The sequence below is a fragment of the Scleropages formosus genome, chromosome 9 (genome assembly GCF_900964775.1).
Source record: "Scleropages formosus chromosome 9, fSclFor1.1, whole genome shotgun sequence".
Lineage (NCBI taxonomy): Eukaryota > Metazoa > Chordata > Actinopteri > Osteoglossiformes > Osteoglossidae > Scleropages > Scleropages formosus.
In genome coordinates this window covers 5,448,619-5,591,010 of record NC_041814.1, presented here as the reverse complement: position 1 = coordinate 5,591,010, position 142,392 = coordinate 5,448,619, and the positions used below count along the sequence as shown (strand labels likewise).

General features: G+C 41.4%; 10 protein-coding genes across 13 annotated transcripts in view; 5 read left to right on the top strand and 5 right to left on the bottom strand.

Annotated features, from left to right (window-relative positions):
* The window catches only part of ushbp1 (Usher syndrome 1C binding protein 1), a 6,371-nt gene extending 4,546 nt beyond the window's left edge, over positions 1 to 1,825 (bottom strand). Inside the window, exons 1-6 of the mRNA XM_018745811.1 lie at positions 1,605 to 1,825; positions 1,384 to 1,496; positions 980 to 1,143; positions 688 to 897; positions 263 to 510; positions 43 to 183 (exon numbers count right to left, since the gene is read on the bottom strand). Of these exons, the coding sequence (XP_018601327.1) occupies positions 43 to 183; positions 263 to 510; positions 688 to 897; positions 980 to 1,143; positions 1,384 to 1,496; positions 1,605 to 1,825 (1,097 nt within the window). The remainder of the gene's footprint in view (positions 1 to 42; positions 184 to 262; positions 511 to 687; positions 898 to 979; positions 1,144 to 1,383; positions 1,497 to 1,604) is intronic.
* Positions 1,826 to 3,485: 1,660 nt separating this feature from the next.
* babam1 (BRISC and BRCA1 A complex member 1) lies at positions 3,486 to 7,496 on the top strand. Of its 3 annotated transcripts, none has more exons than XM_018745834.2 (9): positions 3,486 to 3,580; positions 4,053 to 4,450; positions 4,632 to 4,690; positions 4,968 to 5,088; positions 5,214 to 5,292; positions 5,410 to 5,434; positions 5,588 to 5,648; positions 5,988 to 6,074; positions 6,438 to 7,496. In XM_018745834.2, exons 2-9 carry the CDS (start codon positions 4,067 to 4,069, stop codon positions 6,636 to 6,638), a joined length of 1,017 nt encoding a protein of 338 aa, XP_018601350.1. In that variant the 5' UTR covers positions 3,486 to 3,580; positions 4,053 to 4,066; the 3' UTR covers positions 6,639 to 7,496. The 3 variants fall into 3 exon arrangements, with proteins under 3 accessions (XP_018601350.1, XP_018601347.1, XP_018601348.1); XM_018745831.2 differs by having other exon boundaries at positions 5,588 to 5,717; XM_018745832.2 differs by having other exon boundaries at positions 4,015 to 4,450; positions 5,588 to 5,717.
* Positions 7,497 to 10,108: 2,612 nt separating this feature from the next.
* LOC108930526 (plasmalemma vesicle-associated protein-like) lies at positions 10,109 to 12,435 on the top strand. Its single transcript, XM_029254787.1, has 3 exons — positions 10,109 to 10,732; positions 11,408 to 11,501; positions 11,652 to 12,435. Exons 1-3 carry the CDS (start codon positions 10,430 to 10,432, stop codon positions 12,362 to 12,364), a joined length of 1,110 nt encoding a protein of 369 aa, XP_029110620.1. The 5' UTR covers positions 10,109 to 10,429; the 3' UTR covers positions 12,365 to 12,435.
* Positions 12,436 to 14,343: 1,908 nt separating this feature from the next.
* On the bottom strand, positions 14,344 to 23,443 carry gtpbp3 (GTP binding protein 3, mitochondrial). Its single transcript, XM_018745962.2, has 9 exons — positions 23,194 to 23,443; positions 22,757 to 23,007; positions 22,322 to 22,408; positions 21,018 to 21,220; positions 19,280 to 19,352; positions 18,043 to 18,186; positions 17,197 to 17,362; positions 16,422 to 16,733; positions 14,344 to 16,292 (listed from the first exon to the last, which is right to left on the bottom strand). The coding sequence occupies exons 1-9, from the start codon at positions 23,256 to 23,258 to the stop codon at positions 16,061 to 16,063; spliced, it is 1,533 nt and encodes a 510-aa protein (XP_018601478.2). The 5' UTR covers positions 23,259 to 23,443; the 3' UTR covers positions 14,344 to 16,060.
* A 4,360-nt stretch (positions 23,444 to 27,803) lies between these two features.
* On the top strand, positions 27,804 to 58,068 carry ano8b (anoctamin 8b). The gene is made up of 17 exons (XM_029255044.1): positions 27,804 to 28,223; positions 40,359 to 40,469; positions 40,958 to 41,090; positions 46,358 to 46,496; positions 47,780 to 47,876; positions 48,347 to 48,463; positions 48,906 to 49,033; positions 49,113 to 49,274; positions 49,624 to 49,776; positions 51,364 to 51,490; positions 51,663 to 51,718; positions 51,912 to 51,986; positions 53,288 to 54,031; positions 54,346 to 54,537; positions 54,824 to 54,955; positions 55,511 to 55,621; positions 56,884 to 58,068. Exons 1-17 carry the CDS (start codon positions 28,067 to 28,069, stop codon positions 57,583 to 57,585), a joined length of 3,336 nt encoding a protein of 1,111 aa, XP_029110877.1. The 5' UTR covers positions 27,804 to 28,066; the 3' UTR covers positions 57,586 to 58,068.
* A 4,789-nt stretch (positions 58,069 to 62,857) lies between these two features.
* dda1 (DET1 and DDB1 associated 1) lies at positions 62,858 to 68,906 on the bottom strand. Its single transcript, XM_018745796.1, has 5 exons — positions 68,839 to 68,906; positions 67,400 to 67,480; positions 66,962 to 67,013; positions 65,922 to 65,983; positions 62,858 to 65,608 (listed from the first exon to the last, which is right to left on the bottom strand). Exons 1-5 carry the CDS (start codon positions 68,839 to 68,841, stop codon positions 65,504 to 65,506), a joined length of 303 nt encoding a protein of 100 aa, XP_018601312.1. The 5' UTR covers positions 68,842 to 68,906; the 3' UTR covers positions 62,858 to 65,503.
* Positions 68,907 to 77,334: 8,428 nt separating this feature from the next.
* On the top strand, positions 77,335 to 94,068 carry abhd8b (abhydrolase domain containing 8b). Of its 2 annotated transcripts, XM_018745768.2 has the most exons (6): positions 77,335 to 77,370; positions 77,456 to 77,648; positions 84,570 to 85,315; positions 85,599 to 85,769; positions 85,966 to 86,182; positions 91,032 to 94,068. In XM_018745768.2, the coding sequence occupies exons 3-6, from the start codon at positions 84,579 to 84,581 to the stop codon at positions 91,257 to 91,259; spliced, it is 1,353 nt and encodes a 450-aa protein (XP_018601284.1). In that variant the 5' UTR covers positions 77,335 to 77,370; positions 77,456 to 77,648; positions 84,570 to 84,578; the 3' UTR covers positions 91,260 to 94,068. The 2 variants fall into 2 exon arrangements, with proteins under 2 accessions (XP_018601284.1, XP_018601285.1); XM_018745769.2 differs by having other exon boundaries at positions 77,363 to 77,648.
* A 23,147-nt stretch (positions 94,069 to 117,215) lies between these two features.
* On the bottom strand, positions 117,216 to 127,876 carry lmnb2 (lamin B2). Its single transcript, XM_029254770.1, has 12 exons — positions 127,427 to 127,876; positions 125,460 to 125,596; positions 124,073 to 124,229; positions 123,489 to 123,614; positions 123,027 to 123,197; positions 122,553 to 122,678; positions 122,147 to 122,367; positions 120,927 to 121,155; positions 120,717 to 120,824; positions 120,466 to 120,585; positions 120,214 to 120,303; positions 117,216 to 120,072 (listed from the first exon to the last, which is right to left on the bottom strand). Exons 1-12 carry the CDS (start codon positions 127,643 to 127,645, stop codon positions 120,031 to 120,033), a joined length of 1,746 nt encoding a protein of 581 aa, XP_029110603.1. The 5' UTR covers positions 127,646 to 127,876; the 3' UTR covers positions 117,216 to 120,030.
* Positions 127,877 to 128,174: 298 nt separating this feature from the next.
* rpl36 (ribosomal protein L36) lies at positions 128,175 to 129,909 on the top strand. Its single transcript, XM_018745791.1, has 4 exons — positions 128,175 to 128,248; positions 128,659 to 128,753; positions 129,032 to 129,166; positions 129,782 to 129,909. Exons 2-4 carry the CDS (start codon positions 128,661 to 128,663, stop codon positions 129,869 to 129,871), a joined length of 318 nt encoding a protein of 105 aa, XP_018601307.1. The 5' UTR covers positions 128,175 to 128,248; positions 128,659 to 128,660; the 3' UTR covers positions 129,872 to 129,909.
* Positions 129,910 to 136,017: 6,108 nt separating this feature from the next.
* Positions 136,018 to 140,778, bottom strand: vmac (vimentin type intermediate filament associated coiled-coil protein). The gene is made up of 2 exons (XM_018745842.2): positions 140,405 to 140,778; positions 136,018 to 138,720 (listed from the first exon to the last, which is right to left on the bottom strand). Exons 1-2 carry the CDS (start codon positions 140,593 to 140,595, stop codon positions 138,366 to 138,368), a joined length of 546 nt encoding a protein of 181 aa, XP_018601358.1. The 5' UTR covers positions 140,596 to 140,778; the 3' UTR covers positions 136,018 to 138,365.
* Between the last annotated feature and the right edge of the window lie 1,614 nt (positions 140,779 to 142,392).

The window sequence follows — 142,392 nt, the reverse complement described above, 5'->3', positions numbered from 1 at the left end:
CAGTACATGTGTACGTTCCCACAGAGCAATACTGGCTTCTACCTGTACTTGAGAGCCATCTGCAAGGCAGCGTTGTCTGCCTCATGTCTGCTGAGGATCATACTCATCTGCTCGGACTCGCCCTTCCTCCTCTCTAGTGCAGAGGACAGCCGTATGTTCTGACCCCTCAGATTCTCTATGCCGCTGCAAGAAGGACTGGGACTTAGTGCCGTGTGACAAAACCTATCTGGGGATTAGCATGATGGCGTACTCATGGTCTCACCTCTGAAGATGGGCGAGCTCAGCTTCCATCGTGCTATAGCCAGGTGTGGAAGAAGAGGCACTAGACAGGACACTGTCCGTGAGGCAGACAGCTGTGCCAGTGCTGGGAGACCTCTTCAACACTAGTGGAGATCCAGGGTAAGGCGGAGATGTCCAGCAGGGACTCTGGGCTTCACTCGATGAACTGGAAGGACTGATGGGAGGAGAAAGACTGCCCCTGGTTTGCACATTCTTCTGGAAGCTCAGTAGCTGCAATAGATTATCAGCAGATACTCTAAAGTGATCATAGACAAGAGTATTTAAAGCCATCGCTAAATACCAACATAGGCATGTATCTTACACTGCATTCCTGTAAGTTTAGACTTGTGCAAATATATAACCTTTATGAACAGGATGACAGGCACAGGAGGCCTGCACGCCACAAACCTTTTTTCGCAGTCTGTTTCTTTCCTCTTCCAGCCCACTCAATGTGATCTTTGACCTGCCTAGCTCTTCGTCCCGGCACCGCAGGGTGTTGCGCAGGCTGCAATTGTTCTTGTGTAATGCAAGAACATCCCGCTGGTACCTCTGGCGCTCTTCAGCTGGTAGTTCAGATAGGTATGAGATGCCGAATTCTCTCTCCATTTCTTCGAGGAGCTAAACCAAAAAGAAATGGTTAATAGGAACTTCTGATTTAACAACGTGTGGTATATGTGTTAGTCCTCGCTGCAGAGCACACCTGTGTCACCTGAACCCAGCTCTCTGTAGCTGCAGTCAGATGCTGTGTGGCCTCCTTGTTCTCACAGGTGATATATGGAGTGACCCAGGCCCTCCCCCTGACAGCAGACCTCTCAAGACCTTCCAGAAGCCCCTGCAGCTGCGCCCAGAGTTCAGTACTGTCCCCTGAAAGAGAACATCACAGCAAAACTAAGTAATCTGTCCAGCCAAAAATAATTTGTTTTATAGAGGGCATGGCAACATAAGTTTCAAAAATGCCCAAGTAAACGACTGTTAATATTGTACTTTTAATTTTTTTTCCCAAAGGGCAAAAAGCTATTACATCTATTAGACCCTATTTAATAAGCATAATGCCATAAACACTCTTTACATTCAATACATGCCAACATTTCTTGAATACAATACCCTTAGAGGATGGTGTTGGTGCATCTTTTTCCTTGACTGATTGGCTGGAATGAGGTGTTGTGTTAAGATTGCTGGCTACCTCCTCATCCTGAGATGTTCTGTCTTCAGGCACCCTTTTGCAAGAATTTCTCATGTTATGGATGCCTTGAACTCCTTTATTACATTAATCCAGTAATCATGGTGAATTCCTCACCATCCAGTTATTGTACGATATGTTGTACCTGGGTGCTGGCAAAGCAGACATCTTTTCATTCAGCTCTGAAATAACCCTGAGCAAGATGTCGACTTGCACTGCGCACTGTGCCAGCTCCACTTCAGAGGGCCGTGTGAGGTCAGGGGGCTCCCCCTCCCTGTTTAGGAGTCCAGCTGTGCTGGCAAATCTGTGTCTTCCAGAATCCTGAATAGGATGGAAACTTTTATATATCTTGTTGGTGTCTGTCATAGAACTGAAATATATAGAAAAGTAAGGAAAAGTACTATTGCACCACGAAAGTCTACCTTCATATCAGATTGTTTAATGTACTTTGTAGTATATGTCTTTTAGCATGTACTGGGAAGTCAGCATTTAATGATATGCCATAAAACCTTTAACACACCACTTGCTTCATGCGGCCTGATGGGTGACATTTTTAAAGTCTTTGTTCTGAGTGGAGGAAAGGGAGGAAACAGAAACATCCTGCATCTCCACTTCCTTTTAAGACAACAATGTTGTGGTGCAGGGAGACGAGGGCAGGGGATTGCTAAGGGTCAGGAGGTAGTCTCAAACCTGCATCAGAATCAAGCATTCAAAACACATAACACGTTTACCGAAAGCATGGCTATCAGGCAATAAAGGTTTCTGTCTAACAAAAATGTTCCTTGCTTTAGTCCCAAGAAATGTGAACATGCCAATTGCTCTGTGTTTAAATTCCTGAGGCTTGTGTCATTTCAAAACCAGTTTTGGGGCCAATGCCTCAAATAAGCCAAACATAAAATTGAAACAAAAATTTGCTTGAACCTTAGACCTTGTCGGTGCTGTTTTTTTCACTACTATACATCAAAAGAACAGTATCACTTCCCACAGATAATCCACTATATGGTTATGTACAGAGTAGTTAAAAAATATATTTACTCTAACAGTTGCCTATATTTATGTCTAGTTGCAGATGACTCATTCAGATCAAACAAAAAAGGTATCTCTAAGGGTACAAGGGAGCAGGCAAAACTTACTTCTGTTGCTTCCGTTCTTTCAGAGAGGATTTTCTCCTGCTCCTACTTGTCTGCTGTGTCCATGTGTTGGCCTTCAGCGTCTGCAGGATCCTGCCGCTGCTAAAGGGACAGCTGTTCTCTTGTTCACTGTAATTATGCCTGCTGATGGCTGCGCAGTCTTGGTAGCCTCCCGTTTGTCCGCTTGCTGCCCGGGAGTATGTTTTGTCCCCTCCTCTCTTTGCTCAGAGTGGCTGCGCTACAACAACATGGCCTGCATTGTAAGGCACTTGGACGTCTACGCCGTCGCCGTTTAAGGTGCACATCATCATAGAAGGACATCAGACACAGAAAACATTGGGATGATAACCCCACCCATTCTCAATGACCAACTTCCCATCTCGCAGATAATCACGCTATGTATTGTGTTTCTTTTTCTGATACGTCTCTATGATACATCCAAGGGCAAAAAATGTTTGTTCATAACTTTTAGTGTTTGGAAAGTACCTAGTGAATGGTTTTTCATATTTATTTATTAAACAGCACAGATTAATGCTATTGAAAATGAAATAACCTTATTACAAATAATTCTTATTATATATGAAACCAAGCACTGCTGTATATTAATTCGTATGGATATATTTGGCTACTTGCATTGTCTTCATACCAGCTTGTTGCATATTTTTCAGGTTTTATTTGAAAATGTAGCTTGAATGATTTAGCTTACATTAAGCAGTTTTATCTTAATAAATGGTAAAACAAATTATTTCCAGCCTGTTGGTATTACTGAGTGTACAATGGCACAAAATTCATCTAAAACATTAAGATCTCAGGCTGCATATTCCCGAGGCCATACGATAAGTTTTATACGGAACTACAAATGCCAGTTAAACGTCACTTCCTGGTTGCGACTTTTTTCCGGGTGACAAGATGGCCGCCTACATGAAATAGTTGAATGTTTTGCCTCTTGGAAATTCATCGTTGCAGAAGTGTTCGCTCGCTGTTAAATAACGTTAGTCGAGTTTTTTTCTTTCTTTTTTTGCTGATTTGCGTGCATTCTGAGTAGAACTTAGTATTGAGGATCATTTTAATCTGACATTCACATAAAATACCTGGCGTAATGAACAAAAAATGTTTTAGCTAGTTAGCGTTCGAAAAGCACTTCGTAGGTTTCTGCTTTGTTATGAAACCGCAAATTACACGAATCACTGCATAAATTTTAGATATAATAATCCCGTATTAATTTTCAAGATGTTAAAAGATCATTTATCTTGCTACACATTATTATTATTAAATCTATCTAACTTAAAGTGCCTGAGTCTTTGCTTGGATGTTCAGGTGGAGATGAAACGTTTTGTAGTTCTACGGCTGAACTGTTGTATTTTACAATAACAAACTGTTGAAAAAGATGGGGAAATTGTTCAGTCGTCATGTTATAACTTATAGGGTTCATACTGTCCTGAGATGACATGTGTGCACTGCAGTTTGACCTGTGACCATGGAGACCTCAGACCCTGGCCCTGCTGATGGAGAGGAACGCCTGATCATGGAACTAAGACCAAGAACCCGTTCGAACCCAGAAGGGGCTGAAGACCGAAGCGTCAGCAACAGTGCGCCCCAGCCCGCCGTGGGCAGCCGTAGTGAGGGCGAAGGAGAGGCCTCCAGTAGCGACAGCCCAGTCAGCTCTGCCGCAATCACAGCCACAGCTCCGGCAGTTGCTCCTGCTGCCTCCACCACCAGTGTGCCCACAGTGGCCTCTCCAGCATCAGCTGTGAAAGAGAGGCCAAAGCCTGCGCTACCTCTCCAAAGTCAGGCACTAACTCAGCCCCCGGTTGCAGACCTCCAGTTGAGAGCTCCCCGGGTTAACTGCCCAGAGAAAGTGGTATGTTTTCATGTGCTTTAAAAAAAAGATGCAAGAAGTTGTGTGCAAAATGTTGAAGCCACATGGCTAGTTTAATTTTTATTTGTAGTTTGTGATGCTTTATAAATCTGTTGATGTTTATAAAGTTCTGGATTATTGCACATTAAATGGTTTAGAGGCTCAAACAGGTTTTCTTGATCAGATAATTTGTCTGGACCTATCAGAAGAGATGTCCTTGCAGAAGCTGGAGTCCTTCAATGGGTAACATGGAGCCCTAGTAGTTTTTTTTTTTTTAACTTGCCTTTTCTTAAAAAATCTTGTATAAACTATCAGTATTTTTGCTAAATATATATTTTCTATATATTATTTTAATTAATATATTTTATTCATATATAATTATTCAATAAGTCGATCAATATATATCAATATATAATTAATTTATATATATATTTTAATTTCATTAATCAGTTACTGTATTGTCTTGCTTTTTAAACATGCTGAATCCCAAACTTATGCGACTCTTTTTCTCCACAAACAGATCAAAAACAAATGCACTCAACATCTCACAGAAGATGATCGAGATGTTTGTAAGAACGAAGCACAGAATTGATAAGCGCCATGAATTCGCCCTGGTTGTTGTCAACGATGATGCCATGTGGGTCAGTGAACAGGCTAAACTATTTCTATGCATATACTCAACACTTTTCCAGCAAACCTGAGAAGGACTTCTCCTTTATTATCTGTTTCGTTGGCTGTTCTTAACGTAGCTCCTTGAATATTTCAGCTTTCAGGGTTCACCTCAGACCCCAGGGAGCTCTGCAGCTGCCTGTATGACCTGGACACAAATGCCTGTGAATCCTTCAGTATCCTTCCTTTTCTTCATATCCAGTAGCCTGTTGTTTAACTCTGTTGTTTGTGGGGAGTAGCTGTTAATGACTCCAGTGCTGAATTTATTGTTCCCTCCTTAATGCCATGTCCAGACCTCGAAGATCTTTTAAATCTTATGTAAGTTATTCAGATATTATTTTAGTGTGCTTTGCTTGTTGTCTGTTTCTGTTTAAATGTGTAGAACATAGTTTTCATTTTAATCAGAATCACAGTATTTCCTTGCTTTGTGTTTTTTTTCTTGCCTCTCTCAATTCTATTCTGTCTTTTTAGCCTGCAGAAAACAGAGCTACCGCTAATGGAGAATATTCAGACCATCCCTCCTCCATTTGTGGTGCGGACTCTTCTCATTTACAGCAGACACGCAGGGCAGCTGCACTTCAACCCCTCAGAAGCTGTCAGTGTATGTGTGCTGCAATGTACTAGCTGCCATGAAACCAGTCATTGTGAAGACCTGTGCAGAGATTGTACAGTAATCATTGGTTGCTAGAAGCAACAGTTCAGTGCTTCAAAGCAGGACACTCAGCACTGTGAAAAAGTTATTTGAGAGTCAGTTTTTATTAGTGCAAGTCTTAGTCATAAAGCGGAAACCTAACTACAAGTAAGGTGTTCTGCAACTCCATGTAATTTTCTACAATTCTTACACACTTGGACACTTTGTTATGTCCTACAGAAGATGCTGCAGTCCCCTTACTTCTTCTTTGACGTTATTTATCTGCACAATGGAGTCGATGAGCATGGAGATGAGGGAAGTTGGAAGGTAAGCCTACTTCAGTAAAGGCTGAATTCCACAGGTCAAAGGCAAGACTGAACTCGTTGGCACTGTTCCACCATGGCCGGCAGGTTTCGGGTGGTTAAAATATTACACTCTCTGTAGACCTAGAGTACAATATCATGTTACATGCAGAGTAATTTATTCAGCTGAGTGAGGATTGGTGAGGAGACCAACAGCTAGTTTTAGGTCTGCTTTTTCACCCAGTCTTTATCTCAGTCTACTAATAATAACAGTGAATACATACTTAAGTCATTTATATTTTCTCCATGTCATAAGATTGTTTGTAAATGTGAAAGTGCAATGCTTTCCCATAATGTTTTCATTCTTCAAGTATGTTCTTCTTTGCAGGACATTTATGCGTCCTTTGGGAACCTGGACTCAAAAGGCATGTGTTACCGGTTTGAGGTATCCTTGTGTGGCCCAGCCATTGAGCTGCACAACTGCATGGCCAAGCTTCTGTCCCACCCCCTACAGAGGCCTTTCCAAAGCCATGCCTCCTATAGGCTGCTCGAAGGGGATGAGCCTCAGGAGATTGAAGCCACTGTCTGAGTGACCACCGAGGATATGAAATGATGAGGAAGCCAAGTGATGTAGAGAACCATACAGTCACTTTTATAATCTTTTGGGACTTCCTGTGTATCAGCTGAATTCCATTAAATTTTATCTGTGAAAACCATATGTAACCATGAAAGTATCCAATGAAGAAATCTTGTTCCTTGCTGTATTTCTGTAAGCTATGATTGTCTGTAATCATCAGTCAGGGAAGATGTTCCTTGTATGGCCCTGGCTGGCCCACCAATAATAGTCACATATTTTTGCCTCTGGTAATGTATATTATTTTTAAGAGATGTTTTAAAACTGATCACATGCTTGCCTGTTTGCTGGAATGCCATATATAAGAATACGGGTGTGAACTTCAGTTTTTACACGCTCTTAAAAGACACATTATACTTACTGACTATATGCACTACATCCCATTCATCATGTAAATGAGTTTTATTCAAAAGTGTCTCCATAGTTAAAGCACTGAATTTCTGTATTGCATATGGGTCTAACATTGTGAAAACCGAAAGAAGTAAAAACCTTGTTGTGTTTAGAATGCATATATTAACTTGTGCTGGAGGTATGTTTAGAATGCTGCCTGACTCATTTTGTTATAATACAGGGTTCATTGTTAAAAAATGTGAACCTGAACAACATGTCATTTTTGTCATGGGGTAAAAAGAGGTGCGAAATTGACTTAGATTGTTGACTGGTCATTTGGGGGTCTGTAAAAACAGTTGTGGACTCTTGAAATACATATCTTGGGTTTTTTTTATAGCCAATGTCTGAGGAGACCAAATCAGCACTGTACTGGGTATTACTGTTCCTAATAATGAAGTGGGGGAAAATGTGAGCAATGTCTTAAATTCCTACATTTTTCTTGTTAGTGCAAAATTACAAACAACAGACTTGCAAGCTTATTTGCAGCCTTGTTAAGCAGTGTTTTGTTCCACTGCTGATTCAGTAGTCTGTTTGTAATACATTGTGAAATGTATGGTTTCACTTTAACTTATAAGTATTGAAACAGAAGAAATCAGAAACATACTTAATTCACAAACATGCTACAAAAACATGGTATGTTAACGGATGTGATGCTGCACATGCACATTACAATGGCTTCTCAACTTAAGGACATGAAAGTTTGATCCTGGTTCTTTTTCCCAACTCCAATGTCACAATAAAAAACAGTATAGGCATTCTTTAATATATTCTATTAGTAAGGGGGGCGCTGTGTGTTGGACTGGGTCTGCTCTCCGGTGGGTCTGGGGTTCGAGTCTCACGGGGTGCCGTCCTGGGTGTGTCCTCTCCCCCTTTAGCCTTACGCCCTGAGTTGCTGGGTTAGGCTCCGGCTCCCCGCAACCCCGTATGGGACAAGCGGTTCAGAAAGCGTGTGTGTGTGTGTGTGTGTGTGTGTGTGTGTGTGTGGTTTTTGTAAAAGTCTTGCCTATAGTTACAGTAAAGTATATAGCAAGACTTTTAATATTTTCTATCATATTTTAACTTCAAACCAAAACGAGACAAAATAAGATTACATCTCCATTTACACAAATGCTGTATAATCTTGGAAATAGAAAAATAATTGCAGATTGGAAATAATTATTTTTACACATTAAAATTTACAGTCAACACAAGTCAATTTTGCTTAACTAAAGACATTTTAGAAAATAAGTGTGGGAAAAAAAATGCTCTTAAAATTTAATGAAGTGGTAAAAGCTTACATCAGAAACACATAACTCGGCAGTCAGGGGAAGCCATAGCATCATAAAAACACATTTTCATCTGAAAGAGTGCAAAAATTGTTGAAGGGTGGCTCCATGTGGTCACAGTGCAAAATAGCGCAAACCTCTGCAGTGCTACTCGCTTCCTAAGCTATCGATAGCATAAGGTGTCGATAAAAGATAGAGCATGGAAGACAGTAAAAACATCATCTAAAGAGTACAACAAAGAGTTGTGTAATAGAGTAAGAGCTATAGAGGATGATAGGCCAGGGTGCCTTGTGATGGACTGGTGTCCTTTTCTGGGGGTGTCCCCTCCCCCCTCCAGCCTTACACCCCGAGTTGCCGGGTTCAACTCCAGCTCGCCACAACCCTGCTCAGGACAAGCGGCTTCAGCCAGTGTGCGTGTGTATGCTGAAAGCAGGACTGAAGAAAGTGGACTGGTTGTCCTGAACTTTCCCTTCATATATCTTAATGAGAAAACATGAGCACACACTGTGATTGCAGTGATTGATTTGATCCATTTCAATAAGCAAGCAGTCTCCAGTAATGCTCACACGATTCCACACACACAGTCTGAAACTGCTTGTCCCAAGCAGGGTTGCAGCGAGCCGGAGCCTAACCCGGCAACACAAGGCGCAGGGCTGGAGGGGGAGGAGACACACCCAGGACGGGATGCCAGTCCATTGCATGGCTCCCCAAACAGGACTCAGACCCCGGCCAAACCCACTGCACCCACACGATTCCATTAAAAGTGAAAAAGGACAAGGTAGTAGCTTGTCCCCCATTTGAGGGTTTATGACCACAGACACAAATCAGAGGTGCCAAAGAAAGCAGTGTCGCATGTGTTCCAGACACTCCCTTCTCATCTATTTTGCCTTGAGTTACAGTAGGTGTGCTCTTCCATTGGGCAGGCAGACAGGCATTTTACTGACTCGTGGTGTTTAGTCTTAGTTGCTGGTGCCTCAGTGTGATGCATTATATATAGTCTTTCCACCAGAAACGTGTCTCAGATAAGGAACACAGGAGGTGCCAGTTAAACACCTCTATGAATTACACCTTCCTGTGAAAGCAGGCTGGCACACAGACAATGCATGACAGGAAGAGTGCTGGCTTTGTTGGTTTTCCTATTCCACACCCCCCGAGACTGCAGTGGCAGTTCCGAACGTCACCAACCAAATGGCTGAGCTCAGGATCAAACGCGCCCATTACCTCATATACCCACGGGAATATTTGTTTTTCTTCCTTTTCAAAAGGGATGAGAGCTCTTCCGTGTCATCCTCGGAACTACTCTCATTTCTCCCATGCGCAGGAAAAAGAAGAGCGGCCGTTCATTTTTTTCATCCGTATTTTGACGTCAGAATATCCATGAATTTATTAATGAATTATTTAAAAAAATCACATCTTGATTAAGTCATTCGTCATTTTTCCAGAATGGAAGTTAGAATATGAAATGGATTTTGAATGCGGACTAGTTTGGTGGAATCATTCTAGTTTATTTACAAACATATTTAACGAACATTGCTTTCCATGTCTGATTGAATTAACAACCATTCATGTATCTTTGAAAGACACCGCTGTATTGGGAGATGAGGCAATAGTGACATACATGGGAATTGTTACATACATGTAACAATAAGATGATAATGTTTCAATACCATACCAAAGACCCAGTCCATTTTAAAAACTGCATTGTTCACAAGTCACACAATGTGTCCCTTTATTGGAGGACACACAGGTACTAAGACTGAGAGAGCTGTCCCCACTGTGAGAGCTCACGATGACATCAAGAGCAACGTCCAGCGATTGGTCAGGAAAGAGCCTTGGAGTGGTAGGTGTGGAACACTGTTTATAAGCCCTTTGCTGTGTTTCAACCCTGCATCACCTCTCCTGGTCTGCACAGTGAGGTTGTGCACACAGGCAGCATTTGCACAGTTCACTGCCTTCATTCGTGGGGATTCACCACCAGCATGACTCAGTGAAGGTCAGATTGTACTTCATGAGCTGTCCGCAGGTGACTGAAGAAGCCAGCAAGGGAAGTTGAGCAGGCTGCTACACGTGAGCTTCAGATTCCGGCCAGCGATGTACAACAGCAATTTCTCACGTCCTGCATTTGGACTGGAGGTCAAGGACATTCAGAAGTCCAACGGCAAAAGCTGTGGCTACTACCTAAGGATCATCTTCTTCTTTTCCTCGCTGATCCAGTCTCTCATCATTGTCAGCTTGGTGCTCTTCCTGGTGTACGGCCAACCGGAGCAGTCCGTGGAGGGCAAGAGGGTGCAGGACCTGGAGCACAGTTTGAAACAGGTGAACTCAGAGAACCAAGTTCTGAAGCAGCAGGAAAAGAACTTTACTGAGGTGCTGGAGAAAAAGAATGCCGAGAAAGTAAGTAATGAACAGCACCTTAAGGATGTGCAAAGTGTTTAATGTATTGTTCAGTTCTGTTTTCTTTATTGTAATGCATATGTACGTCCAGTAGAAGAAACATCTCAAAAGCATGAACTTATGGAAAATGTGTAGATGCTGCACCTAGAGATGATGATGATCATTTTCAGAATGTTGAGTCAAGAGCTTTGTGTTTTCTCTCTGTGCAAAATTAATTCTGTTCTCATTCTTTTGAGACTGCTGGATAGTTTCAGCACACCCAGGAAAAAGTTTTGATGGCTTATGTGACAGATTCTTTCTTCACAAAACCAAAGAACTAATAGTAATTTAACAAATAACTGTTTTTTGTTGTTTATTAAAATTAGTATGATTAAATATTAAATGAACTAATATGTAATAATAATCAGGGATACACACTAAATGACGTTGCGCTCTATCTGCTTTCAACTAGTAGTAGTTTTCACACATCAACTGGTTGATTTGCTCTTGAATTTGAAATTGAATTAAGTTGCATCTGAGGAAATTAAAATAAATCATTTATTTGGCGGAAGTTTATTCATTTGTGAGTTACTTATGATGCTAATCTTGGTTTTACTGCATGTTCACTTTTGCAGAATCAGTGTGAACTAGATAAAAAGAAAGCTGAACATCTTTACTGCATGTTCACTTTTGCAGAATCAGTGTGAACTAGATAAAAAGAAAGCTGAACTCAGATGTTCTGTTCCAGTCAAATGTCCCAGTCAGGTTCCAGTAATCAACCCTGCAACAAGTAAGTCTTATGGGGTTTTTATCTGGGTGGCACTGACCTTCTTGTCATGCCTTTCTTCTCAGTTCCTTACAGTACAAGTTTTACTAGGCAATCATTAGGCCCATAAAAAGTTTTAATGTAAAGTATGTGAACAATTGTCCCTTCTGCTAGTTGCTATGAAGACCTTGGAGAGTAAGAAGCAGCAGCTGGAAACTACATTGAAACAGGTGGAGAGCAACTTCACCCGAACAACTCAAGAGCTCAAGAGCAAGATGGAGGACACCACCAAGACTCTTGACAGGTTACAGCTGGAGAAGCAAAATGCGGAGGAGCAGCTGAGAACATACACTAAACTCTGCAAGGAGGATTTCACCACACCCCTGAAGGGTATACAGGACGTCACCAGAGCATTTCTAACAAAGATCGACAACTTGTTTTTACCCACTACTTTCCCCCTGAGCTGTGAAAATCAGCAGAAGCAAATAGAAAAAGTCCGCTCAAGCTGCACAAACCTCTCGAAAGACATCGAGGAGAAGTTCCAGAATTACCTGGACAACGTGGGAGAAAAAGTCACCAACATCCAGGACGAGCGCAGCAAGCTGATGGCGGAGAACGCACAGCTGGCTGAGAGTGTCAAACAGTGTCCCCAGAAGCGCGTGGGTAGGGCAGTGCCACCCGACACCCCGCCCCAGGACAATGGCACAGAAAGAAAGGAAGGGTGGCAGAATCCTGAAAACCAGGAGGTCCTGCTGGAAGAGAAGGACAACATGCTCAACATGTCAAAGAGAAACATCATGGGCCCTGGATGGACTCCAAGTGACTTCCAGGTAAACAATTACAAACATGTAAACAAGTATGGGAGATTCAAGACCGCAGAGTACTGAAAAGAGGAAAGAATTAAGGAAATAAGTACTATGTTTGTATTTACACATTTTAACAATCTTGCACTGTACTCACAATTTCACTCTAATGTCAGGCAGCATGGTGACACAGCGAGTAGCGCTGCTGTCTCACAGAGCCTGGGTGGTGTGAGAGGACGTGGGTTTGATCCTTGCTCAGCCTGTGTGGAGTTTGCATGTTCTCCCTCTGTCTGTGTGGGTTTCCTCTGGGTGCTCTGGTTTCCTCCCACAGTCTAAAGACATGCTGTTCAGGTTCCCCCATAGTGTGTGAGTGACACAGAGTGTGTTCCACTTATGTCTGGATGAGTGACCCATTGTAAGTAATGTATCTAGCAGTGTAAGTCACTGTGGTGAATAAGATGTGTGGGCTGATAACACCCCATAGAGTTCATTGGAAGTTGCTTTGGAGAAAAGCATTTGCTAAGTAAATGCAAATGTTATATCCTTTCAATAGTTCTTCCCGCAGTTGCTTTTAGTATCTCATTGTCAGGAAAATACACACACACACACACATTTTCAGAACCGTTTGTCCCATACGGGGTCGCGGGGGAACCGGAGCCTAACCCGGCAACACAGAGCGTAAGGCCGGAGGGGGAGGGGACACACCCAGGACAGGACGCCAGTCCATCGCAAGGCACCCCAAGCGGGACTCAAACCCCAGACCCACCGGAGAGCAGGACTGTGGTCCAACCCACTGCGCCACCACGCCCCCGTATGTCAGGAAAATAATGCAAAAAAAATTTAGATAGCTGGTCTACTGTACATGGTTTCAGTCACTGACATGTTGCTTGGTTCTTATTCCACAGGAGAGATGAAGCAGTACTTGATGGAAGGGCTGAAGACTGCAGAAAGATCCTGGAACAGTGCATGCACTTATATGTAGGGGAAATGTGGCTGCAGAATTCTGCCTGAACCTAATGACACACCTGGTAAACAGTGTAGGATGCAGGACCGAACACAGCAGAACTTGACACCGACAGTGTTCACTGTCTGCATATATCAGTGTCTTGGAGAGATAGGGCTACTTTATGGAGTTGCTTACATCTTTTGAGAAGCTTTTCTGAAGTGAGAGAAATATTCAGTATTTCCCATGTAAAAGGGCTTACAGATGTATCAGTATCTATACTCCTGATCTACGATGATCCCTTTTCCACCTTCTGCAAACTTATCTAGTGAGCATGCATGTGTGGATTTTTTTTTTTTTTGGTGCACTAACTTTCCAATAACAGCGATGCTGAGAGAAGAAAAACTCCATACCATTGAAGTGCTTTAGAACCACTGTCTTCTACTGGTTCCCTCAGGAATGTACCAAACATCAGGTATTCATCAAAACAAAGTTCCAGGATTTGAGGTTATTTCTCAGTATGAGGAGTATTCATCTGGACCATGTTCATATTGTTCATATTCTCAAATGGAATTATTCTCAGCTGAAAGGCAGGATAGAAAAAACTTCTGGATTGAATTTTTTCATTAATATACTGCCACGACTGCTACCCTGCAAATATGCAATTCCAAAAGCTTAGAAAATTAATAAAATATTATTTCAAAGATATTAACGGGACAAATTTTGCACAAGTACAAATGGCAAAATAACGATGAAAAAGAATTTTTCATTTAAATAATCATGAAAGATTTATCATGTTGGGAACTGCATTCTGTTGTGTAACTTAATACATACAAATTTAATGTACTGTTTTTCTTTGTTTTGTTTGCAGAGTTGCTGGGTTATTTCAGTTAGAAAAGGTGTTTGCATACTCTTGCACTGACAAGATCAGTTTTGAAAAATCCAAATATTCTTGCTAACACTCATTACTTAATTAGTCAATAGTTCTTTCTCAATTAACAAATTCTGTGAATTCTTTTCAGCAGTTCAATTTACTCTTTAGCCTTAAAGTTTATTCTTGAAATAGCACAATTGCCCAAATTAGTATTATTGTCTTTTTTTAATGGAAATGTACAATCAATCTCTTTTCAGTGTCTATCAATACACATTGTATTATACTAATTGTCTTGGGTAAAAAAATCTTGTCTGTACAAAAATGTATATAATTACATACAATACTCAAATGTCACTTCAAATAAAAGCAAAACAATACAACAGTGGTTGTGCTTCCAACATCCCGGTGATTGATCAACTAATCACCTCCTCATTTAATCATTGCCAAATAAGATCTGCACCAAGACACTGCCGCTGGTATCGTTTGTCTGGAGACAATGAAACAAACATCTCAGCTCCTTGCTGGAGTGGTGACCACTGTTTTGACTGCCAGTTTTATTATATATTCATCCTGCTAGGAGGAAAACATGAGGAAACAGGCTAGAAAGAAGAGAAATGAAACAGAGAAAACAGGGCAGCTGTCCATTAGCAGCAGGACCTGCTTAAGGCACCTCCTCTAAGGATATCCTGTGTTTAATGCCAAGTGTTTTTCCACTATGAGCAATCAGGACTCCAGGCTGACCCCAGTAAAGTGAGTGGGAGAGACAAAGATGGTTGATTGTGCACCTTTTTTGTTACAAAGAAGTTACAATAAAATTTATGTTAAATCAACAGGGATTAGTTTGTTTGAGATGACTGCAGTTTCCATAAGATCCAATTCTCAGTTGATTTTCATAGTATGACACACCTTCATTAAACACACTACCTAAAGCACATTCAAAAGGAAAACAACCAACTACTCTTAGACAACTAGTGCACCTTTAAATCTCTACAAGGGTTCTGAGGGATTCAACAGGTGATCAAACCTCTGTTCATGACAGGTATGACAAAGACACCTAGTGTAGAGCAACCTTCCTATTTTATCAAAACAGGTGTGAGAGGAAAATAAGAAAATGGAGTAAAAATGATGGTATGCATTAACACAGCTGATGTGTTCTGTAACTGCTGCAGAAAGTGATTTTGCGAGAAACAGGATATACCAAAACTGCACCCCCAACTGTAATGGGTAACTGATGCTGGGTGGAACTGAAAAACAAGAAAATAAATAATGTTGGCAGATTGAGATAAAACTGAAGGGGTGTAGGGTGCTTGCTATATGATGTGCATAACTTACTTCAGCCTATAGGAAATGTAGATAAGGAACAAATCAGAAGCATACATAAGCTGAATACGCATTGACCACAAGAAAGAAAGCCAACATGTGTGTATTGGATGCTTGGGGAGACCGCCAAGACTCCAACACAGGGGACAGGGACTCTCCTTCTAGGTTGGGTGAAATAAAGTAAGATGCTTTCCCTCTCTTCTATCTTAGGTCCTTTGAGTTGTGTTGAATTTCTTCCACACAGGAGATGAAGAAAGGGTGGCATTAGACCTAAGCACCAAATAGGAGGAAGGCACATACTGAGCAGCCCTGTGAAGTGGTTCTCAGACAGCTGCATGCCAACACTGGGTGCAATGAGAAGAAACCTGGAAGCAGATATGCAAAGATCACATAGGAAGCACAAATATCTATTTTAAAGAAGACAGGCAGGGACACAAAGAAAACCAAGGATTTTTTCTAGAAAAGTCCTTTCTCTTTACATGTGGATATATGCATGTATGAGAAGTGTAACACTTTGGTGTAGTTCTGACTTTAGCATATTTCTACAAGATCATCGCTGTACCACAACGATGAAATAAGTGAAATATCAAAATTGTTAAATTATATTTTGTGCATTCATCAGGTATAAGTCTTGGCCCATTGGCTATTTTCCTATGCAGAAATCTCTGAAGATAATGTCCAGAATTTCCTCAGGGCCCACTTTGCCAGTGATTCGGCCTAGACTAGCAAGAGCCAATCGGAGCCCTTCTGCAGAAAGTGCCAGATCCAGATCACGGTATTGATGGTACTGGGCCAGAGCCCTCAGACTCTGCTGCAGATGAGAACGGTGCCGAGCTTGGGTCAGACTTGGGGAACCAACCAGGGGGTCTCCACACCTGTGGTTTTGAAGAGACATCCATCAAATGTGTATATATGTACCATTTAAATAAAAAATTAAAAAAAATTTGCTCGTTGCTCCTCAAACATACACGCTGATTCAGCAAGTAATGAACAGTAGGACTTACAAAGTTTGTAATCTGTTTTGCAGGACTCTGAGAAACTGGTCAAACCCATCTCCAGACTGGCATGAGAGTAAGCAGGCTGGGGGCAAACCCTCCATGTGAATGATAGTTTTCTGTATGTTATCCAGCTGCTCTTGAGGAAGAAGGTCTCTCTTGTTGAAAACCAAAAGGAACTTTTGTAAGGAATCCCTAAGGTCCTCCCCACTGAGAAGCGTGGATCTGAGGTGGTCCATGAGGAAGCTGGGCACACTTTGGTGGTCTTTAGGAAGCTGCGTCAAATCCAACATCACAAGGGTAACATCAGACAGGTCCACCCTGAGGGACAAAAAGGGGCAGGTATTCCTTCCATCACCTATCATGGACTCAGACACTATGACTCTGTTGTTCCATCTACTTGGTAAAAACTAGATTGTACCTTTCCCTCCCTTAGAACAGTTTTGGGGGTCTCTGTGTTTCTAAATAAACAACTGGTCATAGAGCAGTTAAAACTGGATACCCCCTTGTATGCTGCATGTTTCATTGGTAGAAAAGTTTCTTAAAAACACAAAATATATTCTCAAGATCACATTTTAAGCATGTTTGTAAAAACAAAAAGCACAAGGAATTTCTAATTTATTGTATTTTAAACCCCAAATGAATTTATTTTATTGGATTATAAACTTCCATACCAGAGACAATAAACCATTACTTGACTGCTAAAATATAACTTGAGCAGTGTAACTGCAAGCTGTTTTCACCCTGCTCTGCTTTCTGTACTCGCAGCCAGGCAGTGCCATACCTTTCCCTGGCTCTACGAACACCCTCTCTCTCCACACCGTCCACAGTATCTCTGAGTCCAGCTGTATCACTTAGCACCACAGGAAATCCCCCAATGTCCAAGTGTGTCTCTACTACATCCCTGGTTGTCCCTGGGACCGGAGACACAATGGCTGCGGGACGGCGGCCTGGATAGGAAGAAAATGGGGAGTATGCAGCTGTTGCCTACTGGTTTTCCTAAAAGAAAAAACCTAGAATAATACAGTAAATGCACAAAAATCTGAGTCCAAAGCAGATCATTTTAAGAATATATGACCATTACAGTGAGCACCACTAATGATATCATTACTGCAGATTTGCTTAAATAAATCACACTGCCTACATATTTCTTTTTTCTTTAGAAAGCACACAATGACATTTTTTATTGTCTTCTCATTCATTTAGCTTAGTCATTCTTAGTTTATATTACACACCCACACAGTCTGAAATCACTTATTCCAAGCGGGGTCGCGGCTAACCGGAGCCTAACCCAGCAACATAGGGCGCAAGGCTGGAGGGGGAGGGGATACACCCAGGACGGAACACCAGTCCAATGCAAGGCACCCCAAGCAGGACTTGAATCCCAGACCCACCAGAGAGCAGGACCCGGCCAAACTCACTGCGCCCCCCCCCTTAGTTTATATTAATTATTTCTAAAAAAAAAATTAAAAGTCAATGGTAAACAGCTGTCTGGTCAATTTATGGTGCAAAACTTACTGGGATCAGAGGATTTAGAGACCTTATAATAAAACACACCACAATTTTTCTTCTTAAAGCAGTATTTTAGGAAAGTTGCCTCTACAAAGTGGCTGTCAGACGGCAATCTTACAGAGCAGGTTAAGGAGGCTGCTTTTTCCTGCATTGGGAGCTCCTGCAATTACCACCTGGACTCCGTTGCGGAGTCGTTCCCCACGCCGCTCGTCCTGCAGGTGCCTCTCCATTTGGAGCTGGAGCTGGGACACACCGTGGTCCACTGCACCCGTGGGAGAAGAGATTTATTACATCTGCAGCAAGACCCTCGGAGTCCTTCACAAAGTAGTGCCAAAAGGCCGTTCATCAGACACTTCCAATCCATAGTGTGTGATAGAGTTTGACAGATTTACTGCTGCGCACATGTGGCACTACAAGGACATCTGAACACATTTTGCATTTTACCTTTTGCACCATTATTGGAATAGTAAACTAAATACACTGGCTCCTCAGCTTATGTACACAACTGCAACTACAAATGTGATTGCAAGTTGATTTGTTCATAAGTCTACACTCATGTTCCCCACATGTTAATAACACAGATATTCCATTATTTATTTACAGGATCTGTACAAATGTTGGATATTAACAAAGGACGTGTATTTTAATATATAGGCAGCAGGTAGCACAGCACTCAGAATTGTGGCCTTGCACTCAAAGGCCTGGGTTTAAATCCTCAATCCTACTGCCACACCCTTGAAAAATGTAAATAGTTACCAAGCAAAATAAATGAATAAATAATAGCAAATAGACTCCCATACAAACAAAACACTTTAAGTTACTTGCCAGCTAAGTGGAATCCACTAAACAAATTAACATTAACATTACCTTCAAGCTGTAGTAAAATAAATTATTTAAAATGACTGAAAATATACTTTTTTGAAGATCCTTGGTACAGTATTATTAGTGGGTCATAAACAATTGTTTCAGGAGAATTTTAAGTTACTTTTGGTAGGTATAATATGTTTACATTCCAACAATAGCTCTAAGGAGTGTCTGCAGATTTGCAGGACATGGGAAAAGGAGTACACAGGTCTGGCCCCAAAGAGGATGCTGTGGACAATGAAAACTTGTGTACAGAATGCACTGCATGCCTCAGAGGTGACTGGAGCCCCAGTGGGTCATCGACACCCTTTCTCCCTACATCCTAAAGGAAATTGTCTTTTCAGCATTTTAGCCTCTATTTTTCCCTTACACTCCCAGTTTCTAGCTTGCACCAAATGCAAACAGGAAAAAACACAAAATCCCTGACCAGGTTTCCCACTGATGCATTCTACCTGTCAGCATGTCCCCTCCACCACAAACAAAAAACATACCTTGATTGAGGACCTCATTCTCAATCAGTTCATCCTCACCAAAGTCAATGAAGGCTTCCACATGAGCCAAACACTGTGGAGAAATTAGACCATGAAAATCACAACAACACAGAAGTAAGAGCACAAGACTCATGAAATCAGATGTCTCTACAACTGTAATCACTCTCTATCAACAATCTGAAAATTTTTAGTAATATATTCACAATAATGGCGAAGGCATACACAATAGGACTGGTGCCCTAGCCGTACAATGATACCTGTCTAATTGATGAACTAAGAAAACAGGTTACATATCCATATAAAAACTTAAAATATTGGCGTGTAGTAACAAGATCAACTCAAGTTTTCAGTAATTAAGATCTTAACAAGAAAAATATCAATTATGATTTTTTTTTTTTACCATTCAGGGAGTTTGACACTAGAGCTGGGGGTTACTGGTCTATTTAGCTATGACTTTCACAGTTATAAACCAAGTACAATTTGAGAATATTTTCAACAAGACAGATTTCCTCAGGAAAGCTCAAATTATCTTTGTCTCCCTTACCCGCCTAGTGAGAGGTAAGTTTAAGAAGCATTTACGTAGATGAGCAGCCAGAGTAGGACCACTCCGGAAACACAGGCTTTGCAAGGAGGTCAGTATAACCACACTGGCTTGGCCTGGCTCCAAGTTAGAACATGATGTCATCTCATTTCTCACTGGTCTGCTCACAAGCGCCCATTAGACATATTATCCAGCTTCCACAAACTCAACAGTGACCGCTCAGAATCCACCACAGCTGTAGACACACCACATAATCATAAAGAATTTTTTATTGGAAAAATATTATTATTAATCTTTATAAGTTTTTCAGTTGCATCAAAACATTATGAAGAAACCTTGCATAAAAACTACCCTTGATGCCTCAGTGGGGGGTGTGGTGGCACAGTGGGTTGGACTGGGTCCTCCTCTCTGGTAGGTCTGGGGTTCAAGTCCCGCTTGCGGTGCCTTGCGATGGACTGGTGTCCCGTCCTGGGTGTGTCCCCTCCCCCTCCCCCTCCAGCCTTACACCCTGTGTTGTCGGGTTTGGCTCCGGCTCCCCACGACCCCGTGTGTGCGAGATGCCTCAGTATCTTACTACAATATAATCATATCAACCTATTTTCTTTGCCAATTTTCACATGGGAAACACCCTTTCCTCAGGAAAAAGCAGATGAAATCTGATGCAGCAGAGATTAAACTGACTCTTAAATATTTTAGATATTGATTTGAAACAGAAGATGAAAATCCATCTTCCAAAACTGATTTTTGTGCTTTATCAATTGAAATATTTTTAGACCCAAGACTTTTAACAATTTTGAGAACAATGTACTACAAACTATTTAACTTGTATTATCTATTGTGATAATTACTTCTAGCTTTATCATCAAAATGAGTTACGTATCATCTCCCTTGATAATTCATGTTTATGGCAAAAATAAATACTGAATCTGCTTGAGTCTTCTGGTATTTAACGCAAATTAACAGCCAGAAAAACAAAACCACATATAGTACCAAATGGACATTTTTATATTATAAAGCATTTTGACTCACATAGTTATGCACACAACAGCACTGGAGGGCTATGTAGTGATATTCAGCACCAGTGGACAATCCCTACTGGAAAGGTGATTTTGTCCAACAGTAGCTTTAATCCATGTCCAGAAAACAAACACTTAAAAGTAAAAAGCAGGGAAAAAAGTGTGCTGTGAGTCAGCGTACCCTCGTCAAATGCTGGCTCCAATCCTGGTAAAGTCGTGCTAGGTCTCCAGCCATCTGTCGGAGAGCCTGTCTTCTCTGAGCTTCAGTCTCCGCGTGAATCAGGTCCCCCAGGCCCTCCACCTCAGTCAGATCGAGCTTGCCCGCGAGAAATGCACGTCTCGTGAACTCTCCGGCCGTTGCTGCTCGTACGCCTGGTAGGCTGCCTGAGATGTGCACACAGGACTCAACACAAGGTGCACTTTAAATAATCACCTGCTTCAGCACTCACTGAAAAAAATTAATGTAATATTATAATTCAGGTGCTGTCAAGAACCAAAAGTTACATACTGTATGCTACACTAAAATTCAAACTCTACATTACTATAATCCCACCTTTAGTGTGTAGGCTTGCTGTTAAGAACCTGGTAAGTTACTTTTGCCATTAAATGATAACATTATTACATTACATCAACTCCACTTACATTATTATTACACTGTAGTATTTACTATTCTGATAATGCTTATACTGATTCTGACTACAATTTATAACTATTATTCTAAATAAGTTATTTAGTTGACACTTTACAGAAGTGATTTACAAAGTTAATTTTGTATGCTAATTTATTTACAATGACTTTCCCCATTCATACAGGTGGATATTTGTTTTTAATCTGCAGTCTGTGGATTATCTATCTGTGAAGTTTCTAAAACTGCTTCTCTGGCTTTACATAACTTTAAAGACTGTACCTCAAAAGTGTGAGGGTGAGACACATGATTACGCACCACTTGTCTGAAAACATGAACATACTCTTTGGACAGGTATATCATTTTAAACAAACACACACACACACACACACACACACAGAGTCTGAAACCACTTGTCCCAAGCGGGGTCACAGCAAGCCGGAGCCTAACCCAGCAACACAGGGCACAAGGCTGCAGGGGGAGGATGCACCCAGGATGGGACGCCAGTCCGTCGCAAGGCACCTCAAGCAGGCCTTGAACCCCAGACCTGCCAGAGAGTGAGACCCGGCCAAACCCGCCACGCCACAACCTCATTTTAAACAGACAATGTCATATAATAAAGGAGCAGTTAAGACACTGCAGTCTGTGCAAGCAGCAGTAGTATGAAACTACAAGTAACACACTTGTGCCCTCTACCAGTGACTGAGAGGTACTGCATGGCCACTGACCAACAGTGGAAGAACTGGACCCAGATGTGTAAACTTAGCAACTCTTCCAGAGGCAAGAATGTTGAAGAATGATGGACATACGTTCTGCGACTATTGCTCAAGTGCAAGATTCTTACCATTTTTTTTCCTTACCCAGGGCTTTCAAAACTCCACTGATGACCGCAGGGCCTCCATGTATGTGGAACTCGGCGCAGTCTTCCCCGGTGAAACTGCGAGGCCCTGAAAACAGACAAGTGAGAAGGGACTACACATTTAGCCGACATTTTTCTCCAAAGCAACTTACAGTGTTAAGGTTACACTTATTACAAGCTACTATACTTATTTACCCATTTATACAGATGGGTAACAGAACAATTTAGGGCAGGTACCTTACTCAAAGGTACAACAGCCAGTGGCAGGATCAAACCAATGACCTTTGGATGCAAAAGCTCTAATCACTACGCTACCAGCTGTCCCACCACTACACCACAGCTATATGACATTACAGATTACTATGCAGGCCAAATGACAAAATGCAAGATACATGACCATCAAGTGTTTGTATGAGTCCCTAAGGTGAGGTCAGACCTGGAAACCAGAGGACGAGCGCCCTGTCAAGCAGCTCCTGGGAATGGGGGTCGGTGATGTTGCGAAGAAGAGCGGTACGGGCAGCAGGCAGGGTGTGTCTGAAGCCAGCTATGCTCTGGAGGGCAAAACCCGAGGCCGGGCCGCTGACCCGCACCACCGCCACTCCACACTTCCCATGTCCCGATGACAATGCGAAAATGGTGTCGGCATCGTGCACAACTCTCGTGCACAAAGCCTTTAGTGAACACGATCTGTTGGAGAGAGAGAGAAGAACTAGTGTGAGCGTAGTGGGGAAAAACAAGGGCTGCACAGTGAGTGAGTGGAGAGCTGTGCTAAACAGTGCTGAACGTGCAGTGGCAACGCGGAGACGTAGTAAGTCTGCTACTGGCATGAGTACAGCACACCTATATAACCCCGGCGTAAAACGGATAACAAACCTGAGTCCGTTTCTAACAAACGAAGATCTCCACAACGCTCTACAACGCACAAACATGTCTTTCATCTTTTTTCGATTTGCCTTTCAACAACAATTATTAATTAATCGTTTCTATGGTAAGTCACTCATAAGAGGGAGTGTGTCGCTGAGACTAAGTGCAGATTAAACAAGTAAAAGATTGTTCACGAAGCCGCGACGCATGACTCATCGAACACCAGTACGAATCGTGACTAAACTGTCACCATCCCCAAACGCACCCATGGCATGTAAAACTCGAAATATGTCAAGCTTCCGCCTGTTAGGATGACAACTTTGATTGGACTTTCGTATGACGTCATGCAGCCTTCTTAAAGTTTACTTGCCCAATTCATGTCAATCAATAATATAACCCTCCCATTGTGTACCGTCTTAAAGGTTCCTGGTCAACTTCATACTATAAATGACTTTTAAAGCAAAAAGGAAAAAAAAACTTGTCTGAAAAATCCCACAATGAAATTTGTAATTCTCAGGTGTGAAAGCCTATGCAATTATACAAATTCATAGCTTCAGCTTTTGCTGTGACCCATTTCATGTAAGAAACGAAAGAAAACACATCAGTACCGGCGTGACAACTCAGAGTTGGAGGGCCGAATACAGACAGTGAGTAATGTACACTACGCTTGTATTATTCTACAGTTTTACGTTCAAAATGTTTTTCGTTGTGACGTCAGTGGCACGAGATGTAACGCGTTTTTTTTTTGTTTTTTTAAATGTACGGAGACCTCGGAATTCTCGAAATCCAGCGCTGCTGGAGTCATGTAACAAGGTCAAGGCTATCAGAATTAGTCAAGGAAATAATGCTTGTTTTACTTTAGTCGTCAAGATTAGGACGAAAATATGACAGCTGTTCAGAAATCGCCTTGTATAAATGTTAATAAGTGAAGCAGTCTTAGCTTGTAGAAAAACACGTCAGCCTTGTTTACTGTTCTCTCCTATGAACCTAACGTCCGTGAGTAATGTGTATACTATCATACTATGAGTACAAGTTTTCAGTAAGCACACAAATAATGACAACTCAGAGACAAGCTGATCCACGTTCCATTTCAGGCCAGCATGTGCAGGTGGGATGCAGTTCTATCTAGGATGTCACCCACGTTTGGATTTTTCTAACTCTTTGTTACAAGTTTGTGGTGTCCGAAAGGATCCATCGTCCTGGAGGTTTTACAGAAACACGGCACTGGAACACTTTGAGTGCACAAATAAAAGATTTTATTAAGAACAGCAGCTTGTGTCACAATTTCTCTGTGGAACCTTTTGCTCCCGCGCGAAAAAGCCCGCCTTAGCCCCAGTGCAGCCCATAACAAATTCCTCTTCAATTAAGAATTAACCAATGACAATTAATCAGCCTTTGTCAACTTGTACCCTACAGGCTGGCAGGAACCTTTCTTTTAAAAAACTCTCAATGATTTGCTCTTGGTGTAAAACACCACACTCTTAATGTTACTTATGAAAGTAACACGTTTCTCATAAGAATGCACCAGCATAAGAGGACAGCAGTCTCTCCTTCCTTCTTTTCCTATGTAGTGTAAGAAAGAACTGTGGAGATGCATGCATTTATTATGAAAACAAAGCAGAAAGCAAATTGCTTACTCGGATTTTTAAAGGCTTAGCCTTAAATGTGAAATATGCTAAACATATGACATGTTCAGTTGGCACGTGTTTCTTTAATTTGATTAGGGTCTTTCACTCTTGGAGCAAAATATGTATACAGATATGCATGTATGAATCATGTGTATATGGGATTTAATACATGTATATACATCTGCAGTTCTGGGAATCAAATAAATTTTATCTGGAAACAGCAGCAACTTGTCAACTTAAAAATCCCAGTGTTTCAAGGGAAAATGCAAGAGGATAAATCATGTAATTAATTTAACTGAAATCATAGCAGTGGAATGGGTTGAATGAAAATACACAAAGAAATCCAGTGTATTAATTCTGATTTTCACAGCCAGGTCCCAATGATAGTCAGTGCATTTCTACCTTTTCTTAACATGACTTGAAATAACAGCTGTATAACCTGAAATATACAGTAATAAATGAAAAAAAAATCCTTCATTTGGAGACATCTTCAAAAGAGAAATACACTAAGTTATGTGGAATTTTTGCATGTTTGAAGAGGTATTTTAGCAGAAACACTTGTATAAACATCATTAACAGTAGTTTATCTGGTGTCTTTTTCAAAGGCAAATTACAATTTTTTTTACCTATTTATACAACTGGCAAGTGTTCACTGTATTAGTTCATGGTTAGGAACTTAATGGTATTCAAAGGTAGCCCGTTGATTGCAAGAAGATGGCTTTAACAATAAATGCATAGGTTTACTACTGTTCAGTTTTACAGCGCATTTTCCTGGAGAACCCAGATCGGCCATTTTGCCTCAGCAAGTACTGCAGCATTTGAAATGTGGTTTCAGCAGAGATTTTACAACCAGACGCCCTTCCTGACATCAACCCTCACCATTTACCTAGGCATGGGACCAGCACTGACTACCCAGTGGTAGGGGCCACAGGAAAATTAGCATCACCAGTTTCCCTGAAACACATGTTTTTGGACTATGAGAGGAAACCCATGAGAACATGGGGTGAACATGCAAACTCCACACAGACTGAGAAGGGATCGAACCCTAGTAAGTGAAAATAGAGTGCTTTCAAACTGTATCATTCATCCCATTTTTGTAGGCTTGTCATGTTTGCTGATCTGGAAGTAGGTGAAGTAGTTTTTCTCATGAGAATGGCTGTAATACTTCCTTAGTGGCTCAAGGCTCTTGCCTGAGGATTAGTGAATTAATGATTCACACACAGTGTTAAACTTATAAGTGTTGTGGCACACTGCAGGTTTTTTCATCTAAGCAGAGTAAGCCAGTGGTGAGTAAGCAGAATTCATGCAGTGGGGCTGCCTCTGAAGGAGGGAGGGCTGAACAGACGTAAGCCAGGAGAATGACGAGAAAAAATACTTTTTTTCCCATTTGGCCCGGGGAGGGGGATGCTAATCTGCATGCGCAATCACTGATACCACTAATGCTTCGACAAGCAGACAGCCACAACATTTCATGAAGCATTAGCACCCTGCCTGTAGTCTACTTCCTGTCAAGACATGGCATGCCAATACCTTTGAAACACAGCAAGTCAACACAGCTGAAATAAAGTTCCACTGCAATTTGATTATTACATGAGTATTTGTGTGTTATAGTTAAGATTTTTATTTGTTAGCATTTCATAAAGAATGCCCACAAATGATATATAGTTTATGCAACATATGCATATAGACAGAACTGTTTTATACTGTACCAAGTCTGTATTCTATATTGTTCTTGCTAAAATACTTCTATATTTCTTCTTCATGTGGTAGAATGTTCAGAATTGCTCTTTCTGTGTGGTATACGGGTACTGTATAAATTACTTAGTTAAAGTCAATATGTTAATTGTCCCCATCCTGGGTGTGTCCCCTTCCCCCTCCAGCCTTACGCCCTGTGTTACCGGGTAGGCTCCGGTTCCCCGTGACCCCGTCTGGGACAAGCGGTTCTGAAAATGTGTGTGTGTGTGTGTGTGTGTGTGTGTGTGTGTGTGTGTGTGTGTGTGTTAATTGTCTGTATGATAAACATGCAGATAACAGATAATTCTGCAGTGTATAATACTGAATTTGCAATGTTCTGCAAGTGTATATTTTGCCATGGCAAGCAAAATATATTGTGCATACATAAGCATAGAGAATGTGATCCAATGATGCATGAAATCTACAAGAAAAGCACTATTTCTGATGCATGAAGCCTACAAGAAATGCACTATTTATTCCAAACATCTAGGAAGTTCTAAGAGAGAAAATAATCTACCTGGCCATGGCTCACCCAAGCTCACTGAAACCTAAATGAAAAATTATACCAATGAGACAGTGTACAAGGATGAATAAATCACAACCTCTGTAATGACCCAGGACAGCCTGTGTCCCTATCATGATGCCAGCTCCGGGGCTTGGAGGCTCTACCTGTTCTACACAAACTGTTCTTGACAGGTACTGCAGTAAAAAGAAGCAGGTGAACTTCTTGCACTGTTTGTACCACGCCTGCAAGTATTTTTTTTCTTTGTATCGCCAAACCATGAAAGGACACACAAACATATCTACTCGGTGACGTTGCAGCTTGTCTTGTGTCGGAGAAGACAGAGACATATAAAAGAGAACTGAGTGGAGTTACTGTATATACAGTATATATTACATATATATATATATATATATATATATATATATATTAGATCACCACTAGGCTTCACTGAACACTGGGTGGACACGTTCCCATTGTTATGCACATACTGTTATCATTGTGTCTGTTTTAAACGCACAGGTTGTACTAAACCAGTCTATGTCTAATATGAAGTCTTTTTTTGTTTTGCTCATTAGCCTACTGTAAGTGCACTGTTTTTTTTTTTTTTTATAAGGAAAAGTGTGTCCATCAATCACGACTGGACAAGAGATCCGTCTCTAATCCTTATCCTGCATAACAGCTTGAAATTGCACTTGGAAGGTGACGAGAAACACAACAATCCCCCGTCAGTCTCTGTGTGTGCGCGCGCGCGATCGAAGCCGTGAGCGTGTGTGAGAGACAGTCTTTCCTCTCCTCTTTGTCCCTCCTACCAAGACTGGCTCCGGTGCGCTGCCGTCTATCTGCATGTACCCCTCTGCAAGCGGGATGAACCACAACAACCTTCACCTCACTTCCACGTCCATTTAACCCCCCAGTCCCCGCTCCGGCCGGCCGCGATCTATGCTGCCCTGACACACCGCACCCGGCTCTCCCTTGTCCGCGGACGTTCTCAGCGCTCGGTGTCCCCAGCAGCAGCATGCCGGACACGGCAGCGACAGCGGCGCCCACCGCTGCATCCTCCAGCAGCGGTGCCGAGAGCAGCGAGGGCTCCCGGCACCGACACCGACCGCAAGGAGAAGCGGAGAAGACGGAGCCCACCGCTACCCTGCAGCAAACCTCGTCCGGGGTCCTGGGTGAGTCTCTGCGTAGCCCGAGTTCGTGGGTGGAATGAGATGCGAAATGCGAGTGACGAAGGCAGGTGGATGCGAGGGCTAAAGGCGACGCAAAGCTCGTGTTATTGTCCACAGTAGAGCGGCCGCAGCAGCCGCGCGCTCCCGTCTTTTGTCTCCGCGACGACGGGACAACCGTGAAAACGTGACACATCGCATCGCTAGTGCGGCGCTGAGTGTTTGCCCAGCCGCGTCTTTGTGTGCGAAGGTCAAACGGGAACGCGCCGGCCGGGCTGTAACGCCGGCGCTCTCGGTTCCCCGTTCGCGGGAGACGCGTTCGTACCTCAAGCACTCCAATCGATGTCCTGTGCTCTTGACATCGCATAGCCCCCAAGTACGGCTCGTTTGGGCACCGATTAACTTTGTCAAGTAATTCAGCATGATAAATAATCAGTCGACATTGTGAATCATTGTTTTGTTCAACACATTTGCTGTCGTCTTGACATTCAGCCTCGTAACTGTAATGTAAAGTTTCAATGGCACAGTTTGGGATCGATAGCAAAATAAGTGGGTCTATTATGCAGGGCTGGTAAATTTTAAGCTGACTTGTCGGTTTAAATCAAACAGTAGTGTTATCTTTGTGTTTTCTGCACGTAGCCTTGGCTGTGCTATTCCACTTGTCTCACTCACTGGCGTAACATAGAGCTCCATGGGAACTAAACTCGCATTGTTGGTAGCGGCGAGCCGCTCTATTGTTTATTCAGTGGAGGGATACGGAAGGAATGAGAGCGCTCGTTGCGGCGGCCCGCGCTCGTGAGCCCGGGCCCGTCGCGTGCGCTCCAGTTGTGCTGCAGGATGATGCGGCGCCGTGCCCGCTGTGCCATTGGAAGACGCGCTCCGCGTGCCAGCGCGCGACGGGCGACGGTCGGGTCGCGCGGCCCACTGTCTGAAGTGCGTTCTTACGTCACGGCAGCTGTAGGGAGCTCAAGCAAATCTAACCATTATTTCTTTACTCAAAAAAATGCTCGAATAATTATTAACGTTTTTAACGTTGTGTTAATGGTAAATATTTGTAGATACGAGGTAGAAAGTATTGAACGTGTATGTAGAGCAGCGGGTACCGTAATGTAGGGGTTTGGGCTGTTACCTAAGCTGTTACAGCCTGATGGTTGTTGGTTCAGCTCCTGTTGTGGCTCCCTTTATCAGTGTGTTTAGTGTACTGGCACAGTAAGAATGCCTTGCTGTATAAATGACTACATCACTGTGTAGTATATAACATTACAAGTTAGATACTAGCTGCTGATTAAAGGTTAGTAATATGAGCTGTTATTATTTTACTCCATCTCATTGTGGGTTTGTATTTTAAAGTTGTGTGAGCGTAGGGCTCTATTACACGACATCACACTCAGTGGCTTTGGGATTTGCTGTGATGAGACATCGCTGTAATACTGGAAAAGAATACATTCAAAATATTAGCTTCACCATATGAGGGGTGGGAGAGATGAACAGCTAAGGTTCTAGTTCATTTTTAATCTCTGCTTAGCCACTCATTTTCCTGACTTCACGATATTTCCAACTAGTGTACGCTGGCCTTTGGACAGTCTTTCTCAGTGATGAATTCATATTGAGTATAGTTTCACATGAACCTTTTAAATTTATTTCCTAAACAAAAGAGGTATGCTTTCTGCATATACATGGGATTTGTAAATCCATTTGCAAAAAGTGGAAATGATTTTCAAGGCCAGTGGACATGTTTGGTTTATACTGTATTTAAAAATATTAGTTAGTTCAACAGTCCCTGCCTACCCAGGCCTTTCAGGTCATGAGCGTTAAGCAATGCATTTTAGTATTTTCAGCAAGACTTCAGCTCGAAAGCTAGAACAAACATGTCCAGGCTGGTGCCAGGAATTTGTGGCTACAGACCAATTTAAAGTACTTTTTTATCTGTGCTGAGTAAATTTCCTGTGCTATTTGAACTTTTATTTTTTTTTACCTGGATAAACCTTTGAATCATTGTGTGTGTAGTGGTCCATTATAAAGTCCAGTGATGAAACTAAGGATGAACTAAACAGTTGTTTATATTGTTAAGCTGAATAATTTCATATTTTAATGTAGTGCATTTAAACAGCTTGGCATATGTATAGTCTTATTTGCTCTTCTAATAGAATCAGTGTAACTGAGTCTGGGTTTCTCCATTGCTGGTTCCAGCCATATACAATAATTGGTTTTCTATGTTCTATAAAAGTTGTTTCTTGGTTTCTTTCCACAGCTGATATGCTAGACCAGTATCAAAAGCGCAGAGAAAGCAGTTCTATTTTCATTCACATTGATTTTACAAAAACAGATGCATTGAAATAAAGCTATTAAATCTAATAGTGACCGTATCTGTATTATGCTATTTTTTTAAATTTATTTTTAAAGATGGCCAGTTAATATTTGATTTGTGTCTTAATTATATAACCTTTGAGCCTGTGTGTAAATTTATCATGAGCACTCTCACTTATGTGACATTTGTTGTTTTTCCATAATTATGTGTAATCTGATTGATAGCTGGGGGACGGACCATTGTCAACAGTTGTGAAACTATGGATAAATATGAAAGATGGGCCAAGGCAGACACTGTAGTAAATTATAGTTAGAATATAGTAGTATTGCCTAAATGGCCTTGGTTAGCAGCTTGTGATGTAATAAATTTGTTTCAGAGACCTTATCCTGGAATAACCTCTATCCTGGATATGTTTTCAGTATAATGCTGAGCTGCACGGTTCCCCATTAGTGGTCCTGGAAATTGCTCACTGTGGGTTGACCTCTGAGCCGTTTACAAGGGTATCCTTCAAATACAATAACAACAGCATGTGACCTCTCCACTAGGCACAACTGAGTGTTTTGTTAGACCATTTTCAACGTAACCACTCTGTCTCTTCTCTGCGTTCAGGAATTTCCACTGAGACATGTATGGCCTCTCTGCCTTTTAGAAATGAAAAGGTTACCATAACCCCGGTCTCTTTCATAATTTATTGTTGTTGCTGTCTGAAAGCACACACAAAGTAGAATTTAAAATATAGAATTAATACATAATCTTGAATCTTGAATCTTGAATAAGAAGTGTGTAGAACTAACACATTTTTATTTTTCTACTTGTTATGCGGGGGTGCGGTGGCGCAGTGGGTTGGACCACAGTCCTGCTCTCCGGTGGGTCTGGGGTTCGAGTCCCGCTTGGGGTGCCTTGCGACGGACTGGCGTCCCGTCCTGGGTGTGTCCCCTCCCCCTCCGGCCTTACGCCCTGTGTTACCGGGTTGGCTCCGTGACCCCGTATGGGACAAGCGGTTCTGAAAATGTGTGTGTGTGTGTGTGTGTGTGTGTACTTGTTATGCTTCATTTGTGAGTGAGGTGCAACCATTGAAAACTTGTTTGTTTACTTGACAATTAGTCTAATTCTAATCATATATGTTTTACAGTTTTTCCTGTTTATATGGATGGATATTTTGTGGGACCAGCCAAAGGGGAACAACATCACTTCTGCTTGTAGGTCCTTAAAATAGCACTTTTTCTCTTGGGCTGATATGTGAAATCATGCTGAAATTCCTTTTGCCAGCTCTCTCTGTTTCCTGACAAATTAATGTTTAGTAACTAAAGAAGATTGCTAGAAGTGTGTACAGCTGCTCAAAAAAGGGGTTTTAGCCTAGTTCACTGGGTGAATGCCTTTGGTTCAAAGTCAGCCAGAGGGGGCAAAGATCCCCTATTTTCTTTCAGCCAACACCCTCCTCAAAGAGAGGCAGTGCGTGTTTTTCAGCCCTGCTTTTCTCTTGCTGTACAATTGGTGTGTCTCTCCATCCTGCCAGGTCTCAGTTAACATAGAGGGAAATGAAATTAAGTCTTTTGTGGTATACCTTGTACATATGCAGCATCCAGCTGTTTTTTGCTGCCATTGCTCCATCCAAAGCAGCGACATTTTCCCAGCAGCAATTCTGCTCTTGCTGAAGTATACCGAGGACTGGGAACTTTCAACAGCAGCCTGCTGGATACAAGCTATTGGCCTTAACATCCAGGCCACCTGCTGCTCATTTATCCTTATTATGTCATGGTGGTCTTCCATGATGGAAGAGAGGAAAAATAACAAACATAATAGAAAGCTACAGAATGAGATGGAAAACAGCATACAAAACAGTCACTATCAGTTTTAAGAAAAAAACATTTTCAGCTCTACAAGACACTTGCATATTTAGGGCCCCTTTCACATTTAATGCTGGTGTGAGTGAGACCCAAGCTGAGAGCTGACTACATTTTAGTAGTTTTAATAAATACTATTGTTAGAAGTATTTGCTGATGAAAGTGATGGACTTGCTTGTGTGGAGACCCATAATGGGCATCATTGCCAAGCAATTCCTCACTGTCAGAAAAAGGAAGAGGCACTTTATGTGCAATGATCTCGTATTACACTCAGCATTGATCTGGCCTGGAGCCCCTCCTGCAGCCCAAGATGTTATTGAGAACAATTAGAGCCCCGGGCTGCGACGCTCCAGCTTCTAGTTGTCACAGTTCCAGTCATTTTGGGAGCGATGATCGCAGCCTTTACTTGCATCTCTGGGTGGGGCTCAGCGTCTGTTTTTGCATAAAGGCAAACGGGAAAGAGTCCTCTGCTCTCTAAGCCACCATATGGAGAGGATAATTCTGTTGGTTATTTGTTCCTCACCAGGAGAAAAGGTATTGTTAGGGAGGAGAAAAGACACATGTTCCAGCAAGGGAGCGATACATTGCTGCTTATAGACTTCACACACTGTATGCGAGGTCTAAAACTGCAGTCTGGGCTCTTGCAGCTCTTAACTGAGAGCCATCATACATCAGCATGCTGCATTACAAATAGCAAGGTGATATGTGGTCACGGTCCATAATTTCAGTGTTCACAAAACAGTTAATTTCATTTTGTGTTCCTCAGCTTCTGCAGCTTTTGTTAGTGATCCCCTTTACAGGAGCACCAGTGAATTTTGTTTCAGTTGGCACACTTTTGCTGTGTGCTCAGTAGTTTACCGGAGACAAGTGAAGGTCACTGTAGGTTCTGACCAGCATTTTAGATTAGTAGAAGTAGTGTCTCCAGTAAAATGGAAGCATTTATGTCAGATTTCATGCATTTCAGTTCTTACCTCTTTCATAACGCAACTTTTAAAATGATTTTTCTTCAGTAATAGAAGAAATAGAAAAATCTCATCTCATCAGCACGTTTGCCAGTAAATGCAGTCAAATAAGTGATTTTAATCTTTGTTTTCAGGAAAGGTTCTTTAATTTCTTTTTAATCTTTATCTTTTTCCTTTTAATCTGCAGGCCAGCAGTAAATAACAACATGGGCAAGTGGTTTGGCAACTTGTTAGAAAGGGAAAACTGCTTTGAATCTCATTTTCTTAAAATTATGTTCCAGCTTTAGATAGACTGTCTTTCAGAAATAGAATGGAACAGACAATAATAAATATCTTGATATGTACCTTAATAGGAATCTTAGTACTAATCACCTAAATATTAGTCTGTGACGACTGCGGTTGCAATGGTCTTCACATTTTCAGACCTGCTGTTTTGAGGAGCTAAATTAGCTGTGTTGGCCACACAGATAAGATTATAAGATGCCGTAAATCACTTTGTTATTAGGAGAGGCTGTTTATTTAACAATAAACTGAACCTCCATGTAATGGTGCAGATGTTAAGGTATGCCTGCCTTTTCACACAGATCCAGTGATATGTCAGTTTTCCCTGGTGTTTCTCATGCATGCAGGTATAAAATTTACGTTTATTCATTTAGAAGACAGTTTTCTACAAGCAACTTGCAATGATTTACTAATTTATACAGCTGGTTAGTTTTTACTGGAGCAGTTACCCTTGCTCAAGGCTACTACACAGGAGATGGGATTCAACCCTGAGCCCTTTGGGTCCGGAGGAGGCAATTCAAACCATTATGTCTCCTGCAGTATGTGGTTTTGGTGTCCTGGTGGGTCTTCTTTTACATGATGCAGGCATGCACAAGATGCTGCTGGGAGTCTGTCACGCTCACCTTGCCCGCACCTGCCTCTCATCAAGGCGGACCGGGATAAAAGGACCGGGATTCCACACCCGCTTGTGGAACCTCACTCGAGCGATCGCTACTCCTGTGTGTCCAACGATTCCTGTCCTTCCGAAGTTCCTAATCTCCTGGCTACTGACCTTCGCTTTGTCTTGTTGTTTACGTCCTTTGTCTGCCCAAAGAAACCCCAAACGCACATCGCCCGACCCACGCCTGTCCCCAACTACTGCTCCACATCTTGCGTCTTGGCTTCATTCATCAATAAACGGAACCCGCAATTGGGTCCCACTCACCTTCGCCCCAGGTCCCGTTATCCAGCATTACAGAGCCATTGCTTCCATTCATACCCGTGTACTGATTTGTAACTTCTCAACCCATTCTCACACTTTGGATGAAGGTGCTTCAAAGGCAGCACTATGTCTGAGAGGAATGCCCAATTTTTGCTTCTATGAAAAGCACAATCCTTCTTTTGCACTTACAATCTGACTCAGTGTGCTCTGCAAATGTAGGTCTATGGCTCGACCGTTAATACTCCTGCTTTCTTTAGTCCCACAAAGAGCTGACCTACATATGTCTCTGTGCGAGTGCTATCTGGTGGACATAGAACCCAAAACATAGTAGACTGAGAAAAAGTGTTGTCTTCGGGATGCCCCCTTTGCCCGTGTACTAAACGTTTTTTTTGTATTTGGAAGGTTTTACGTGTTAGTCACATCTGGGAATTGTGGGGTGTTCAGTTTGCCTTTCAAATTCCAGTGTGAGCTGCCTCAAACAAGACCAAGTTAGCTGAGCCTTAACTGAGGTTAATGTTAACAATAACCGTCAGCTGGCCTGGTTGCTGTAACTCGGTTCTGAGTGCGAAGAAGCATGAAGTATTAACTATGGGAAGGCCACGTTTTTTACATTTTCAACTGAACATAGCTAGGGAGTCATTCTTGGTGTATGGAAAACCACAGTGGATCTTTAACTGTAACAGGAAAAAAACGCCCTACGTGTAATGTTGCTTCTGAATGTTAAATGCAAACAGGACGTTTTTCTTTCACAAATACTGCTAGTCCCCTGTAACATATATGTGCGAGTGGATGGTTAATTATTTATGTAAAATTGTGCTAAAATATCCAAAAGACAGTTCATGAAAGCAGTTAATGGTTTAAAAATGATGAGACAGCACTACCCCACTGAAGTGTTGGCTTTATCATACGTCTTCATTCCTGAAACTTGAAACAAATAGTTTTTGTGTCAGTTTTTTTACTGCTAATATTGGGTAGACTGATGAGAGAAATTGTAATGGAATAGGGGCGCTTTTAATTACTCCTTACATAACAGTGTAGTGAAATAACAAGACTACTGTGTAAACTACTACATATATGGTCTATAAAACAGGATATGTAATTTTCTCTTTGTTAGCTTTGGTTGCTGTAGTGTATTCCGAATACTTTGTAGCTACGCTGTGCAGGAGGCCATGTCCACCCTCAGTGGTCAGACAGACCCACTGGGTACTACTGCTCATATTTTTTGGTCCCTCAGTACCAGACAAGTTGTTCTGCAACTGCCATACTGAATAGATAAATATAAATATTTATACGTCTACAGCGCTGCTTGAAAGTATGTGAGCCCTATAGGGATGGTCATGATTCTTGTTTAAAATGTTAAAATAATAATAAAATCTAAATCTTAAAATACATCCATAAAATGAATAGATAATAATGATTTACACACCCAGTTCTGCTTACCTAGTTGGTTTAACCAGTGCAACTTGGGATTCGAGGATTAACTCATTTTTGCACCTGCACTTCTTCCCTTTTTTCTACTACACAGATAATTTCCTCTAAAACAACACATGAAATTGGTCATTACATGCCTATTATGTCAGATGAGAAAGACTACTTCTAATTAAGTAACCATTTTGTGGTAAAACCAAAGGACTCAAGGAGTTCATATACTTTCAAGCAGCACTGTATAAGGGCAAAAAAAACTGATACAATTTGAGCCCTTCAAAAGCTGCTAGAGAAAATGTACGAAAGAGTTTGTGCTGTGCTTCAAAGCTGTTGTTCATTGATTATGGCTACTACGTTAATAATTGTGTTAATGGTGATGTAATAACTGGGTTGTGGGGGCTTGGGAGCTAAGAGGATTTCCAACAGCTGGATCAACTCCGGCTTTTACTACATTAGCGCTGTGACTGTCTGGGAGCTGGGCTTGGGATGGGGGGAACAGTGCCCTTATTGTAGGTGCTCCTCTCTGTCCACCAGGTTCTAGCATCTCCTGTGTCCACAGGAGTCTAGTGGAAGCATAGCCTGAGCAGGCGAATGAGCGAGCAAGCGAACAAGCAAAGGGGTAGGGAGGGAGAGAGCCCTGCCTGGCAAGCCAGAGAGAGAGGCTTTTACATTGGCTAACAGGTCTGCATGCCCAGCTGCCAAGGAAGAAGAGTGGATGTGGAATGAGGAGGGATGTGCGGATGTCTGTACTTGGTACATTGTGAAGGTTTTGGCGGGGGGAGGCTGCTGCGACAAACAATAATGAGGGTCTGTGTTCGAGAGGCATAAAGAGAGCAAGCGAGGAAGAGGGAAATAGGGAGAGAGCAAGAGGGTGGGCCTTGGTTTGGAAATGTCTGGGCGTGTTGTGTGTGGGCTGCAAAGAGGGAATGCAGCCATTTCGTTTGGTGTATTTTCTTTTTTCACACATACGGGATGCGATGGAGCAGCCTTTGAGAGGGTCAGTGTCCTCGGGCTGGCATGAATAATTAATGCTAGGTGTGTGGCGTAGGTTTGCGCGTATGACATGTCACTGCCATTCTTCAGCTGGGACAAAATTATGGGGTTTTACATGTGAGACTCGTTTCCTTCTCCAGGCTGCAAAACGGGGAAAGCATTTCAGATTGTATCGGTTTAGAACCTGGCCCAGATACACAGTTTCCTAACAGTACAAATGGTCTTGTTTTATACATGTGTACATGCTGGAGACGCGTGTCTTTATTCCCTTATCTATTCATGTCTTTCAGTCTGACGCACTAGTAGGCATTGCCCATCTTCTTCTTGCTTGAGAAGGTTGCTCAAAGTGTTCATTGCATGAAACTTTTCAAGGGCGTGGAATGTTGCATGGTACACACTTGGGTTCTGGAATAATACCTAATTGTATTCAAAGTGGGGTCTAGAAGATCTTCCCACTGTGGTCTGTCTGTATTCATTATTTTGTGTTAGTTAGAAAGGACCAGTTATACGGAGGTCTGTTTGTTGATCATGTAACTGGTCATATAAAATAGATGCAAGATTTTAAAAATGATTTTTTGAGCAGTGTTTTTTGCAAGGTGTGCTTTGCTTTTTCTCAATTGTGTTTTTAATGATTGCCATCAAGCTATTTATACATTTTTAATTCCTGGCTGAACAGTTGGTTCAAGAACACTGTGTAAAGCCTAAAAGACTGGACGCTGCTTTGTTTAATGCCCAGGGTGACAGGGCTTCGTGGATGTTGTGCGTTGGATGCCTCTCAGCAGAAGACAGAACACGTCGCCAGACGGGGCTGGAGCACGTACCACGGTTATCGAAATACGAGCTCGCTCTGCATCCTGGGGCAATCCCAGCTAGTCATGCGATCTTTTGTCACGTTTGCTTTCGCAGCATAGTGGCATAATAGAGTGGCACTCCACTTTCAACACCTTCCGAAGCTTCACTTGCCTTATGCGAACCATTTGCTAAAAACTATCGGTGCCCTTTATCGACAAGGGGATCTTTCACGGTGCCCACCTGTCGTATTGCCACACATTGTTTAACCACGTCAAGCATTGTTTGGCAGCAGAGAAACAGATGTCAAGGCAGAGTGTGTAAATGGCTTGAACTGCTCACAGACTCGCTGTCAGTAAACATACCCTCATGGACTTAAGGGGAGCCACCTTGTAGTGTCCCGTAGGAACAGCCTTAACTGTAGTGTTTCATACATTATGTGTCTCAGTGCTTTTTCACTGTTAAATTCAGGACTTACGCTGCTCCAGGATTTACTTCACCAAAATAAGTATTTTTGATAACTGGGATGCGTAGAGAATGATAGTGGCTTTTTGAAAGCACTTTTACTGTGCAGAATGCAATGCTTTGGTGGTACAATGGCACATCGAGTAGTGCTGCTGTCTCACAGCGCTGGGGTGGTGTGAGAGGATCTGGGTTCCCTGCTCAGTCTGTGTGGAGTTTGCATGTTCCCTGGGTGCTCTGGTTTTCTCCCACAGTCCAAAGACATGCTGTTCAGGTTCACCCATAGTGTGTGAGTGACACAGACAGTGTGTGTGTTCCACTGATGTATGGATGAGTGACCCAGTGTGAGTAGTGTATCTAGCAGAGTAAGTCACCTTGGTAAATAAGGTGTGTGAGCTGATAACACTACATAGAGTTCATTGGAAGTTGCTTTGGAGAAAAGTGTCTGCTAAATAAATAAATGTAATGTAAATGCTGATTTGGATCTGGAGCTATTTGTAGTCAGCAAAACTAGGAAACAGGAGTCATGTGGAAATGTGAGTGTTGGTAAACAGATCCAAGACTGCAGAAGGAAGGCTATAAGCTACAAAGCAGATAGGGTTAGGAACATGTCCCACACATGTATGTACAAGGACATCATTAACACTTGTGGGGGTTTCTCATCCAAATAACTGTAGAATGCAAAATAATTAATTTGTTTAGTAAGTTTGTGTGGGGTCACCTGGTAACATAGACTGTAGAGCTACTGCCTTTGGACCCCCAGGTTCAATTACCACCTCCAGCTGTAGTACCCTTGAGCAAGGTACTTACACTAACTTGCTCCAGTCAAGATTACATAGCTGTATAAATGGGTGAATAACTGTAAGTACTTTGACATTATAAGTGGCTTTGGAGAAAAGCATCAGCAAAGCGTGTGTCTTTGGACACTGTTCGGAATGTCATTTGGCCTATGCAGACTATAGGCAATGATGCTGTGACATGAGGAGTTAGCTGCCAGTTTGTGCAAACCAGAATCCACTGCAGTCACACAAATGTACATGTGCATTGTAAACATGGGCACATTAATCCAATTAATCAAACAACCAGGAGAATGCTGTGCAGCACTGTGAAAAATGAGAAGCATTACTCACACACACACACACACACACACACACACACACATTGTGTGAAGCCGCTTGTCCCACGCAGGGTTGCGGCGAACCGAGGCCTAACCCAGCAACACAGGGCTCAAGGCTGGAGGGGAGGGGACACACCCAGGACGGGACGCCAGTCCATCACAAGGTACCCCAAGTAGGGCTCAAACTCCAGACCCACCAGAGAGCAGGCACAGGCCAAACTTGCTGCACCACCGCACCCCCTTAAAAGCATCACTAAATTTTACAATTTAACCTGTATTGTGTGTATGCACTTCTATTACTGTCATAGCAAACACAGGAATCCAGCCAACGGATTCAATTGCAGGTGCTTCTGTATTCAAAGGGACAGGAAAGGGTCAGTCGATTTGTAAATGTCGTTCCGAGGGATAGGCAGAGGAAGAAACCAGGAGGACTGAAGCAGAAGGTCAAGGAGCCAAACAGGAGAAGCACAAGGGCTAGGGAAGGTCCACGAAATTACCATTGAGCGCTGCAGTTTGCTCAGACGAGGTTCCGCAGTCAGGAGCCTCTGGGCTGCGTCTTTACCCCTTGCCTCCTGATTAGCTGCAGGTGCGGTCAATTGAGCAGGCAGTCGGGGGGCATAACAATTACATATTGAGTTAATGTACACACACACATGCACGCACGCACACACACTCAAGTACAGACTGGGAAATGAACAGTGACATTATCAAAGAGCTGCACTACTTAGCGCTGCACTTTATTTGCAATGGATATAATGTATTTTCTTGGTATATATATATCACATTGGCTGATGAACAAAATTGCAAACCAACGGCAAGTGTGCATGTCAGTGTATGTCAGTGTGACCTCCACATGTAGGGGTTAAATGCAGTCCCTCCTCTCCTGTTACGAAGGAAAGGTGGGTGACATTTATAGTTGGCATTTGGATCATGTTGGATGAGCTGCAGTGAGCGACACCATCCAAGTGTCTGAGCTCTTTGTCTCTGCACTGTGCTATAATGATCTCTCTCTCGCTCTCTCAACATGTCCCTCTTAGACAAACTGTTTGGAAAGCGGCTTCTGCAGGCTGGACGGCACATCATGTCTCACAAGTCTTGGATGAAGACAGTCCCGACAGAAAACTGTGACGTCCTCATGACTTTTCCAGGTGCAGCAAAACAGAGAGTGTCAACAATCATCTTGGGCCATTTTTTGATCACTGTAGCTCCATATCACTCTCAGGTCCTGTCATCAGGCCTCCGGAGAAATTCTTTCCATCTCCACAGCCAGCAGCTTGATATTATTGAAATATTAACCCTTTATGTTGCTTCTGTCCATTACAACCTTAGTCTTAAGCAAACTTTAGCTGTTCACTCTAATGTATTTATAATGCATTAATGCATCAATTTTAATCATGTTTAAATAACTTCTTATCAACGGTTGGACAGAAGAAACCATTCAAAATGGATTCATTTGCCTTTTTTTGTAACTTTGTTTCTAAATTATGCCATAGCATTTTGGTTTTTCAAATAACCAATCACTGTGCACATTTAAATAAAATGTTTCTGCAGTGCTTGCTGACTGAAAGCTAAAGCATTTGTGTTATTTACATTTGCATTTATTCATGTCCCCTTCTTCTGCTTGTTCATCCTTTAGACTCCACAGATGACCATACGTTACTATGGTTACTGAATCACATCCGGTTGGGTATTCCAGAACTTATCATCCAGATACGACATCACAAACAAACACGAGTCTACGCCTTCTTTGTGACTGCAACGTACGAGAAGTGAGTGGGATCATATTACCTCGGTGTGGTGTATGTGGTAGTGTACTGTTTAAAGGACTTGTGCTGCAAATTCAAATGACAATGTTGTAACTGTCAGAACATTGTGAAATTAATTGCTGGATTCAAATTAATTGTAAATAACCATATGCATAACACATTTTAGATAATGTCACATAGTGTGCCTATAGTGTGTTCAGTGCAGTGGGGTTTCAAAGTGGGATACAAGATGCATGACATGATAGATGGCAGATTATCCCACTCCACATTTAATCACTTTAACTGCATTAAAATACTTAATGTCAGGGTTAAATTACAGTAAGCTATCTGGTTTCCAGGTTATACTGCAAGGAACTCTCATGTTACTCTTCCAGCAATGCTTGAAGCATATTCTAAACCATAACATAAAACAGTACTGTGATTACTTCTGGTAATTTCAGTTACGTGAAAATTGTTGCCTTCATTACAACGGTGGAAAATTTGCAACTAAAGATTCTAAATTCCTGTAATATCAAAAATGTACAGTAATTACAGTTTTTTTAAATATTGCAGAGGATCTCCTGCTGAATAGTACATGCAAAGACTTTGTTAAACCCTGAGAGTCAGATGACTGATTAATCTAAAGAAATTATATCATATGTTGGCACTGGCTGTGAGTTTATGTGACACCATTTGCTGAAAGTGTGACCTTTGCTGGAGGGAGCTGCTGGGCCTCCATTATGATGACCGCCATTGCTCCCCTGTGCTGGTACGTTCAAAGTAAAATCCAGATCAGGTTAATCCACTGAAAGCTAGAAGTTTTTCACACCAGTAAATGTACCTGCACTGGAAGTAGCTTCCTCTTTCTACCTGATGCTTCAAGGTCTTATTAACCTGAGTCGTTGGGTTCAAGTGGCATCATGAACAACTTGCTATTGTATTAACAGAAGTCTGAGAAAGAGTTACTGCAGGCAACTGAAAAAAGGTTCTCATCATGTTTTATTAATTTGTCCTTCACAGAATTACTTTTTCATTAGAGTTATTTGCTTCATTTTGTGGATTTGTTGCAAGGAACATATATTGGGAGCAAATGATTTCAGGTTGATACATATTCCTTACAATCACGTTGCAATATGGACATACGGCCGATGCAGGCACTCGATGGTTTTCTTGGCCATTCTTTCTAGATACAGACAAGTTATTCTGTAAAATGCTAGAGCAGCTTAATGTTTCCATTGCCAAGTTACATTCATGTAGCTGACTCTTCTCTCCAAAGCAGCTTATAATGCTGAGCTACTTACATGTTGATTTAGTTGCACCAGGGCTGTGGACTGGGGAGGATGGGAGGACCCAGTGCTGTAATACAGTGTAAAGACAGACAGAAATTTGCTATGTATTGGTGCCACCATGGCTGTCAGTGACTCAGTGGCTTCTCTTCCATCATGGGTACATTGAGAAGTTAAAACTATGACCCTGTTTCATTGACATTACATCTTATAAATTCCAACTCATAATTTTCTCTGCTAAACATGAAAATGTATTAATATTAGTCACCAGTGGCATTTCTAGATTGCTTTTTTTTTAAAATGAAAATTTTAAAGTGGATGAACAGATACTGATGGTGGAAAGTTTTTTGAAAACTGCATATAGTCTTACTTCAGAATACTTTGACTGGTTAAATAGTATGTAATGTTGCATGTAAGTAGTGAACAATTGAGATATCCTCCTCACTTTTAACAACCACTTGTTAGAGTCCCGGCTGGGAGGAGTGTGACCCAGAAAAATTAGGGCATAAGGCAGGGAATATCATGGATGGGCACCATTCCATTTCATGGTAGTCACACACACTATGAGCGACATAAAGTGACTAGCTCACCTAAACCACATGTCTTTGGGCAGAAACTAGAGCAACTAGAGGAAATCCACATGCAGCGAACATGCAAACTCCACAGCCTGAACGGGGATCAAAACCACCTCCAAATGCACAACTCTGTGAGGCACCAGTCTTATCCACTGCACCAGTATACTGCCCATGCAAATATATGTGATTTGAAATATAATTAAACTGTTACGACCTTTGTATTTTAACTCCTTGTTTTTTCCCATTTGGCTATCTGTACTCGTTTCACTTTGGTTAGTTCACAATTCATCTATCTACAATGACACAATGAACTTACAATAAGGAAAATCTCTTCCTGCAGACTGACGGGATCTTTCATATCATGTAGCCTTCAAAGTTCACCTTATTTATTGGGGCAGGTTGTGATCATACGAGTATAATATTATCAGGCACTTTTCAAGACAGTGCTGTATCTGCAGGCTGATTTTCATTATTTATGGCTCTAAGAGTCATTTAACTTATTAAGGGAAGGGTAAAGACGGAAAACACATAGACTGTGCTAAAAGAACTTATGAGAGAGCAGTTAAAATGTGTGGCTGTTGAGTCAATGGTTGGATCATTGCCCAAGTCCAAGTCACTCAAATTCAAGTCTGAATCTTAGTGATTAAATTTAAGAAAGCTTTTAAAATGTTTCTGATTTATATACTGTCAAATAACAGACATCCTAAATTAAGCATTAATTTTTTTAGCCACAGTGCACAGTGCCATATTATTTTTCTTATAAGTGCCTTTATTTTTAAAGTCTCAATTTGAAACCCTTAACTTTTCAATGGGAGTCTGAATCTCACAACTCTGAGCCCGAGTCCAACCTCAAGTTCCAAGTTTCTGCCTCAGGTTCCACTAATAGTGGTTCAGTTTGGGCTATAGAAGTATTACAGCACTGATATAACCTTACCAATAGCACTATAGACCAAAAGGTCGCCAAAAACATTGGCCATCAAATATAACTGCACTATTTTTTGAAACGGTGACATGAGTGCTGGAAGTAGCATTTAATGAATGTTAAATTTAAATGGTGTTGTTTGTCCTATAATGTGCTCAAAAGGAAGTTGTGAAGTCTTTAAATCTGAATTACGATATTTCCACTTTTAAGTCTGAATCATTCTGATATACTCACATTGCTCAGCATGCTTTTCAGTTGACATAAGGTTTAAGACAATTCCAGAATGTCATGAAATGAGTTCTTGGCTAGTGAGAATTGAATGCTGGTGAGGATTTTCACTACTTCAGTAGGAACAGTAGAAGAAGGAAACCTTCCATATTTATCCAGGTAAAGTCAATATGAGCTATGCATGGAAATTTCCTGCTGACTAGACAGTTTTCTAGAGCCTCTGAATATTGACTTTGTGCTGCATGTTTCTCAGTCTGCAAAGATGAGTCAAGTGGTCTTTTGCTGAACGATGACAATGTGATACACTAGAGCAATTCTCAATTCTAATATTTCATTAGATAAGGCATGAAAAGTGTGTTTAGTGTACAAAAATAGCAGTACTGTTTTGTAACTTTTATTAAATATCTTCTAAATAACTTAATTTTTTTACAACTTAGCAGATAATGCATAGAATGATTTATGAAATTTCCTGCAGCGCAAGTAAAATTTAGCAGACTCATCCATTTAGGTGACAGGCCTTGCTTTTTTGGTCTGTATTAAGTTGTAGAAAGTCAATGTCTGAGAGCTGAAAATGTCTTTCACAGGGAAGGAAATAAAGAAGATTTTGAAACCTGAAGCATGTTTATCATTTACATTACATTTGCATTTTTTCATTTAGCCGACGCTTTTCTTCAAAGCGACTTACGATGTTAAGGTCACATTTATTACAAATATCATAAGCTCATCTGTATATCTTGTCATTTCAAATACAGTATGTGATGAAAGATCATTTTCCAGGAGACATACAGGAAAAGCCAGTATGCTGCCATATCAAGGGTGGAAATGGTTATATAGATTATACCTTATGACTGGTCTGTAAAGATTTACAAAACGCATTATGTTGAGTTGTCCAGACCACCTTGTTTGGTCCACACTCCTTCGTACACAAACACTCCGTCCCTTGCCCAATCTGTGTGATCAGCTTGACCTAAACAAGGTCTGGCAAGTTTGCAAAATCCAATCAATAGCTGATCTTTGTTGATGGTGGGTGCAGATCAGGACATAAAGGGTTCATGTTTATTTGAGTTGAGTGGGCCTACATTGTCACCTACAGTACTGTGCAAAAGTTTTAGGCACTTGGAAAAAAAGCTGTTAAGTGAGAATGCTTCCAAAAATAATTCTCTTAATTAATAAACTTCCTACAAGTTTAGTAACCATCCATTGTCAGCAACTGCTTGGTGCAGTGGGTTTGGCTGGGTCCCGCTCTCTGGTGGGTCTGGGGTTTGAGTCCTGCTTGGGGCGCCTTGCAATGGACTGGTGTCCCATCCTGCGTGTGTCCCCTCCCCCTCCAGCCTTATGCTCTCTGTTGCCGGCTCTGGTTTGCCGCGACCCCACTTGGGACAAGTGGTTTCAGACCGTGTGTACTTTCTTTCTTTAACGACATACAAAACCCTTACCGTAATACTATGATTTTTTGCAAAAGGAATTCTTGGAAATCCAAAATATGCTCTTTCCCATTGACACTAGTGCAGAAGACATTAAATACCTGTTTAAAGCAAATATTTTTGTGAAACATCTAAGTGCCTGAAACTTTTGCACAATACTGTAGGTATTTCACAGGCATTACTGGCTGTTTTCTCTATTCTTCCTGTGTTTTTATGCTTTAGAAAAATAATTCCAACTTCTATAATATTTCTGTATTGCTACTTCAAGAGATGATTGGGCAGATTTTGTAAGGAGCAGGATGGGGAAACACCAAAGCAGCAATGTGAGTGACCACAGCAAAATATGTGCTTCTGCTCGCAGCAAGTGAGCCCGACTCCTCTGTGGAGAACACGACCTGCCGCATTTTATTAGCTCAGCATACAGCTGCACGTCAGCAGCCCCCAGGGTGGCTGAGGACAAGTTTGCATTTCAGTGGAGCAGATGGTGGCCCTGCTCTTGTTGAGGCTGTGGGCTGCAGCAGCGGTTGGTGTGCCTCTACTCCACATAGTATAGATGGGTAAAAGGAATACATCAAATGGACGGAGTAGAGGCATTTTAAAATATCTTCAGATGGTTTTCATTGTTAAAAACCACGTAAACTGCAGAATTGCAGTCTTGTCGGGGAAGCAGCCAAGCTCTGTATGCAAGCACTTTGCCGTAAATAGCTTTTTCAAGATAAGATCCCTTCGTAAAGTTTATCACAGAGTGGCACATTCTGTAGTGCCTTTCTCGTGCTGTGCCACATCTGATAGATAGCACGTCTTCTTTTGGTGTCACGGTTGTGCTGTTATATAAGGTATGTTTTCTTAATTTCAGCTTGTTGCGCGGCGCGGAGGAAATGGGCTTACGCAAAGCTGTGAAACCAGAGTTTGGCGGTGGCACTCGCAGCTTCTCCTGTGAGGAGGACTACATCTATGAGAACATCGAGAGTGAACTGTGCTTCTTCACATCGCAGGTCAGCTGATATCTCAGCCCCTACTTTCTCCAAGGGTTGTACTCATCACACACTTGTGCAGTACTGTCGGTACAGAGCTAATCTGTGCAAATTCTGCAACGACGAGGAAAAAACATGCAAAATGAGCTGTCAAATATATATATATAGTAACACTCATCATAGTGACTTCAGATCATGGACCGCAGAACAGCAGAGCATCTGCAGCCAAGTTGCATGTAGAGCTTATCGTGTGGTTTAACATCATGACCACACCATGTGAACCAAAATGATCAAGAGGGAACTGATAGCACTGGGTGCTATAACAGTATTGCCATGTGTGCACATTTCATAAACACCTAGAAATGTGATGGTGAAAACAAAGCAGAAAACAATGGAATTCTGAAATGTAAAAATATGGTGGACTTTCTCTTAACTACTTATTCAGAATGTTCTCCACTAGTAGATTTTTGCATATGGGATATATGGTTTAATCAGGAGAAGGTTTTGGTAACATCCCAATATCCTAATGGTGTGGTGTGCATTTTCTAATGTCCATAGTTTATAGACAAATTGATACTAATATGGGCAGTTGGCACGATTCCAAAATTTTGATGAAAAACATCATGGACAAAATCCCATCCCCTTGAATTTTACAGAAATTCATTTATCAATATATATAGTACGTTTCACCATATTGCCTGTAAAGTATTTTGTATCACCTCATATTTCATTAGATACATTACAAATTATTTTGCTTTTAATCTTGTCAATTAGATATGAAATGCTGTTCCTTTAAAATTCATTTTTTGGACTTATTGTGTAGAAAATCTTAGATTTTCATTTTGATATACTTATTAATTTCCATCTATATCTACATGTAATCTTTCTACATGTCATGTATTATGATCAAATGACTTGAGGAGCAATATTATGCGGCATGCTGGAATTTAGCAAAGATTATGAGCAGAAGCGAAACCCACACATACACACACAGTCTGAAACCGCTTTCCAAGTAGGAGTCGCAGCAAACTGGAGCCTAGCCCAGCAACGCAGGGCGTAGGGCCGAGGGGACACATGCCAGACAGGACGCCAGTCTGCCACAGGGCACCCCAAGCGGGGCTCAAACCACAGACCTGCCACACAGCAGGACCTGGCCAAACCTGCTGCGCCATCGCACCCCCCCAGAAGTAGAACACCTTTGTAAAAACAGTCGGTGTATTTGAAAATTTCAATATCTCGCAGCAGAAAAGTGTAATCAGTTTTCCTTTCTCTCTTTCCTCGTGGGTGGTCTTGCTACTTTGTAGGAGCGTCAGAGCATCATTAAGTATTGGCTGGACAATTTGAGAGCCAAGCAGGGAGAGACGCTTCATAACATCAACTTCCTTGAGGGACAGCCAATCAGTAAGCATGTTTTTCTTTGACATTACTATTTTAACAACCAAAAACAAAAAAAAAAAAAAAAAATGCTTTTCACAGCTTACTTGATGAACTTCCTCCTATATGTCTATGAATCATTGTCCCCATCTGGATGACAAGAATGATGGATGTACTGATCCACCAAATGGGGTTGGTAATTTTGGCTCTGTATGTTATATATAATATTGTCCCAGTTTTCAAAGTTTTACAAAAGTTATGTGAATACATTAAATCAATGTAACGCTGTATTTTTCTTTTTTAAATCTGTGTCTGGTTGGAGCAAGAGCAAAGTACTGTTTTTAGCTGTGGGCTGTTGTGCTGATTAAAGAAATTCATCTTATTCTTGGTCTGAGTTTAATGCATTACATTAAGGTTTTAATTAATTTTGAAGTGGTAAATTACAGAGCCTAACTGTGTGGGGTGTTACTGAACTTACTTCTGCATCTCTGTCTCAGTTCCTGAGCTGAAGGCCAGGGGAGTAATTCAGCAGGTCTTCCCTCTCCATGAACAGAGGATCCTCAGTCAACTGATGAAGTCCTGGGTTCAGGCTGTGTGTGAGAAACAGCCCCTTGGTGAGAGCCCATTCATACACATTCATATCTGGGTTCATACAGGCAGCCAAATACAAAGGCGGTTAATGTCTTTCTATGTCATCCTGTCCTACTGACACTTCAGATCCACAAACAGATGTAATGTGCACCCATCACCCATTGTACTTGAGAAAATAACAGTAACCACTTCTGGAGGTACATTCTTCCTTACACCCATCATTTTCAATGAGTCATTTGTTCTCACAAATGGCTCTGCATCTGCTCCTGCATACTTAAGCATCCAGTAAAATGCTTAAGAATGTGTAAGGTGCAATACAAAAATTGCCTGAGATTTAAAAATCCAATCAATTCTAATTTTTTTCTATTGCAGGGATACATTAGTACCATAATGTGTCTTTCAGGAGTTGAACTCTAGGATAATGAGTCACGTCTGTTTTTCTCTCTGTCCCTCTGCTGCTGCCAGATGACATCTGTGACTACTTTGGCGTGAAGATCGCGATGTACTTCGCATGGCTGGGCTTCTACACCACCTCCATGCTGTATCCTGCTGTAATCGGCTTTGTGCTGTGGATGCTCACTGAGTCTGACCAGGTAGGAGGCCTGCGGTGACACACCCCTCCGTGGGGCTTTTTCCTACTGCAGGGGTCTGACTGCATTGTATGTTTTCCAGACAAGCCGGGACATCTGCTGTGTGGTGTTTGCCCTCTTCAACGTAGTCTGGGCCACCTTATTCCTGGAGAGGTGGAAACGCAGGGGGGCTGAGCTGGCCTACAAGTGGGGGACACTAGATACCCCTGCAGAGTCGCTAGAAGAGCCCCGACCACAGTTTAGGGTGAGTTTCAGCAGTTTTTAAGGGCAAAGGCAGACTCCAAGATTCGCTAGGACAGTGGTATCAAGAAAAAATACTGGACACACAGTGCTTGGATGTATGCCAGGGTAAATTTGTGGCTCGGATTTTAAAAATATCAACATGCACATACATACGCACTCTGTGTAGGAATGCGAAGGACATCAGACTATCACATACTGGTAGACAGTCAAAAGGCTACGATATTCACAGACAGCTTGCTAGCATTTTCTATGGTTAATGTGCAGAATTTGGCTTTGATTTTGGCTTTCTCTAAGGGATGTGTGTGTATCCAGGCAGTATGTCTGAGCTGCTTTGTCCATCTCCATGCCAGGGCGTGAAGCGCTGCAGCCCAGTCACGGGCTGTGAAGAGTTCTACTACCCTCCATGGAAGAGGAGGGTGTTCCGCTGGCTTGTCAGCCTGCCCATCTGCATTCTATGCCTTTCTTTTGTCTTCCTGGCCATGCTCATCTGCTTCGAGCTGCAGGTCAGTTGACAGTCTGTCTAGTCTGTCTGTAAGCCTGCGTGCCTTCCAGAAATCTATATTTCTGTGAATATCACCTCAACTTACAGCCTAGGAAAGGGAGTGTGCTGTCCTGTTCATCCCTTATTAAGTCACCAAAAACACTTTGAGCAGTCATTCACGGGCAATATCACAGCACAGCAGGTAGAGTAGGCATTAGGAACTGGGAAGTTACTAAAAGTATGCAGGTTAATAACTCCAGGGTAGGTATTGTTTGCATAAGCAGATGTTTGAGCAAGGTGGGACGTTACCGCAAGTGCTTAAGTAAATGTCAGGGGTGTAGTGCATAAAAATGTAGGCTGTGTAAATTTTACTTCCATAATGTCATGCATTAATTGTACAGTCATGACCACTGGAATTGTGTTTTTGCTCACCTTCTTTCAGATTACTCACAGATAATTACTCAGTTTCAGTATCATACCCTCAGAGTAGAATACACACCAACATAGGGGTGAACTCAGGCGCATACCTCCTATGATGTGTATCCCATAAGACAGACACTTCTTTTTGGGCTGCAGGCTTCACTGGGCAGCAATTTACTCAGGCTGGAGGAGCGTGCTGTTTGCCCTCTCAGTGCACAGCCCTTTGAGCCCTGCATGTCCCTGTGAGCTATCGGAGAGAGAATCCCAACCATGTCACACACCCAGGGAAACTCAGACCACTTTGTGTTCCCTGGGCCTCCTCACAACAGATGGCTAACACGACATTGCACGGACTCCTCCAGGATCGCTGCTGTTGAGTGCCAGAAATTTCACAAGATGCCACTGGGGATGCTGATAAAATTTGTTGATCTAACCACATTTAAGCAGATATAGTCTAAGGGCAGAATCCAGATCTGTATTTAAGCACGCTTAAGTCAGTTTCCTGCAAATTTTGGGGTTCCACTAGTTTATTCCTAGACTTCAGACTTGGGTGAAAAGGGAAGTTCCCTTTTTCATTTCAGGGCTCTTTATAATACTGACCTAGACATCCGTTGCTTATACAAAGGGATATTCTTTAATAAGGTTGAGAAACCCACTGCTCATCACAGAAAGCCAGTGAATGTCAAAACCCATCTTATTAAGAATTAAATACCTTACATTATTTCATGACATTTAAGTAGACTTCATTCATTCATTTATTTTTTTATTTATTTTATTTTATTTGCTAGTAGATAACACCATCTGAATGAACTGAGCAAAAGCTTAATTGTTTCTACACAATTTTTTTACTAGGCATATCTGTAATAATGAGGAAAGGTGATTGATGAACATACATCAAACCGTTAGTATTAGGGCTGCGACGTTGCATTATCTTGCATTATTTGGTGCATATCCTCTCATGGCGTTAGGCTAATGGTCATAGGTTTGGCTCCAGATAAGACTGACACTTTTGAAAAAGGCCAAGACATTGTTAACTTTGCAAGTGACACTTTCTCTATCACAAGCCTGGATTCTACCCCGAAGCTTTACACAAGGATGTGTCTAGAGTTTATATACAGCAATATGTCAAAGTGTCATCATGAGAAACATCAGAACTTTAGAGAGCATGCTGTCACTTGTTGGTATGTAGGAGTTTGTGATGGGGATCAAAGAGCTGCCCCGCGTGGCCCGCTTCATCCCCAAGATCATGCTGGCCATCACTGTGACTGCTTGCGACGAAGTGTACAGGAAGATCGCCTGCTGGCTCAACGACATGGGTGAGCTGTGCACTGCTACAGCAGTGAGTGTCTTTGGCTTCAAGAGATCCAGGAGGTGTGAGGGAGTAGTGGAAACGTTGCCACTGGCCATAAGAGGTTGTGCTTAGAAAGCATATGCAGTACCATGCCAGTGGTTTATTTATAGCAACATTTCTCTTGTGTTTTTCTACAGAAAACTACAGACTCCAGAGTGCCTATGAGAAAAATCTCATCATTAAAATGGTTCTTGTAAGTTTTTTATTCTTCCTTAACTGCTGAGATTTTCTTCAGTTTTTTTTTTTTTTGCAATTTGAGATTTTGGTCACTTTTTGTAGTTTTACTCACTGATAAGCAATTATTACAAGTACTATAAATCACAATCCATCATGGAGAATTCAAGCGTTCAAGGGTCTGAATCTCTTGTGTTTTCTTCCTTTTGCAGTTTCAGTTTGTAAATTCTTATCTTAGCCTTTTTTACATCGGATTCTACCTCAAAGACATGGAGCGTCTTAAAGAGGTAAGCGGGGCAAGAGTTGAGCTTATGATTCTGTTAAATGAAGACCAGGAGCGCCTCAAGGCGAGGGTGCCATCGGCTCTTGAAAGCCATGTGGTCTTCATTTCTCTTAGTGAATCTTTTCCCTTCAGTTGTGTTCTTCTTCCTCCTCCTCTCTGTCCATCTGTTCATCTGCCACTTTTCTGGCCGCCAAAGTTACTGCTGGTCTTCTCACTGGCCCAGAGCTTTCTGAAGCAGATCAAGGAGAATGCGCTGCCCTACCTCTACCTCAAGGTCCAGCTTGTAATCATGAAAGTCCCTCAAGTCCTGCAGGCCAGAGACAGGTCCAAAGTACGCCTGTTGGGCAGGGCCCATGCTTGCCCCCATGTGTGATCCTGCCTGATTCATCCATCCATCCATCCATCCATCCATCCATCCATCCATCCATCCATCCATCCATCCATCCATCCATCCAACCCCCCTGTCCATCTGCCCTGCTCTGGTCAGCAGCTCTCAGTGTTCCTATAATCCTGTGTTTTGGAAATCAAAAACATTATTACTAATTTTTTTGGATAACGAGTAGGGATTAAACAGTATTTAAGCATACTTCTTCCCCTGTCCAGCATTCGAGGGAAGTGACTTCAACATACTTTTTTTCTTTGTGTCACATCATATGAGGTTATTTCCAAGACATAAGCTAAATAAATGATTGATTTAAAGAGAAGGGGACCCAGGGACTTCTTCAAAATATTTTGGAAAATAGTACTTCAACATTTCAAGTGTCAATGTGTGCTTTCTGAAAGGTTCAGAAACTGTGCTTTCTGCAAGGTTCAGTAGCACTCATAGTCTGCTGGGTGCTTGGATGATGTGATACAAACATTTACATGTGGAGATTCTCACTTTAATTTCTTGTCCACTTCAAGTAATGACAATTGGCTTTCTAGCCAGGTGTTATTTCAGGGGCTTAGAATATTAGTAGCATGTGCGTTGCGGTGGTTTTTATGGAAGTGAGGTGTTCAAACTAATATGTGTGTTTATGTTTGAAATTAATTTATTTGAATGTGTCACCCTGTTCAGCTGCTCAGCCAGAAAACCAGGTTTTAACAAAAGCTGTCAACATTAACTGATCTTGCTGCGCAACATGCTGCATGGACTTTCAGTCTGAGATTTGACTCTTGTCTTATTGAGTGTATTTCACGGAGAAACAGGACACCTCTGGGTCTATACAAAACAAACAAGCTCCAGTATCTGCGTTCACATTGCTTTTTTCATATGGGGTGGAACATGTTGCAAGCCATTGTCTCATTTGATTTCTCTCTCCACAGATGCTAGCTACTCTGCTCATCATCCGTCAGTTCCTACAGAACGTGAAGGAGGTTCTTCAGCCTTACCTATATGAGCGCCACAAGCTGGGTGACCTGACGTTTAGGGCCGTATGGAACCTCCTCCTGTCTGCGCTACTGAAGTATGGACGCCTGGCTGCAGGAAAAGCCCAGGTGTCTCCCACAGAACAAGCCATGCCAGGCCCAGGCCTGAGAGGAACACGGCCTGGAGTCGGGCAGCCAGAACGCAGAGAGAAGAAGTGTCTTAATGGTGGCTGTGGTGTACCAGAGGAGGAGGAGCAGGAGGACAGCGGGAAGCACAGTGAGGAGGAGAATGAGGAGGAGAGCCTCATCGACTGTGGGCTCAAGCTGAGGAAAGTTAGCTTTATTGAGAAGGTGGAACGTAAGCCTGGGGCTGTGCTCACTCAAACAGAGGACAACTTCTTGGAAGAAGGGAGCCCTACCATGGTGGAGAAAGGCATGGACCCCTCCTCCATATTCGAAATGTGTGATGACGATGAAGACAACGGGATTCTTGAGCCAAAGGACATCTCTGGAGAGACTTTGGCTGCGCCACTCCCAGCCAGCCCGGAGAGCACCATTTCCTTACGCCACCGGAGGAGGGGCCGCAGTCTAGAGAGGGAGGACAGCAAGACAAAGAGGGATTCCTGGATAGACCCCCCTGAAGACAATGAACCCATTACACTCACTCAGGCTGAAATTGAGAGCTGCATGCAGAAATATGAGGTGTGTGTCTTTAAGTTATTCCCAGAATCCTGTAAACTGTATAAAATAACCATGCAATCATCTGTTTTCATAATCAGTATTAACAGACATGCCACGTTTTTCATGGATTTTAAAGCAATTCCCATTTCTGTTCACATAGAATAAATAGTTTTTTATTTGGACTTGTTAGACTAAGATGGGGTGAACAGCACGTGCAACCTTATAAATTATTGTGTAACTAATCTATTATGGAAGGTGTTGATTCTGAATTCAGCACTTTGCTAAAAATCACTGGTCCAATGTAGATTGTTTCTGTTGTTGTTTCATTCCTGCAGGACACCTTCCAGGACTACCAGGAGATGTTCATCCAGTTTGGTTACGTGGTGCTCTTTTCCTCTGCCTTCCCGCTAGCCGCCATGTGTGCCCTCATCAACAACATTATCGAGATCCGCAGCGACGCCTTCAAGCTCTGCACTGGCCTTCAGAGACCCTTTGGCCAAAGGGTACAGAGCATTGGGCAGTGGCAGGTTAGACAGGACCACACTTACTTACACAGCAGTCCAGGATCTAATTATGCCATTCAGTTCTTTACTGCACTGCAGTTTTCTTGTTTCTGTTTTGTCAAAACCAGTGAATTTGCCTTGGATGCTGGGGCTATAAATTCAGCATGCCAGTCTCACCTGGGATGCTAAGTCAGTTTGATATATGTCAGAGGCAGTTAAGGTTCATCATGTTTTCCTAGTACTTCGCAGTTTGTCCCTTGACTACTTGTTCTGTTAACGTACAAAAGTTTTTGTTTTCCTCCTTCTGCAGACGGTTATGGAGGCCATGGGCTTGATAGCCATCATTGTCAACTGCTACCTGATTGGCCAGTGTGGCCAGCTGCAGCGTCTCTTCCCTTGGCTCAGCCCTGAAATGGCCATCATCTCTATAGTCATTCTAGAGGTACGGAGGGCTTGACAGTGGATGCCACTCACTGTAGTCACCATATAGCAATGGTCATTGCTTTTTTCTGGAAAATGACAACCTTTATGTCAGCTGGTCTGCAGAGCCTGCTGTCAGTTCTCCTAATGTCGATTTGCTTCACTAGATCATTTAAAGCATTATTTGAGGAAGTTTCATTATTAACGAAATCCTTGACACTGTAAATACTTCTTCATGGTTTTGTCTGAAATGTACTGGTTCTTCCTTGTATCTCACATGCATCCTAATTTCTAGACTTCCTTTATGCTGTGATAAACATACAGCTTTTGATACCAGATTGTTTCCACTAACAGAATGTCATAGGGGGTCAGCTGTATAATGACTGAACTGCTGCCCACTTTGTGACTGCTGTTGTGTCCAGAACAACACAAAATGGCAAATCCACAACGCAACAGGAGTGATTGATAAATGATTTGCTGATCCGCATGCAGTCGGAATACACGTTTACCTAATGAAAATGACACAAACAATAGGCAGATCTGTTTATCCCTGCTGCATATTTTTCACTGTCTGCAGCACTTTGCCATCCTCCTGAAATACATCATCCATGTGGCAATCCCAGACATCCCCAGCTGGGTTGCAGATGAGATGGCAAAACTTGAGTACCAACGCAGGGAAGCCTTCAAGGTAACATTGCTATGCCTTTTTAATGTGCTCATTGTTTGTATAAATGTCATTATTTTGCCTATAACTTCATAGTCTTGTTCTTGCTCCTTCCTTCTCAGGTGCATTGTTTCCAGAACTTTTCAGATTGTGGGAATCTCACGGAACACTTATGGAATAGCAAAGATTTTATTTGAAGAGTTATCGTTAATGTAGTCGGAACACTAAATGCATCCTTCACATAATGGAGTTGAATTAGTTCTGTGAAGTCACCCCTTTAGGCAAATTCCTGTTGTAAGGATATCAAATTGCTATTCTTTCTTATGCAAAAAATCTTATTTTTATGCTTGATAATGGTAACACCAGCATATATTTTATAATATTTGTAACAAAAATTATTATCTCTAGCCTGTCTTTTCATGTTATACTTTAATTAATTAATTATTAGTAACTTCAGGTTTGTGGAGGTCCAGAGTCTATCTAGGAATTATAGAATATCAGACATTTAATAGTATGTAACAGTGATAATATTAGTAAATCTGCTTTGTTGTGTTATATAGGAATTGTGACCCTGTTAACAAACAGCGGGAAAATAGCCATGCTGAAAACATTGAATGACAAAAACGTTATTTGTTTGAGACACCAAGTGTGTATCTGTGTTCCAAAGCTCCTCACAGAAGTATATAATACAAGCCATTTTACAGAATAAAATACCTGTGGCAGAAGTAAAATGATGGGGAAATAACGGGCAAAAATGCATTTGTACTGAATAATTACCCCATTCCAAAAAAAAAGATTTTTTCATAAATCAAGGCACCTCATGAAAAAACAGAGCTTTTTAATTTTCATGAGGTACCTTGGTTTATGAAGAAAACTTTTTTTGGAATGGGGTAATTATTCAATAGGTGGGGGGCGTGGTGGCGCAGTGGGTTGGACCGGGTCCTGCTCTCTGGGGGGGTCTGGGGCTCAAGTCCCGCTTGGGGTGCCTTGCGATGGACTGGCGTCCTGTCCTGGGTGTGTCCCCTCCCCCTCCAGCCTTACACCCTGTGTTGCCGGGTTAGGCTCCGGTTCCCCGCAACCCCGTATGGGATGAGCGGGTCAGAAAATGCGTGTGTGTATGTGTGTGTGTGTGTGTGTGTGTGTGTGTGTGTGTGTGTGTGTGTGTGTGTGTGTGTGTAATTATTCAATACAAATGCACTGGTTGCACAGCATGTTAAATTACAAAATCCCTTAGTGATAACATCTGTCATCTGAACGGTGTGTGTTTCACTGCATGTCATCCACAGAAGCACGAGCGCCAGGCCCAGCAGCACTACCAGCAACAGCAGCGGAGGAAGCGGGAGGAGGAGGAGCGCCAGAGGCAGGCGGAGTATCAGGCCCGGCGGGAACGCGAACGCGATGAGGGGAAGCCAGATTCTGGGGGAGGAGGGGACCATCACCACGACAAGAGTCACGGGGGCAAGGTGCGCTCCGCAGGGGGTGGAGGGGCCAGCAGCGCCATTGGGGACAAACCCAAGAGACCAAGCTCACTGCTTGCCAACAACAATGTGATGAAACTCAAGCAGATCATACCGCTGCAGAGCAAGTTTTCCTCTGGAACAGCACGGTCCCCACAGTCACCCACTGGGAGTGAGCCCAAACTCCCAGGATTCCTCAGCTTCAAGTTTCTCAAGTCACCTGAGAACAAAAAGGAGGCAGCAGCAGCCGCAGCGGCTGCCTCCACTGCGGCTGCTGCCAGCCAGGAAAAGTCCCAGTCTCCCAGCAAATCTTTCAACCCTGGGAAACTCTTTAACTTTGGCAAATCTGAAGGGGGCATCTGTTTAAATGGTGCTCAGCAGACCAAGTCTGGAGACACCTTGCAAGCCCCAGACAAGCAGCCCACCAGGTCAGACCTGAATGGAGTGCCTGATGAAATACCCTCCCCTGGAGGTGAAGGGGGAGAAAACGGACACTCGATCGACTCTGAGCCTCCTGGCCCCAAGATCTAATTTTTCTCATCGCAACCAGGAACTCTCAACACAAAATAAGGCTACGACCAAGAAAGCGTAACAAGCCTCATGTACATCTTTTTCAAAGCAATGTTGATGAGGCCTGGAAGCTGTTAAAAACTTGAAGACCTGGTTTGTGACCGAACACAAACTGGCACACCAGAGAGAATTAGACTCATTTCCTATCCCACCTCACAATCCCCTTTCTGCAATACATACAGGAATGCATGAGCTGCGTTTCTTATCCTTTTCTAGCCTTTTCCAAAAAGGGAACTCGCAGTATCTTTTGATTTACTCTATAGTCTGAAAATTGTAAGTGTTTCTCAGTGGCCTGCCACTGATATTCACGTGTTTATTGGAAAGAAATCTGTTTTGAACAGCTCAGACGTTGTCAAAATGATACACAGAACTTTCTGAATCACCTCAAATGACCGTCAGATATTTCTACCATGGTATTAAATCTCCATAAATACAAACTGTGAACAGTTCAAGGCCTGTACTTTTTTATTTTTAATGCAAAGCATTTACATTAACTCAAAGGTGTCAGTCAATGATTAAAATTCATTAGATCACTAACAGACACATTCATACCTCATACACTTGCATTTAGGCTATTTCTAACAAACCACAAGCTTTATTTTCTAAGTAGTTAATCACCATGTTTTGTATATCTCCTGTCATCTAACAGCAATATATATGGGTTGCTTTCTCAGATGTCACCAGTTTATGTACTCTATGGTGATGTACGTTACATGATGCCATTTACAACACCAGCATCAGTTTTAAACAGGCTGGACTGTACACAGAGACAACAGTTTGACTAAATACATTGTTTAACTGGATCAGAAATGGTGATTGGTGAATGGTGTGGATTGATCTCTTTACTTGACAGTTGGAGATGCCGCATTATACAAAATATTGCAAAGAGATGGAGTACTGGATTGGTTTTGTAACATTGTGGCTAGCTGGCTAGCCTACTTAAAAGGCTAATGGTAACAAGCTAAGCTTTCTCACTGAATTTGTCACTATGTATAAACATTCACAGTCCTGTCAAGCCAAGAGAGCAACCTATGAGGAAAAATCTGTGTCCTGATACAATATGTTTTTAACAGCAAAAGAAGCATCACGTCAGTAACTTAAGCACTGGCAAAATGGGTGCCAAGCATTAGCATCACTAATTGTAATAAGGAGAACTTTTATTGATGATGCAGTTGGAGGCTTTTTGGGAGCATCAGACATGAACACACCGATAGCACATCAGAATTTATCCTCCACTTAAGTGGAAGTTTAAGGGAAGGAGGGCACACTTGAGATGGTAAACCAGTAGGATATTCAGCCCCTAACCTTGTGACAGCCTGGTGATGTGTACAATAATGTTAGGCCCACAACCACAGAATATTTTTGCAAAACCCCAAGCATCTCCCTTGCTATGAAACAGATGTAGATAACTGAATAACTAAATTACTATGACTGTGTTACTCTGCTCTGTTTGAAAGCTCAGCTGTAGCCTTATTGTATATGGGCTACAACAGACATAAAGGATGGAGGTGCTGAGAAGATGTCTATAAATACTTTGGGCATTTAGGGTTCTTTAATTATTTAGCATCATTCTTTTTTGTTCTTCGTTGACTAACAAGGCCAGAAAGCAGTGGTTTCATCATCATGCATGGCTGAAAATAGATTACTAGAAGAAAAAAACAACAATAATAACCAAAACATTTGCACTACATCCTAATGCCTGCAAGGAGACATTATTTGTATGCAGGGAGAAGGGACAACACCAGCCTGCCTCATAACATATGCAAAAGCTCTGCTTTTCTTTTCTAATGCTTCTCAATTTCTTGACATTAATCCATCCACTGGATTCTCAGTTGAAGCAGCTTAGTGCAATTCATGTTTATGTGTACTATACATATGTACTATTTTTTTTTTTATTTTAACATATTTATTATTTATTTGTTGTTTTTCTTCTCACTTGATGATTTGCCAAAGCAACACCAAAACAGGGCTTTTAAAAAACATTGAGCCATACTTATGTGTTTAGTATTTCCATAGCAGTGATGTTAAGAGGGAGAATTGTTTTAAATGTGGATCCCAACACCCTGCAGAAAGTTCCAGAGAATATATCAAAGACCCGTTAGTTAAATGTTTCTCTGTTATTGTCCTAGTAGAGAACTTCTGACATCAGGAATTTGTGCCAGGAAAACAAGCAGTTCTAAAGAGAAACCTTCACACCTCTAGATTTTAATCCTTGCTTGGAAAACAAAATACAGTTTAATTTTGGCCTCAAAAATGACAGTGCACCATATGAGAGAATGTTGTCTCTTTGTTCTCTGTAATACAGTGAGGGGCAACAAAATAAAACGAAACGTTAACTATGCACTTCCTGTTTTCTTGACAACCTTTAGCCAATCTTTTCAAAAGACATAAGGAGCAATAAATAGAATGAATCAGTACTACAGCCATATGCCTCCGAGTTAAGCATTCTGTTGCACCACTTACTACTATATCACAAGTCTGGTTTCCAGTTCCAGTTTTGGTCTTTCAGACCTTCCTCTGACTTTTAAAATCGACGTCTCCAAAATAGGCTGAATCAGATACACGTCTGCAAGGTTATAAATAGATATTCTCATTTTAAAAAGGATTCCCTAGGTTTAATGCATTCTTTAAATGTTATTGCTCCCTTTTTTCCCATTTTGAAGTCACTCAAGACTATATGGATGCTAAAACATTCCAATTGTATCTTGTGTCTTGGGTGTGCACTGGCTCCTCAGCTTACAAGTGCAACTGGGACAGGATGGCTGTTCATAACTAATTTTAAGTGCTTTATAATATAGATGTCCCTTGATTTTCTTGCAGGCCAGGTTCTCTAAAAACCTCAGATGTAGCTACAGTAAATAAAAGCACTCTAAATTGTTTTATCATCTTTCAGATGCATTAAAATTATGACAATTTTGAAATTTACAAAAATAAAATCAAACAAAATTAATCCCAGTTCTTGACTGATCCATCCCATCAGCTTGTGCAACGCTTGTCATCTTCTCCCCAACTTTAACTTTTCTTTAATATTACCGCTTTGGTCTCTCTAATAATAGTTTACTACTTCTTAGTGGCACTATTAGAATCATCAGCACTCATAAACACTCAATACCAGCTGTAAACACTGTATAAGAAAGTTTAGTGAAGGTGGTTCCTCATTCCTGGTTTTTGGGTACACTTTACGGCCATCTGTTGGTCTGGTGCGTCTTGTTCGCACTGCGAAAAAGCTAAACTTTTGCGAAGTAGACAGTATGCAATTTCTGCAAAATGTTTCTGTTGAAAATTGGTTGCTCTGTAGTTCCTAAACTGAAGAGCCAGTGTACTTGTAGTGGCCTCAAATGATGACTTCTGCTGGGAGGGAATGTGCATTCTACATTCACACTGCATTCTTACTGCATGTAGAAACAAAATCAAACAAAAAATATAAAGTATTTAACTTTTTGAGGTAAGTATCAGACCATACTGAGCTAATGATATCATACACTGAAGCTCACTGCTAATAATTAGGGAAGCTTTAGTGCATCGTAGACCCACATGTGCTAACCAAAAGAGGCTTTTCAATGCAATAAACAGTAAATTTATAGTGTTGATTGGAATGAAAACTCCCAACATTCCACTAAATTTCATTCCAGCTAGCATGAAAACAACTTACTGCCACTAGAAGAGGGAAAATTATGCCAAGAGAGGTCTAAGAGCTACAGTTGTTACTTCCACTTATATTCACTGGAGCATCACAATGAATTAGTAAATGTTGCTTAAAGGTCCCAAAAAAAGAAAACAAATGTCTGGATACTGCAAGTGTTGCTTAAGGTGACTCTTAGAATAAGAGTCAGAGTCCAAGCCTTAAGCCATTAACGTGTTAGTATTCTCTTGATTTATGATCTAACTCACATAAATCCTAAGTTTCGGTTGACCAGGGGAAGGAAGATGGGTGTGCTGCAACTGGAGACTGAAGAAAGATGTCACAGACATGAAGAAATAGAGAGGACAAAAAAATTAATGTGAATAATTGTGACAATTTGACAATTCCAAATGATTTCTTTAACAGTACCAGGCAAGTCTTCATGAAAATTTTACCATCCAAGTGGTCAACATGTACTCTTCCAATATAAAACTATACAAAAACTTGTTTTGTTTTTAAGGAAAATATATAAATACTGGAAATGGGATTAATTTATTTCTTTTATTTTGTCATATTTTTGTAAGATCTGCAAATAGATAATAAAACTATTAAAAATCAGACATTTTTTCATTCCCAAGCTGTTTGAGAACAATTTCTTGATAATACACCATTTTATGTAAAAGATGTGATTGATATTTCCCACACCACCCAAGTTTTTCTGGAAATAGACAAAACACAAAATTTTCAAAGTTTAATATGCATCGCAGTGAAATATTTGGTACTACTGGTACAAAAGTGCTGGCTAGGAGATTTATGCATTAGTAAGAGTAAGGATGGGGACATTCTTGTCTCCAGGAGGCTAGTATACCTTCAACAGGTCAACCATTGTCCATGGATGAATTTTGTAAACATGGATTTAATTGGTCCAAAAAAACTGCTTTATAGAGATACAACCTTAACCCGTGCTTGGTAACATTTATTCATTTAACTGATGCTTTTCTCCAAAGCAACTTAAGCTATGTACAATTATTTACCCTTTTACACAGCTGGGTTTTTTTTTTTTTTTTTCTTTCTTCTCTTCACTGGAGCAATTTTAGGGTACGTACCTTGCTCAAGGGCACTCACATCGACAACCTTGGGATCAGCTCTAACCAGTTACTGCTTTCATGTTCACTTTATTAGATATGCCATTCTAGTATTGGGTAGGTGCCTATTTTGCCCCAGAACAGTATGAAGTTTTTGAGGCATAAATTCAGCAAGGTGCTGGAAACATTCCTTCTATAATTTGGTCTAAATTTATTCTACTGTATCATGAAAACCCTGCAGATTTTTTTCAGGATTGGGCTGAGATCTGGAGAGACTGCATGCCATGGAATAAAATTTTAACTTATGTTCCTGGAAGTACCTTTCTTTTTCTGTGCTTTATGAAATGTGTTATTCTCCCACAAGTATCAAAGCAGGGGAAAAAAAGAAAAAAAAAAAAACAGTAGTTATAAGAACTTAAACATTTTATTCATAGTTATGACAGATTTAAATACAAACAGGTACAAACGTAAATAAAAATATATATATAAAAAAAAAAAAGACCAAAACTAAAAGTTTTTGCACACACATACATGCCAAGCACAGCACACTGCTTTCACACCAGAGACTGCGAGGGAGCCAACTCAGCATTAGGGCATTGTGGTGCATCGGGGAACTGTGGTCAGGGACAAAACCCCCGTGTTTTTTGGAAACGGCACTAACACTGACACTAAAACTATAGAGTAACATTGAGGTGCATGAGTCTGCTTTGTAACACACAGCCTGAATACTACTTTACAAACACTTTTGTGTTTGGACAGCAGGGAGAGTATCAGTAAACAAAATGGACCTGAGGACTACCAGTTCAAAGTCCAATACCAAAAAAATGCTGTAGTAGATTAAGGTACTTACCATTAACTGCTCCAGTAAAAACACAGTAAAACAAAAAATAAAAACAAAATAAATGGGTAAAATGCATAAAACAAAAGCCCTGGTAAAGCCAATGCCTCCAGCTCCCCTGCCCATACTACACAGTGACAAATTTTTCCCAAGAGGGAGCTCATCCAAATGTGTATCAGTTGTCACAGTGTCTTGGAAGAACACACCGATTTTTCAAAATTATTGCACTCTATAAAAGGACTTTTCAGAGCGCATATCTATGCTATTTTAACCAGTCCCCAAGAAATCCAATACTACATGCATTTTGCAAATGGAGATGTGCTTTTCTATGTGCCAGAAACATAAAGCACATAAATGTGACAAAAACCACAACAATACTTACAACTCTTTATATATATAGACAATGAGACTATTTTGACAGCAGCAGACTGGGTTGAACAGGCCTGTCAATCAGTACCACTGGGATCTTATGCATGTGCAAACTCCATATCTATACAGCTGCTGTAATAATATTCAGCTAATCTATTAATGTGCCAGTAACTCAATATCAGAAGTACTATATATTGCACTACTGTGGTAACGAACTGATGAGCAGTCAACTGTTCAAGAGTCTTATGAGACTGAAAACTAGTAGCTTACACAAAATGTTCCAACACTCTGAAAGCAAAGTATTACCTCTGATACTGAAACATACCAAGTAATGAGCAATGCTAAGTGTTCACAAAATTCAAATCTTGCCTCTACCTACCTAAAACAGCGATTGTTTTACTAAACATACAGCTATATCCCTCTCTATGCAGACAAATTTGATGGCAATCAGTTTTGCCCCAGCTGCATTTTTATTGAAATTTTGACCTAAAACAAATATCATAACATGAGGGGAAAAGATCAAAGGCCAGTCTATGGCAGTCAAAACAAGGCTTAAAGGCTGAGCCAGTAAAAGAGAAAGGAAATGCGTTCTCAGCAAAATGATGCCACTAAAGAAAAGAAATGACCTGTTTGTCAGTTAAACTTGAGACAGTGCAAGTCAGCATCACCTTGACTACACTATCCACTCCCTGCACTCACCCTTTTACACTCAGCAGAGTGACAGAAGCTTTCCACTGTTTACCGTGGTGATTATACATACAGCATTCAAAGCAGACACAACATTGACATGCAAATTAAGGAAACAGTAGATCTTTTGGGGCTGTCACCTCAGCTTTCAGTAAGGACCCACCACAATTGAGCAGAAGGTAAAGGTTATTCTGGAGCTATATTCTGATATGTATACATAGCATGAGTGCCATGTTATTACAAGGAACAAGAGTCTGTACAAAGCAACTGTCTTCAGCACAAACACAGATGCTTTGTAAAAACTAAATACCACTCTCACAAGGCAGAATCCTGCTTTAGTAAGAAAGCTTTGCACAAATGCTATAATTAGGTTAAATCTTCAAGAGTTGACAAAAATTTTCTAAAATATCTCCATCTACTCTATCAACTTCATCTGAATAATTTACCATTCTCAGAGATGAGGTTTATGTATAATACATTATGAACACAAAGGAGGGAAAAACACACTCCAGCTAGAAAGTACAATGTTAAATATTTACACTACTGCAAATGGTCAGACTGATTTTATCAAGGTGCTTTTTTAATCTTACACCTGACAATGTGCTCTGGAACAGAGAATTGCCAGGTTTCAGCCAAAAATATGGAAACCTGGATGACTTGTTACAATTTGATACCACTTCCTTAGGAAAAGTTTTCCCTTCACAACCACAAGCCAAGTGAGCTGTAAGGTAGCCACATTGTTCTCTCTCTCCCCCAATGGCCAGCTGCATCAATAAGCCACAGATGAAAAATATGCATTTAAAATATACCTTGCTTTACTGCTACAGGCAGCAAAAGTTTTCCAAACAAAACAAAAGAAGAACATGTTGAACATCAGCACACTGGCAGAAGTGCTCCAGAATTTCTCTCCTGTTGTCATAGTTCAGAAAGAGTTTGACCTCAGATCCAACAGAGAAAGAGCCTGGAGGGATGCATTGTAGTGCCCCTTACAGCCAGGAGAGGGCAGTACAGCAGGAAACAGCATTGTAATCATGGCAGGAAGCTCATTTTTAAGAGTAAACATCAGCATAAAACAGTGCTATTCTAAGTAACAACTCCTTTCACAAGTCTACTGGAACTGACTTGCCTTTAGGCATGCATCTTTCTCACTGCAATGTGTAAACAGGTAAACGTGTATGTGACTGTGGACATGTTGTGCTCATCTCTCTGCTGGATCCTGTGTGTTGTTTCGAGAGGAAATAAGTGGATTGCTTGTGTGTGCAGAAGGCCACAACACGTTTAGGTGTCCTCGCTCATTTCCTGGCTGTCTGTTCTGGCGATCTTGCGAGGTGGTGCTGGGCTCCCTCCTTCTCCTTGCTCCTGTTCCCTTTTCTTGGCTGCATTCTGTGAAAGGGAGAGGGTGGAAAATAGTTTCTACTAATTACAAGCAATCACAGCAAACTGACTGCAAGAAATAAGAGAAACACTAAGGTAACAGAATAATGCATGTAAAACACAAATGAAGAAAGACCTAGGCAAAAGACAGAGCAGAAAGCACCTGACAAAGGTCATGTGATCTAGAAGGAACAATTAATTTCTTTTTTTTTTTTTTAAAAAAAAAGAAAAAAAAAAAGAAGTGAATCAAATAAATCAATCTCCCTTTGTTCCAGATGCATACTGTAGCCAAACAAGGTTTGGATTTCTTTCGATTTCTTACCTTTTTGTCCCACTGCTGATGGAGGTAACGCAGAAGAATGTTGGTTTTTTCTGTAACAATGACTGAAAAGAAACAGATAGGGCATTTCAGTCCCAAACTGAAATTCTTTCAAGTGGAAGAGGACTGCCTCACCCACAATCATCACAGCAAAGAAATTATAGTTGCAGTTCGCCTGAAAAAAATATTATTCACTGTTGACATGTAAGGAATCTTAATGCCCTACCACCTTTTCAATGAACTGAAAAGTATATCCATTACACTGCCCTAGCTAATGTTTATACGTATTTAGACTTACTTCTGCTTGTGCTCTGCCTTGTTCACAACTTTATATGCTTGCTTTGTCAACACACTTTATTCTATGCATTATTACACAAGAGAATGAAAATTTTAAATGAACTGTAAAATGAATTGTACAACTAAAAGATTTGTGAGGTTCTGCATAGCCGTATAGAACAGTTCCACCTTGGTGCAACATACACCCCTGGCAGATTTAGGAAGGCAGGAGCATTGGCAGAAGGGTGTTGGTTACTAGCAGTCTGCAACTGCACAGATCGATGACTCATGTCCAACTGCCACAGTGCAGGCTGCCCTGTGCAGCACAAGTGTTGGGGGAGCCGCATCATTGACATCACAGGTAACCCTTCACTGACTGCTTTAGGACATTCAACTTCAAACAGAATCTTTCTTTACTGCATTTAAAGTGTAATGGGTAGATGAGCACATTTATATTCAAGGTAGTAAATGAAGCAGTAAACCTGAATTTCACTACAGGGCTGGCATTCTTTACTTGAATCCTTTCACTTGTAATCAAATCGAATTTTTATTTTCGTGTGTGTGTTACACTAACTGAGATTATCTATTTTTTAAATCTGTTCCGATTCATTTTACGAGTGGAGTCCGAACCCAAAGACTTTCGTTCAGAGTTCCCCTGATCCCATATCTCAGATCCCTTTTAAAAGAAAAATGTTCAATGCCATAATCATTTCTGTGCTTTTTCCATTTTGGTAGGAATAGTTATTTTTAATTTTAACAGCACTTACTCTGCTCAGAAGGATATTCACGAGTGGGGAGGTACACAGACGGCCTCCTGTTCTGTAATACAACAACAAGCTTCTTGAAATATTTCAGCCCAAATTTCACAGCTTCACTCTAGTACAAATGAGACATTCCAAATTTTAAACTTTTTTAATTTTTACAACAGATGAAACATTGAGGAAAAAAAAGTAAATTCATAGCAAAGTACTATAAAATGATTCATATTTTAATTACAGATTTTTAATTCCATTGAGTCACTTATAATGGCAACTTAAGCAATATTGATACTTGTACTAGACATTACATAATACCATAATAAATCAGACATCTTTAGACTACTTGCATTAACAGTTTCAGCAGACATGGAAGAAGGGGAAGTGTGAACAGTGACCAAAAATGTTAACAACAACAGAAGACTGATAGCAGTTCAACAGAATGCTCACCGATGCTTTGCAGACCGAATCAGCATGGAATCTGCTGAAATTACTCTCGTTGTAGACCGGAAGGCCCTTCAAAAAATCTGCCTATAAGTAGAATGCAAGAATTACCCATCATGTTACAATTTCTTGAATGAAGTCATTAATATAAGCACAAAATGCTGGAAAAAGAAGACAGGGAAGGGTATATGAAATCTGTGCTCTTGACAAACATTTAAATATCTAAATATATTTAAATATTGCAAGCACACGCTGGTCAAATCAAGTCATTCATACTACATTACATGACATTTACAGGATGGCCTCAGTGGGTGTGCTACACATTAATGCATTTTTAAACTAGCACATTTACTACAAACTACTGTAAATGTGCTACAGCTGAAATGCTGATGCTTCACAACAAAGCAATGGAAAATCTGTGTATATATGAAGTATAATTAGTGTTTCAGCAGCAGGACCAAGTAGCTTTTAGCACTACACACACACACACACACACACACACACACACACACACACCTTCAGAGCCGCTTGTCCCATATGGGGTCACGGGGAACCACATAGTTACATTTATTCGTTTAGCTGAAACTTTTCCCTGAAGCGACTTACAATGTTAATCTACTTACAACTGAATTGTTTACCCATTTCTACAGCTGAATACTTTTTCACTGGAGCAATTTAGGGTAAGTACTTTGCTCTAGGGTACTACAGCTGGAGGTGAGACTCAAACCTCCAGTTTTGGGGTCCAAAGTGTCACATAAAACCAAAACTTCTAAAATGTAAAACACACACTAAGAAACCTGTGTGCCAAGATTCCGTAATCTGACACTAGTACTACTAGTGACACCACCGATGCTAGAGCAACACATGACGATCACAACAGAGTTCAAACATCATCACCTCTCATTCTTCACTTTACATTTATTAATTGAGCTGACGCTTTCCCAGCAACTTGAACTTACAATTTACCAATATTAGGGCCTGGGTTAATACAGCATTGTTTGCTCATCATGGTTAGGATTCGACTCGCAATCTAGACTCTACCGTTCGGTCCAGAAACAACAAAGCAGCAGCTCAAGCCGCTACCGCCAGGCAGGTGCTCTAATTTACATTAATTCAACGTTAAGTGTTTTTCTAACGACCCAACCATCACAGCATGATTTAGGGTTACAGTGACGAAGCGGACCTGAACAATACACTTTTACTGCAAAACAAAGCAGCGAGTGTGTCTAGAAAGGTAGAATCTAGCATGATTAGCTTAGCACGTTCCAAGTTCACAAACACCCGCCACACACATTGATTGGAATGTTTCGCAATTACCCGTACAGCAAAAACCCAACATCCTCTTAGTCGCTGCACTTAATAAGCAAACTACATTGGATATGCAAACACATTATGGTGATATATTTGTCGTAAAAAGCCGCCCGCTATCGTCCTTTCAAACCCACCATGTTTAGCTCAGATCCCAGTACATCAACGTTGAAGACTGTACAAGAACTCAGCAAGCTGTAGGTAATGTCTTTGCACCGAGTTGCTATTGGCTAACTATCGATTCCACACTATGATTGGGCAAAATAAATGACCTCACACAAATGAACGCTTTAATTGGACAAAGACTTGTCTGTCATGTTCCGGTGTTACGAAACCGCGCGATGGGAGAAATAAAAACGCAATCGCAGAGTCGAATGAGAATCTTGTGGGAATTGTAGTCAATTAGAGTTCATTGACGTAAAAGTGTGATGTCCAGAGCTACTACACGCCCATTTAATTAATGTTTCGCCCTAGGGCTTTTAGTGGTTTGAAACATTATTTGGTACGCATTGAGGTGTGTTAGCAATTTTATAATAATGTGAATGTACAGTATGTAAGCAAGTGTCATTAAATTAAAGGTTTCTTATAGTAACAATCCTGTTTTATTTTAAAATGGTATTTTTGGAGGACTACCAGCTGCTGCTCAACACCCGCCATCAGCCGCCAACCAGGGATGATAACACAATTTCAGTGGCTATTGGCAGTACTGCCACCCCTAGTGCCACCAGCAGCATAAATTATGCCACCGGGGGTGTCTGATGTTGATGGCCACATCACGGACATTAGGTCACTTCCTTCAGCAGCTTCCTTGACTTTGACCATATCCAGTTCAATGCTTTCTTGGCAGCGGTTTGAAGAGGCAGCTGATGGTGCGACCACCGAGACCCAGACAAGAGAGGAAAAATGTCACGGATCGGCCAATGAAGCAGCAACTTCCGACCTTCACTGGCCACACAGAAGCAGACCAGCCACCGTCCTCACATGTCATTCGGAGTTGCTCATATTTTGCCTTTTTGTGCTCAAATGCCTTTTCTGGTCATTAATTTGTGGTGGCAATATGAAGAGGAAACGTCAGGGCATCACCCAGATCAACAGCAACTTGCCAGTCTGAAGCACCAGAAAGAAGTCTCGACTGACCAGATTACTCTCTCTGTGGCATGTTGGAAAACTCTTTAGAAAAAAATTTACAACATAGTTTTTATTTAGAGTCATCTTGTTTTTAATCAGCATTTAGTTTTTCTTAATTCTAGGACTGAAGTTGTGTACAAAACTAAGACATGGTTTACTGGTGTTTCTGTCTTAAATAATGTTGCTTTACTCACCTTGGAGTTGTGTGTGTAGTTTGACCCAGTTGACGAAGAGCGGTACGGTGACACTGCTGTGCACAGGGTGGGAGGGCGGCTTCATTAGGGTTAATGACAGGACTCTGTCTTGGGAATCCTACCACAAAGTAATCAGGTAAACAAAGTGGTGGCCTATTTATTGTAAGCCTTGGTTCACCATGCAGCCAGTGACCTCCCTGACAGCATAAATAAAACCAAGTCAACCCAAAGAATCCTTAACCTGTGGCACTTCTTCAGTGTTTACACAGCTCTGCAGTTAACTATATGAACCTTCACTAAAATCTCATTTATTTAGTTGAAATTTTCCCCAAAAGAAACTAACACTGATTTACCCATTCAAACAGCTGGGGGGGTTAGTTGGTTGGTTGGTTATTTATTTGTTTATTCAATCATTTATTGAATTATTTATTGGAGCAATTCTGGAAAGTTCCTTAATCAAAGATCCTTGGGGCTTGTAAATTTGAATCGCAAATCACCGTGACTTTTAAACCAACAGAAAATTCTAATTTTTGAGTTCACAACACTGGATATCTGGAAACACCATATACACTGGCTCTTCGTGTTGGAAGTGCTCAGTGTGCAACTTTCTGAATATTAAAACATCTTCCATCTTTACATTGTATTTTCTTATTTTTTATACAATTTCTGTCTGATGCAGAGCAAAAGTAACCTGTACTTCTGTCCCCAGACAGAGCTGGGGTGTGGGCTTTTTATTTCCTGTAATTTTAAATGAATTTCAATGTAGCTTTCAATTAACAAAACAGTAAAGTAATTGAATGTTGTGGACAGTCTTCAGTCCATCATGACCCTAATGTAGACAAACAATTATTAATAATGGATGGATGGAAGTCTAAGAGTATTTTTATTTATTCTAGCAATATCTCTGATTTTTACTGAACATAAATAAAGAATAAACTATTTGCAGAAATCCTGGTATTGTGTAGCTTTTTAGTTGATTAACAACAGCATTGTGTTAACAGTATACAGAAAAAATGCAAATACGTCTGTGTTTAGAAGACAAGGGTGAAAGATATTTCATACAAAGATAACACAAAACATACAATTTTTCAAAGGTGAAATCACATTTCGCTGTGCAAGAGATCCACAACCCAAGAAGGAGTCTAGATATTACCAAATTTCAGGTTTAGATCATGTCAGGAAAATAGAGTTCCTTGCCAAGTATGTCAAACTGAGTGTGTTCAATATCTTCACCAAGAAGTTTTTTCAATAGTTTACTGATCACAGTTCCTGTAAAACTATATTCCAAAACAGAGATTCTTCACCTCCCAGCTGGCCTGAACCTCCTGTCATGATCTATCAATCAAACTGGACAACTCACTCATTTCGCCTACCTCCTCTGCTAAGAGTCTGGGAGTGATGATTGACTCAAGTCTATCTTTCTCTCAGCACATCAAAGCCACAAACCGGTCCTACAGATATATCCTGCATAATATTTGCAGGATCCGTCCTTACCTCACAACTGACTCTGCCAAACTACTTGTCCAGGCCATGGTGACATCCCGTGTGGATACTGCAACTCTCTCCTGTGTGGCCTTCCTGCTACTGCCATCAAACCTCTACAGCTGATACAGAATGATGCTGCATGAGTTGTGTTTGACCTGCCAAAGTGTTTCCATGTATCACCCCTACTCATTTCTCCGCACTGACTTCCTATACCTGCCCGGATCAAATTCAAGACCTGGTTATTGTCTACAAATGCAGCAGTAGAACCGCTCCCAGCTATTTACAAGACTTGATCAACCGCTACACCCCAACTAGGCCCCTTTGCTCATCTACTTCTGCCTGCTTGGTGGTCCCCCGAACAAAAAGTAAAGCACGAAGGTTCTCAGTTCTGGCTCCGTTGTAATGGAATGACCCTCTCACTCAGAACTGCTGAAACTCTGTCTACATTCAAGAAGGGTCGGAAAACTCACTTTTTCCAGACCCATTTCGCCCACGATCTCTCCTGCTCATGTATGGTGTAAATGTTCATGCACCGTAACTTTATGATTATCGCCAGATAAGCCTTTACACAGCCGCTACTCCTGTATCGTATGTACTGTACATGTTTGTGTACCTTAAAAAAAAATTGTAGGAAGGTTATCAGGATCTATCCTGCGTTTTATGCACCTACTCGAGCGATGTACATTGGTGCATCAGGTAGAAAGTAACAAACTAGGTTTACTTAAGAATCATATCTCTGCAGCTATGTCTCTTTCTCCTAATGTAATGTACAAATTGTATTTTCTCTGAGATGTACGTCGCTTTGGAGAAAAGAGTCTGCTAAATGAACAAATGTAAATGTAAATGTATTCTGTCACTTTCACAGAACAAATGTGAGATCTTCAACAGATCACTGGAGCTGTGCGAAGTTCCTTCCTGCTTCAAACGCTCCACCATCATCCCCATTCCGAAGAAACCCAAAATCACAGGACTTAATGACTACAGACCTGTCACCTTAACGTCTGTGGTCATGAAGTCATTTGAAAGACTGGCGTTGGCCTACCTGAAGAACATCACTGGACCCTTGCTGGACCCCCTGCAGTTTGCTTATCGAGCAAACAGGTCTGTGGATGATGCAGTCAACATGGGACTGCACTACATCCTGCAACATCTGGACAAACCAGGGACTTATGTGAGGATCCTGTTCGTGGACTTCAGCTCGGCCTTCAACACCATCATCCCACACCTTCTCCTGTCCAAATTAACCCAACTCTCTGTTCCCACCTCCATCTGTCGGTGGATCACCAACTTCCTGACAGACAGGCAGCAGATAGTGAGGCTGGGAAAATGTTCATCCAATACTCACACGACCAGTACTGGCGCCCCCCAGGGATGTGTGCTCTCCCCACTGCTCTTCTCCCTGTACACCAACAACTGCACCACTAAAGACCCACCCCTCTGTCAAACTCCTGAAGTTTGCAGACGACACCACACTCATTGACCTCATCCAGGATGGTGACGAATCTGCTTACAGACAGGAGGTCCAAGAGCTGGCTGTCTGGTGCAGTCATAACAAACTGGAACTGAACACGCTCAAAACAGTGGAGATGATTGTGGTCTTTAGGAGAAACACCTCAGCATTATCCCCACTCACCATCATGAACAACACTGTGGCAACAGTGGAGCCATTCAGGTTCCTGGGCACCACCATCTCACACGACCTGAAGTGGGAGCCCCACATAGACTCCATTGTGAAGAAGGCCCAGCAGAGGTTATATTTCCTTCACCAACTGAGGAAGTTCAACCTGCCACAGGAGCTACTGATGCAATTCTACTCCGCAGTCATCCAGTCTGTCCTCTGCACCTCTATAACTGTCTCGTTCGGCTCAGCTACGAAATCAGACATCAGAAGATTACAGCAGATAGTTTGGACTGCTGGAGAAATCATCGGCACACCCCCTCCAGCTCTCCAAGAACTGCACTCGTCCAGAGTCAGTAAAAGGGCTAGCAAAATTGTTCTAGACTCCTCACATCCAGGCTACTTCCTCTTCGAACCATTGCCATCTGGCCAGCGCTACAGAGCACTGAGCATCAGGACAGCCAGGCACAAGAGAAGTTTCTTTCCTCAGGCCATCTACCTCATGAACAGCTAAATCCTCCCTAGAGAGTAAACCAGTGCAATACACAATGCTATTTATATTTATATTTATAACTATTTATCACATCATATCTCTTACTCACACTCCCTTGCATTTGTATAGAACATACCTGTACATACATACAATGTCTAGTGACTGTTTTTGTATATTGGGTACTTTTATTTTTTATCCTTCATTCACATACTCTATCTTCTCATCTGTCTTGTCACTGTCATTCTGTCTGTGCTGTGGAAGTCTCTGTCACCAAGTCAAATTCCTTGTATGTGTGAACATACTTGGCAATAAAGCTCATTCTGATTCTGATTCTGATAAAAGTGCCATGAGTGGCCATACATAATTATTTAAAATAGCTGATAGTGAGGACCATGAGAATGAAATGTAGCTTTATACTGAAGGAATTTTAAATAGTTAAATTCATGTTATTCTACTAAACTTGTAATCTGTCATGCTCCAAAAAGTGTATCAAAATGGCACTTATCGTGAAATCAGCGTACAGCGCTAAGATACTTACAATTATCTACCTGTTTAAACAGCTGGGTAATTTTACTGGCGCAATTTAGGGTAAGTATCTTACTTAAGGGTACTACAGCTGGAGGTGGGAATTGAACCTGCAGCCTTTGTCCCCATTGCTTTAATTATACTGACCTCACAGAGAGTGAGCTTGAATGGGAGCTGAAATTTTGCCCCATGTATTGCTTATTGATTGTGATTTACTGATTACAAGACTTTGAAGTAACAAGCAAACAGTTGGGAACAAAGTTCCTGTCCCAGTTATATTCGTAAGGTGAGAGTGACGGTGTAGCAACAGTTATAATAATCGCTCCCAATGATGCAAAGCATTGTCACAGGTTCATTGCACTTCTTTCTCTTAGCTAAAACAACTTACATAATGTTAAATATTTCATGGAAACAAAACATGGAGAGTGCATAGTAAGTGTCACATATGTTCCTTAAAGTACTCAAACCAGATTATGCATTACTGTGTCTGTGATTAATATTGTTCTTAAACATAAAGATGTAATAGTTTTTCTTTAAATTTGTGCTACTGTGTGATGAATTATATTGTTTTGGAAGCTATATATGAATATCTAAAATTTGCTCTTCTTGTCATCTGCTCAAAGGGGGTGCGGTGGTGCAGTGGTGCATTGGTGCAGTGGATTTGGCTGGGTCCTCTCTGGCAGGTCTCTGGTTTGAGTCCCACTTGGGGTTCTTTGTGATGGACTGGCGTCCCGTCCTGGGTGTGTCCCTTCCTCCCAGCCTTGTGCCCTCTGTTGCCGGATTAGGCTCCGGTTCTCCATGACCCCGCTCAGGACAAGCGGTTTCAGTCAACGTGTGTGTTATCTGCTTAGATTCAGTTGTGTGACAGTTTTAATAAGACTGTTAGTGATTACACCATGTGTCATCTCTCAGCTGCACTTTGATGTCAAGAATTTATACAGTGCAACAGAGTTTGTCCTTTTTTCAGTAACATAGAACACTGTGCGTTCTGTCTAAAGATAACTATAAATATTTATGTTTAGACACTGTGTTTGGAACATGTTCCCTCTGTTCCCACATTGGTGTTACTAAAATAGCACTAACACAATATAGCTATAGTCACCATATAAATACACAAGCTACACTGTCTCATATGGAGCTCATTTCTTTTCTGCATCCATAATTTGTGGTTAATTTTTGTGAAGATTAGAGCTTTTGTAATCTAATTTGTTGTTTAAGTAGGAATTTTTTTTCCAGTAAGGTTAGATGCTTAATAAAATGACAGATGAAATGGATGCTTAATGTAGTGACTAAATTTATGAAACCATATAATGACTATGAAGTCTGCTTTTAACTTTTACCCTCCAAAATGCTTTAGCTGTCACTTTCCTCCATTCATACATCATACATACAATCATCCCTTTCCTCCATTATCTTATCCATCTATTTTAGTAATTCAGCCGGCTCGAACCCCACACACAGCAGGCTCCGGCTGAACCTGCCATGCCACCACACCCCCCTTGTTTTCTTCTAATGAAAGAAAATTAATGTGTATAAATAAATGCACAAATGTGACAAAAACAGATTTATTAACTTAGCTGACACTTTTCTCCAAAGGAGCTTACAATTATTCACCCATTGCAGCTGGGTAATTTTTTACATTTCACATTTGCAATTATTCACCCATTACCCATGCAGCTGGGTAATTTTACATGAGTAATTCAGGGTGAGTACTCTTGTTTAAGAGTATGACAGCTGGACGTGGGAAATCAAACTGTAAATTCTGCATCTAAAGGCAGTAGCTCTAAGCAATATGCTTTCTGCTGTCCACAGCTATGTCTATTATATTCTACAACTAGACTTTAAAGTAGACCATACATGAAAACAGACTGATGTAATTGCAGAACTGTAAAATATTTATGTTAAAGAAAAGCTTAGACATTCCAAGAACTTCTAGATATTAAAATGAGAAAAATGTAGTGTATCATGTGAATTAATTAATATGAATCTATTAAAATAAAAAAGAAAAAAACATAGTGCACACTAGGCATCACATCTATGTTATTTTTTTAAATTATTTTATTAGGAACAACAAAGACACATTTCAGAACCGCTTGTCCCATACAGGGTCGCGGGGAACCGGAGCCTACCCGGTAACACAGGGCGTAAGGCCGGAGGAGGAAGGGGACACACCCAGGACGGGACGCCAGTCTGCCGCAAGTAACAACAAAGAGATACTATTAATTTTGTACTTATTGCATTTAGTTTCATAATAGTACATTAATAGGCATTTTGTACTTATTGCATTTAGTTTTATAATAGTACATTAATAGGCATCGGTCTATATAAATAGGCAGTCATAGAATCAATAGCTTTTTCCCACCATACAATAGAGCATGCAGGCCTCTTAAAATATTCTTGTTAGCATCACAGCAAATTCTCCTACTTCAAGGGACAATGAAGGAGCCTGTAGCATCCTGGAGATGGTTACTTAGCAACAGAAGCAGAACTGTTGCTGTGATACTGTGAAAGAGAGAGAAGAGCTTGCATGTACTTTTCCACTTCATTAAGGTCGTAGTAGCTCACAGGTTAAATTGCATCATAAATTCTAGGATTCTTTTACATTTTCTTCATAATTCATATCTCATACTTTGTGAATATTAGCCTACACCCCCGTGTAGTAAGATAAATCATAGTAACTAGTTTATAACTTGCTGTTTCTCTCCTAAATTATACTTAGGGCACCGACCTTTTCTGCAGTATTTTAAAAAATATTAGATTAAATGTTAGGACATTTCATGTTAAATCTAATATTTTATAATATTTTTTATTCATGTTAAATCTAATTAGTAATTCTTGGTTCGTGACTCGGGGTGTTTCATGTTTTAAGTTTTTTTTAATTAAGTCGCCTATTTCGTTAAATTTCAGTACTAAAAATCAACCTAAAAATGGTCGTGAAACGGACAAATTGTGCAATAGATGTACTTTGTGTGGGTGTTCTTACTGGGTCACACATTCTAGCAGAAATAATTGTTCAGGCTTCTTCCACCCAGACGAACCTCGTTTGGCAACAGGAGCCCGGGTGTCCTATTGGTGACCGCGTTGCAAGAACCTTCTATTGATTGGCTGTTTTACCTGTCAGTCGCGCGGTTGGGGCGGGATTAGGGCTGCAGCACCACACGGGGCGAAGGGGTAAACTTGAGCTGCGCTTGAACGCGCTGCTGCTGAGGGATGGAAGGGGAGGCAGGTACGCATCTTACAGCAACACCAACCATGTCCACGACAAGCAACGCACCTTTCACCGCATCCGGTTCCTCTGTTTTAACCCACAGCAGCGCACATCCCGGCGGCGCCATGTGAACCAGTGGGGATAGAGAAACCAAGTGCAGAGTGGAGCAGATTCCAATTAAATTAGATTATTGGATTGGCTGCAACAGATTAAGCACTTCCTTTTCCACAACGGTTGGTTCACATAATCTAGAAAAGTCTACATCTTCTCCTGGAAAAGAAATCAATATCAGTCAGGTAAGGGTTTTTCATGTATCGAAAGAAATAATACCTCGACGCTTTTTACTATGTGTAAATGGTTGTGTTGGAGATTCCTACGTGCGCAACAAAAAATATTACAACCTCAGGTGTTATTTGTTTTGCGCATGCAGTTATATTTGCAGACCCAGATGATGGCTTCAAAATTCAACTGCGATTGTGATGCGCTTGATCGATAGCGCTATGAATTAAGTGGATGCGTTATTTACCGCGTAGATGCGCCTGCACCGGCTGAGAAAGGGCTGAAAAGCCTTCTGGCATTTGACGACAATTTGCTGCATCAGTCGCTCGGTCAGCTGCCCATTGAGGTACAGCCCTTGTTGTCTGTCCTCAGGAACTGCAGTTATGATGTGACTTTCACCGCCGATTGAACGGACATGTTCACGGTACATGCAACACACGTATGTTTTTTTTTTTTTTAAATATATATATCTATCAAACACTGCAGTGACCCAGATCTGTATGGCGGACAATGCTAATCTAATGAATGGAAAGACGTGATGACATGAAAAAAAGGGAATCTGAATGCTCTGGCTGTCTGCAGGACTAGTATGAAATCACCTTCACCTTGTTTTTCTGTCTGTTATGAAATTATAATAATGAAATCATAACAACAGCTACGTTTTTTGTCGGTAGTATATTGTGTATTGTTATGATATGTAACATATATAAATGAAATATATACATTTATATACATATATATAAATAAAAAAAACTCCCTGATTTTGCCATTCTAGACAGAAATGGATAAATAGGTTGAGAACAGGTTCTGGATGAGTGATCAAAAATGAAAAGAATGTAAATCATTAGAAATAGTGTAGATGCAAATATGTGATAATATTAATAGTTACTGAGATTTAAAGTACATGTGCTATTCATACAGAAATAAAAATGATAATGTAACACATTTTTGAGCCAGCTCATTCTTCCAGTGAGAACGGTTATTAAAATATATTTAAAGGTTTGATTCAATACTTAAAATAACCTAAAGGTGTTTATCAAACAAAAAATAAGTTGTTCAAATATATTGTTTTATCCTAATATACTGTATATGACACTAAGTGCAATAATTGGATTCACCAATGTCCAAAATTATGCCTCTCTTATTGCAAAAATTTTACATAGAAAACTAAAATGCAATTTTAATCATAAACTGCTCAAAGCTAGGTGCATGCAGCTAGTAAGTCAGGTTTTCTTTTCCTCAGGATATTAGCATCAAGGCAGAAGTCATTTTACTTGTTGTTCTAAGTAATAATGTCTCCAACTACAGAAATTAAATGTCTTTTGAAATTTAATTTGTTTAAAACTTATGTCATAGCTCAATAAATAAGCATTCAATTAATCATTTTAATGAAACTCAAATTAGCATGGTATACAATCAGTTTGTCTTTTAAGTGTTTCTAATAACTGAAAAAGAGTTACAATCCAGCATAATCATATTTTCCATGCAGGACCCTGGCATTCATTTATAGGCAGTCAATGCAAAATTTCTGCTGAAATTGCAGAAGTATTTTCTGATAAACAAATTGAACTTGGAATACGTGACAGTTTACATAAATAAATGGTAAAATGAAGTATTAATGGTTTGCTGTATTAACAGTTACAGCAATCCTGCAGAAAAGACAGCAATATATAGAACAATCTCTCACAAGCCCTAATGATATATCTTAGTTTAATCCCATGGAATCCCAGGTGGACAGCAGAAGCTGTAAACACAGATTGATTTCAGTGACCTTCAACCCACTTTCTATAAGAACATGGCCATGCCAACCACTAATGTGAGGGACCTATCAGCAAGTGCAGGTCCAGAGAGCTTGTCAGCAAGAAGAGGGTTGCCAGGATTGTTTGAAACATTTTTTTGGTCCCTCTGCAGTTCTCCCATGTCAGCAGTACTCAGCAGAGGAGAGGGTTTTATAGTGTCTTCATAAAAGTTCGATCTGCACAAAAGGACATCCTACTGAGTTTGAAGAAATTATCCCAATACCGTGTGGCTGGTTGCAAGTGTGCTGAAATAGTAACACTTTCTGTTTGAAAACACAACATGACAGCTAAAAGTAATATTCACAACGGGCTACATTACAATACAATGTGATTTTTTTAATATATTACGTTTCTTAGAATAGAAAAATAAAGAATCATTTATTTTTTCATAGTCTTCTCCCTTACATCTGTTATATTCTGCACAATGTCGTCATTGAAAATTAATGATGCAACAGACTTGCACCAAATAAAATTAATTTTAAAAGAAGTCTCTTTTTTCTCAAGAACACATTAAGTCATGAATTGATTAAATTCTCTGTCATGCCATGAATTGCGGTGTAGAGTTTAGTGTGCAATAAAGTATTTTATGAACACAGTCATTCTCTTGCTAGTTGTAAATGTAACTTTGTTGAAAGGCATGTTTTCTTACATTTAGTCCTCAGAACTTATGTTGCTATCAGTAATAAATACACAGTTAAAGGCATTTATTGTGACATAAATATGCATATTCTTTCCAACTGATATTGAAATTGAGTTTTGCATTCTTTTCCAAACCCATCAAACCCCTTCAAACACATGAATGCAAATTACCCACTTCACTGAAGAGTGCTTTTGATTCAAATGTCCCCAATAAAGTTATGCATTTTAAGCATATACTGTATAATGGAATTTAACAAAGACATGCGTAGTCTTTCATTTTTAACAAATTTCTTAATTCTTGCTTAACAATAAATCAGTACTTGTATGTACTAAAACAGTCTAATCTGTTCTTTTACTGCTACTAATGAAAGAACCTTAGAATTATCCAGACTGGAGATACCGAATTGGCTGAATTAACAAATACAATGTACTACACCGTACAACACTGTATCATTTACCTTATTTGCTTGTGTGTGGTCATGCCTATACCGATCCCTTCTTGTTTAGAGTCGGTAAGAGGGTTTCTTTTGTTGTTATTTGTACTTTTTGTGTGTTAATGGTCTGGGAATCTACCAAGGATTAACTTAATTGGCATTCAGTTTGCATTTCTTGATCAAGAAGCTTTTGTACCATGACCTCTGTAAAATGATGTATGGATCCATTGTGTAGTGTATCTAGCAGTGTAAGTCACCTTGGCGAATAAGGTGTGTGGGCTCATAACACTACATAGAGTTCACTGGAAGTTGCTTTGGAGAAAAGTGTCTGCTAAATAAATAAATGTAAAGTAAATGTAAATGACTTTCATTTTGGGTATAAAATAAAATCCTTTCCATGTCTACAGTACAAAGGCCAATATTCGATAGCAGTGTTGTTGTTGAAGTCATGAAAACATAATTTTTGAAAATAGATTCCTTACAAAATTGAGTTACTCATTTTATTGTTCAGTTGCTGTTTAGCTGATGGATTTATCCAAAGCAATTTATAGAATTTTACCCATTTATTCAAGACCTTATTTTTAAATACAATGTTGGTACAGCAGGTAGCGCAGTGATTTCCCAGGTTCAAATTCTGCCTCTTGCTGTAGTGCCCTTGAGCTGAGCACTTGCCATAAATTGTTCCAAAAAATGTAAAGAGTATAAATGGGCAAGCAATTTTCAATAGGTTAATATTGTAAGTGGCTTTGGAGAAAAGCATAGACGAAGTAAATAACCAAATAAATAAATAAAAATTCAAGGTGAGTTCCACGGTCAAGGGCATTACAGCAATGGCAAGGAGTAGGGCCTAACCTGGCAAATTTCTTGCTGAAAGCCCATATCCTTTGTGCCTGTCTAATAACAGGTGTTTTGCTTAGATATAAAAACAATAGTAACAAAACAGCTGTAATCTGTAAAAGCTGCATCTTGCTGAATTTGTTTCAATCAATAGCAAATGCAGATTCTGGAAGAAGAATTGCAGCAAAAAAAGAAAAAAAATTATAAAATATACCACTGTCCAGAATGTGTGTGGGTTTGCTAAAGGCTTGTTTGCCTCACTGGGCTAAGAAATAAGTTATAGGCAAAAATGACCTATGCATACCCCAGCAAGACAAACTTGAACTGAGCCTGTGGTTTATACCTTTGAATAATTTAATGACATCTTCTCTCTAAGATTCTGAATAATATATTAAGGTAAGACACTGAATATAGGACTCATAGAAGAAAGAAGGACATTATTCAGGATTATATTAGAAAAATTCAAAGACAGCTCAGCTGTCTTCTTCACATATCCCTGCAGTCATCATAACTGACATTTTATATGGTCAGTTTTACACGGTTTTTAATTTTTAACATATTCAGAATATAGACTAGTTTTACATTGTTCAGATCGTCTGTTTACTCAGAAGTAAACATTTCAATTCAACCATGAGTCATCAAATCTTTAAATTCCTCATGTCAGCAGGGAAAATTAAGGTGCACAACTAAAAAAAGGAAGTCAAAGTAAGTTAAATCTTATTCCGTTTTATTTTCAGTTTGGATATATTGTCAGAGGTTAATGTTCTAGAAATAAAGGGGAATGGAGAGCAAACCAGCTGCTGTTGGCGAAATGATCAGGCACAACAGTGGCCTTTTCACAGCAGGACATTGCTGTGTGCAAAAGTAAAGCAGAATAGAGAAGGAGTGCAAACTGAGAATGAGTGTGTTATTGCACACCTTGCTATCACCCAAGATATTGCACAGAGGTGGGTCCATAAGAGATGTACTTTTTGCTGGGAGGTCTACAGTTTAATGCTAAATCCAAATTGTGTCATTTGTGCAACACCAGGAAGGCAGCCTGAAAACCACAGACTATCAATCATAACAGATTCTGTGTAGTGTGCTGGGGGCCTAAACCCGATTGCAGTGGACTAGGAGACAGAAAAGGAGAATGGGGCAAGGAATCTTCTTTTGCTGATCATCCAGGCACTGTTTGGGTTTCAAACTCTTCTAGAAGTTAAACAAGGAGAGGCAAAATCCAATGGGACATGCAAGGAAGTCTACTACATGTTACTGGAAAAGATCAGGCGTGTGCATTGTTGTTTGCAAAGAGTGAAAAAATTTATTTCTAACAGGAAAATCAGCATTACATGAATCCTGATATCCACTCTCATAAGTAGGCAAAATACAAGCAAAACATGCTGCTGAAGAAATATTTTCTTTTTGTCATTTTCCTGTGGTCATATAAAATACACTTCTGTAGTTTCTTGAATGAAAAGGAAGCATAAAAGTATATCACCACTCTTTATGCTAGACTTCATTCAAAACCTTGGCGCATGATATTCATGCAATATGTTTTTTATCTATGGGGAAATCGCTATGTTCTCATGCATGATGTGGCAAATGTCTGAAGAATGCTGTGATTCACATGTGTTCAAGCCATGGCTGGGTTTAACCTCTGCAGAACCCTTTACTGAGAGCTTAGAGTGACCATATGGGTATCACTGGTTTTAACTCAGTCATGTGCTATTGCTGTCCTTTTCTATTAATACACAGGAGGGCATGCTGGAGGAAGAGGCTTGTCTATTTATACTCTGTGTTGGTATAAAATGGCCGAGCCTTGGTTAAGTCCAGTCATCAACTGGTGTGGACTCTTGTATATAACCTTTGTTACTACACAAATATGAGAGGGACATTCCATTAAATGGTGCATTGGATGGTGGTAAAATTTTCACATTGTACATCTGCTAAATTGACAGGGTAAGGGTTTGTCCTATGAAAGAATAAACTAAATGAGAAAACAAAGCAGTTTGTAGGCGAGTTAGGGGACAGCTGGTAGCATAGTGGTTGGTGTTATTGCCTTTAGAACCAAAGGTTAGGGGTTTGATCCTCACCTCTGGCTGTAGTACTCCTGGCTGCTGCATGCTGGAGAAAGATTGTAAGTTGCTTTGGCAAAAAGCATCAGCTAAATGAATTAATGTGAATTTGAGTCCTTTCTAAACAAGAGGATAGTTTTCCAGGTTGTTGTTGTATTTCAGTTTAGCAGCAATCCAATTTATCCCATTATGTTTGCAAGCTTGGAATGCTGGATTGAGCTTCTCAGGGCTGTCATTGCTCCAGTAACAAAATCCTTAAGGAAGGTATAGGTCTGATAGGTGCTGCAGTTGCTCATTACTGAAACAATTTTAGAAAAATCTGCAGTACTATTTCTTTATGGGGTGGGGGCACAGCAGGCTTGACCAGGTCCTGCCCTCTGGAAGGTCTGGGGTTGGAGTACCCCTTGGGATGCCTTGTGATGGACTGGCATCCTATCCTTGTGTGTTCCCTACTCCTCCAGCCTTGTGCCCTGTGCTGGTGGGTTAGGCTCCCATTCGCTGCAACCCCACTTGGGACAAGAGGTTTCAGCCAGTGTGGTGGTGTGTATTTCTTTACATTGCAGTTGTTGCTAGCTTTAAAAAAAGCTAAGAAAAAGTTATGGTGAAATGCTGCTGGTGTATTACATCTGTGTTTAAACAGCAGCAGTAATTTAATATGTGTTTGCTTAAGAGGTCATTTCAGTTATTGTATATTTGAATTTTTATTTTCAAGATTATGGTTGCGACAAATAAGTATGTGTGACAGATTCACACACGTTCTTCAGGAAGGAGATTGACTTACACTGGTATTTCTGACAACCCTAGTGAAGGGGAGCAGGGCATGGGGGACAAACCAAGACCTGGAAATCAATGTAACTACACCAAACAATCAAACTTAGAAACAGTTTAAGACATTGACAGAACCATTTTGTGAGCTCTAGGGTTAGAGTTCTCTTTTCCCTCTCGGCAAAAGAAACTGAAATAGGTTATCACGGACAAGTGTGCTGATTGTGAACAGATGTTAGTTTTTCCCCACCCTCCTGTTCCTCTGCAACTGGTGTGTATCACACCATGTAACTGGCTATGCGATACTCCTGAGTCAGATGTGCAAGGAAGAACCACATGGTATTCATCACAGTAAATAAAGCATATTAAGTTAATATAACAGAAGTCTGTTGTCGGTGTGTCCACAGGCAAGCACCATGCTGACCAGCATCTTGGATGGGATTCTGTGCTGTCTGACAGGGAAGTCTGCCAATGTGGTAGTGCCCATCGAGACCTCTGAGCCAGCTGATGGCTTCGAGTTTGTGGAAGTGAAGCCAGGGAGGGTGCTCCGAGTTCGACACATCATACCGGAGCGGCCTGTGGTAGCAGAACAGGCCAGCCAAGGGGGAGTTGTGCACTGCAAGCGCAAGATTACTGTGTACCGCAATGGCCAGCTGGTCATCGAGAACCTTGGGGATGTGGTTCGCTCTGAGCTCCTTCACTGTCAGAATGGTAACCCTGAACCCAGCAGCACAGTTGAGGTGGAGCTTTCTGACTACAGTAGCTCTGCCCCCTCCACAATAACTCCCGACCCCAACTCCGCATCGCTGCCTGGGCAGCGGCAGCCTGCACCACGACGCCGCCACCGCAAGCCAAAACGCACTGTGGTCATTGACTGTGAACGCAAGATAACCAGCTGCAAGGGCACACACTCAGATGTGGCACTCTTCTTCGTGCATGGGGTGGGTGGCTCGCTGGACATCTGGGGAAGCCAGCTGGATTTCTTTTCCCGCCTGGGCTATGAGGTCATTGCCCCAGACCTGGCTGGACATGGGGCCAGCTCTGCTCCCCAGATAGCAGCAGCCTACACATTCTATGCCCTGGCAGAGGACCTGCGTGCTATTTTCAAACGATACGCCCGGCGATATAACATTCTCATTGGACATTCTTACGGGTCAGTGTGTTTATCCAATAAAATGACTATGCCACAAGACATTTAAAATATTGCATCACATTATTTGCTTTACACATTTTTACACTTAAATGCAGTAATGTGGCTGGATAATTATTGAAAAAAATTCAGGGTCATTTAACTCTTATCTTGCTGTTTCATCTTGCAGCCTTCAATTTTGTAATTAGACTATTTACTCAGTTTTGAGTAATTCCCCATGTTAAGCATGACAAGTTGTTAATACTTGCTGATAGTTAATTGGAAGCATTTTCTTCAACCTTTTCAGGGTGTCATTCTGTACTTTCCTGGCCCATGAATACCCTGAGCAAGTACACAAGGTAGTAATGATCAATGGTGGGGGACCCACAGCCCTGGAGCCCAGCCTCTGTTCCATCTTCAACTTGCCCACTTGCGTGCTGCACTGCCTGTCCCCCTGTCTGGCCTGGAGCTTCCTGAAGTAAGTGGCCTCCCCCACCCTGGCCCCTTAGAGCCATTAAGTTGAGTCTTGACTTTTACAAGTCAAAAGTATGCAAGAAACTACTTTTGAGCTGCCCTCACTTTGTGATGACTTACAGCAGTTAGAAAAACACAACCCTGCTCATTGTAGCAGATATGAGATACTTTTGTCTTACGTTTGATTTTGCTCATATTAGGGCTGGATTTGCTCGCCAAGGTGCCAAGGAGAAGCAGCTTTTAAAGGAGGGAAATGCCTTCAACGTGTCATCTTTTGTTCTCCGGGCCATGATGAGTGGCCAGTACTGGCCGGAGGGAGATGAGGTGTACCATGCTGAACTCACTGTGCCCATTCTGTTGGTGCATGGAATGCATGACAAGTTTGTGCCCATTGAAGAGGACCAACGTATGGCAGAGGTACTCAAAGACTGGGAAGTGGTTTTTCCATAAATGTAAATTGCAGCTCATTATAGGAACCTACAATTGGCTCGGCTAGCCATGACCATTATTGCATTTAGAAGCCGGCCCCTATAATAACTATGCTACCATTCCATTTCGTAATTATAATCCAATTCATAATTTTGAGTTTCAGCATTCTGAAATAGAATATCATAGAAAATATGGCCCTCACCAGGACAATTTCGATTCAATTTTCAATTTATTTTTATAGAGCACTCTTCTCACGCAGTGACACAGAGCGCTTTAACACAGGCATGAGGCAAGAAAAACAGATACAAGCAAAGACAGTCGACTAATGGCTACCATAATAAAGTACTTTTAGGACAGGCTAAATTAAGCTGACAGACTATCCCAAACATCCATCCATCCATCCATCCATCTTCTGTCCCGCTTGTCCTAAAATGGTTGCGGTGGCAGCAGGAAGAGCAGAGAGGCCCAGACACCCCTGTCCCCCGCAACTTCCTCCAGCTCAACCTGGGGGGATCCCCAGCCGTTCCCAGGCCAACTGAGATATAATCCCTCCAGCGGGTCCTGGGCTGACCTTGGGGCCTCATCCCAGTTGGCTGTGCCTGGTATACCTCCAAAGGGAGGCGTCCAGGGGGCATCCTTATTAGATGCCCGAACCACCTCAACTGGCTCCTCTCAATGTGAAGGAGTAGCAGCTCTACTCTGAGCTCCTCTCAGATGTCCGAACTCCAGTCCCAACACCCTGCAGAGAAAACTCATTTCGGCCACTTGTATCCGCGATCTTATTCTTTCGGTCATCACCCAGAGTTGATGACCACAGGTGAGGGTAGGGCTGTAGATTAACCGGTAAATGGAGAGCTTCGCCTTATGGTTCAGCTCCCCCTTCACCACTACAGTCCGGTACAGCAACCCCATTACTGCTGCCGCTGCTCCCAGTCTGTGGCCGATCTCATGCTCCCTTCTTCCCTCACTCATGAACAAGACCCCAATATACTTGAATTCCTCCACCTGGGGCAAAAACTCTCCCCTTACCTGGAGGGGGCATACCATCCTTTTCCGTGAGAGAACCATGGACTCAGACTTTGAGGTGCTGATCCTCATCCCCACCGCTTCACACTCGGCTGCAAACCGTTCCGGTACGTGCTGGAGGCAGCCGTGTGACGGTGCCAAAAGGACATCATCATCTGCAAAAAGCAGAGACGTCACCTTCCGACTCCCACACAGAATGCCCTCCTGACCTCGACTGCGCCTTGATATCCTGTCCATGAAAACCACAAACAGGAGTGGAGACAAGGCACAACCTTGGCAGAGTCCAACACCCACACTGAACAGGCCTGACTTAATGTCGAGTATGCGGACACAGCTTTCGCTCCGTATGTACAAGGACCGAATGGCCCACAGTAGTGACCCCGGTACCCCATACTCCCGAAGCACCTTGTACAGAATTTCCTGGGGAACACGGTCATAGGCCTTCTCCAAGTCCACAAAACACGTGTAGACTGGATTAGCTAATTCCCATGCCCCTTCAATGATTTATGAAAGAGTAAAAAGCTGGTCCACTGTTCTATGGCCAGGGCGGAATCCGCATTGTTCCTCTTCAATCTGAGATTCAACTATCAGCCGGAGCCTCCTCTCCAGCACCCCGGCATAGACTTTCCCAGGGATGCTGAGAAGTGAGGCCCCAATAGTTAGCACACACTCTCCGGTCCCCTTTCTTAAAGATAGGGACCACCACCCCAGTTTGTCAATCCAAGGGCACTGTCCCCGAGGTCCATGCAACATTGCAGAGGCATGTCAACCATGACAGCCCTGCAACATCCAGAGCCTTAAGCAATTCCGGGCAGATCTCATCCACCTCCAGTGATTTGCCATTGTGGAGCTTACCAACTACCTCAGTGACTTCCACCAGGGAAATGGACTCTGATAGCCTGAAAGCCTCTGGCCCTGACTCCTGTAAGGGAGGCATATCACTTGGGTTAAAGAGTTTTTCAAAGTGCTCCTTCCACCCCCCGACAATGTCCTCATCAGAGGTCAGAGTTTCTCCACTCCTGCTGAGCACAGCCTGAGCGAAGTTCCTCCGACCCCTTTCTGAGCCGACCGATAGTCGTTTTCCATGGCTTCTCCAAACTCCTCCCATGCCCGGGATTTTGCTTCTGCAACCACAGTCGCTCCTGCCTTTTTCGTCTGCTGGTACCTGTCTGCTGAGTCAGAAGTCCCCAGAGCCAACCAGGCCCTAAAGGCCTCCTTCAGCTTGACGGCTTCCCTCACCACCGGTGTCCACCAGCAGGTTCTCAGGTTGCCGCCCTGGCTGACACCAACAAGCTTTTGGCCACAGCTGTGCCTGGCTGCTTCCACAATGGAGGTTTTCAACAGGGTCCATTCAGACTCCATGTCCCCTACCTCCTCCGGGACATGGGAGAAGCTCTCCCGGAGTTGTGAGTTAAAATCATTCCAGACAAGGTCCTCCGACAGTTGTTCCCAGCACACCCTCATTAATTGTCTGGGCCTACCGGGTCTGTCCCTCAGTTTTCCCTGCCATCTGATCCAACTCACCACCAGATGGTGATTAGTTGACAGCTCAGCACCTCTCTTTACCCGAGTGTCCAGGACATGTGGCCTCAAGTCAGATGAAACGACTACAAAGTCGATCATTGACCTTTGGCCCAAGGAGCTCTGGTACCAAGTACACATTTGAGCATCCTTGTGTTCGAACATGGTGTTTGTCATGGACAAACTATGACTAGCACAGAAGTCCAATGACATTTCACCATTTGGGTTCAGATCAGGCAAGCCGTTCTTCCCAATCACCCCCCCGCCATATTTCCCAGTCATTGCCAACGTGAGCATTGAAGTCCCCCAGCAGACAATGGAGTCTGTAGGTGGGGCCTTGTCCAGAACCCCTCCCACCTGGTGCAACTCCTGAGTAGGAGAGGGACCACCCCCTATCAAGCTTGGAGTTTGGTTCCAGAGCCAACACTGAGTGGAGGTGAGCCCAACTATATCTAGTTGGTATTTCTCAACCTCCCACACCAGTTCCGGCTCCTTCCCCGCACCAAGAGCCAGTTTTCGTCGCGAGGGGCCGTGACGCCATGCACCACCCCGCCCCCTCCCGCCGCCGGGTATACATAGCACCCGACCCCCATGCCGGACCTTGCAGGTGGTGGGCCCACATGGCCCTCCCACGATGGAACACTACCCCCAGGCCCTATCCCGAACAGCAAAATTTTAATACACCATTTTTGATTCAGTAAAATTAGAAGGCTGGTCAAGAGTCTGAATTCATTTACAAGGTACTATATGTGACATTCATTCATTCATTCAAGATACACAGGAAAAGATGTTATACTCCATGCGTATTTTTCAACGGCTGCACACAAGGACCCAGTCCACCCACCACCCTAAAATCACACAATACAACACCCAGCATAGCGAACATACATCTTCATGCCCTGAAACCAAGACACGTAACCTAACCCACCCCCCAAACCAAAACCTATCCCACCAACCAAAATCCAAACCAATAAACCAGATTTAACACACCAACAAATAATCAAACCAAGCCTAACCACCTAATACAAAAGACCAAGCCACACCCACCAACAAAACACCTACGCAAGCCTAACCAGCCATCCAGCCAACCCACACCCAATAAATCCAGACCACAGCACAACCACCAACAGAAACCAACCAAGCCTACTCCCATCAACACAGAAACTAACCAACAACACACACAGACCAGGTCTAACACATCAACTCAGAACCATCCACCCATACCACCAGCAAAACCAAGCCTAATAACCCACCACCAAACACCAAACCAACAAACCAAGTCTAACCCACCCACAACAACAAACCACATCTGATCCACCACCAAACCCAAAGCCAAATCACCAGACCAAGCCCAACACCAGCCAAACACCAACATGAGTATTTCATTGAGGTTATCAAGTGGGCACCTCCCTTCATCAGTGTTTCATTGAATTCGGCGCATGACACCTCCAGAAGGCTCAACAGTGCAATCCAGCATCCCAGATGCACCCCCCTCCACACACATGTTCAATACCCTTCACCCTCAACAACTATCACAACCCCACCAACTCAACCAGTTAAACCACAACTCTATACATACTTTCTAACCTTATCTCAATACCCACCACCAAACCAGCTGCAACTGTGCCACTCCACAGATTTAAACTATCCTACTTAACAAGGCCACACGTCCTTAATTATCACCAGCTGCCTCCTATTACTCATCACCTGCCACTAATTTTCCACCATCACACACCTCTCTCCAGCCTGTAACCCAATTACCCTGTTCTCTTTTCAACCACAACCACTGACTTGCCTTCTCAGCTGCCTCAGACAGCTCCTTCACCGCCGCCTTTAACGAGCAGACTCTAATATCAAACTCTCCCAACAATACTGTAGCTGATTTAGCCACAAACCCTCTAACACCAACCTCTGCTGGTCTCACATGAGCCTGCCAACCATGGTCCCTTGCCTCTGCCACCAGATCAGCATACTTTAACAGTTTCTGCTCGTATGCCTCCCCAATAGCATCCTCGAATGGCACTGTTAGCTCTACAAAGTACAGAGTACGCTTACCCTCCGAATATAACACCATGTCCGGCCGCAGTGAAGTAACAGCAATGACCTGCGGAACCTGGAGCTGCTTGTCAGTATATGGTTAAAAAATCTGGAAAGTTAATCTGTTTCATAGGCCATAAATTAAAGCTATAATGTCATCAAGTGAAGAATCACATTCATTACACAATACACTAAACTGTAAACTGTTTGATGTGCCAGTAAGTATTTCTCACCTGCTGCTATCTAATCACAGATACTCCTCTTGGCCTTCTTGAAAGTCATTGATGAGGGCAGCCACATGGTGATGATGGAGTGTCCAGAGACGGTCAACACCCTCCTACATGAGTTCTTCTTATGGGAGCCTGATAATTTGTCCAGTGCATCTAAAACCAAACCGGAAACTGCCAAGTCCACAGAAAAGACCCAGAATGCCAATGGTGAAGCTCAACCAGTTGCAGAAAACAAACTCCAAACCAAGTAACAAAGAGGGAGTTTCCATGTTTCTAAACGAAGAAATCCATTCCAATGGCTTGGTCGATGCCTGGCTGTGCTGAGAGTGCAGCACGCTAGCTGAGAGCTGTTTTTAATGGGTCCAAAGTGTGAGGAAGATGTGGAGGCTGCAAGTCACTCCCAAGCTTGAGCTGGATCCAAATAATATGGGACTTTCCATCGCAGCAAAAAAAGAGAAAGAGGGGTATGAGAAAGGAAAGGATGCACTGGAGGGAGATACAGAGACAGGATTTATTGTTCAGCATGAGCCATCTTCAAACAGTGACCTGTCCTCCCTGTTGCTCTTCCACCATGTGGCCTAACACTGAAGATAGCCCTGGCGGAGGTCAATGCATGGACTAAGGCTTTGAGTTGGTGAGTAGGGTCATGTGTGACCACAGCAAGGAGACATTCACAATAATTCACCACAGTCATATGTTGGTAATGGTGGGGGGCTGGCACAGGATTTAGTCCTGTGACATTCATTGCTATTGGCTGTTACTGTAATTGTCTCATCTAGGTAAGGATGTATGCATCTCCATCTGCATGGTCCTGGAGGAACGTTGTTTCGTTTCACTCTGTGCTGTACCAGCTGTGTATGGTTGAAATGACAATAAAACCACTTAGACTTTGACTTTAGAAATCCTGCTGAAACAGGCCAGTTTCATACAAAAGTAACAAAATGAGAGAAGTGTTTTTATTTTACCTTTCACTTTCACTTCTAAATATAAATGTCCAACAGAGTAACTTAACTACTCAGGCAAGATTACTTAATCCAAAGGATAAATTTACATAGTACAGTATGAGGGATACATATGGATATATACAGTAGATATGGTATAATGATAATCTAATTGTGATCATTGTTTATTTACTTTTACAAATACACCAAATTGGGTTTAGTTTTAGGACCACAAACTGAAAGCCAAAAGTTTTACACAATATATGAAATATATTGCACAATTTTCTTTGATATTTAAAAATTTGCACTCGTTGACAATTTGTATCATAAAATCTCAGCAGCTATTATTGCACGACAGCCTGAGTTGCTGTGGTCATATTTTGAAAACACATGTAAGACAAATTAAATAAAATCATAGTCAAAGTAACCCAAAATCAATGCAAACTGTTTTACGTTGTACAATATGCTAAAGGAACTGAGGTAGTGGACATGGTCTCTTACTTAAAGATCATTTTTGACAATAAAAATCCAAAGATGTTTTGCTCTGTGAAATTTATTAAAAATGTGTTGTTTTGTTAATTTTGTATTTTACCCCCCCCCCCCATCAGTTATGAATGAGACATGACCACACTAATTCCCCCCCACCCACCTGATTGCCTTGTAGGCATAGTGTGCCCTCCTCTCTGCAAAGCCAGAAGTTTATACACATTAGGCCACAGAGTGGTAAGCAGGAGGGACATGGCTGGTTGAAGAAATGGTGCATTTCTTATTACTGGCAAGGGGCAGCTTACAGGCAGCTATAGGAAGCAATCATACAGGGGGCAAACAAAGCACTGTAGCTGACTTGAACCCTCCCATCCCATGCACAGCAGAAGAGATGCCAGTTATGTTCTCCATGGATTGCATAGCTCAGATTTAAAGGTGTGGTTTGAGCTGAAAATAAAGCTTTTACTGTGTAAAGGGTGTGGAATGGGAAACATTGTCGGGCATTTTTCATCTGAGATGTACAGCCAAATGTAAATTATACATGTACTGTTTTCCAAAAACTATAATATTCAAAGGTCTGTGTGTGTGTGCTGGGTTGTAACTCATAATACTGTTTTGTATTAAAAACAAATTGAATGACATGGGGGCACTAAATGCTGTCTACTTTAGCATCTGAGCTCATTTGGAAATAAGGGACTGTAAAAGTCACGCTCGGTACCATGAAACTGGCAATCTCTCTTAACCTAGTTGAACTAATTAAACTAATAATTGTTAATTGTCTCAACACAGCTGCAGCACAATCAAGGCACTACCGTTGGCATTCAGTCAAAGCTGGGGACTTCTGGTGACATGCTTATCAAACATTTGCCAACAGCAACATGAAAAAAGCTTGCTGCAAACATGTCACAACTATCCTTTCAGGTAGTTCCACATTTGGTGCCTGTGCATGTCCTAAGATCATTCGTAAGCAGTGTCAGTGCACTGTGTATAACTGTGCTTTTTTCCTTTGTGCTGCTTCATGGTAAAGTAATTCCTCTATTCTGTGTCACAGTCAGGTGCCACTTGTTGCTGAAGACTCTCCTCTTTTTCCAAGACTGTTATTTGAGTAGCCTGTGGGGGTATGCAGCCAGTGTAAGGGTTAGATAACGTGTTCTGTCTAGATCATGGCATCTGCAATACTTCACTGATGGTTGAAGAACCCACTATGAATAATTTCAGTATACTTATCGTAAACTCCTCTCTGTACAAACTTTATTCGGCAGGTATGGAAGAGTGGCATTAATGATGTGTTCTTAAGCTGAATTTTTTTGAACAGTTATGCCTCATGATGCAATAAAAGGCAATGGAGTCCTACTCCATTTATAGTGCTATGCACCTGCCCACTCTTGTCTTTATACTTTTTAACATGTGACAAGTGTACAGTGGTGCTTTGCACTGGAGTTGGTTTTGTGAGCTCAAGTGCTGCTTTGTCTCTTCTGCAAGTGTAGGAATGACACAGAGAAGTTTTTACTGTTTTAATAATAGCAGTTTATTACATGGTGCTAGCTACTGTTAACTCCCAAAGAATGAAAGCTCTTCATATTTAAATATTGCTTGTAACATCCTGTTCTGAAACACACACATTTTCAGAACCGCTTGTCCCATACGGGGTCGCGGGGAACCGGAGCCTACCCGGCAACACAGGGTGTAAGGCCGAAGGGGGAGGGGACACACCCAGGATGGGACGCCAGTCCGTCGCAAGGCACCCCAAGCAGGACTCGAACCCCAGACCCACTAGAGAGCAGGACCCGGTCCAACCCACTGCGCCCCCCTTGTTCTGAAACATCTAGCAGAAAATAAGCATTACATTTGAGACTCAAAGGCTGAACTCAAATATACATGCTATGATAAAACTAAAACAAATGGGGAAAATGCTGTTGCCTTTTAATTGTATTCTCTTCTATAATGCCACATATCATTACACTTCATTTGATAATGTTTTAAACTGATCTGTGAATAGAGAGAGGGAGAGAGAGATGCTGATGCATGTGCTAAACTGATGTGTTCTGTAATTTAAGCAAACTGTCTTTACAGAACTACAGTGGATATCAAAAGTATTTCAGGTTTCTTGACGTAAAGACTGAAATCAAGATAAATCATGAAAGAACTTTTTCACCTTTAATAAGATCTTGAATATTTAAGTGAAAAATAAAAGGATGACTTAATAGAAAAAATAATAGGAAAAACACACACACACACACAGTCTGAACTGCTTGTCCCATATGGGGTCACAGGGAGCTGGAGCCTAACCTGGCAACACAGGGCAAAAGGCTGGAGGGAGAGGGGACGCACCCAGGATGGGATACCAGTCCATCGCAAGGCACCCCAAGGGGGGCTTGAACCCCAGACCCACCAGAGAGCAGGACCTGGTCCAACTCATTCTGCCACTGCACCTCCCAGGAAAAAAAATAGAAAACCTTTAATGCCTTAATTTTGTAAGTGTGCACATCTATTACAACAGATGTTGTAACTCTTTTCTGATTGAAGCACTCACACTGTAAATCACTTACAATTGTAATTTGAGCTCACCTGGCATCAGTTGAAATGATTTGGAATTCCCCTAAATAAATTCAGCTGTGCCTGATGGATTTCTCTAAAGCTTACTTGGTTGGATAATTCAGGAATAATCATAGTCTGAAAAGAGGTATTAAGACATATTTATGGGATCTTATTGTCAAAAGGTACAAATCAGGAGAGGGGAACTAATTAAAATCCATTTAGTGTATACTGGAATACTGTCAAGACCATTATTAAGAAGTGGAGGAAGTGTGGGACTAAATATACTTTGCAAAGTTTGGGATGTCCCTCCAAAGTTGATGACTGGGTGAAGAGAAGGCTCATTAGGGAGGATGCCAAAATGCCAATGGCAAACTTTAAGGAGCTGCTGGAATTTATGGCAATAAGTATGCTCATTTCTCATGTGCTTCATAAGTCTGAGTTGAGGGGTAGAGTAACAATATAAAAATCATTGCCAAGAAAAAAGAACACCCAAACTGGTTTCAAGTTTGCTAAAAGATATATTTAGTCTCCCAAAACTATGTGGGAAAATGTCTTATGGTCTGATGAGATGAAGGTAACTTTTTGGTCACAATTCTAAAAAGCTATGTTTGGTGTAAAAACAACACAGCTCATCACCCAAAGAACACAATGCCTACTATAAAGCATGGTGGTGGCAGCATCTTGTTATGGGGTTGCTTTTCTTTAGTTGGGATGGGGGATCTAGTTAAGATACTGGGGAAATGTATAGCTACCAATACCTAGCTATATTGGTACAAAACCTGTTTCCTTTTGTCAGAAAGTTGAAATTATTGAAAAACTTAATCTTCAACATGACAGCTGTCCAAAATTCACAAATCAAAAGCAAAAGGTGTACACAGTCATCCAGCTAAGACATAGAAGGTTTTAAATAATTTTTCCTAAATGTCACCCTTTCTCATTTAAATATTGTGTGAAGATCTTCTTAAAGGTAGAAAAGGTCTGCCATGGTCCATTCTGATTTCTGTCTTTACATCAAAAACAAGTGAAATTTCAACAGACTGTAGACTTTTGTTATCCACTTTATATAAAATGTTTGAAAACTGATGGAAGTTGGGATCTAAATCAAATGAAGGTACAACACAGTCTATAATTGTTCATTGGTGCCATTTCCATGAGTGACAGAGTGAAATATTCTACCCCCTTGTTGTGTAAAAGTGAACACAAACACAGGTCACTGATATTTTTATAAGAAAATCCTTAACAGTAAGAGTTAAACATATGACTATGTATGTCTAATGCTACTCTCTATGCTATTGCAAATAAAGTTTTAAAAGCTTAAACATGTACTGATGTTATCAATAGAAAAGAATGACTTGACAAAACCTGTTGTTACTGGTCACCACATAGCGTTTTTGTTCTCAATAAAAATTCAGGAAATATTCTTAGAGCATAACCTACATTAATGTTAACATCATTGCTAATGTGAATACACAGTAAAACAATAAACCAGCATAAAACTCCAGAGATTCCTGGTAAAAATATGATGGTTGCAAACAGAATTAAAGAAAAAGTATTAGTTTTATGTTCCATTTATTGCTCATGTTATCTTGGTAAAGATCATTATATTTCCATAGAATCTCTAAAAGAGTGTTTTTAAAAATGTGAAACTCCTTTGATACAAGTTTTTCCTCAAAACATTCAATTAAAATGTGTTCAGAGCAATAACAATTTCACATTAGAAATTGGTTCAGAACAGAAATGGATACCATATGAAAATCAAAGTAAAATATTTGGCCCTTACCAAAAACAAAAAACTTCATAGCTGAAACTTTTGCTTTCATTTGTTAACGTGTTATGTGTGAAATGCTTGGAAATAATATGTTAGCATGAGAAGTGGTAAAGTATTTTGACATGTATTATCTACTTAACTAAAGAACCTAGAGTTTTCAATCTTAAAAAAAAACATTAATGCATGTTGAAAAAAAAAAATAATTCACATCAAAGTCATAGTGCAAAGGTATCCAGTTTATATAGACAAATTAAATCGTGACAATGACCATAGAATATCATTCCCATTTTATCCAGCACATTCAGTGAGCTATGACCATACAAACAAAAAAGTATTACAGCTCCCAAGAGAAACTTAACCGAAACTCTTAAAAGTTCACAAAAACCCTTTACATGCACTAGTGATACTATTCATTAATAATGACTTGGTGATTTGTTTCACTTAAAAAAAAAAAAAAAAAAAACATTCATTATTTAAGAAAACATTACATAAAAGTATGTCTAGCCTGTTGCTTTTATAATTCCAGTCCTGGTTTTTTTTTTTAAAAAAACCCTTCAAACTGTAACCATGGATCTTGGGATTTCTTTAGCTATACTTTGGGAGAATTGTGCTGTTAGCCAAAACTATTGCCATCATGTTTTCAATAATAGTTTCACTCAAAGCTTCGTAAAACTATCTATAACATGAGACAGCTGGTAGAGTACTGGTCAGAACTACTGCCTAAATGTCGTAGGTACGATCTCCAACTGTAATACCCTTGAGCAAAATACTTACCCTAAATTGCTCCAGTAAAATTACCCAGCTGTATGAATGGGTAAATAACTGTAACCTTAACATTGTAAGCTGATTTGGGGAAAAGCATCTGCTAAATGAATAAATGTAAAACATTATTGTTTTGGATAACAGGATATTTAATAGTGAAAAATTCACATATACACTAAAAGGTACAATACCAGTTTCCCCCAAAGACATAATGTCCACTTCCTTTCCCAGCAGAACTACGTCTTACACCTGAAACACTGTTCTTTATTGGTATCAAGAAAACCACTAAACCACCTACTAAATTGAGGGCATTTGCTAATTTTGTAATAATATTAATAAGACCAAACATATTGCTGAGAGAATGAAGGCAGCTGACAGCATTGTTTGTCTTGTCCAGACATGGTCCCTCAGTGTCCCACACGAATGTCTGCTGGTCGCAGCTGCCTCTCTCCCTCTGCAAGGAAGATCTGCATGGCACGGTACAGCAAGTGAACACCCATCTCACAGCGCCGTTTCATTGGCCATGTGGACACCACCCCATAATAGTCTCCTCGCTTCTGATTTGTGAGCATCTTGAGGCCTATGGATTAGATGGCAATAAGACAGGAAAAATGTAAAAAGGATGCATAAAAGGTTAAAAAAAAAACCTCATTCATGTGACTTGCCACAAGACATACCAAAGGGGATGAAAAAACCTCTGTACACAAAATACCGTGATTGTGAGATCATCCTGGTTATGTACATGTGATGCTCTATAATGCAGCACATATAATCAAATACTTAGTCAGCATGAACATGAGCAAAAAAGCTTTAGAAAATGCTGATTAAATGCCATATAAGCATCTTTTATACATTATAATGTATACTGTAAATATGAACACAAATGTGGAAATGGAATATATCACATGACTTTTTGGAAAGTAAAGCCCCCAGAACAAAAGTTGTTTGTTCTTTTTTTTTTTTTTTGAAAAAACATCCTACACTGCATATTTTGAGCTCACATCACACACTCCAAGCCTGTGACACTGTATGGTATCAATGGCAAGAGGTAGGTATAATACAATATTGGAGCAGAAGTTACTTATTTCAGAACTTGTCAAAATGAAGTTTAAGAAGTACAGTTACACAATTTATTCCAATGAAATTGTTTTTAATGTTCTGAACCATTGGCAATCATAACAGTATCCATAAATTTTTAATTCAAGGAAAAACATTTTCTCAAATTATTTCTGTTCTCCCAATAAATTTTAGTCAGAGTAATCAAATAAATGCTAAACAAAAGACCACAGTCCACTAACTATTATAATTAATCCATATTTAGCTGACAACTTTGTTCAAGTGATTTACAAAGTTTGTATAATAAGCTACCTACTAACTTAATCCATTAATAAGACTGAGTCATTTTTATTAGAGCAATTCAGGGAAAGTACCGTGTTTAAGGGTACTACTACAGCAGGAACTAGGATTTCAGCCTGCACCCTTTGATTGCAAGGGAGCTACTACAGTACCTGCTGAAAAAAAGATACAGCTATATCATTAACTGTCCATTTAGCAAATGGGTTTATCTTAAATGACTGGCAACAGTTTACCCATTTTTATAGCTTTGTCAAAGTCAGGGTTGTGATGGTCCAGAGTCTTTTCTACAAACACAGAAGGTAGGTCTAAACAGGATACATCATGGATTTGACTACAGTCCATCACAGTTCAGAGTAAACACTTTGCATAAAGGCAATGCAGCATTGACAGAAGTGATATTCAAACTGGCAACTTTTACGTTATAAGTAATCTTAACTATAGGCTGTCTCACAGCTGATAGAGTGAAGATTTAATAAAAAATTAGATTAACTGCTACTGAGTCAAACCAAACTCTTAGCAACCACTTGTGTGGGTTTCAAGATAAGGGAGAGTGCAGAAGATGATTCTCATTTATTCACTTAGCAGACACTTTTTCTACAAAGCGACTTACAATAGATACTATGTAGTGTTACTAGCCCACACACCTTATTGACCAAGGTGACTAACAATATTGGAGTAGAAGTTACTTATTTCAGAACTTGTCAAAATAAGTTTAAAAAGTACAGAGTTGCCTCATTGCCTTCTTCACACATCACTGGAGTGTGGAAGGAATCCCATGTGAACACTGAGAACAGGCAAAATCTGCAGTCAGAGCCTGACTCAAAACCATGTCAAAATGCACAACCCAAGAGTGGTTGCACATTACCTGTTGCATCACTGTGCTAGTTACCAAAATAATAGACAAATGAAAAATGCCAGTCAGTTAAGTTGCTCCAAATTAAAATAAATGTAAAACCCTATAGGATCAGTCACATTCTGGAAACATTCTGCCTTACCCAGTCAGTCCACACACACACACACACACACACACACACACACACACACACACACACACACACACACACACAGAGTCTGACAGCGTTTGTCCCAAGTGGGGTCATGGCAAACTGGGGCCTAATCCAGGAACACAGGGTGCAAGGCTGGAGAGGGAGGGGTCACACCCTGGACAGGACACCAGTCCACCGCAAGGGACCCCAAGCAGGACTCAAACCCCAGACCCACCAGAGAGCAGGACCTGGTCAAGCCTGCTGTGCCACTGCATCCCCCTCAAGTAAATTGATTTCTATATAGCGCTCTTCTCACACAGGGACACAGAACATTGAACAAAGGGATAAGACAAAGAAATAAGATATCAGTTAAATTACTACATTATCCATGCAGTTATTAAAAGTATAAGTAAGCCTACTGGCCACAAAGGAAAGAAAGAAAAAAAAGCCTCTGGGAGTCCAGGTGCCAGTGGCTGACCACTGATCCTGGGCATCCTACATTAAAAAAAAAAGACTTTTAAGTCAATTTACAACCAAAAATAACATTGTACATGGGTGTTAACTTGATTTCCCAGTTAAATAGTGGTTATCTTATTGTTATCTAACTAGACAGTGATTCATTTAGGATACCAAAATTGCACTGTAGCAATTATTAGCTGGAAATTATATAGCTAGTTGATTCCTAGTAATGCTGTCTAATTTAGCTAAGTGATATTCCGTTGATGCTGAAGTTCTAATCTGAAAGCAAGCAGACCTTGTTAGTTAGTGAATAGTTTTAACCTAGCTACACAAATGAACTGCAGCTACTTATTGTAACATTTTTTTTTTACCGTGACTATGTAGTTCATGAAACGTGAGACTGACATCCTTTGGCTGACAATCACGTGTGAAGTATAGGTCAATATTTAGCAAGTATATGTTTTTTGGTCATGTAGACAATATGTACTTTATGGTTACAGTGGGTTGCAGCCAGTATATTTCTTAGATTGGAAATCATTGGAAATCTCACACATAATCAGAATGCTGATTCCAGTGAAATGACCTCCCTCTCTCGCTCAGAACTGCTGAATCTTTGTCTGCATTTAAAAACGGTCTCAAAACTCATCTCTTCCAGACTCACTTTGCCCATGATCTTAAGTTCACGTAAGGTATACATGTTCGTGATCAGGCTCTGATCAATCCTTTCCAGAGATACTCCTGCAATGTAATGTAAATGTTTATATGAATCTCCAAAAAAAAAAAAATAAAATAATACTAGGAAGGTGATTAGAAATCAGCGATATTCTGGTAAAGTTTTATGCAGCTACTTGTGTGATGAACATCGGTACGTATGGTGAAAGAAACAAACTGTACTTAAGAGTCATACATCTGCAGCTATGTCTCTTTCTCTGAAGGTAATGAACACATTTTAGTTTTTATGAAATGTACGTCGCTTTGGAAAAAAGCGTCTGCTAAATGAATATATGTAAATGTAATAATTTTTCCACAGCAGTATAAGTTGCTTTCAATATTAAATTACAACAAATGCCAAATAAGTTAGCAAATTAGTACTCATATATTTATTATAACATTACCACAAACACTTAGCATAATACTGCTCTGGGTGAAGCCTTTACCAAAAAAGGGAAATAGATAATTCACCAAAATGAAATAAAATTCACCTCTAAAAAATACAATTTCTGTCCACTGTTGTGGTTGACCTTTACTCACTTGTTTACAAACTATTAGAAATTAAAATATTAACTAACATGGAGTGTCATGGTGACACAACAGGTTTGTGTCTTATTGTGAATGGGCTGTGTAGTTCAAATTTGGCTGTCTGTGCCGTTTGAAAATTCTTCTCGTATTCACGTGGGTTTCCTCACACAGTCCTAAGAAATGTGTTTCATGTGAATTGGTGACTAATTTGTCTATAACATGGACAGCAATGTCCTGCAATGGATTGGCATCAAGACCAGGGTGTACCATGCTGCTCCCTGTGCTTCTAGGATAGGTTCCAGACCACCGTGACCCTGCATAGGATGTTTATTAAAATAAAAGAAAAAATATGAATGTGCCTTTTAAAACTTTCTAGAACTAAAATTAGATGTCTAATCCCAAGTGTGTAAGCAAATCAAAATACTCATGAAAAACAGTTTTTAATGTGTTTAAATATCTTTTAGTGTTTTATGCTGAATTAGTTTTTTCTTTTGCCATTTCTTGGTATTTTCATTAGTTACACCCAAAATCCAAACTCTATTAACACACTCCATATGTTTGAATTAATAAAATAGAAGCGATCTACTCAATAACTCAAAAACAATTTATATAGTCTCTTATATAATTCAACTCTCTTGATATGGAAGAAAATTAATTTGCAGGAAAAACTGGTAGCGTAGTGGTTAGAGATGGCTATAGTGGTTTGACCCAAAGCTCACATGTTCAAAAGAAGTGCAATGTGCAGAAGTTGCTCCAGTTCCTTACCAATCGCATCCACCATGCAAGCTTCGCGGGTGTACGCCTCAACAGGGATGACATTCTGGAAGCAATGCAGAGAGATGACCCCCAGGCCAGCCCTCCAGACCTGCAGGATATGCTGGACTTTGGAGCAAAGTTTCTGCGGCACATTGAACAAGAGAAGGAGAAAGAGAATTAGGAACAAAGTCAAGAGCATTGTCATAGGTCAAAATAAAAAAAACACACATAGGGCTGAATCCCACTGTTAAAACACCAAAGGTTTTCCAAAAGGCATATAACATTGATGGAGAGAATGCAGAAGCAATTTATATTTGAAAGCTGTGTCCGCATACTCGACATTAAGTCGAGCCTGTTCAGTGTGGGTGTTGGACTCCGCCAAGGTTGTGCCTTGTCTCCACTCCTGTTTGTGGTTTTCATGGACAGGATATCAAGGCGCAGTCGAGGTCAGGAGGGCATTCTGTGTGGGAGTCGGAAGGTGACGTCTCTGCTTTTTGCAGATGATGATGTCCTTTTGGCACCGTCACACGGCTGCCTCCAGCACGTACCGGAACGGTTTGCAGCCGAGTGTGAAGCGGTGGGGATGAGGATCAGCACCTCAAAGTCTGAGTCCATGGTTCTCTCACGGAAAAGGATGGTATGCCCCCTCCAGGTAAGGGGAGAGTTTTTGCCCCAGGTGGAGGAATTCAAGTATATTGGGGTCTTGTTCATGAGTGAGGGAAGAAGGGAGCATGAGATCGGCCACAGACTGGGAGCAGCGGCAGCAGTAATGGGGTTGCTGTACCGGACTGTAGTGGTGAAGGGGGAGCTGAACCATAAGGCGAAGCTCTCCATTTACCGGTTAATCTACAGCCCTACCCTCACCTGTGGTCATCAACTCTGGGTGATGACCGAAAGAATAAGATCGCGGATACAAGTGGCCGAAATGAGTTTTCTCTGCAGGGTGTTGGGACTGGAGTTCGGACATCTGAGAGGAGCTCAGAGTAGAGCTGCTACTCCTTCACATTGAGAGGAGCTAGTTGAGGTGGTTCGGGCATTTGATAAGGATGCCCCCTGGAGCCTCCCTTTAGAGGTATACCAGGCACGGCCAACTGGGATGAGGCCCCCGAGGTCGGCCCAGGACCCGCTGGAGGGATTACATCTCACAGTTGGCCTGGGAACGGCTGGGGATCCCCCAGGTTGAGCTGGAGGAAGTTGTGGGGGACAGGGGCAGCTGGGCCTCTCTGCTCTCCCTGCTGCCACCGCGACCCTTTTAGGACAAGCGGGACAGAAGATGGATGGATGGATGGAATTTAGAAAAAAAGATGGGACGGTATTTTTAAAGTTAGGGAAACACACTTTAATTCATACAATACGGACACGTAACAGCAAGCTGCCTTCTTCAGCCAATGTGTACATGTTATAAGGAGTGAAATAAATACAATGTGTATACCATGTGATAGGTTATGACATCATTGGATGAACAGAGCAATACTGAAATATTCACATGGTCTGTGCAGTTGTTGGTCCAATGATGTCATAACCTCTCACATGGTCTACATACTGTACTTTTGTCACTCCTCACAAAATGTACACATATGCTGAAGAAGGCATCTTGTTGAAACATGTCCATACTGTACAGATTCATTTGTTTTATTAAGCTTGAGTGTGCTTTCCCGTCTTTTTTCAACGTGTATATTGTTTCTCATTTTGCTACTGATCACCAACACTCATGAACACCAAACATAAATTGTAAACACTGGGGAAGTGAGTTGCATTAAGGCAATCCCAGTTGTCTTTACTGAGCCTGGGCACATTTTCCTTTCACTCTGCAAGATGCAGAAATTTTGACTAAAGGAATTCTTATTTAAAATCAATAAATGAGAACTGTTTGTATCTTCCAAAATTTGTAAATCAATCATATCAATGTACATTCATTAAAAGAAACCTGCAGATCACAGAAAACAGCATTCTACCAATGCACTATCAACCTCTAATTATGTGCCCACCATCTACACCTTGACACATCAATAGTGTTTTGGTATACATGTTAATAAATGTAATGGGCAAAGAAATAAATCAATCAAATCAAAGTCAATCTAATATATTTATTAAATATGATTCACCTTTGAGGTCTTGTCTCCTTTGTAATAGTCCAGGGCTTCATACAAGTGGCTGTAAGGGCGAGAGCGTTTCCCCTTGCCTATGTAGAAGACAGCCTTGATGAAGATCTGGAAACATTCTATAGGTGTCACAGACATACTGCGACAGGGGAGGTTTTTGGTAACTCTGCAGGAGGAAACAAAAGTCAGAAATGCATGGCCACATCACAAAACTGCTGTTAAAGAAAATTCTAAGACAGCAACTGAGTACACTTATGCATAGGAGTGCAAAGAAACCTGGCATTCTGGCTCACCTTGGGTCAAGGAGCAAGTAGTTGAAGCTGGACTTAATGATGCCCTCCCGCCACTTTCTGTTCTGGTCTGGTTGGTCAAACTGCTGACACAGTGCCAGTTCATCAGCTTGGCAGTCAGGCAGAGTGAAGGTATGTAGTGCACTAGCAAGCTCTACACTGTATCCTGCTTGGAAAAAATTCAAAATGGTTAAAGTTAATTGTTTTAACTGGTTTAGTTTTGTGCATTAAGATGCACAAAATGCTATTTCAAAAACAATGGTTTCATACAGTGGGAATCTTGGATTTATCAAATATAAAGTAAAAAAAGGAAAATCTGTTTATTAACACCATTATTATTGATCACTAGCTATGAATCATCAAAGAACTTACCTGGATTGTGCACAACAGGCTGCCTGTTTATGGCCTCCTGCTGCAGCTGACGTAGTTTCTGGATGTATAGTGGTCGGGTCAAAATGCTGATGGGTCCTGGGTCTTCTCCCAGATCCTTTAACCTGTTCCTCAGTTCCTTGTCAGTCAGTCCCGAGACATCGGGCAAATTGTCCTTCTGGGGTTGAACACTTTCCTTCCCTTTCTTTGGGCTGAGCTGCAGATAACGCCAATCGTACAGTATGGTGTCCTCGCTGGTGGCAGTGCTGGTGTCAGAGTTGAGGGTTATGTTGGCTGTGGGTGGCACATGACACTCAATAAGTTCGTGGCCCTCCTCAAAATCAGTATAGAGGTATTCCACGGGTTCCTCCTGGTCAAGGATCAGAGGCTGCCCGCCAGCAGTGTAGGAAAGATTAGCTAAGCTCTGGGGCTTGTGGCACGCTGAGAGCCTACTGATGCTGTATCGAGGGGTGCATCCTGATGCTGGAGTTGCAAGTGGATTGCTCCGTGCCTCTGGTGAACTGCAGTCGTTCTTAGCCATCGGCATGGGTCCAGCCTCTGACTGAGAGTCCCCAGACAGCTTGTCATCTGTGATCCAAGGCTCTTGTGTACTGGATCTAAGACAGAATACTTCTTCTTGTGAATCAGCAGAGTTCAACTGATTACTGGACTTCACCTTATCTGAAGAGGACAAATCATCTGTTAGAAACTCACCCACATCGGTGGCAGCAGCACCCGGACAAACTAACAGACTCTGCGATGAATCAGTTAAGCCTTCACCACTCTCCTTCTCCAGGATCACGGTATCAGCTGCACTACCAGAGATTATGAGTGTATCTGCTTGACTGTCACCCACATTGGTGGCAGCAGCACCAGAACAAACTAACAGACTCTTTGATGAATCCGTTAAGCCTTCACCACTCTCCTTCCTCAGGATAACAGTATCAGCTGCACTACCAGAGATTATGAGTGTGTCTGCTTGACTGTCAAGTGTAAGGGTGTTGGTCTGAGTGGTCTTGTAACTCTGCACAGTGGAATCAGCAAAGTTGGGCTCTCCTCTCTCTGAATTCACAGGAGTGCCGTGAAGGCTGGATGGCATGCTGTCATGTACTCGGCTGCCATTCTGCATCCTGGTGCGGGAACGATGCAAGCGCACTGGCGTAGGTAAGGTGTCCTCAAATAAGGATGAAGTAGAGGACAAGATCTTGGTACCTGAGTTGCTGTTATTCCTCAGGGAGCAGCGGCTGAGTCTGGACCGGGTCCTCCCAGTAACAAAGGGGCTTGGGGTCAGAGGCAGCACAACTTCCTGTCCATCACACACAAACATGGCTTTGAAGGCACCCACAACCCCTCTAACCATTTCTCCATCAGCAGGCAGCGGCTCTGCCCATTCCCCCAGGTTGTCCGAAGGTTCCTTATTTACATCCTTCAGATCCCTATCTTTAAGTTTTCTAAAAGGGGTTTCAGGAGAAAGTGTCAGGTCCTTCATCATGGGAAAAAGACCTAAATCTGTGGCAGCCAAACCTTGGACACCTTGTTTGAACTCATCAGACAAGTTTGTGTCTAATCCCAGTTTGCCAGGACTATCAGTACTGAACACTCCATCTGCCGCTGGTGGTTGATGCTGTGAAGCTGCTTTGTATTCTGAAAGTGACAAGGGTTCTCCTGCTGAATCATTATCCTGACAGGCGGTCTCTCTTGTTTCACTACTGTCATTCCCAGGTGAAGCATCCTTGTGATGGCAGGAAAGTCCTACAGCAGTAGTATAATGGTCACTATCACAATTACTATACTCACTAGTCCCACTGCTGGAGCAGGAGGCGGGTTCAACAGGATTCTTTACTTCAGCCAGTTGCCCATCATCTCCTGCTCCCTCTTCCTCCTCCTCCAGCCAATGTCCAGCTACAGTTTTATCCAAGTCTGGGCTAGCACAATGGCGGTCACGAGAAAAGACAAAAACATGATCAGGAGAAGTAACATCAATTCCCTGATTCTGCAACACAGTAGCCATGCGCTCTGAATTCAGGAATTCTGGGTATTCAGAGAAGTCAACTGTAATGTCTTCTGAGGAGTGACTGCCCTGGTGTTCAAGCTGTTGGGGAGACTCAGCATCAAATACATTGAAGTACTCGTCCACATCTTTGAAGCTTATACTTTTAGGGCTAGTGCAATGTGAGAAAGAGGATGAGCCCAGTGTAAGGAAAGAAGCGTTTGAAGTTTTATGGATCACTGGATCTTTAGGTTGATTCATATGGTAGTCCACAAGCGGTGCTTCCTCATCTACAATGGGTAAGATCTCAGAGAGAGCTCCTGGACCTCCGGCTGACATCCGAGTGCTGCTGAACAGAGATGGAGCTGCAGGATCCCAGTCCAACTCTCTGTCAGATAGTGCTGACAGATGAGACCTGCCTCTCCAACTGGGCCTGCTACTGATCTGAGAGAGGTGCAGCAAGGAGGAGCGCCGTGTGCTACTGAGTGGTCCATCCTCAAAATCACTCAGTAGGGACTGCAGGCCAATACTATCTCTGCCATCTTGGCCATGATAAAAGGCTGCAAAGAAAAGATTAGAAGGTTATGTTATATGTGCAACAGCAACAACAAAAGACAACTGTTCTTTTTCTAATTGCCCCTTTTTCATCTTACAGTACTGAAACTGGGGTACATCCTCATGTTCGACCTCCAAAGCGTCCCAGGAATGATATTCCTGCAGGAGCCGTGCACATCTTCGGTTTTCCTGTTGTTTTGCTAGATCAGCAGCTTTATTCCCATCCTGAGGAGGAGGAAAGTTTGGATAAAATTGTTTCAGTTTTCAAACCAAGATTACAAAAGATGAACTGCTTCATATTCATGAAAGGATAAAGATACAGATACGCGTTGCTTAAAAATGGGGATACATTCTGAGAAATGCATTGTTAGGCGATTTCTTCGTTTTGTGGACATAAGTGTACTTACACAAACCTAGATAGTATAGCCTTGATGCAGTCAAGAGACATGGTAAAAACGAGATTTATGATGCTGCTGCCGGTGTAACACAGCATACTATTTTACAGTAAACTTTTTTCCATAAGTAGAAAGAGCATACTCTAAATAAAGATAAAAAGTACTTGAGCTATACTTTTATATGACTGGCAGTACGGTAGGTTTGTTTACAGCAGCACCACCACAAACATGTGAGTAACATATTGCTCTACGACGTTACGATGGCTACGACGTCGCTAGTTGATAGGAATATTTCAGCCCCATTATAATCTTTTAGGACTACCGTCGTATATGCGGTAAGTCATTAAGCGGCACATGACTCTATTTAGCTACATTTAACTGACCCATGCAGTTTTAAAACAATGGCAGTTAAACTGAAGGCCCACATGCATGAGCTCCTCACAAGGGCATGCATGCTCAAGAAGTTGGACAAGAAGACCTCTGATATTCATTGTCCATGAATTTGGAAGACTATGTGCTTAGAGATTACCTCTTTTTGGTGGGTTTCTACAGCCAGCAGGAAAGTCTTTGCTGTCTGTGCTTAAGTATTTTTAGGACTCATTGATAAATACTGAAAAAAATGTACAGCAAAAAAAAAAAAAAAAATGTAACAAAAACATATCTTACCTGGTCCTCTAAGTTGGGATTTCCCCCATTCTGCAGAAGGAGTTTCAGGTTCTGGTAGCAACCCCATAAAGCAGCAATGTGCACAGGGGTCAGGTCCTCCACAGATCTAAGAAACAATAAGTACATTGCTCTTACACACAGGAGTGCATATGCAGGTTTTGATAACTTTTATGAAGTAATGAGAGGGATATTATAACTTACATTACACGGGTGCCCAGACTATGTGATCCACCATACATTGGGGTCCATACCATGTAATCTACCTAACAATGGGATCTACACCATTGTGTGATCCACCTTACACTGAGGTCCATACTGTGTGACCCAAACATCACTGGGGCTCTCACATCATGTAACCTATTTAACATTAGGGGTCTGTACCATGTGATCCACTGTACATTGGAGACCACACGATGTAACCTACCTCACATTGGGGTCCGCACCATACTGCAGGAGCAATTTCAGGCAGCGGATCCTCTTCTCTGTCTCTTTGCCCGCTGCCAGGTGCACAGCTGCCACCCCCTTCGGAAGGACCAGATTAGGACTGGCCCCCTGCAGGAGCAGGGCCTCCACCACCCTAGAAGGGAACACAAAAGCACTGTTGATCAGTCCAATTCACGCAGGACATGAGCTCCTGGCATTAAGTTACAACCTAGTGGACTCAAAGCATGATGATGGGGCAACATTGTACGTGCATTGAGGGAATCAGCCAAGTGCTCATCTTATCTGCTGTGACACGTTGCGTCATTGCTGATTCACATGGTATTTGAATTTGTGCCATACAATAAATGATTGGCAATGCGGCCAGCAGAGAGTCCGTACCTGGGTTCGCCCTCATTCACTGCCTTGCACAGCTGCAGTGCCAGACTTTTTCTGCTCGCGTGCATCGTCGCTCTTCTCCGACCGACGACGTGTCTCGAGCTGCTCGCTAGCTGCCTAGTCAGCCTAGTAGTACTAGTGTTTCATAACCGAACGGGACCGGGCAGCAGCTCGTCGTAAGCTGCTCTAATACTAACTGCACTATTGTAACGCTAACTACTAACGATCGTAACAATTTAGCACACGCCAGCTGTGATATAGATTCTCATTTTGATCCCTGCATAAATCCTAAAACGGAATGTGAGAATGCGAGTGTTATTTATCAATACAAGGCGTCCATCTTTTTTAGATATTAAAATTCCCTCCGATTTTAGAGACCGCCCCCTTCATCTTAATTCCCGCCCACACCAGATTGCCATAGGCTCAAGGCTCCGCCAGCTTTCTCCGGAGAACCACTCACATTGTTCATTTCAACGGGAAATCTGTTTGTTTTACAAGTTTACTTTGCACGGAAATGGAAATGTCGTCACTTCCTGGAATTACGGCGCCGATGGGAAATTTCAGTGGGAGAGACAAAGTGAAGGCTATCTGCTTGATGTCGCCGTAGTAGCGCAAATCAGTGCCCTCAGTCCCAGGGCCATTTTTCCTCAAGATTTGTAATCCAACTTTTTAGAAGGAAAAAAAAAAAAAAAAAAAACTATCAGAATGGAATACCAGCCCACCAGTGTCTGGGTCCGTACACTACAACTCCGCAGGTAAACATTTCTCCATTCATCATTTCCGACAAATATTTTTTCAATACGTCATAAATCCTAAAAATTGTCATGTCAACGATAAATTCAGAAATAAAACAATAAAATCAATAAAACCAACTAATATAAAGACAGTATGACAGGACCTTTAGACACAAAAACATACCCCAGGCAAAACCATAAATAATTAAAAGGAATTTACCTGGTAACTCCAGTAATGCTCAAGGGTGAAGGGACAGTCCCCTGGCCTGTTCCTAGGGTGTTACCATACACCTTACCTACTGTTCTTTGGTGTTTTCCTTTTCACAACATGTCTCCCCTACTGAAATTTTGGTATAACAAGTACACACACACACACATTTTCAGAACCGCTTGTCCCGTACAGGGTCACGGGGAACCGGAGCCTACCCGGCAACACAGGGCGTAAGGCCGGAGGGGGAGGGGACACACCCAGGACGGGACGCCAGTCCGTCGCAAGGCACCCCAAGCGGGACTCGAACCCCAGACCCACCGGAAAGCAGGACTGTGGTTCAACCCACTGCGCCACCGCACCCCCATCGGTATAACAAGTAAATGATACAAATACATCTGATCAAATATACAAACACAATTAAGGAAATTAATAAACACCCACACAGAGTAAAGTAACCTACACTACACTAAAACATAAAATAAAAAAACAACAATGACAGTGTTGTGTATATATAAACATGCTGCAGCGCCGATGCGTAGGCGCATGTGCATTGCGCTTGTGTGTGAAATAAAGTTGACACGTTCTGTTCCACTGAACCTCGTGTGGACCTTGTTGCTTTACGGATTGCGGACATAACAACTGGCGACGAGGATGGGATGCTTACAGTAGGATGGGACCCTGAATGCGGAGGTAGTCCAACTGTATCGATACAGAATTCTGACTAGCCGCGTTCGGATAAAAGCACCCCGCGCACTGACGGCGGTCCGGCGAAGAACATCAAGATGGCAGGCTTTATTGGACAGATTGAGGCTTATAACAAGAACGCTTCGTGGGACAATTATTATGACAGGTTTGAACAATTTTGTATGGCAAATAGCATCGACGAAAATAAAAAAAGTTGCAACCTTATTAGCAGTAATAGGTGATGAAGCCTACGCGCTTCTGCGGATGCTGTTAGCTCCCGAAAAGCCTGCCGCCAAGAGCTACACTACCATTATTAAGACACTGAAGGAGGAATTATCGCCAGCTCCATTAACGATTGCAGAACGCTTTAGATTCTACTCAACAACTCAGGAACCACAGGAGAGTGTAGCAGAATTTGAAGCCAAGGTATGACGTCTGACAGAAAAATGTGAGTTTAAAACTTTTCTAGATGAAACACTAAGAGACACGTTTGTTTGTGGGCTCCAATCTGAAGCTATCCAAAGAAAGTTACTAACTGAAAAGGATCTGACATTAAGAAGGGCTATAGAGATTGAAGTGGTGATGGAAGCGGCTCAAAAAGATGCCCAGGCTTTAGCGCTGTCAAAGACTGCTGGTGCTAACCACAACCCAGGCACATCCAACACCGAGGTGCATCGCATGGATCCCAGTAGAACCCTGAAACAGAGCAATAGGGGTAAATGAAAGTCGGACCGATTCAGGGTATGCCACCGTTGTTGAGGCTCAAATCATGCTCCCCAAACCTGTTCCTATAGGGACAAGTCTTGTAATGCCTGCCAACAGGGAGGCCACAAGGCAAGCATGTGCCATGAGAAGAAACCCCAATCAGGCCAGAGCGAGCAAGTGCACACCATGCATAACTCAGATGACAGCAGTGCTAGTGATTTAGAGGACCCAGCACCACAATCCATTCAAAAACTAATGTATAGTTACACAGCGGTTGAGCCAGTCATGCATATGGTAAAGGTCGAGGACAAACTCCTGGAGATGAAGATTGATGCCGCTTTGGGGGTGAGCGTTATAAACCAAGGAGAGTTTCACCAGACATTTCTTGGGCTCCCCACCCTCAAGACCAAGATGTCCCTGACAGTCTATTCTGGTTAAAAGTTGGAGGTGGTCCAGAAGGCTAAGGTGCAGGTTGAAGAACTAAAGAAGTTGTTTGCTCTAGACCTATACATGGTTAAAGGGACTGGACCTCCACTGTTTCGAAGGGAATGGTTATGTAAGATGGCAGACTGGGAAACGGTCCAGAGAGTTTTTGGCGTTGATCCTAGAGTCGAATGGTCATAAAGGGGCAACATGTCGTATCATGACGTACGGAGTAAGAGTCCATTGCGAGAAATGGTACAGAAATACCTAATGGTCTTTGACAAGAAACTGGGACAATTAAAGTGCATTAAAGCAAAGTTGCAGTTAAAAGAAGGAGCAGTTCTGCAGTTTCATAAAGCTCGGCCGGTCTCATTCGCCAGACGACCTATGGTAGAACAGGGATTGTTAGAGCTGGAGACAGAAGGCATAATTCACAGTGTCCAGTCCTCCGACATGGCTGCTCCTATTGTGACCCCTTTCAAACGAGATGGTAAGGTGTGTGGAGACTTTTCAGTGACAATTAACCCGGTACTCCAGATGCCAGTATACCCGCTGCCGCGGATCGAAGAAAAATTTGCGAAACTCGCAGAGGAAACAGTGTTCACTACACTCGACCTGGCATCGGCATACTTACAGATGGAGGTGGAGGAAGAATCCAGCCACTTGTTAACTGTGAATACTCACCTGGGTCTGAAATGCTACAAGCGTCTGGTTTTTTGGGGTAGCCTCCGCCCCTATGCTATGGCAACAGGCCATGGACCAAATATTACGAGACATTCCCCAAACACAATGCTACCCTGACGATATAATCATCACAGGGCGGACTGAGGCAGAACATTGGACCAACCTGCATCTAGTAATGCCACGCTTACAGGTGTATGGACTAAGACTGAATGGGGATAAGTGTATTTTCGGAGCATCCAAGGTGCACTATGTCGGACACGTGATTGACAAAGAGGGGTTACATAAGTCAAAAGGAAAGGTGAGAGCATTGCTTGATACTCCGCCTCCCAAAGACGTGCAGCAAGTACGAGCTTTCTGTGGTATGCTCAATTACAACAGATCGTTTATACCCAATCTGTCAGAGATTTTACATCGTTTGAACCACTTATTGAGAGAAGACAATCGATTTGTATGGGGTAACCGAGAACAACAAGCTAAGGAACTGGTGGCTTTAGAGCAGGTGCCATGTCATTTCGATCCTCAGTTGCCAGTCTGTCTGTCTGTAGATAGCTTGTCGTATGGTTTAGGTGCCACCCACAAGGTCCGACGTTGGGGTTGGGTGCAATGTGTACCAGGCGGTGGGGGAGCAGGGTGGCGCATGGCATCACGGCCCCTTGTGACAGAAACTGGCTCTTGGTATGTGGAATGTTACCTCACTGGGGGTGGAGGAGCTGGAACTGGTGCGGGAGGTTGAGAAATACCAACTAGATATAGTTGGGCTCACTTCCACTCACAGTGTTGGCTCTGGAACCAAAGTCCTTGATAGGGGGTGGTCCCTTTCCTACTCAGGAGTTGCACAGGGTGAGAGGTGCCGGGCAGGTGTGGGGATACTCAAAACCCCCGGCTGGCTGCCATACAGTTGGAGTTTGACCCGGTGGATGAGAGGGTTGCCTCAGTGTGACTTAGGGGCGCAGAAAGGAAAACTTTGAATGTTGTGTGTGCTTGTGCACCAAACAGCAGTTCAGAGTATTTGATCTTATTGGAGAAGGTGGGTGGGGTTCTGGACAGGGCCCCACCTACAGACTCCATTGTCCTGCTGGGGGACTTCAATGCTCACGTTGGCAGTGACTGGGAAATCTGGTGGGGGGTGATTGGGAAGAATGACTTGTCCAATCTGAACCGGAATGGTGAGATGTTATTGGACTTCTGTGCTCATCATGGTTTGTCCATAACAAACACCATGTTCGAACACAAGGATGCTCAAATGTGTACTTGGTACCAGAGCTCCTTGGGCCAAAGGTCAATGATCAACTTTGTAGTCGTTTCATCTGACTTGAGGCCATATGTTCTGTACACTTGGGTGAAGAGAAGTGCTGAGCTGTCAACCGATCACCATCTGGTGGTGAGTTGGATCAGATGGCAGGGAAAACTGATGGATGGACCCGGTAGGCCCAGACAATTAATGAGGGTGTGCTGGGAATGACTGTCGGAGGACCTTGTCTGGAATGATTTTAACTCACAACTCCGGGAGAGCTTCTCCCATGTCCTGGAGGAGGTAGGGGACATGGAGTCTGAATGGACTCTGTTCAAAACTTCCATTGTGGAAGCAGCCAGGCACAGCTGTGGCCAAAAGCTTGTTGGTGCCAGCCAGGGCGGCAACCTGAGAATCCGCTGGTAGACCCCGGTGGTGAAGGAAGCCGTCAAGCTGAAGAAGGAGGCCTTTAGGGCCTGGTTGGCTCTGGGGACTCCTGACTCAGCAGACAAGTACCGGCAGGCGAAAAAGGCAGGAGCGACTGTGGTTGCAGAAGCGAAATCGAGGGCATGGAGAGGAGTTTGGAGAGGCCATGGAAAATGACTATCGGTCTGCTTCAAAGAGGTTCTGGAGAACCATCTGGCAGCTCAGAAAGGGGTCGGAGGAGCTTCGCTCAGACTGTGCTCAGCAGGAGTGGAGAAACTCTGGACTCTGATGAGGACATTGTCGGGAGGTGGAAGGAGCACTTTGAAGAACTCTTTAACCCAAGTGATATGCCTCCCTTACAGGAGTCAGGGCCAGAGGCTTCCGGACTGCCAGAGTCCATTTCCCTGGTGGAAGTCACTGAGGTAGTTGGTAGCTCCACGGTGGCAAAGCACCGGGGGGGTGGATGAGATTTGCCTGGAACTGCATAAGGCCCTGGATGTCATGGCTGTCACACCTCTGCAATGTTGCATGGACCTCGGGGATAGTGCCTTTGGATTGTGGACTGGAGAGTGTGTGCCAACTATCGGGGTATCACACTTCTCAGTCTCCCTGGGAAAGTCTGTGCCAGCGGGCTGGAGATGAGGCTCCGGCCGATAGTTGAACCTCAGATTGAAGAGGGACAATGCGGATTCCACCCTGGCCGTGGAACAGTGGACCAGCTTTTTACCCTCTCACAGATAATTGAAGGGGCATGGGAGTTTGCTATTCCAGTCTACATGTGTTTTGTGGACTTGGAGAAGGTCTATTACCGTGTTCCCCAGGAAATTCTGTACAAGGTGCTTCGGGAGTATGGGGTACTGGGGCCACTACTGCGGGCCATTCAGTCTCTGTACATACAAAGCGAAAACTGTGTCCGCACACTTGGCATTAAGTCAAGCCTGTTCAATGTGGGTGTTGGACTCCGCCAAGGTTGTGTCTTGTCTCCACTCCTGTTTGTGGTCTTCATGGACAGGATATCAAGGTGCAGCCGATGCCAGGAGGGCATTCTTTGTGGGAGTCGGAAGGTGTCTATCCTGTGTTTTATGTACCTATTTGAACGATGAACCTCGGTGCAGCAAGTGGTAGGTAACAAACTAGGTTTGCTTGAGACTTTCATGTCTGCAGCTATGTCTCCTTCTCTTAATGTAATGCATAAATTGTACTTCTGCTGAGATGTACGTTGCTTTAGACAAAAGCATCTGCTTTATAAATGTAAATGTAAATGTAAATAGATGTAAATGTGACGTCTCTGCTTTTTGCGGATGATGTTGTCCTTTTGGCACCGTCACATGGTTGCCTCCAACACGCACTGGAGCGGTTTGCAGCCAAGCGTGAAGCGGCTGGGATGAGGATCAGCACCTCAAAGTCTGAGTCCATGGTTCTTTCATGTTGCCCTTGAGCAAGATACACCTGCCCCTCACAGAATTAATTCATTGGATTTTATCACCCTGTCAGGCAACATCTTGTTCCAAAGGTATCAAATGGAAATAAATATATTTTAAAAATTTGTACTTTTCAGTGTCTTTGCTGTCTTACTCAATGCCTTTCATAATTTTCCTTCAACATATCAGACATTGAACATTTGGCTCACAGGTAATTATGGAATAAAGTTCACAAGATCACTGCCTATGTCCTTCATTCTGCAAACCACAGACACTCTCCTGTTAGAAGCGCTGTGCTGTTAACATCTGTAGTAAAGTCAATAAATGCTAAAACTGGCCACTATGTGGTGTTCCTATGGTTGTATGACAGCCATTTTTAGAAGCTCTTGACTGTAACATGAATGGTAAAAGATAGTCATTTGATAGTGAGATTAAGGTTTTATTACTGACAGTGGTAATTATATACATGATAATTTTAATGCTAACACACTAGTTTTAGCTAGAAAACAGATTGACATTACTGAGGGGGAAAAACCCTTATGTTTTTGAGATAGCAAGTGTTTCTCTTGGTCCAATACCATATCTCTTGTGGAAATAATAATACCGAAATGAGCAAAAATACAGCTGTCTGAAAAAAAGGGTATTATTGTCATTGACAGCAGAAATTTTTCCATTTTACATGACTCCATCATTGAAGGGATGAGTGTACTTACCCTGAGATAGGAGTTAGAACACCTTGATGTTTAAATAGGTTAATGGTAGAGTTTTAAAAAAAAAAAAAAAAAAAACATAAGTAGCCTTGCAAAAAAGGTTTCCACTAAGTAAATAACCAGTACCTATCTGCAGTTAACATGGACGTATTCGAAACGTTATAGTAGAGCAGCCAGTCAACTGCCAGGAGCAGTTTGACGCGGCGTTCAGGAGGCCTTCAGGGTGGTTCATGTACTGCACATATGGCAGATTGTCAGAATCCCCCACCTGCACATCAGAGCAGCTGTCAAAAAGAAGGAACTAGCCTGGTTCTTACAATTATAAACTGAAAACAAAATGCTTGACTTCCTTCTAATGAAGCTCTTTATTAAACAGTGGTGCTGAAGGAGAACTGCACACATTATATATCAAATTGTAGACCAGCCTAAAATCATGCTTTCAGTGGATAAGGGATGTAATATTTACTAGCAAGATACAATATGTGGTGGAAAAATTAATATAAAATATGCACTGAATCCAAACACGTGACAGCTTTAATAAGTAAAACATTTATTATGTTATGTTGTACAAAAATTATTCCAATAAAAACATAGTAACTCGTAATGGGGATTAAAACTGACACTTGGCATGCACCCTCCCTCAGCCCAACCCTTACAAGTCCCCTTACAACAATGATAAAGTTTAGGTTTTTCACTTAAAATGCTCAAATTAGATTTCCATTAATTTTATCATGGCTCAAATAATCTGACATTTCACATTATTGTGCATCATTTTGTGCATTTCAAAGTATTAAGTTATGAGTTTCCTTACAGTAAGGCATTACGCTTTTCTGCCATCAAGAAATTCACAGACATTTAGAATTCTGTAAGGAGTTCATACCGGCAATTTGACTCAAAATCAGTCACTTTCATCTTAATAAACCCATAAAGCAATCTGGCAGTGTAAAATACTTATTAAAACAGTGCATGAAACAGTTGGTTAACCATTTTTGAAAAGCTTATTCAAATTTACCAGTGTCCAGCAGTCGCTGCAACTGTTTTCATCAATATAACAGCATATAACAATCACAGTTCCCATAAATTGTACAGAAGAGTTTCTGATGAGCAGAACAATGTATGACATCCAGAATTAGGATTTATGACATGCGGAACACAGTGTTTAATTTGTTTAATCCAGTATACACAATACTCTTTTCCTCTCCAAAAAAGTCCAACTTACTGTATGTTTCCTTAGAAATGCCAAAATGCTGTGCTAAAAAGACCAAACAGCATTACTTTTTCCTCATTACATTTTACAAACTACAAATATAACCCTTACAACCTGAAACAGATTATGCCCATTTAACCTAAACTTTACCATCTTTAGACAAACATTTATAATAGCCACACTTGCATGTAAACATTTGATATACAATAGCTATCAAAATTAAGTTTTAATGCAGGGCCTGCATTTAAAGATATATAAAAATTCTGCTTCCCAGGTCAACACTACACTTATAAAACATAGCTGTATAGACATATTACAGATAAGACTACTTTAGCTTACCTGCACTTTAGTAGAATGACTTTTCAGGTAGAAACAATGGTGTGATTTATGTGGATAATTCAACAAAACCAGGTTCACCTTCATGAAAATAGCTGTACTGACTTAGAAAGCCACATTTTTGCTGTATAATACACAAGACTCCTCAGATTCTGTGTCTGTCAAGTGATCTATAATGTTAGATCCAGTTTCATCCATGTAGACTGCCCTTAAGATTGCTGAAAAACATCACTGCAATCATACTACAGAGTAATTGGTGTGTCTCATAGCATAGATAGTTCTCTTTGGACAACACAAGCAATTATGCCTTCCTCCGCTGGACAATTCTCAAGAAAACTATCTAGACATGACAGATTTATATTGTATACAGAAATATTTACTCAATTTTTAGGCACAACCACCTCATACATTCAGTGGGTGCAAAGAAACAAAAAGGTAAACTGGTTTACAATTGCAAACCCTTGCCATTTGAAATAAGTCATGTTTTAAGTTTAATAACTCAATTTGCATATACAGTTGTCTGAGAAACATAATTTTACATTTAATGAATGTTAACCCTTTTGCAGATTACTAAAAGCAAGAGCATTAGCAACAGAGTGCAAGCACCATTTACCACAGCCTTCCCCCTAATATGTACAATATTGTCTAGCCAAATTAATGTGTCATCAACTTATCCAAGTCAAATTATCGCATGCTGTGTACCATATTACACATTCATGGATAACACTGACCTTTCTGGATGGGGAGTAGAGAATAACAAATCTGATTAAGAATTTGGGCAAAAAATATAACAGTATGTGTGTACAGCTTTTTATACACATTGATGGGTTTGCTTAGTCTTTTCACATAATGTCACCAAAAAAACTATGGCAATGGAAAATATATGCAGAACATATGTTGCCATGTGTTTAATGGCCTAAACCACATGATCTTTGGTATTTCTGCAACATCAGAATAGGTCCATCATGTATTGTTGTATACACTGCTTATTTTTGCACGTGGTTATGAATTATTTTGTTTCACAAATCCATTTCCACCTGAGATCAAACCACAAAAATTTGCAACGTGTTAATTTATACTTGTCGATATTGTTTTAATATATCATTTGTTCTCATATTGAACCATACCTAACTGCTCCTTGAATCTCTACTCTCAATCTGGTGATTTCAATCCCATTAGCAAAATGCGCAAAGCCTGCCTAATAACAGTACTACTGAGCTTCTATGTCAGTTATGATCTACATAAAATGTAAAGAATTAAGCATTTCATGCCAAAACCACAATGCTGAAATCCTCTTCAGACTTCACCTTTAAGAGTCAAGGGATACAAATTCTAATTTTAAAGAGAAACATTTTGAGTTAAAAATTTAAAGGGAAACCTAAGTTGATCCATTACTACTACCCTTCATATAAACTGTTAGTGTTGACACTAAACAAAGGTTGATCCTGTCTAAAATGCAAATTTAATTTCCTATGTTTTGCCTGGTTCTCCCATCTGACATTTGGTCGTAACAAATGAGTCTGCAACTGTGTAAGTTTCTCATTGGGGAAGGATTACATCACTGTATAATCCTTGTAAAAAAATAGTCTATAATAATAATTCATGATTATTGATTAAATTGTACATAATTCATGATACAACAATGTTAAAATTTTTTTAAACTGTAGACCAAGTGGCTTGTAATAAAAAAACCCAGCAATGAACAAGACTGAATTGTACAAAAATATTTAAGTGGCTTTAAAGTATGTCCATGTGTGTGTGTTGAGGGGTTCTTCACATAATTAAACACTCCCTGGATGTTGTTTTTGGGTCACCCTAGAAATAAGAAACACAAAGATTATACATTTGATATTGCTTATATACTCCTACTAAGAACAGAGTACAACAGTGAAAGAGTTTGATGGAAAAAATTCTAATGAATCATTGTGCGAAGTCTGAGTCCATTTTAAGATTTACCTGTTGATGGAAAAGATCCTCCTCCCCAAAGTCTGCATCCTCATCTTCATTCTCCACAGTGGTTTTGGTGACAATCCTCTTGGCCACCTCCTAAACAAAAGCAGAAATAAAAACCTTACTGTTACATAACTAAGGCATCAGAGTTGAAAGAACAAGCACTTTGGCTACCCAGCTGAAATCCTTCTAGCCACAACTATGTGTCAATATTAATCTAACATCCCACTGCCATCTCAGATGAAAGCAGACACCTACCTCTCCTTCAGAATTCACCAAGACAGTCAAGATATTGTCACCGGTGCCCCAGGAACTCTGACTTTTCCAGAGTAAGTCAGTGGGTGGGCTATGAGAAACTCCAGCATCAGAACTCCAGACCTATAGAAGGAGACCAGAAAATAAGACTCAGATGTTAAACTGGTGCCATTTAATGTTACTAATGCAATTTAAATTCAGTGTTTTAAAAAAATAAAATTAAAAAACTGGGTTAATCCTTAATTTCCATTTACCGTGACAGTCTGCCCAGCCTTCAGGACATATTTTGGAGTGAATTTGTAGGCTATTTCTTCCCCTTCTCCAATCTGTCTCTTCAGTCTCCAGCTACCAAGGGACTGATCCTGAACAGGAAAAAAAATAACTCCATAGGTATTTAGAAGCAAAAAAAATTCACTTATAAGTGCTAACACAGAGTTAGATGACCTGACTGAATCCTGCTCTACCTTTTCAGAGCTGTTCTTCAGAGTGACCGACTTTCCCTCCAAGTCAATCTCCTCAATGGTGATGCTGCCAGTGGCTTCTGCCTCCTGGCTGACATGTACTTTAGGCTGGCTACTGGTGCCAGACTCCTCCATCCGCTTCCTCTTGGCACGAGAGGTACGCACAGAGCTGCTGGTGGTGGCTGCTCTAGATACTGTCACCCGTGAGGACTGACTAGGAGACAGCTTCAGCCTAATGGATAGAGATGGGGACTGACACTTAAAATAACCACTCCAATTACAATTCTGTACAAACCATAGCCCTGAAATTACTTACTTGGGCTTGAAACAATGTACAAGATAATACTAACTGGTCCTCTCTCTGTTCAACATCAGTAAGCCTACATCCCTGCAGCTGTTTAACAACTTAAAGCTGCCATGTACAATCTGTCCTTTACTACCTCATCTCATTCTACCATTCCTCACAACACTTTAGTTGAAGCAGTTATTGAAGCACAAAAGTTGGTTAATCCAAGTACTGACAATTCGGCTGATTTCGTAAATGTATTCCTTGCTAAAATTATGTATACTCAGATTAAAACTATTTCCAAGTTCTGACTGATAAACAGTTGTAATACTGCACTGTTCTGATTAAGGTTTCTGCTATATCAGGGTGCATGAAACTAAAGAATGAAATGTCTCAGCTGACATCCTGGAGCCAGTTTCCCTTTAAAACACAAACAATGGTATATATGATCATGATGGAAAAGGCCCCCTGGCACAACTCAAGAAACATATTAGTTCAGAAGTTTTGCAACACACACACACACACAAAAAAAAAAACTTCAGACAGGCAGGTTCAGGCCCCCATCTGCCATACTATGCATTTCTGAACAAAAAACCTTCCACCGGCATTTCTTAATTTCCTTGAATATCACCTCTAAAATATAAAATTATACAATATTTAATGGCAGCTCTACTGAGAAGACTCTTTTCATGGCAGAAATGCTGTTAACCATCTTCCAGGATAAGTTTCCTGGGTAAATGAAAATAACATGCAACAAGTTCCAACGACATTTCTAGGCTGACTTCCCTGAGGCCTTGTGGAGAGAAGAAAGCGTGGGGGAAGGGGACATTTGCTACTTACTTACATTACAGTAAGCAACCATACAGTGATACGCATTATTTTAGGAATTATCTATTATGAACTGAACACATACAGTTACAGAAAGTAGTAAGCCAACCTGTCCTCTTCTCCCTCTAGTAGCTTCCTGTAGGCATTGATTTCCATATCGAGGGCCAGCTTAACATCCAGCAGCTCTTGGTATTCATTAAGCTGCTGTTGCATGCAGTCTCTCATCTCAGCCATCTCACGCTCCTTGGCATCCAACTGCCGGCGGTACTTGTCCCTATCGCTGGCCAGGATGTCCTCCAGCTCACGGATCCGTTGCTCAGATGCGCTTGCCTACATACAGACACAAACTCCTGAATTTCTAACCTGCAGTCAATAAAATCACCTGAAAAGTGTGTTACCTCAGTTGGAAAACACAAACTGCGCAAAGGCCTCTTTGACAGTTATTTAGGAAGCATAATTTCCTAAACAATCCCAGTGTCCTATAAAAATGAAACAAAAATGACTGAAAAATGTACCTGTTTTTGTAGGGCGGAGAGCTGGTAGCCTAGGCTCTCAATTCGCATGTGAGCCTCCTGCAGCTCTTCACGAGCTGCACTCACTGCCTTATCATTCAGGTCAGATGACACCTTTGCATTATCCAGCTGCAAGGTGGGAAAGAGGGAAAAATTAAACATGTGGCATGTTCCTTGTGTGCATGCCAAACACAAAATGGTAATTCATAACACACTGCATTTCAAATATTAATATACAAAGAAGAAAATTTCAGAGAAATGTAAATCCTTAACATTTTGATTGAGACATATGAGAAATTCTTTTGCTGTTCTACTACACATTTGTTTCTAAATCTAGGTCCAGGGTCTTGAACTGCAGGCTTTCAGTTCACTAATTATAAATTGCGCAACTACCAATTTAATATTATCAAGGTTACAAACACTTAGGTTTACTGAGAAAATTTTACTAACACTCAGGAAACAAAACCATATAAGCACCTTGGCCTTGAAGGTCTGCTCCAGTTCTTCCTTGTAGATGGACACCTGTTCTTCATGTTGCCTGCGCAGATCCTGCAGAGCCTGTGTCAGTTTGAATTCATAGTCCTGTTGAGCCCCACTGTCCACCTCCACCATACGCTTCTCATGACGCCTGCGTGTCTCTTTTACTTCCTGTAAGGGGACCATCAAGCATAGCTGTAACACTAGTCCAACACCACTGGACATGTTTTTTTAAAAAAAAAAAAAAAGTTTCAGCAAAAAAGTCATACAATGAAAGAAATGATTTCAGCAAAAAGCCAAGGATTACCAATGACCAGATCACTGCAGCGAAAAAATTACTTGGATCATGGAAGAGATTTTCAAAATCTTACATGTTAAGCTGTAGAAGTGTTCACTTTGAAAACACCACAAGTGAGCTGAATGGAAGCAGTACAATGATCAGTCAACAGCTTAGATATTCACCTCTTCAAACATGCTCTTCCTGAACTCCAGCTCCTCTGACAGGCTCTGACAACGGTTCTCCAAGTCCACTCTCAGTAAAGTCTCTGCTTCCAACTGCTTCTTAGCAACAGCATGGGCATCTTCAGCCTGAAAACATGCCTCTGCATAAGTCTATGCACTGCAACAGATGGGAATGCACTTTCATAAATAGTGATTTCCCTTCAGACTCCATTTGCAGTGGTATTTCTGCAGTCCCTGCAGCAGTTTTACTGTTAGATGTGTCAAACTTTCCTACACATCTTTGCAATGCTACATATACTACTATAGTACAATTTATATTTTAAATCTCTAAATCACCCTGGACAAAGGCATCAGCTAAAAAAAAAAAAACTTTGTACTATTAAAATAAACTTCACAAGAATACAGGAAGCAAAAAAAGGGTTGGAATACTTAATTATCCTTTAAATTGACTTCCGAGACTTATTTCATCTTATGGCATGAGTCAGTAAACACAGATCATTATTAAAAGAACTGGATTAATTCCCCTAGGACTCCATGCACTCTAACCCAGGAGTGCATCAGGAGGATATTGATAAATTTCAAACCTTAGCAAGCTGGGCTTTCAGGTCAGCCAACTCGGCCCCAAGGGCTGCATTCTCACTTAGGGCCGTGCTGAGCGCTGCCTCACTCTTGTTGTACATTGACTCCAGCTCTTTGACACGAGCTTGAGCCAGAGTCAAGTCCCCATCCTTCTTTTTAAAGCTGCAAGAGACCAAAGAGAAACATGGTTGTAGAGTGTCTCACTATAACAGCCATTCCAAACAACGTCCAAGCATGCCAAAGCACTGGTGCCTAGGACGTTCAGCAATTAACTGTAAATGTTCTTTACAAAAACATACAGATTAAATTTAATACAATGCACAGAAGGGATGTTTTCACTGTAGTAACATGCAATTTTCATAAGGCAAAAATGATCAGTCCTAAAATCTTTGTCTACTTGGAGAATACCTTAATTTTAAGAATCAGCACCATGAGTGCAACAGAGGACACCACCACTGACATAACCATGCTGACATAATGTTCATTTTTAAATAATAATAAAAAAAAATCCAACTTGCTCCTTAAGAACTGCATTGTACATTTCTCTTCTACCAGAGGTCCAACACATCATTTAATTTACAGGCCAGTATCGCACAGTTTTAGTGGAAATGCTTTAATGTGTAAAATCTTCACTAACAGAAAAACAAAGCCTTAGGCATTCACATGCAACATGAAATGTTGATGAAAAATGAACAAAGTAATAAAAGATAAATATCTAACAGATGTTATATACAAATGTCATTACTGCAGATGCATTAGTGTTTGCAAAGGGGAACTTGCAGCACTTCACTTCCTGTTTAACTGTTTCCAAGCAACAAGGTAAATAGTGACAAACAAGGACACCTCTGACTCAGACAAAGTATCAGAACAGGCATTGGTACCCTTTTAATGCAATACCACATATCTCTTTAGTAAGGAAGTACCTAACTTTCGGTCAGACAACATCCACATGGTATACTAAAACTGCAATTGCCCTTCTACTGCCTGGTTCATTCAGCCATTTCACAAAGTCTGAATGAACCTGGATTAGAACCAAGGTCAGGATAATTAGGCCAAGATCAACTTTAACTGGGAATTAATACCACAGATCACAGATGTACATCTACTAAAAGCAGGAAGAACTGGCTGTGTAAATTAAAGTTAGTTATAAATTTAAACCAATTTTTTCTGCTTGCAGTGATTCATCGAACATAGAATATTTGGTACTTTTTATTTGGGAGTATGTGGCTCAGCAAATGGTTGTTATAGAACAATAATTTCCCTTTTTTATCACCTGATACTTATCAACCAAAACAGTATCATTTATATTTGGTACACGAAGAAACCCCTCCCCCCAAACCCATATGCAAGACATCCTTACAACCAAGTTGGACAACATGGAATACTACTCACTTCCTGGTGACCTCCTCCAGCTCAGCATTGGCCTTTCCAAGGTCGATCTGCAGCTTGGCTCTCTCGCGTGCAGTTTCATCCAGGACACGGCGGGCATCCGCTAGTTCTGCCTCATATAATGTCTTAATCCCTGTAACCTGTGACAGGAGAGTGAAGACAGGCCATCTCATGTTCTTTCTTTCCCATATTCATCCAGGCTATTGCTTATACTTCAAAAAGAGAGCAACTGTATTTTAGCATCCTGCTATTGCTTTTCCAACTGAAATAAAAATAAACTGCACAAATTGTATTTTTGCTGAGATGTAAGTCGCTTAGTGTGGCGCGGTGGTGCAATGGGCTTGACCGGGTCTGGGGTGCCGTCCCGAGTGTGTCCCCACCCCCTCCAGCCTTTCGCCCTGCGTTGCTGGGCTAGGCTCCAGTTCGCTGCGACCCCACTTGGGACAAGCGGTTGTAGATATTGTGTGTGTGTGTGTGTGTGTATACACATCACTTTGAAGAAAAGTATTTGTTAAATGAATAAATGTGATGTAACTCACGTTTCAACACCTTATTAGTAAATATTAAATAGATACCTCTGTTCATTCAAAACCCATATTTCTATAGATTTGCCATGATTTTAAACTCCCAAGATTTTGCACAGGAACAGATTATTATATGCACACCACACCTCTGCTGTTGTACTATTTTATTTACACCAGTTTCCATTACAAAAAAGTAACTCTTGCATACAAGAAGGCCACATGTAAACAGCCCTGGATTCAAATTTTTAAATTACCAGTACACACCCACTTGCAACCGCCTTCTCTGGCACCATGCCATTATATAGTCAATACAAGTTAACAGCAGCCCTCCACACTGCTATAAAGTGGGCTGGGTTTATTTTTTCCTACTTTGGCTCATATCCATGTAATTTTCCCAGCTTCACAAAACCAGCACCATCCTCAGAGACAGATTCATCTTAAAACCTCTGCCCGATTCAGTGTGAATATGTGAAGGCACATATTTTAGAAGATTGTGACAATTCCTTAATAAACTGGCAAGATGTCATCAAGTGCAAAAAATGAAGCCATGTCATAACACACAAGAGCCTTCGCTCCACATCTGGACTGCAGACTGTTTGGTGGCCAAAAAGTGTCGCTCTTTCACCAGATAACAGAACTAAACCAATGACTGGGGGAAACCGAGAAGGTTACAGACCGAAGACGAATCAGTTTTATGAGACTAATATCTGATCATTAACCCAAAGCCACAAAATAGCAGCAATCAAGCCCCTGACTACCCTTACTGTCATCGACAAGCCCTCCCGTATTTGTATACAACTACTCAGCACTACTGTTTTCTTGCCCTCCCCAAAAACCTGACAAGCTGTAACCGAAAAATGAGCAGACATAAAAAAAAAAAGTGAGGTGTAAATATGAACAAGAGTAAAGGAGAAATACATCAGACAAAGGTGAGAACTTGAATAAAGATGCAGAATGAACACTTGCCGTTAGCAGGATTGTTAACATGAATGAAGCCAGTATTCGAGCCAGCGGCCATCCGACCAACCGTCAGCGCGCGGCCAACGGCGCGGTTTTCAACCCTGCCGCACGGGACGGCGCGCTCAGTGCAAACTCACAACACACACTCACTCAAAATTAACTCCATTCCAAAAGCCCTCTCCGAGGTTATCCTCACTAAACATTTTAATATCCGGAGACAGAATATGTTGAACTCATCTCTTCTTCCTAACGGAAAGGAAATGCACAGGCGCCGACTACTTATTATTAACCCCAAAAATTTTACCCACTGGCCACTCCGTCTCCGTCAGTCTTACATCATTCAAATCGGTGGGTAAAACTAGTATGTAGTGGTCAGTCAGCTAGTCAATCCTAAATCAATCCTGACACATGATTAGTCTCTGGGCAGCGGTGTTGGCATTAGAACAGGGCGGCAGGCATCGTGTTAGCGAACAAAAAGACACGCACCTCCCGGGTGGTGACCTCCTCCTTCTCGGACACTTTCAGCAGCAGCCGGTCGTTCTCCAGCTCGAGCGCGCGCACTCGGTCAATGTATACCGCGAGCCGGTCGTTCAGGTGTCGCAGCTCCTCCTTCTCCTGCAGGCGCGAGATGCGCGTGGGGGACAGCGGCGTGCTCGTGGAGCGGGCGGCCTCAGCGGCCGAGCGGCTCGGGGTTGCGGTCGCCATCGCAAAAAAGCAACTTTAAAAAAATCTATTAAATCACACGGTCAGTCCTGCCGCAGCACCCTCCGACACTACGATGTGAATACGTAACTTAAAAGGTGTTACGCGAAATATGGAAAATACACGAGTTCGTTACAGTATGAAATTCATTCAGTACGCCAGGAAGTTAAGAACTCCCGTGCCGAGCGAATTCCGTCCAATACCTTTGAAAGAGGCTCTGGCAGAAGCAAGATGGCCGCGGCACACGCAATGCGCGCCAAAATGCACGCACGGCGGCCTGTGGTAGTTGTAGTCGTTCTTAAAGCCGTTTCATATAATTCAGGAAAAAAGCAACCATGAGTTACGCATTCATATTTTGCATATGGGGGGTTCGTTTAAATTAAAACAATGCTTTATTGTTATGATCGGTCAGTGGACTTAGCTACCTTTGCTGACTTTTGCTATTGCACATTTCCAAGGCCACGTACTTTCTTGTTATTCTTCCTTCATCCGGGCACACAGGGGGCGCTATCTCTTTCTATCATATGAATTACCTTCTGGGGGTTTGTTTCCCAGAATTCTTCAGGGTCTCGGTCTTTCCGGTGTGGTCGCCATTATCGAAAGCAGGTATGAGTATGTGCGCGGAGTGAAAAAATAACAATCTTTTCAATATCTTGTGCATCTTTTAGAGTTTCTTCTATTTTTCAAAGTTATTGTAAAGTCAATTGTATACAGCTGTTGTAAAATAAAGAATTTTGTGGCTCATCTTCATTTTTGTATTTTAGCTACCCGTTAGTCCTTATTTTTTGTATTATTTTTTATGCTCTCTAGATAATTTTTCCTTTTGTTTTTCCCTCGACGCGTGAAAGAGTAAAAGTTATTTCTGTTTCTATTAGACTTAATAGGAAACAACATTATAATTTTGGCGATACTTTTACTTCTAATCCTAGTGCAGCACTGGTGCCTTCCCCGGCAGTGGACATATAGATGTTAACATTAAGAGCAGTGTGTAATAAATGTTCTTTTTCTGTATTTAGAAATGGCAATCCGATACCCTATGGCCGTTGGCCTCAATAAAGGCCATCCAGTGACCAAGAATGTGACAAAGCCCAAGCACAGCCGTAGGAGAGGGGTGAGTAACCACTATTAAGTTTGTGAAAACTGACCCAGTAACGTTAAATCATTTTGTGTATATAGTATGCTGTATAGTGCATTGAAACAAATGAACCTCCTAAACACAAAAATGCATTTTTAATAATGTATAATGGATGGGTAATGCATGATGTAAAGGATTGGGAAAATAGTCTTAGAAAGACATCTCGGTACTGAAGTTGTAATAAGCAAATTCATTATATCTTGAAGTTGGAGTAGCTGCAGATCAGTAGATTAATTCAAAGTTTTGTTTTGTAGCAACTGACCAAGCACACAAAGTTTGTGCGAGACATGATTCGTGAGGTGTGTGGCTTTGCGCCGTATGAAAGGCGTGCGATGGAGTTGCTGAAGGTGTCGAAAGATAAGCGTGCACTCAAGTTCATCAAGAAAAGGGTATGGTGCCGTTTTAAATAATGATATGAGTTGTCATTTTGCATTTTAGATTGATAACTTGTCATGTGTAAAATACTTTATTTTTCAAATATTTTACAGTAACACAGTTATGTAGGCATGTTTAACAGTTGATAGTGGCATGTTTTGAAGCATGGTTAAAGCTGTTGTAGTTTTTCAGTTGGATTATCAATCACACAGAATTGTCACCTTTTTTTTAATCTTTATTTTACATTTATTTGTTTAGCTGACATTTGTCTCCAAAGCACCTTACAGTGTTAAGGTTACAATTATTTACCCATTTATATGCATGGGTAATTTTACTGGAACAATTTGGGGTAAGTACCTTGCTCAAGGGTACTACAGCCGGAGGTGAGGTTTGAACTTGCAGCTTTTGGATCCGAAAAGATGCTGCTCTAACCATTATGCTACCGGCTGTCCTGGCCTTATCCTTTATCAGGGTATTTGACAGATTTTTTCAGTTTTGCAAATATCCGTAGGACAGCTTGCTGTACAAGTTATTGTAGTGATGGAGATATTCGGATATGGTTATGATATTGGGAAGAGAGGTTTTGTGAACATGCTTCTGGTAACTTATGTCTGTCCTTAAATCTGCAGGTGGGAACGCACATCCGTGCTAAGAGAAAGAGGGAAGAGCTCAGCAACACCCTCGCTGCCATGCGTAAGGCAGCAGCCAAGAAGGAATAATGTTGTCATAGAACAAATAAATATTTCTGTTCCAACAAGTTTTCTGCCCTGTTCCTTGTTTCCTATTTGCAGTCTCCTCTAAAATCAAAAATAATTATTTTTTTGTACTAGATTGTTTGAGACTTGTCAGTGGTACATTGTTTTAGGATAATGCTTTGCAAAAGTGTAAAACCCATTTAAGACTACTGGCTGGTTTTATTGGGGCAATTTCGGGTATGTACCTTGCGCAGAAGTATTAAACCAGTAGGTTGAGAGCCAAACCTGCAACCTTCAGTGAAAACAGAAGTGGGCTTCTTTGCAAAGAATTTAGAATTGACTGACGAGCCTGTGTAGGCATCACCACACATGCAAAGAAATGAAACACTCATGTGTTGAAAAGTTGTGAAATTTTTTGTAGGTTCTGTAGTTATACTTTCTCATAAATATTTTCCAGTACTGTTGCTTTTGAATGAATTTATTTCTGGGCACTGGTAACAGCTGTTTTTTTTTTATCACAATGTATTTACTAACTTGCCAAGTTATGGGTGCTGGCAAGTTCTATGGAATGTTTTAGTATACAATTTTAAAAATAATCAAAATGAAGTAGTAATGCAAATTCTTGTTTTTCCAAGATTATAGTAAAGAATAGAACAAGATAGAATGGTTCTCTGTTTTAATTTTATTTTCAATATCTCATTATTCTTCAGCCAGTGGAACTAAGTTAAAGTTTGAAGGCACCAAATATTTTGTACACACAGTATGAACCTTCCTCATTGAATCCTAATTTGTCATGTTGAGGTGCTCCCAAAGGTCTGCAATAATTAAATCGCTAAGTCTCTGCAAGGTGAACATTGAGGGGAAGTGTAAGGATCTTGTTTCCATGCAAACCAGTTGTCATAACAAGCCTTGGAATTGCAAACAAATTAATTTTTCTACATATGAAAGAAAGGTTTATCCTGTGTTATTTTGTTGAAAAGACTAGGCTAATTTCATAGATGGTCATAAAAGATTAATATAGCAATAATGCAGTAATAAAATATTAATTTTATAAAGTTGTTAAAATCAAACACTCCAAATTTGTCTCTTGTGACACAGGGTGCTCTGATTGAGGTTTCAGCTATTTCTGTAATTAAGCAGTTCCTGTGGAACAAACAAATCATGTTGTCATGGGAACAAAACCATGTTTATCTGTGGCCATTGTGGTTTTAACTGCTTCTGTACTGACAGGCAAGATGAAGCTTCACAAACTCGTAAGAACCATCAAGCAAGTGATTTTTGAAATATTCACTAGGTCCAATCACTTGAAATGTTGCCGTCCGCCATGTTGTGAAAACATTTTTGCTTGCTTTATTGTAGACAATCAAAAAATAAATCCTTTGAAAATATGTATGATTTTGGACTGGATTCTTTAACTGTTCATTGGCCCTCAGTAGATTTTAATTTTTGCTGGTAAGGGTCGTTCTTAGGGGGCGCGGTGGCGCAGTGGGTTGGACCTGGTCCTGCTCTCTGGTGGGTCTGGGGTTCGAGTCCTGCTTGGGGTGCCTTGCGGTGGACTGGTGTCCCGTCCTGAGTGTGTCCCCTCCGGCCTTACACCCTGTGTTACTGGGTAGGCTCCGGTTCCCCGCGACCCTGTATGGGACATGCGGTTCTGAAAACGTGTGTGTGTGTGTGTGTGTGTGTGTGTGTGTGTGTGTGTGTGTGCGCGCGTGTGGTCATTCTCCACACTGCAATGGATTACAATATTTTAAGGTGTAACTATCTTTAGTTTTATAGATTTACTTGTGTAATTGGCGTCTCACTTCAGAATTGAGTTAACTCGGAGACAGCATCCCGGGCCGAGTCCTCAGGTGCATACTCTGACACATTGGTGTCAGGAGAACCACCTCCTACTCAACACCACCAAGACCAAGGAGATCATCGTGGACTTCAGGAGGCAGGAGAGGGAACACACCCCCATCACCATCAGCGGGTCACCGGTGGAGCGGGTCACCAGCTTTAAGTTTCTCGGCGTCCATATCACCGAGGATCTCACATGGACCACTCACACTAATGCAGTGGTGAAGAAGGCCCATCAGCGCCTCTTCTTCCTCAGACGGCTGAGGAAGCTGAGGATGAACCAGAAGATCCTGAAAACCTTCTACACCTGTGCAGTGGAGAGTATCATTACTGGCTGTATCACCTCCTGGTACGGTAACAGCACTGGACTCAACCGTAGGTCTCTCCAGAGGGTGGTGAGGACAGCCAGACACATTGTGGGGGTTGAGCTTCCCTCCCTCCAGGAGATCTACAATAGGCGGTGTGTGAGGAAGGCACAAAGGATCATTAACGATCCCAGCCACCCTAGTCACGGACTGTTCCACCTACTCCCCTCAGGTAGACGGCACCGGAGCATCCGGGCCCGCACAAGTCGGCTAAGGGACAGTTTCTTTCCTCAGGCCATTAGACTGTTAAATACGCAGGGCAAAGACTAAAATTCAAATCCGCTGCTTTATTTCCCTGTATTCTCTGTTTTGTTTTGTTACTTCTCTATTTTTCTTATTTATTTATTTATTTTTAATCTATTTTTATTTATTTTTTATTCTTCTTATGACATACTTTTAATACTGCACTTTCTGGAGCTGCACTCAAGATTTTTCACTCTTCTCTACATGTTATGTTGATGATGATGTGACAATAAAGCTTGTATTGTATTGTAAAAATTTTTCTCCACAGCAGATTTGTTTGTCGGACAATCATTTTACAATTATCTTTCCAGTTGAGGGAGTGAGTGTCAGTCCCCCTATACAGTGGGAACCAGTCCATAATGGTCTAATGAGTTTTCTAGCAGGAATCCATTCATGTGCATATATAGCATTTTTTACCAAATCAACACATATCTGATTGAGGTTTATTTTTTAAGATAACACAAGACAAGCATATTGTGTGTGGACCTTTCTGTAGTCTAGTGTTCATTTTTAATGTTTAGATTATTGCTGTGTAAATGTTATATTACTGAAATTGCAATAACTATGGTCATTTTTCAAAACAGCATTTTAACCATAAGAATATAAAGTGAAATGTAAATGATATGCACTACTTCTACCATTTTACTGTTCTGGGTACAATAGCTTTTGAGCAGTCATTCATACACCATACCTGTGAGTTTTCATAAGATAACTAGGCGGACAGTATAAAGAGGTTGAGAATGTCTGAGAACAACACTTTTTACAAAAAGCATCAATTTTGAACACCAGCTCAAGTAGCAATAAGACTCCATAATGAGACTCCCACTGGCTGGTGGTTTGCCAGTCACGTGCTTTGAAAAGCATGGAACTTATGCAAAGCTAATATTCATAGATTATATAACTCCACTGGGTACTACTGCTGTTATTTTTTGGTCCTCCAAAAGCTGACAAGCCTTTATGCCCCTGCTATGGAAGCATAAGAAGTATTCTGCCCTGACACAGCTGAACAGCACAAAATGGAGTGGACATGCAGGTCGCCACATGAATCTGTCCTGGTTCAGAGATGAGAAGCACTGCCTCATCTGCCAGCTGATTGACCTGCTGCATATGCTTCAGATTCCAGTGTCAGGTAATGCTGACGACAGTTACAGGGGAGCTGGGGCAACTGGTAGCATAATGGTTAGAGCTGCTGTCTTTGGACTCAAAGATTGCAAATTGAATTCCCATCTTTCTCTTACTTACTTATTTACTTTCCTTTGCATTGTATATATCATACCTGTACAAACATATGTCTAGTGTCTATTTTGTATATTGTGTACTTTATACTCTATATATTTTTCTTTTTTATCTTTTATTAGCCCACTCTACTTTTATCTGTGTCTTGTCACTGTCATTCTGTCTGTGCTGTGGAAGTTTCTGTCACCAAGATGAATTCCTTGTATGTGTAAACATACTTGGCAATTAAGCTCATTCATTCATTCATTCATCTGTAGCAGCCTTGAGCAACATACTTACCCTAAATTGCTAGAGTAAAATTACCCAGCTGTATAAATAATTGTAAGTACCTTCACATTGTAAATCGCCTTGCAGAAAAGCATCAGCCACACACACACTGGCTGAAGCCGCTTGTCTCAAGCTGGGTCACAGTGAACCTGAGCCTAACTTGGCAACACAGGGCACAAGGCCGGAGGGGGAGGGAGCACACCCAGGAGGGGATGCCAGTCCATCGCAAGGCACCCCAAGTGGAACTCGAACCCCAGCTCCACCAGAGAGCAGGACCTGGCCAAACCCGCTGCGCTACCAGTTAAATAAATTTAAATATTAAAAATTCCCATTTGCATGGTGTGCTTCTAGGATTACTGTTAACCCTGTGTTTGCATTTTGTGTACAAAATTTACCTTCAGTACACATTCATTTCCTTAAAGCAAAACTGTTTTATGATGATAATTATAGCTCTATACATAATTAGTGATCTTAACACAGCGTTGCTGGGGTTTGCAGAAACTTTCTTCTAGTTCTTTGTAGTCCCCTGTTTCAAACAACTTCTAAATGTGAAATCAATGTGCATTATAGAGTATTGTAATCCATACTTTTTTGGTAGATAAAAATAATCACTTTGTAAACTTGGGTAACTGTGGAGCAAGTATTTATTTTTATTCCACCAATCAGGTAATCATAATAGCCAACTCATGACAGACTTTTGTAACTGTTCAATTTGAAAAGCTTCAGCCACAGTGGCACACCTCACCTTGTACAAGTAAAACAGGATAAATAAATGCACACAGATGACAATATTACAAGTTTTTTTTTTATTGTATTTCAATAATTGTAGAAATGTAATTCTTTATTACCTCTTACAAGAAGCAAAACTAAACTTTTAGCAGCAGGGTTTGGGTTTTCTAAACATGTTGAATGTACATTAATTGTCTAGTTACAAGGATGAAAAAACAGTAGAAAGAACTGCACATTCTACTTTCAAATTATCAGTGAGGGAGTTCATTATGGATGCTGAAGATCATTAAGCCAGCTAAAGAACTGGAAATACATTGTAGTTTGTGGGGAAAATGAGAAAAGAGACTATCTGGAAATGCTGTGTAAAGTAACCAAGAAGGTCCCCCCCCCCCGCAACATTCAACAAACAATTTTATAGCCTTGTGTATCATAAGCAAGTGGATTAAGGCAAAAGACAAGAACACATTTTGAAATGTCAGTTCATGTACTGCTTCTATTAGAGATCTGTATTTTTGAATCACGGTTAAGTGTTGCACTCAAGAGTTGCTGTAACCATTTGGACAGTTTTTACTTTCTATTACAGGATAAATTTAAAGCAAGTATTTTTGTATCAATATACTGAACTCAATCTACAATGATAAATATTATTTAACATTTAATAAAATTTTATTATTTCTTTGCTGGCAAATGTACAAAAAACTAACATTTTATAAATGTGTTGAAAAACATTTTTAGATAGTCCAGTTTTTTCATTCTTTTTAAGAATTTAAAATTACATTATATGTGATAAAACTATGATTCACTGCTTTTAGATTACAGTTGAAAGGCAAAATGTGTGGTTATATGCCAAAATGGCTACACTGGCCCCTGAAGGTACACCAAAATTTTTGCATAGGAACAAGCGATGGCTTGCTAATTTGGGGTTCATTTGACCTGAAGGACCTGAGAACAGTGTACTCCTCAAAGCAACCTTGTATAATCTCCACTTGACATGTTGAAAAATGTTTTGTAAATGCTTGGCAGAGTTAGGGAAAATTAAGAAAATACATATAAAGTTCAACCTTGGCTCTTTGGAAGAAGCTATAACTAATCTATTTATTGGACATGATTCTATTTAAGAATTGCACTCATCTGCTCCCTTCAAAAAATATAATGGACCTGTTAAAAAAGACAATCCCAGGACAATAAGAACATAATCAAATATTTACACATGTAACAAACTGTATTTGACACCAACCTGACCTTACATTACAGAAAACCTCCTGTAGAGCAGGGGTCCCCAACCCCCAGGCTGCGGACCGGTACCTATCCGTGGCCTGTTAGGAACCGGGCCACACAGCAGGAGGCGAGCGGCGGGCGAGCGAGCGAAGCTTCATCTGTATTTACAGCCGCTCCCCATCGCTCGCATTACCACCTGAGCTCCGCCTCCTGTCAGATCAGCGGCAGCATTAGATTCTCATAGGAGCACGAACCCTACTGTGAACTGCGCATGCGAGGGATCTAGGTTGCGTGCTCCTTATGAGAATCTAATGCCGCCGCTGATCTGAGGTGGAGCTGAGGCGGTGATGCTAGCACTGGGGAGCGGCTGCAAATACAGATTAACATTAGCAGAGAGGTTTGACTGCACAGAGACCATAATAAATCAATTGCTTGCAGAGTCATATCAAGACCCTATCAGTGAGTGGCAAGTGACAATTAAGCTGCATTTGGTGGCAGGCTTTAAGTCAGAATCCGACACTTATTTTAGTCCGCGTGTGGCGTGCCCATTATTTTATTTACCACTTCAGTCCGCACCTCTTTCCCGCACTGCGCACTTGTCTCAGTCAGTTTTGGTAAGCCCACAAGCTAACCCTAGCCAAAATGAGTAAAAAACAAATGTCGCTGGAGAGCTTCTTTGAAAAGGGGGAAGACCTAATGATGAGACAGCAGAAGACTCTAGACTGCCAACAAAAAGAAAACTGCATTTAAAAGAAAATACCAAGAGTTCTACTTAAATTACGGGTTCATTGGAACAGGTGATTCACATTCTGGGACCGTCTAGTTGCAGGAAAACAAGCTCAGGGCTCCCACTGATTCTGCATTATGGTAAGTTGTATAATTATTTCATTATATATTACAATGTAATAATAATAGAAATAAAGTGCACAATAAACGTAATGTGCTTGAATCATCCCGAAACCCCGCCCCCCCCAGGTCCGTGGAAAAATTGTCTTCCATGAAACCGGTCCCTGGTGCCAAAAAGGTTGGGGACCACTGCTGTAGAGGACTGCGATGGAAAACTCATTTTCCCCATAAAGACCATGTCGTATAGCCTTTACTGTGGGAGACAAAAATTTAACCAAGATAGCTGATGCCTACTTTGCTTCCCAGTGTTAAACCTTACTTATAAAATCACATTAGCTTGTTGCCTTTAAGGATCGTTTCTGCATCAAAACAGAATGCAATCAAATCAAAAACATCACAAGTTCTTTCAGCTAGGTAAACAAGTGACCTGCGAATACAACCACAAAGTAGTGCTGTATGACATATCCAATGCTGCGTTAAGATTTTAAAAGAGAACTGGTTGTTTTCTTTTAAGGTTTTTTCAGTTAGGAAACATCTTACATTTGCATAGGCTATGCTTCACTGAAGCAATTTCATCAGCTAAGACTAGACTGTATGAAAATGATCAGCACGAATCCTAAAGCCATACAGTTTAGGCTTCACTTGCATCTGAGCCTGAGGAGCGCTTGTCTGTGTGTGGGTGCTCAGCGGCATCTTCCACACCTCTTCAGGGCACATTTACAACTGAATGCATAAAGAAGCAAAAGTATTAAGAGTACAGCATTAAGTCAAAGTAAGGGCAACGTACCCATCTAATATTTTCTGGTATGAGAAAACATTCAAGATAAATCTTTAGCCTTACTTCTAGGGATTGAAGTGGGCCTGCATGTAACAAAATTTATGGTATCTTCTCAAAACTTTGATCTGATCCAAGTTACACTACAGAAAGTATTAAAATGGTGTAATTCATATATATGTACATATTTTCAAACTTTGCTGTTCAGATGCCACATTCAAAGGTAACAGTACAAAAAACTGCCGAGCCCCTTTTTCATTCCATGTTCAGTACATCTATTTAAACGTCCATGTTCTGAGACACTACATGCTATGAAAACAAACTCCAATCAAATGTGTTCAATTAACTATATTAAGTTTACTGTTGCAGGAAAAAGTTTGAAATGTAACAACCAACACTTTACAATAAAAAAAACACAACCTACTGAATTCATTACCAACATTCCCAAACCGCAACTTCACTCTGAGAAACATACGAGACAGATTATGAAGAACGTTTACATGCAGCCCCTGGAGTCTGTCTAAAGATATACTATAGCTTTTATATCAGCAGTCTGATTCAAAGCAAAGTCACTTCATCTGTGATTTTAAAAAGCATGCTTGTTCATGCTCACTGCTCATCCTATTTTAACTGCTAAGTAAAGGAGCTTTGTTTTCAATCAAGGAACTGAATGTAAAATTGTTACTAGAATATACGTTGGGCAGTAACTTCAGCAAACACTTCATATGTAAATTTTACTTATGTACCTTTTATGTCAATGATAGTACATTTAATTACCTGTAAAATGCTACCCCAATTTAATTTCACTATGCAAAGGATTCTCAGCATCTGGATTGTTGTTAACTACTTAATAGTTTTTCCTGTGAAACATTTGAGGAAACAATAAGTATGGTCCTTCATTCCATTTAAAGCATTTGTGATAATATTCCAAAGTTTTACAAGAAAAAAGGTAACTGCTTCTCAGAATGAGAGTCACACAGCTCCACTTCTTCCTCTTGTGTTACACAGTAGTTCCAAACACATTCTCATCTAGATCCTGGTCATCCATATCGTCCTCTGTGAGGGAGAAGTCCCTGTGGTTAGCGATGCGGTCAGGGCTGCAGTTTGACTCCCCGTCTGTGAGGGATAAGCTGGTGGTAAGCTCACCCATTCTGATGATGGGACCCAAACGCTCTGCTTCAGCTATTTGCGACAGCATGCTGTCAAGCAGCGGCCGGCTTTTACAGATGTTGTCCAGCAGCTGGCAACGGTGTCGGAGCTGGCCTATGAGCGAATCCTTCTCCTTCATTGTGCTCTGGAACTTCTGAATAGTCTCCTCTGACTTACACAGTTTCTCATGCAAGAAAGCAATCTCCCTTTGGGGGGGGGGGGGAGAGATATGATTCAGTAATCACAGCTCATTATGTCTGGAATGAAAGAATTCTCACAAATTTCAATCTTTTAACAGACCGCAGTGATCACTATAAATACAATTAATAAGATGAAATAATGAGCACGGGAAAAAGGTAACGTAGTGGTTACAGGTGCTGTCTTTGGACCTGAAAGTTGCAGGTACAAATCCCACCTCCAGATGTAGTACCCTGGAGCAAGGTACTTACCCTAAATTGCACCAGTAAAATTGCCCAGCTTTATAAATGGGTAAATAATAAGCAGCTTAACACTGTAAGTTGCTTTGGAGAAAAGTCTCAGTTAAATGTAAATGCAGTAGATCGGACAGCAAGATTACCAAATGTGAACAGAATGAGTGGCAGGATGGAAAGATTCGGAAATGGGTAGGAGAAGGGAACTAAGACCAGCATGTTCAAAATTGCTTATAAATAACACATTTATGTGCTTCTTCATTCTCTAAGGACAGCTGGTAACGTAGTGGTTAGAGCTGTTGCCTTTACGTTTACGTAAAGATCTGTATTCTACCTTTTTTTCCAAGACCTATGCACATTTACATTTATTTATTTAGCAGACGCTTTTCTTCAAAGCGACTTCCCATGAACTCAATGTAGTGTTATCAGCCCACACACCTTATTCACCAGGGTGACTTACACTGCTAGATACACTACTTACAATGGGTCACTCATCCATACATCAGTGGTACACACTCCCTCTGTCACTCACACACTATGGGTGACAGTCACCAATATACATGCCTTTGGACTGTGGCAGGAAAACAGAGCACCCAGGGAAAACCTAGGCAGATACAGGGAGAGCATGCAAACTCCCCACAGGGGGAGCAAACCCAAATCCTCTTGCATCAACCAGATGCTGTGAGACAGCAGCACTAATCACTGTACCGCATTTGGACCCAAGGGTCGCAGGTTCGAATCCGTCCTCCAGCTGTAGTACCCTTGAGCAAGGTATGTGCCCTAAAAATTGCTCCAGTAAAAAGTACCCAGCTGTTTAAATGGGTAAATAATTGGAGGTAGATTAACATTGTCAGTTGCTTTGGAGAAAAGTGTCAGCTAAACAAATATATGTACATGAGACCCTTCTTACATATTCTCTTCTCTCAAAACAATGAAACAAGTCAAAATTATTATTAGTGTCCTTACAAAATCTTTAAACAATTTCAGGAATATACAGGCTAATCTTTATGCACATAAAAAGGTAAATAAAAAAAAAAAACAAATATATAGTCCACCTCAGAACATACACGCAAATTTTAAGCAAGGAAAATGTATGTTAAGAGCTGGGACGGTTCTTACATGTATTCATGTAGCAGACGCTTTTCTCCAAAGCGACGTACATGTCATAGAAAATACAATGTGTGCATTACATTAGTAGAAAGATCATTCTTATGATTCTCTTCTCCAAATCAACTTACCCTAACAATTTACATTCATACTGGGTAATTCTCACTCTTTCCATTCTGGGTTGCGGACCTCACTCAAGGGACCGGAGCTGGCAGCCCTAGTCACCATGCCACCTACTGGCATGGTTAATAAACACATGCAATGGCTGAGAAAACCAGCAGGAGATGGTTCATGTTCGCATCACATGTCCCGCTGGAGAGGTGTCTCTCAGGTGTCCCTCCAGGGTCCCTACCTGTCCTTGGCCTCTGTGATTTCCTGCGCGGCGGCCCGCAGCTGCTCGTCCTTCCGGATGAGGCTCTCCGCTTGCTCGCGCACGGTCCTCTCCGCCGCCTCGAGCCGCTGCTCGAGCTCCTCCACGCGCCGGTGCACGGCTGCCAGGTGCGCGTTCGCCTCCTTGATCTGCACCGGTGACGGCGAGGACATGTCACCGGAGCAACGAACCCGACTCTTTGCTAAGCTTGGGCGCTTAACCTTTGCGGTCGATTTAAAGTTCTTTTCCCGAATAAATGCTGAAGATGCAGGCAGGTGTTAGAGTCCACTCTTCCTCCTCTTTCATCCGTTCATGCTTCCAGGGATTCCAGTTATCGGCTAGTTATCAGGCTACTTCATGATTAACAAGCAGCAAACCATGATGATCTGGTCTGGTAGCAGAGCTTGTCGGCGAGATCAGCGCCTAGGCTATTTACCTCTTTCTCCAGTACCCATCTTCTAATATTTCACCAGTACGTAGCTGACTGGGATTGGCGATTGCCGTGCCAAAGATAACCAGCAAACATACAAATCACGAACAGAATGAAGGACGATGTGTCGATTTAAATTGACAATGAATATCACGTCAAACTACTCACTCACTGCAAGTCGTTTCACCAATGTCAAACATTTGCTAACGAGAAAAAAAAGGCATAACAGCCTCATACCAAACCTTAGCTCATGTGCGCCCACTTAACCATTCATACAAGTGCAGCGCTAGTACATGAGAGATATTTCCTACTAGAGAACTTCCATAAACTTCTGTGAGACCATCTAACCTGTGGAGCAGAGACGCCGGAAACAGAGCCATTAGCGACACCACTTCTGAGAGCCACACGGTCACCACCCTCCTGCGCCTGCGCGAACTCAGTCGCCTCGTGCAAGCCGCGTGGGCCCCACTGCGCGTGCGTCGTCAGTTTAATAATGGACCGAATCTAAGAGTTGGCGCAAAATGGCAATGTTCTGCGAAGTGGGTGTGTCCTACAGAGACTATGTGGTAGAGGGCATCGCTCGTTTCAGATGTACAGGAATACAGAATCGTTTAAAAGCACAACGTTGCTTCACGTGCATAAGTCCTTCAGCTTTGCCACATTTGCACGAAATCCAACTAACAAATGAAATTCTGCAAGAAGAGTTGCCAGAATATTTTTTTTTTTTTATAATTTCTACAAAATTCTTTTACAAATCAAATGTCGGACAGTTTAAATAATTTAAAGTTAGCAGCACACCGTGTGTTTTTAAGTGGGTTCATGTACGCTAAAGGACGCATAAAAACTATCTTAAATCAGCATAATAGTTAATAGTGTAAAAATACAGTATATAGCTTACCGCTTTTTTTTCACGTCACGGGAGTCGTTCAGCAAAACAGTCGTCAGGTCAAGTAGTACTTGCGTTTGAAAGGCTGTTTTTACAGTGAGCAGAAAAAATGCTGTGTTATAATTAATCACTACAGTTTGCTTTATATTTTGAAACTTTTGACATCAAGTAGTTTAACCCTTTTTAATTACACGGAAAACCTGATACTCATTGATTGAAAAGTCATAGAGAAAAACATTGCAACTTCCTTGGGTGAATGGGCAAAGTAAGAGTTTAACAGGAAGTACACTGGTGCTTGAAAGTTTGTGCCCTTTACACACAATTTTCCCTTTTTCTGCATAAATATGACCTAAAACAGAATCAGAATCAGAACGAGCTTTATTGCCAAGTATGTTCGCACATACAAGGAATTTGTCTTGGTGACAGGAACTACCACAGCACAGACAGAATGACAGTGACAAGACAGGTGAGAAGATAGAGTATGTGAGCAAGGGATAAAAAATATTTAAAAATATAAAGTACCTAATATACAAAAATAGTCACTAGATACAAATGCAAGGGAGTGTGAGTAAGAGATATGTGATAAATTGTTATAAATATAAATAGAATTGGGGGGGTGCGGTGGCGCAGTGGGTTGGACCGCAGTCCTGCTCT

Bases quoted from the DNA above. Each gene is read 5' to 3' on its own strand.
- babam1 (XM_018745831.2), top strand. From the start codon at position 4,067: ATGGAGACCTCAGACCCTGGCCCTGCTGATGGAGAGGAACGCCTGATC. The intron at 4,451-4,631 runs GTATGTTTTCAT...TTTCTTGATCAG, and splicing joins TTAACTGCCCAGAGAAAGTG to ATAATTTGTCTGGACCTATC. The intron at 4,691-4,967 runs GTAACATGGAGC...CTCCACAAACAG, and splicing joins AAGCTGGAGTCCTTCAATGG to ATCAAAAACAAATGCACTCA.
- LOC108930526 (XM_029254787.1), top strand. From the start codon at position 10,430: ATGTACAACAGCAATTTCTCACGTCCTGCATTTGGACTGGAGGTCAAG. The intron at 10,733-11,407 runs GTAAGTAATGAA...TCACTTTTGCAG, and splicing joins AGAAAAAGAATGCCGAGAAA to AATCAGTGTGAACTAGATAA. The intron at 11,502-11,651 runs GTAAGTCTTATG...CCCTTCTGCTAG, and splicing joins AGTAATCAACCCTGCAACAA to TTGCTATGAAGACCTTGGAG.
- gtpbp3 (XM_018745962.2), bottom strand. From the start codon at position 23,258: ATGAAAGACATGTTTGTGCGTTGTAGAGCGTTGTGGAGATCTTCGTTT. The intron at 22,409-22,756 runs GTCTGACCTCAC...GTCTGTTTTCAG, and splicing joins GCTCGTCCTCTGGTTTCCAG to GGCCTCGCAGTTTCACCGGG. The intron at 18,187-19,279 runs GTATGTTTTTTG...CCACGGGTGCAG, and splicing joins GAATGAGGTCCTCAATCAAG to TGGACCACGGTGTGTCCCAG.
- ano8b (XM_029255044.1), top strand. From the start codon at position 28,067: ATGCCGGACACGGCAGCGACAGCGGCGCCCACCGCTGCATCCTCCAGC. The intron at 48,464-48,905 runs GTGAGAGCCCAT...TGCTGCTGCCAG, and splicing joins GTGTGAGAAACAGCCCCTTG to ATGACATCTGTGACTACTTT. The intron at 49,034-49,112 runs GTAGGAGGCCTG...TATGTTTTCCAG, and splicing joins TGCTCACTGAGTCTGACCAG to ACAAGCCGGGACATCTGCTG.
- dda1 (XM_018745796.1), bottom strand. The intron at 65,984-66,961 runs GTAAGTGCTGTT...GTTTCTTTTCAG, and splicing joins TGAATATCCTTCTGAGCAGA to TCATTGTTACAGAAAAAACC. The intron at 65,609-65,921 runs GTAAGAAATCGA...TCCCTTTCACAG, and splicing joins ATCAGCAGTGGGACAAAAAG to AATGCAGCCAAGAAAAGGGA.
- abhd8b (XM_018745768.2), top strand. From the start codon at position 84,579: ATGCTGACCAGCATCTTGGATGGGATTCTGTGCTGTCTGACAGGGAAG. The intron at 85,316-85,598 runs GTCAGTGTGTTT...CAACCTTTTCAG, and splicing joins CTCATTGGACATTCTTACGG to GGTGTCATTCTGTACTTTCC. The intron at 86,183-91,031 runs GTACTCAAAGAC...ATCTAATCACAG, and splicing joins AGGACCAACGTATGGCAGAG to ATACTCCTCTTGGCCTTCTT.
- lmnb2 (XM_029254770.1), bottom strand. From the start codon at position 127,645: ATGGCGACCGCAACCCCGAGCCGCTCGGCCGCTGAGGCCGCCCGCTCC. The intron at 122,679-123,026 runs GTGCTTATATGG...CCCACCTTGCAG, and splicing joins AGCAGACCTTCAAGGCCAAG to CTGGATAATGCAAAGGTGTC. The intron at 120,825-120,926 runs GTAGAGCAGGAT...TTTCCTGTTCAG, and splicing joins TGAAGAACAGCTCTGAAAAG to GATCAGTCCCTTGGTAGCTG.
- rpl36 (XM_018745791.1), top strand. From the start codon at position 128,661: ATGGCAATCCGATACCCTATGGCCGTTGGCCTCAATAAAGGCCATCCA. The intron at 128,754-129,031 runs GTGAGTAACCAC...TTTGTTTTGTAG, and splicing joins AGCACAGCCGTAGGAGAGGG to CAACTGACCAAGCACACAAA. The intron at 129,167-129,781 runs GTATGGTGCCGT...TTAAATCTGCAG, and splicing joins TCAAGTTCATCAAGAAAAGG to GTGGGAACGCACATCCGTGC.
- vmac (XM_018745842.2), bottom strand. From the start codon at position 140,595: ATGTCCTCGCCGTCACCGGTGCAGATCAAGGAGGCGAACGCGCACCTG. The intron at 138,721-140,404 runs GTAGGGACCCTG...CCCCCCCCAAAG, and splicing joins ATCACAGAGGCCAAGGACAG to GGAGATTGCTTTCTTGCATG.